The 144,179-nt window shown below is 38.2% G+C and overlaps 5 protein-coding genes, 1 long non-coding RNA gene and 2 other non-coding genes across 14 annotated transcripts in view; 6 read left to right on the plus strand and 2 right to left on the minus strand.

The window, feature by feature from the left end:
• Positions 1 to 659: 659 nt before the first annotated feature.
• Positions 660 to 10,809, minus strand: pcyt1aa (phosphate cytidylyltransferase 1A, choline a). 2 transcript variants are annotated; one of them, XM_007250620.4, is made up of 9 exons: positions 10,586 to 10,809; positions 6,477 to 6,615; positions 6,282 to 6,381; positions 5,211 to 5,327; positions 4,478 to 4,629; positions 4,077 to 4,155; positions 3,741 to 3,883; positions 3,439 to 3,627; positions 660 to 2,287 (listed from the first exon to the last, which is right to left on the minus strand). In XM_007250620.4, exons 2-9 carry the CDS (start codon positions 6,585 to 6,587, stop codon positions 2,057 to 2,059), a joined length of 1,122 nt encoding a protein of 373 aa, XP_007250682.2. In that variant the 5' UTR covers positions 6,588 to 6,615; positions 10,586 to 10,809; the 3' UTR covers positions 660 to 2,056. The 2 variants fall into 2 exon arrangements, with proteins under 2 accessions (XP_007250682.2, XP_007250681.2); XM_007250619.4 differs by having other exon boundaries at positions 6,477 to 6,618.
• A 214-nt stretch (positions 10,810 to 11,023) lies between these two features.
• On the plus strand, positions 11,024 to 12,692 carry LOC103040233 (uncharacterized). Its single transcript, XR_454875.4, has 2 exons — positions 11,024 to 11,993; positions 12,340 to 12,692. It is a non-coding gene; the product is annotated as an uncharacterized LOC103040233 (long non-coding RNA).
• On the plus strand, positions 12,122 to 12,258 carry LOC125804050 (small nucleolar RNA SNORA13). The gene has a single exon (XR_007440550.1). It is a non-coding gene; the product is annotated as a small nucleolar RNA SNORA13 (small nucleolar RNA).
• A 942-nt stretch (positions 12,693 to 13,634) lies between the features above and the next one.
• On the plus strand, positions 13,635 to 13,766 carry LOC125804051 (small nucleolar RNA SNORA13). Its single transcript, XR_007440551.1, has one exon. It is a non-coding gene; the product is annotated as a small nucleolar RNA SNORA13 (small nucleolar RNA).
• A 2,199-nt stretch (positions 13,767 to 15,965) lies between these two features.
• On the plus strand, positions 15,966 to 37,569 carry dvl3a (dishevelled segment polarity protein 3a). Its single transcript, XM_022677790.2, has 15 exons — positions 15,966 to 16,520; positions 22,221 to 22,290; positions 25,599 to 25,717; positions 26,178 to 26,293; positions 28,042 to 28,177; positions 30,577 to 30,670; positions 30,761 to 30,830; positions 31,110 to 31,249; positions 31,724 to 31,800; positions 31,888 to 31,955; positions 32,560 to 32,709; positions 33,428 to 33,559; positions 33,759 to 33,926; positions 34,048 to 34,248; positions 35,329 to 37,569. Exons 1-15 carry the CDS (start codon positions 16,360 to 16,362, stop codon positions 35,655 to 35,657), a joined length of 2,031 nt encoding a protein of 676 aa, XP_022533511.2. The 5' UTR covers positions 15,966 to 16,359; the 3' UTR covers positions 35,658 to 37,569.
• Positions 37,570 to 42,083: 4,514 nt separating this feature from the next.
• gpr158b (G protein-coupled receptor 158b) lies at positions 42,084 to 85,546 on the minus strand. 2 transcript variants are annotated; one of them, XM_022677788.2, is made up of 11 exons: positions 84,321 to 85,546; positions 75,677 to 75,782; positions 66,352 to 66,454; positions 62,198 to 62,409; positions 60,989 to 61,057; positions 54,600 to 54,709; positions 52,856 to 53,094; positions 49,615 to 49,753; positions 47,430 to 47,535; positions 46,900 to 47,046; positions 42,084 to 46,797 (listed from the first exon to the last, which is right to left on the minus strand). In XM_022677788.2, the coding sequence occupies exons 1-11, from the start codon at positions 85,061 to 85,063 to the stop codon at positions 44,986 to 44,988; spliced, it is 3,786 nt and encodes a 1,261-aa protein (XP_022533509.2). In that variant the 5' UTR covers positions 85,064 to 85,546; the 3' UTR covers positions 42,084 to 44,985. The 2 variants fall into 2 exon arrangements, with proteins under 2 accessions (XP_022533509.2, XP_049338450.1); XM_049482493.1 differs by having other exon boundaries at positions 62,198 to 62,412.
• An 8,565-nt stretch (positions 85,547 to 94,111) lies between these two features.
• prtfdc1b (phosphoribosyl transferase domain containing 1b) lies at positions 94,112 to 106,441 on the plus strand. Its single transcript, XM_022677787.2, has 9 exons — positions 94,112 to 94,416; positions 96,966 to 97,072; positions 97,467 to 97,650; positions 100,735 to 100,800; positions 101,420 to 101,437; positions 102,891 to 102,973; positions 103,860 to 103,906; positions 104,012 to 104,088; positions 105,619 to 106,441. Exons 1-9 carry the CDS (start codon positions 94,363 to 94,365, stop codon positions 105,664 to 105,666), a joined length of 684 nt encoding a protein of 227 aa, XP_022533508.1. The 5' UTR covers positions 94,112 to 94,362; the 3' UTR covers positions 105,667 to 106,441.
• Positions 106,442 to 116,367: 9,926 nt separating this feature from the next.
• Positions 116,368 to 144,179, plus strand: part of arhgap21b (Rho GTPase activating protein 21b) — a 162,414-nt gene continuing 134,602 nt past the window's right edge. For all 5 annotated transcript variants that reach the window (XR_007440252.1, XM_007250616.4, XM_022677784.2 and 2 more), the window contains exons 1-7: positions 116,368 to 116,595; positions 119,493 to 119,675; positions 133,428 to 133,598; positions 134,787 to 134,808; positions 141,485 to 141,577; positions 141,673 to 141,751; positions 142,265 to 142,319. Coding sequence is in view for 4 of the 5 variants with exons in the window: in XM_007250616.4 (XP_007250678.3) it covers positions 119,601 to 119,675; positions 133,428 to 133,598; positions 134,787 to 134,808; positions 141,485 to 141,577; positions 141,673 to 141,751; positions 142,265 to 142,319 (495 nt within the window). In the remaining variant the exon portion in view is untranslated. The remainder of the gene's footprint in view (positions 116,596 to 119,492; positions 119,676 to 133,427; positions 133,599 to 134,786; positions 134,809 to 141,484; positions 141,578 to 141,672; positions 141,752 to 142,264; positions 142,320 to 144,179) is intronic.

A 144,179-nucleotide genomic window follows, 5' to 3' on the forward strand; every position in this document is an offset into this window, starting at 1 on the left:
GTTTTTTTATCCAGTGAAGTAGGCGGGGCTAAGCTATTGTCTCATTGGCTTATAAACCTTTGCATTGGCTTATTTATAGTCTTATGATTAACCCATAAAAGTCTTAATTAGTGTTATGTGCAACAAAACACTTGAAAAAATAAGAAAATACATTGTCAATTGTATACATTATTGCTTTTCATTTAATTATCCAAACAAGGTAAGTTTTTTTTTTTTTTTTTTTTGTGCCTAAATATTTTCAGTTGCCAAGTATTCGATGCATCCTTCACAGCTCCATCACAGAAAATGGTAATAAATTCCCTTGGCTGGTTTAAAATGAGAAAATTCTGTGTTTTCATTTAATTATCAAAACAATGAAAGTTTTTTTTTCTTTCCTATTTTTGTCTAAATATTTTCGGTTGCCAAGTATTGGATGCATCCCTATCAAAAAGCTCCATCACAGAAATGGTATTAAATCGACTAGTTAATTGCCTGGGACACTTTTTTTACCTTAAGGTTTAAGTTTTAAGAAGAAAATCCATTCATGGTGGAGAGACACATGCAGAGGGTGTAGTGCGGCAAAAAAAAAGTCCCCAAGAAAATATATATATTTTTTTTAGATTTGCCACTATTTTACCATCATCAGCTTTCCATATAAAACTCAAAACACATACAGTATGTAGGTTCACTGGTGGGTTTATATAGTAAATAAAAATCCATGTTGACCAATACCTGCACCTACAGATACCTAAAACAGAATATTAAATAAATAAACATGGAAAACAAAAGTAGTGCTGCTAATCTTAAAATCCAAAAACAAGTGAATTAAATGTTTTTAATAAAGGCGTGAAGAAACTCTGACCTTACAGGACCCAGACGGTTCACTTTATTCTTTATTCTTTGCTCATGCAGCAGCTCACCAGCACACCTAGACGAAGTTGGCACCCCATTTAATCTGGGTGAATCAGTCTAAAAAAATAAAATAAAATATGTGGAGTAAAGATGATAAATGAGAGTGTAATATACTTAGGTTTGAATAAAAAGGATACATTTGTGCTATTAAACCTTATAAAATATACTTAAAGGGGCATTCTGACCTAAAACTACTAAAATTACTGGAGGAGCACGGAGTTCAGAGAAAAACAGCAGATAATTCAGTCTGTAATTTTCTCAGAACAGAAACACGTACATGGTCGTTCTGGACGAGAATAAAATCACAGAGAACCCTCCATAAAAGAAAAAATGATCCCATCCAGATAGGGCTATAGTTACACATTTCACATTGGTTAGAGTGCCTCTTTAAACATTATATTTTAAGACATCTGTCATTATGGTTTATGTAGTCTGTGCTTTTAGCCATTTTACTTTTTTGATTGATAATAATTTTCTATTAATTAATATTATAAGCAATTACATCTCTTAAGTATGTCTTAAATATTCAACTTCCTAGCAGGTGATGTTTGCTATTTTGGCTTATTTATGAGAAAAAAGCAGTATCAAACAGTCTGACCTTAAATATTACAAAGCAAAAAGTAGTTTTTAAAGGCCCCACCCACCTTCAAGATACATAATTAATTATAAATAATTCAGAATTAATATTTTCATTATAATTAGTATTTAAAAGGAAGAGCTCACTGCAGAGACTTTAACAGAAGTTGAATAAAAAATGTTCTGTGTGATACTGTCATATTTCAAAAATAGATAAAGATTATAAATGTGAACTGAACTGAATTCTCCACATTAAAACAAGTAAAAACGAATAAAAGCTGTGTATCGTGATAAAAGTGGGAACCGCTTCCTTAAACCCAGCCCTTTACCCAAGGACTAAACACCTCTAAACAATCCTGAACGCTGGCACTCCTCTTCACCATCACGCACGTGGTACGGTACACGCTGCACTGAACTATATGAGCAGTATTTAACCTGTGTTTTACAACAGTCTGAACACGGGAGCTTCTCTCGCCGAAAAAAACACACTCGTGGAAAGTGCAGAGAATCGTACACACACAGTCCAGAGTCCAGTTTCTTCAACAGAGTCCATTTCGGGTTTTCCAGTTTTAGCTTCTTCACCAGCAGCTTAAATCTCATCATCATCGTCATCATCATCATCATCATCATCCTCACTGATGGTCTGGGCGCCGACGTGCCCCCGCAGGGTGAAGGGTGATCCGGGTGGTGAGGTCTTGGTGAAGAAGGGCAGGCGGAAGGTGGGCGAGGGCGAGCGCTCGCGGGTCGGGCTGCTGGAGGGACTCTGGCGGGGACTGATGGCCTGCAGCATGCGGCCCTTCCCCTCCTTCAGCATGTGCTTCTGTAGAAGAAAAGGGACAAGAAAGAGACAGAATGCCTTATTATATAATTCTGCAGGATAAGAGTAAACAATATAATAATAAGCTACATCACTGGTGTATGTAGTTTTTTTTTTTGGAGTTGTCTGATGTGCAAATTGTACAGTGGCCGAAAAATCCCAACGCACTACAAACTGAAAAGAGCTGCAAAAGGAAAAAACACATTCATAAAAATTACAACACAAGTGCTGCAAATACAGCAACAACACAGCAGGTTTCTCTATTTGCTGCGTTCTTTTATTCACAATGCGTTTCTGTATTTTGTACGCATTTCTGTATTCTCGCCTGGTTTCTGTATTCAGAGGGAGTTTCTGTATTAGAAGCGCATTTCCTTATTTGTGGCACATTTCTGTATTTGCAGGGCATTTCCGTATGTGCAGGGCATTTCCGTATTTGCAGCACGTTTCCGTATTTGCAGCACGTTTCCGTATTCGCAGCGCATTTCCATATTCGTAGCGCATTTCCTTACTCGAAGCGCATTTCCTTACTCGAAGCGCATTTCCTTATTCCCAGCGCATTTCCGTATTCGTAGCCCATTTCCGTATTCGCAGCGCATTTCCGTAATCGTAGCCCATTTCTGTATTCGCAGCGCATTTCCGTATTCGTAGACCATTTCCGTATTTGCAGCACATTTCCGTATTTGCAGCACATTTCCGTATTCGTAGCCCATTTCCGTATTCGTAGCCCATTTCCGTATTCGCAGCCCATTTCCGTATTTGCAGTGCATTTCCATATTCGCAGCACATTTCCGTATTCGCCGCCCTTTTTTTCATTCGGAATACGTTACTGTATTCATGGTGCATTTCTGTATTCTGTATTTTTTTGTATTTGTGGCGTGTTTCTGTATTCTCTTTTTGCAGCGTCTGTGTTGTCATTTCGGTGGGTGTGTTTTGTGCTTTGGCAGCCCTTTTTAATTTGCAGTACAATTTGCAATGGTATTCTACATGGTGCTAAAGTGCTAGCATTGTAGCATTAAAGGAGTGATCAAGCTCTTATTTATCAAAAAAATGCTTACAGGAAGTTCTACATTGGCAATTCTGTGCATAACCAACATTCATTCAACTAACACTTTAACTCTGAAAATTTAGCTTAATGGAGCTAACGGTTCACCCACCAGCGCCCCCTCTGGACCGAACATCTGCAGGAAGTTTCCAATGAACTCGCGGGATTTCTCCTCCCACTTCTGGATGAGGTCGATGCTCTTCTCCTCCACTTTCTGCACAAACTCCTTACTCTTCTCCTCCACGTCCCGCACCTTCTGCTTCACCTTATCCACGCGCTCCTGCAGGTGGTACTTCTTCTCCTGCAGAGCGAGAGCAGAACACAGAGCTGCTTCATTCTAAACTCTGATTCCAGGACTAAATTAAACCCCAGGAAACGAGAGATAAGGAAGTGAGAGGACTGAGATGAACTCACGTTGATGAAGCTGACGTTTAGCTCTTTGGCAGTGTATCCTCGCTGGAGGTTTCTCCTCACGTACACATCATAGTCCCGGACGATGCGCGTGATGATGTCAGAGGTGGAGATGCCTTCTGTCCTCTGGGTTGGTGCAAACATTCCTGCAAAGACCAAAAGTGGGTCAGACCAGGCTGCACACACTACAACTGGGTTGAGAATGCTAGCCCTACACAGAAAAATCACTTCTGTAACATATTGAACATTACTGTATATTTCCTGATGAAACTGCATTGATTCCATTCTGAAATTGAGTGATATTAAACAGGACATAAACTGTGGTAACTGGTGACCTACCTGCATCCTTGATATGCTTGTAAACATCATCGCTGCCGGCAGATGAATACGGGATGTCATCATGAGCTACAAAGTCAATCTGAAAGCAGCAAAAGGCTTTAGGTTCACATAATTTCCAGATGATTAATAAATTACAGTGTAGGCTTGGGAAATGAAACACTTACTATAATGAAACTCTTATTTATATAAATAAAACAAAAAATTAATAAGTAATGTGCATTTGATTAGCTGAAGTGCCTTGACTATAAGGTTAAAAAACTACTTTGTAGATGCACTTTTTTGTAGAACACTACAAACATTTCCAGAAAATGTTCAGCAGGACTAAGGCTAACTAAATCAGTGCTAAAACTTAGCTAATTCTGTCCAGAGATTACAGATTCACAGGCAGGCCTGTGACTCACTCGGTGTTTGGTGAGGAACTCTGGGGTCAGGGTCCACGGTGCATTGCGGACCACCTCGTCCACATAGCGGCAGTGTGTAACCGCATCATAGCGCTCGTCCTCATTCATCACCGTAAAACCTTTTAGCTTGTGTGTGAGCTCGTCACTGCACACTGAAGAAGAGGAGAGCAAAAATTTTAAAAATTGTCATGGATAGATGCGCTTAGTGCTAGTAAAAATCATCTGAAAGTGCTACAGTATGATATACTCGTCTCTAAACGGCGAAAGAGCTAGTGCTGCAGTATGCAGCTAATGCTAATAGTGCTCCAGCCTTGGTGCTGGAGAAACTTTACTGAAACTCCTGTATAATGCTGTACTTCAGCACCGGATAATGAGGTGCACTGACAATTTTTGGGAAAATGAAAGGATTTTAAGTGTGCCTTTTAGTGTGGAAAAAAAACATGGTAGCTAAAAGTTACTTCTTAAGATAATCCATATGCTGGCACAGAGGAGCTTAACCTAGACTTATATTTCATCCAAGTATCAGAAAAGCTGCACAGTACAGATTTTCAGCACGGTGTGCTCATTTCTAAAATAGCACTAAAAGAGCTAATTCCACAGTAACACAGAATAATCTGAAACGGGGCCAACCCACCCTGAAGACTTTCTAACCGTGTAAAATGCTTCATTATCTTCTGAACTAGATCTCGATCTGCACTCATTTCAGAGATCACAGTGTTAAAGCTGAACCTACCGCCCACAATGAGGTGTGTGTTGGGGAAGAGGCCTTTAGCCTGCATGAGGGCGCGGGCGTGTCCTGAGTGGAACATGTCGAAGATGCCGTCAGCGTACACCCTCACTGGCCGTTCAGCTGAGAACAGAAGAAAACAATAAATAACATGTTTCATGTGCAAATTACCGAACCCACTCATTAGGACTCCCCCTGTAACTAGTGATGCCCCAACACGAGGAAAATGAAGACCAGCACAGGCTTCCTCTGATACATGTGAAGTCAGACTCCGCCTCTTTTTGAACTGCTGCTGATGCTGTAGCATTAACGAGTAGCATCACAGAGCTAACTCTCGGAGGAAAGTGCAGCGACTCGGTTCTGATACATCAGCTCACAGACGCAGCCTTGTGCTGATCCACATCACCTTAGGAGTGTTGAGGGGAAAGAGTGCCAATTGGGCTCTCTCAGTGCTCCGGCAGCTGATGGCAAGCTGCATGACAGGGATTCGAACCAGCGATCTCATGATCATAGTGGCTGCAATATGTAGTTTTGAACTGGAGCTAAAAGGTTATCATGGCAAAAAACAAACTGTGGCTAGTTAATTTGCATAAACCATCTTAATGGAGAAATTAAGGTTAAAAGATATGGAAAATGCTTAATCTACCCCAATTTCTGCTAATGTGGTAAATAGCAGTCAGTATTTTTTGCTGATTCCACCCTGAAAAATGGGAAGGATAGTTTGGGAGGGGAACTGGTTGATGTATGGGTTTAGAGGCGGGGCAAGAGGGAGAGCTGATTGGCTGAGCTGCAGTAGCAGCAGTTTGCCTCTTATAGAAGTGAGACGCAGATGGTTGGACGTCAGCAGAGTGGAAGTGTTTTTGATAGACAGATATATGCATATTGTGAGTGTCCTCAATGACCTCAATAAATAAAGCGCTTTTTTAAAGATTAGGAAATGTTTTAGGAAAGGTTTAGTGGCTTGTTACGTCAACACCATGCTCTACATAACCTCTCATAAGCTATTAGCTATATTATCCTCTAATTTTAAGTGCAGACCACTATGTAAACTCAGTGTACAGGACAGGATTGGCTCACGTGGTGTTCCTCTCTTGGCCTCCTCCATGCTAACTCGTTTATATGGCTTGTTCTCCATGGGGTCGAGCTCATCAGCGTAGGGTGCAGGATCCTTCAAACCCTGCAGAGCAGAAACAGACCCAGGTTATCAGCCACAGTTCTCCCACTGGTGTATCAACCAACGAGCAGCCGCACTGGTTTATCTAGCTTACTTACCACTGTGCTGCGTTTCAACTTCAGCGGCCTCTCGTCCTCCTCCGCCTCTCCGTTAGATCCCTCTCTCCTCCTCTTCCTGGAGACGACTCGAGCTGAAGCGTGGGCCTCCATTCCTGACGATCAGTATGATCGTGAGCTCCTGCTGGACAAATAAAATAAACAGTGACCAGCTGGAGATACAGGGCTCTCTACAAAAAAGTGTTAATGGTACTTAAACAGCTTTTGGTGCTTAATATCAATGACACTGCGTGTTCTTGTTGTGAACTTTGGTGTTTGGTTGGCCTAGTTTTAATGAAAATATCAGTATTTGATATTATATCGCAATATCAATATTTGGTCCCACCCCTAGGGACCTCAAGTCTGTATTGAGGTTTTTCAATCAGGGATTTAGGCATACTTTCAAAAATTGGAATAAAAATAATTAAATTGATAACCCCTTATTTGTATGAAATTGTAAACCTTATTTTTTTTTCCTTTTACCATAAAAAAAATCCAGTTCAACACCAGCTGGTCTTGTTAACTAGCTCTTGACCAGCACAGGGAATATTTTTTCTGGATGACCAGCTGGTGTTGATCTGGATTTTTTGATATAGTAATGTTCCTTTATAATGTGCTACCCTTTTTTCAAACACTACATCTAAACTGTTAAAGGTAGACAAGAACGCCATTATGTATAGCAGCCATTTTTTTATATTTTTATCGTATATAGTATACTATATATAGTATACTATCATATTTAACTGAGAAAGTTTTGTAGATTTGATTAACAAATCAACATAGAGGAGACAATGCTAATGTCTTGTTAGATTTTAAACGTTTTTTTTTAGCATTAAGCCAATAATGTACTATCATAGTTTCTACACTGGGTTAGAATCTATTTGGGCTGAAAACAACCAAAAAAGAAATAAATGACTCACAAAATAAAGTCTTGTATCTGGGTTGCCAGTCAGTTGTCTAACGCGTGCTTTTACAGTTTATCACAGGAGATGCTAGGCTAACACCAACTGTTAGCTTCTCTCATCTTAGCATTAACACACTTCCTAAATAAAGCCTATCCATACAATTAAAGAAAGTGTAGCATACGTTAGCCTAGCATCTCCTATTGTGAATAAAAATAAATAAATAAATTAAAAAAGCTCAGGACAAAAACCAAACACGTCCTGACTGAATGATTGTATCTGGGGTCAGTGATCGATCACTGATGATCAGATCTTTTATCAGAAATCCAGACAGATCGCTCTGGTTCTGGTTGACCCACATTTATCCTGCAGCTGTACACAAACCACAAAGCAGCTCAGACGCCGAGTCAGTGACACTGAAACCAGCCGGCACTCTGTAAAACATCTGCGGCAGACTGAGTTTCAGGAGTGATATTCAACACCCAACGGCCCACTTGGCCACTATTCTAATTCATTTTGCACCACAAGCAAATCCGAGGCGAGAGAGTGAAGAAAACAAGACATACGAACTCATACAACGTCTAACAGGTGTCTTTTTTTTAGTAGACACCAATCATAAATATCATTAAAACCCACAGGACCACTTCAGAGGATTTCAGGTACACTGGCATGAGAGGTACCTACCCAATATTGGTAATAATTAAGGATGTCAAGTGTTAACGCACGTAATTAATGTGAAACCAGAATAGCATTATTATTATTTATTTAACAAACTTGACCCCAACTTCTGCACCACCCAACCTACAGATTTTGTTCTGTTTGAATGCAAATAGAGAGCTTGGGGCAGGTGAAACACAAAGCACATGGAGCAGATAGAACACTCAGACTCTCTCTGGCAGTATTCCAGCTTCCTCCTGCGTCCACAGTTAATCCTGTTGGATTTGGTTGGTCCTTCTTGGTGGTATGCTGACATTTTAATTGGCACCACTAGTATAAATATAATGGCATTTTACATTTCTTACATTCATTCTTTTATTTATCTTTAAATATCCACTATAAAAACTTGCGTCTTAAGAAGAACAAGCCCAGTTTATCACAGTAATTATGGCTGAAGTTTGTAATTTATATTACGTACAGCTTTAAACTGGTTCCATCCCTCTGTTATTCTGTTGTGTAAGAGTGTAAACTCAGCTTTCAGCTCTGTAATGGATTAATGCCCAGTGTGACTCAAGTACCTCGACTCAATAGGCTCTTCTAGAACCTTCAGAATGAGTCTGCTGCCCTGAATACCACAAGTTATACATAGCAGAATTCATACCAAGACCCTCAACCACACTAATCAAAAACCTGGCACATGATTCCCATTTAGAGAGTAACAGCATTATGTTTCAGTGTGACCAGAGTGAAAGAGAATACCCACCTCCATCCAGGTGAAAGGTCTTTCACACACCATTTATTGAGGGTCTACTCTGAACGATTGTCCTCTATGAATTGTTAAGTATCTAATAGGAATTATTCAGGATCTACAAGAAAGTATACTTAATGATCTATGATTTATTCAGTATCTACAATAAATTCTTCAGTATCCAATTTAGCTATTCAGAATCTACTAGGTATGGCTTCCTAGCATCCACTACGAATTATATAATAACTACTACTATAAATTATTACATATCTACAAGAAACTATTCAGTAGCTATTATTTTTTGTTGTTGTTTTGTTTCCCATGTAAATTGTTAAGCATCTATTATGAATTGTTTAGTATCCATTGCAGATTATTCAGCAACTACAATGAATTATCCAGAAGCTATAATAAACGGTGTTGTATCCAGTATGATGTTTTTAGTATCTGCTTTGTATTATACCATAGATGCAATGAATGTTTCAGTATACTCTATAAATATATATTAAGTTTTTACTATGGATTTTGGATAGTATTTATTATACACTATTTTGTATCTACCAATAATTATTCAGTAGCTATCTATAAATGAATCTACTATGAAGTACTTAGCCGAATTAACAGAATTATATGATTAGTATTAGGGCTGCGCCATGTAGTATTGTATGCAATAATACAGTCAAAAGTTTTGAATATGGTTTAAGCAAAAATACCCTGAAATATGCAGATTATTATAGGGCCACTTTTTTGCTGTTTGTAGAAAAATTAAATTCACATTTTTAATTTTTTTATTAAATAATATCTACCAGAGACAGATTATTTATTTCCAGTATCAGTGCAATATGACATTGTATGCAAAAGTGTTAGATCATATCACCAAGAGTATTGTTATCACAAATATACCGTACAATATCAAGATACTATTTTAGAGCCATATCTCCAACCCCTAATACACTAATTCCATTATCCCTTTTTTAAAATTCAATTAACCTCCCAATTTTAGTATCCATTATCCATTAAAAAATAGTATTAACCTTGAACTTTTTTTGTACATAGTATAAATAATTTTATTTCCACTATAAATGATTCAGTGGATACTAAAATTATTCAGTTATTGCTATATATTATAATTCAGTAACTATGATTATTTTTTAAGTATTTTTCACCTACATACTCTTTGGGGGTAATCACCTTCCAGGAGGAAGCTCTGGCATAGCTAGCTACTAAAAGTGACCCCAGCAGCTGGTCAGACACGTAGCTTAGAAGATGGTTCAGAAATAGAAGCTGGCATTGTTAGCTGGTGCTTTATGGGCAGGGGCTCTTTTTAACACCCCCCCCCCCCCCCCCCCCCATTTAATTTATTGGCAACACAGAAAACACAGAAAAATATTATTAAAGGCAGAAAATGAAGAAGGAAATCAGATAAGTTAAGTTAGAATTACACAAAAGACACAAATTAGAATATACAGGTTTTAGGCTATATGGAAGCTGAAGACTGAAGCTTTTTTCTTGGTCTTCTTATTGCAATTCCCCGTTCCACCTTAAATAGTGCAGCAGTACGCTATTATACATACACAGCCAGTGCACGCGTCAACGCTCTACTGCTGCGCTATTTAAGGTGGAACGGGAATTCAACTGGCATGCAGAGGAATTGGAATTAAGATTTTAAAAAGCCAATTACAGTGTTTTTTTATTTGTGTTGATTATCCAGCATGTATTAGACAGGTTAAAGGGGTCTATCTGAACTAACCCTGAAAAACCTGCGTAAACACAACAGAAGAAGGTAAAATGTGTGTTTAGCTACTCACCCCTTATCCTGTGCAGTCCACAGCCAGGCTCTGCTTTAAATATGTCCAGAGTTACTAAGACTTTCTCATGAATCGTGAGATCATACTGCACTCAGTGTCACGGCCTCCCTGTACGCAAATGTCGTAGACAGCCAGCTAGAGATTATGGGGTTGCCAGTTCATCGAGCGGACCTGCGTCAAAATCTTATTTTATTCTTATTTTTATTTTTCTATATATTAAATATTTATTTTTAAGATTTTTTAACGCCGTATTATTTATTTATTTATTTATTTATTTATTTTACATTTAATCCTATCCTATTTATTTGTATCCGAGTTCATATTTATTTTTCAGCTATTTTTATTTAACATTTTTCTGTTTAGTTTTAGTGTTTTCATTATTTTTTATTTTACTATTTTTTTTATTAATATCAGTATCTTTATTCTGATTAGCTATATTTTAATGCTAAAAAAACAATTCATGCGAAATACACGCAGGCAGGCAAAAAAAACCCAAATCTGGCGGAACCACAAATAAAAGTCCTTTCTCACTACCCCTATTTTCTTTATCAAGGGATAGATACTATAGCAGTTGGTTTTTATACATATACAGCCAGTGCAGCATTTCTATTTAATATTTTTTGTTTTTAGTTTTATTTTAGTATTTTTATTTCTTTTTTATATTTAATGATCCATATATTTAATCTGATTAGCTCTATTTTAATACTAAAATACACGCAGGCAGGCAAAAATAACCCAAATCTGGCGGAACAACAAATAAAAGTCCTTTCTCACTACCCCCAATTTCTTAACCGAGGTAACAAGTATTATCGAACTAACGCATCTAACGTTTGCAATTCTTAAATTTATTTATAACGCGAAAATTATTAACCTAATAATAGTATTAGAGTGGAAAAGCAAACAAAACAAATGAAATCAAATGAAATATATAGCTGAATAAAAAGATTTGTTTAATTTGGAATAACCGCGAAGGCAGCCTACAGAGGGTTTAAGTCTGCATTTGGGCAGTGCACACGGCCACTACGCTTCAAAATAAAAGCCTCGTAGCGAGCGCTCTGTGTTTAAAAAACGCCTTTATTAAAATAATTTATCTGTATTTTCTTTGAAATTTGTGACCATTAAATAAATTAAGTAAGATAATTGGTCAAGCAACTGATTATTATGATTATTATTAATAGTTTATATATATATTTAAAAAAAGTATATATGAAATAAAGACATATGATCGGGCTTTTTAATGGACAGCTAGATAATGGTCTTTCATAGGGTTTAAAAACGGCCATATCGGCCTTAGTAGTGAGTAGCCACGTGGAGATCAGCAGCAGGTTAAGAGGGTGATGTGCAGAGAGTGTAGAATAATGAGGTTATTTCCAGTGTCTGCTCTCCTCACTTTATTATTGCCTAATAGGTAAGTGTGTATGCTTGTTATTGTGCCTATATATGTGTCTTTTAGCAGTAGTAATATGCTTGATTTGATATTTTAGTAAGTCTGATCTCTGTACTTAAAAGCTGTAATATTGCATTGTTTGTTTTATTTGCCTTTATGTGTTGCCCGTTCATTATCATCTAGAGTGAATGTGGTGTCAAATAAGGCGCACAACAATTTTTGCAGCAGCCTGAGTTAATGGAATATAATTGTATATTTCTTTTTAAGTGCTGTGGCAAGAACACGATTCTGATAAAACTCTGTTGCGCTGTGATCTATTATTGTTTGCTGTATTATTTAACTAATTTAATGTCCTTCTTTGGTGCAGGTGACCTTGAGAAGATGGTTGGTCGGCTGAAGCTGTAGTAATCCTGGTGGTTGGAGTTTGGCCTTTTGGTGGCACCATGTGGACAGCAGAGCATGTTTTTCACGCGAACTGTAGGTCTGGAGAGACTGGTGTATATAAATGTATGTTTGTTTGGTGTGCATTTTATTATTTATTAATTTTTTATTTTACTTTTTATTACAGTATGCCAAACTTTGGGCCTATATGTAAATAATTTATCCTCTAAAGAAATGCACTTTATTATTTTTTTTTACTCTTACTGCATATTGAGCTACTGTAATGATTTACTGAATTAAACATATTTTATCCTACAATGTTCTGTACAAATTTTGTTTGTGTACTATGTTCAGTTGCCCAAAATGGTAAATTGACTAACAAATTGGTGGTTATTATTATTTTTTTTTCTTTACTAGAACAACTGTGTAATATTTAGAATAGTTATTTTGAGGGCTTTTTTTTCTCCCCAGTAAAATATTTTCAGCAAAATTGTTTTCTAATCCACACAATTTAAAGGAATTTATATTTTATTATTATTTTTTTTTTTTTTAAATCATAAAACATCTCTACTAGTCATGAAAACGTATGCTTTAATCATGTGTCTAATGGATGTACATTTATTTAAGACCTTTTTATGGGTTTTATCTAGCTTGATTAGGGATGGTGCTCAAACATCTTATTATACAGTTTGTTCTATGACTAAAATAAGTCCCCTTTTTAATAAAGGGAAGTTTTAGTACATAATCCTTCAATAAAAACATTAAGTAGTTGCATCACAAATAAAAAGGGGAACAGTGATGCTGTCCTTAGTCAAAAAGTGATTCCACATTCTTTTTTACTGTCTGTTAATGCTGAGTAATGGAAAAGACCAGGCGTTATTTTAAAGTGGTACCAGTTTGTATAGTGCAGTTAATTTGTAGTAACACCCACTTCAGTACATTTAGCTTTTTTTCCTGCGTGTTCACAAAATATAAGCTTATGTATATAAATATATTTATAGAATTAAAAGATGCAGGACTGAAATATCAGAAATGGAGATGACTGTTTTTAAGATCGTGGCCCTGTCCCCTGTATAGCTTAAAATATAGTCCCCCTCACCCATTACTTCCTGGGGTGTTCAGAGAGTCAGATACTCTAATATTTTCTTTAATTTCTGAAATAAAATAAAAGGTTTACTACAACGTTTGATTCTGGACCCTGAACCTTAACCCCCCCTTGTGTATTTGACTTTTACTAATGGTGTTAATGCTGTGTTGTAATATATTGAAGCTGCCCAGGCTTGCCTTAGTGTTGCCCGTTCATTTTTCCTCATGATGAATGAGGTGTCATCTAAGGCACACAGTAAATCTTCTCACAGCCTGAGCATGAAAGTCTCAGTGACTCTCACATCTTTTGCCATGAGAAGAACATTCAGTCTTATATTAAATTAAATTAGTTTCAGATTTGTTATTTTATACATCTAGTTTAATCTAATTCTATTCCTCTCTGTCGGCAGGTGGATGAACTCAGGAACGTCCTGAATAAATACGTATATGCTCAAGTATTTCTGTGCATTTTATATATGAAATGCATTTCAATAGCTTTCTCAGCGTCTTGAAGGAAGGAGTTCCTGGAGGTGCTGAACAATAGCTGCTGCTTTTCCTTCATGCTGTGAAGCTCCAGCTCATCCCAATTAAATCACCTCAAATTCTTACTTTTTTCCATGTCTTTAATGTGAATCTACCATGTAGAAAATACATTAATAAATAATAATAAATAATAAAACAATAATAAGGAAAAAACAAAATGAGAATGTGTACAAGCTTTTGTCTGGTTCTGTATGTAGTAAAAGACATGCCGATAGATTAGTATATTGGTATGAATCATATATCATGATTATATCCCAGCATATTTGCCTCCAACAAATGCAGCATATTAATAAAAGAAAATTGTGGCCATTGTCATACTTATTTTTATTTTCCAAATTTGATCAATGATGTTTTACTACATAGATTTTAAATTATATATTTTTAATTGAATTATTTTGTGTATAGTTTATGTATTTAGAAGCAAGACAGGCAGTGACTGTTATTCCAGAGTTTGTTAGCAATATAAGGATAGATAGATTTATTTCCTATAAAAATTAATTCTTCTATTTTAAGCTAAGTGAAAGCACATCCTATACAAACATGATTTACTACATCTGTGGTCAGTAATCAATCCTGTTCATTACATTATTTTACTGACCTGCTTCTTAATCTGACAGGGCTTCATTGTTTGTGTTCTAAAAGCAGCATCTTTACTGACTCATGACCTAAAAATCACAAAGCGGACCTCTCCTTTGTTATTGTCTGTTTCTCACTGAACAAAAGCTTCAGCTGAATCAAAAGAGTTTCTTAAAGGTGTTCATACCTGTGATGTTCAAAGATGGGACCTCAGGGATGTTCCTTTGTGTCTCTTGTGTCTTCTTAATGTGCTGAGTCCACTATAGAGTAAACAGACTGGTATTCTGTAGGATTTCAGCATTTTCAGTGCTGTGTTTCATTTAATAAAATAATATAATTATTGTATTTTTATTTAATATATTTTCACAATGCATGAAAATAGTCAAACATACCTATATGTCTGCATACTGTCTGTGTCTGAGCCTGCCAGCTTTTAGTATAAGAATTATGTGTTTTACTTAGAATTATATCATGTCTCACTGCAAGAGGCTTCAAAATATCACCATAATTTATTCAGAGATTTAAAAAAAAACAATTTACTCTCCATTTTCTTACTAAAGAACTAGAGTTTTGATGTAATATTCAGTCTTCTTTATTAGCATTAATTTACAAAAAAGAAGGCTTTATTTTTATCTGGCTACGACTTTAGTAACTCGCTCCCACATCTTAATAATTTATAGCCATGACTTAATAATATCATTCCCAGGCATTTAGATTTCGTTCCCACACCTTGATAAGTTGTGGCCATGCATTATTTTTTTTTAAACAAGATGTCACCTTCCGTATTAGTTTACAGAAAAGCAGGCTTTATTATTATCTGGCTTTGCCTTAATTATCTTGTTCTCACACTATAATAATTCGTGGCCACGACTTAATTATCACATTCACATGCATTAGAATCTTGTTCCCACACCTTAATCATTTGTGGCCATTAGTTAATTATCTCATTCACATGCATTAGGATCTCATTCCCATGCCTTAACATTATTTTTTTTTTTAACATGATGTCACCTTAGGGGCTTCGTACTAATTTACAGTAAAGCAGGCTTTATTATTATCTGGCTTCGACTTAATTATCTTGTTTCCACACCTTGATTATCCCATTCCCACGCATAAGGATCTTGTTCCCATGCTTTATTAACTTACAAAAAAGCCATCTTTATTATTCTCTGGTTACAACTTAATCTTTTTCCACACACACCATTATTATCTCATTCCCACGCATTAGGATTTCGTTCCCATGCCTCGTTCCCAAGTCGTGGCGACGCATTATTTTTTTCCTAACATGATGTCACCTTAAGGGCTCCATACACACTACAACTGATTTGATTTGGGACGAGGCCCCATTTTTTGGCCTGCGCCTGCAGTTCCATCCCTCTCCTCTAGGCGCCGCAGTTTCCCCGCTTTTTCTTTCACATCAATTAAAGCAATACAAAAAGCTCGCTGGGAGAGAGTAGACACACGGGCTTTTCCTTGGAAACGACTGTTTTTCCAAGACGAATTCTCTCGTTTTCCGCGCTGATTCCGACCCTTTTCGCTTCGTTTTCGCCCGCCAGACCGAAACGGGACACGATTATGGAGCCAGAAGAGCGTTTCGGGCTGTAACTTCGGCTCGGGAATACTTTGTGCTGGCGTGTTGGAGGTTCCCAAGGAGGGGAGAGGAGAGAAGAAAGGGAGCGGAGGGGAGCCGTTAAAAAAGTGGTCCGGTTGAAGCGGAGCAGCTCGCAGCCCGTTCCCGGCGAGGGGAAGGGGGAGCCCGGGTCTGGATGAGCGCCGTGCCGCCCTCCCCGAGCTTTCGGCAATGGGGGAAACCAAAGTTATCTACCACCTCGACGAGCAGGAAACTCCGTACCTGGTCAAACTGGCCGTGCCTGCGGAAAGGGTCACACTGTCGGATCTTAAAAATGCTCTTAAGAAGCCGAATCACAAGTTTTTCTTCAAGTCTATGGACGACGACTTTGGGTGAGAGCTTTAAAATTAGGTTTATGTATCGTTTTACTGCTTTTAAAATGGGAAAAATAGGAAATTTCCTTCATTTTCGACACCTTCTTTCTGGAATTGTCCGTTCCACCTTAAATGGCGCGGCAGTTTCATTGAGGCGCCTCGAGCGCCTCAATGGAACTCCCGCGCCATTTAAGGTGGAACGGACAATTCCAGAAAGAAGGCAACTTTAGCAGTTAAACTCAATTTTACACGTATTTTCACAACTCACACAGTCTCTAATGGTGTTTAAAACATTCCTAAGTCTTTAACTTTAAATAAACAAACAACACAATTAATCTAAATTAGTTTTAAATAAGTTTATTTAGATTAAAAAGAGAAGTTCATTTGGGGTGAATGTGAAGTAGCTTAGTTAACCTAACAAGCTAGGGCTCCTTTTTCCCTTTTAGCCCCACGGCATCCATTTTAAGACTGGCCTGCCCTCTAATATGGCTTTGGGGAGGTGTGTGTGTGTGTGTGTGTGTGTGTGTGTGTCCAAGCCCAACACACACACACACATTCTCACACCAATAGCTAGACTTTGTGTATTATTTAACTAAAGTTACCTAGTTCTATAGTGTTTATGTGAATTACTCCAAGTTATATGAATCACATGCATTAAAATCTTTAAATGCATAAAAATGGGGATTTTATTCCAATTTAAGGCTCCTAATTGTGAACAGTAGCTCAAAATTAGCTGTAAAACAAACAAACGTGTCTGTTTTACGTGTCTGTGTCGATACAAGACGATTCTTGGCGTTTAGTTTAATACTGCAGTTATTGTAGCGAAGAATGACTCCTGAGTCGATTCTTTTGAATCTGTTGTTTTTAATTGTTCAGACGAACCGATTCTAGAACCTGTCTTTTTAAAATTAACATTTAGGGCTCATAAATGTGATCAGTGGTTCAAAATGAGCTGTAAAACGAACATGCACGTCTAATGTACAGATCTGTGTTTGTATGGTGTCGATACAAAACAAATTTGGCGTTTAATTTAAGACTAAATAAAGCGAAGAATGACTCCTGAGTCGATTCTTTTGAATCCTTTGTTTTAATAGTTCAGACGAACCGATTCAGCGAAGCTTGCGTGCTTTGTATCCTGGCTAATGTTTACTTTTGTGTTAGAGGCTAACAACTGCAATAAAATGTTATTTCTTGGGGTGTTCGCTTGCTAGCATAGTTATATGGTGTATGTATGTCAATATATACCATGTACGAATATATAGCATATATCAATGGCATGGTTTAAAATCTTTAGCCTTCTATAATCTGGATTTTGTTAAATTTTGTGGCTCTTAAGTGAAATCAGTGGTTCAAAATGAGCTATAAAACAAACATACGTGTCTGATTTATAGGTCTCTGTTCCTGTTGTGTTAATACAAGCCAATTCTTTGCGTTTAGTAAGAATTATTTAGTTGGATTAAGTTGGATTTTGCTGTTAAAGTATCTTAAAACGTTTGTGTAATTAAACTTTTTAAGAAGTGCGGATGTTTTTGACTCAGTATGACTAAGTATGATGTTTACATGCAAAGAGTTTCTCTCTCTAATTGAAATCATCCTGATTATAACTTGAGGCTGAGGTGTTTATATGTAAATACAGCTCAACAGCCTGATGACTATCTTTGATTACATGCACACTAAACTGTAAACTGTAGACTGATCTGAAATTACCTGCCTCTCAAGAGTAAGGCTTAGTGTACACGTTGCCAGATGTACAACATTTATTACATAAATCCAGTCTGAGTAGAAGGAACAGTGTGTTCTCTGAGTTTTAGTATTTTTTTGTTTTTTTGTTTTGTTTTAAATGCCTAAAAATGGAGTTTATAAAGGAATATAAACTTGATGTCCACTTATTAAAGAAGGGGCAAAAGGAAGATGTCATGTCCTTTCTAATAGTTTGTGGTGCATGAACTGGAGGCCAGTCCGATCTCTGGATGAAAGTGTGCAGTCAGGACTCGTGGGACAAAGTCTTACTTATTTTTGCATGACTCACAATAGTTTATTTTATGCAGGATGATGATTTTTCTCACTCTTGTGATTCTGAGCAGCATGTCCTACAACAAGTCCTAGTCCTGTAATAATGCGTGTTGCTATTGTCTTGTACTAGCTTGGCTCTTACACAGAATGTACCGTATTTTTCAGACAATAAGGCACACTTAAAATCCTTTAATTTTCCCAAAAACCAACAGTATGCTTTATAATCCGGTGCCCCTTATTTATGAAATTTACCAGTCAGGTGTTAGGGAGCAGTAATGTCACTCCGCTGAAGTACAGAGTTATAAGGGTGAGTTTTCAGTGAAGTTTCTTCAGCACTAAGGCTTGGTGCAGCAGCATTAGCCGCTAATCGCAGAACTAGCTATTTTGTTGTTCAAAGGCCCTGTGTCAAAACAAGCTACGTCGAACAAACTGCTAAATGATAAAGCCCTGGCTTGCTGGGAACACAGGGTTCCTTAGCGTTCTCTGAGCAGCATGCAAAAAATCCTTGTCTTGTACAAGCTTGGCTTTTGAACCAAATGTATTTAAACTTTCTGAATGGAAATTCTTCTATTTAATGGGTTATTTTAAAGAATTACCCATCTCTGTGAATCTTACTGAAATAGTACTTGGCATTTCTTCAGTCAGGCTATTGATGGTCTGTTTAATTTGAGAAAATACACAGATGCATTCTACCAGTATTTGAACTGAGCTGTTAACTGAGACTTAATTTAGATGTGAAGTGGGTAATTTCTTGTCAATCAATGAGATTTCTCCCAGTAAAGCCAGTAAAAAGCTCCAGCTCCTCATTGCTCAGCCTCAGTATCAGAAACTCTGTGTTCAGCTCGTTGAACTCTGTCCTTGTGGCTTTATAAACTTCCTCTCTCTGCATAGCTCTTGTCTCGTCCCCGGTGTGTTGTGTTAGCACCCGGAGAGGAATGCCGATTTGGAACAACTGCGGCGGGCCGCTGAGGAATGCTTGGATACGCCACTGGCTGTCAGTTTTACAGCCCGCGCTGCTGCGTGAAATACGGCTCGGTTTGATCCTCCCTCTCTCCACGGAGCTCCTCCTCAGAAAACACACACACACTTTAAAACTTCTGCATGTTTTATCTCTAACCAGATGTAAATCAGAGTGTTAGAGATAACTGTTCTGTTCTGGACAGTCTGATAGACACACAGCTGATTGGTTGATTTGATTGGTATTATAATAATAATAATTATAATTATAATGGCTGAAGTCAATAGTTTTAATGACACTAATGGAGCACCCTTAAATTTTGGCTGCAGATTCCAACCATTCCTACTGCTCAGATGTACATGTGACAGCTTTTAAAGCGATAGCTTTGGAGAACAATTCAAAGTTTATTTTATTGCAGTTCAGTTACCAGGATAATATAGTTAAAAATAAGCTGCAACCATTAGTCAGTATAATTGTCAATGTCAATTATAAGAACAAAAGGATAAATGCATTCATAAATAGAGGTGATACTTAACAAATGTGAATCTATTATATAATAAACAAAGGGTATGCATGGACAGCTCTGGAAAAAAATTAAGATAACACTTAAAAATGATGAGTTTCTTTGATTTTATCAAATTGAAAACCTCTGGAATATAATCAAGAGGAAGATGGATGATCACAAGCCATCAAACCACCAAACTGAACTGCTTAATTTTTTGCACCAGGAGTGTAGAGCATAAAGTTCTCCAAAAGCAGTGTGTAAGACTGGTGGAGGAGGAGAACATGACAAGATGCATGAAAAAAACTGTGATTAAAATACAGCCAGGGTTATTCCACCAAATATTGATTTCTGAACTCTTAAACATTTTATGAATATGAACTTGTTTTCTTTGCATTATTTGAGGTCTGAAAGCTAAAATAAAGAAGATCTGATTAAGCCCTGTACATAGTAATGGCTCTTCCATGAAGGTCATATTTGTGTTGCTGCACAGTAGAATAGAGCTCCTCCACTCAAGAGTCTGCTTAAAGAGACCTTTATCCTAATTGTCTTTTACAGTTACGCTATAGCCATGATGAGCTAATGAAGGTCTAATATTTTGGTAGAAGTTGTCCACGACTATGAGCTCAAATCTCTTGTCGTTTGTACGAAAAAATACAAAAAACATCCTGATTAAGATATACAATTATTTTATATTAGTTTAATCTGTAACTTTATTCCTTTAGAGATCAGTTGCCATTGTGTTTTAGTTTTAGTGAAGATCTATGTATCTCTATCTATAAATAAAGTATATTTTAAGCGTTCACACATGGCTTATTTTATTATCTTGTGTGATGTTTTGAATTTGTTTCTCAGTTTATAGTGACGAGCGCAGCCTCCACCCCGCTGTGACTCGACCCGGACATATGTGCGGAGTTTCTGAGTGAATATTTTCACTCCCTTTGGTCTCCTGTATCTTTCAGTCGGATCCAATCGACGGCCTGCTTTAGTCTTTCTTCTTTCTTTCTTCTGTCCTCTTTTATAGCTCCGTCTGTGAGTGATGTGGTGTTTTTTTAATCTTCTTCTCTTCCCCACTTCTCTGAGACTTTGGCTCATTTGCTTATTCTAATGTATTCAGGGAGACGCCTCCCCCAGGATAAACAGCCTAGGCTGGGGTTTGATTGATGTTCAGAGGGTTTGGATGCAGTCAGGCCTCGTTGTGTTTAGGATTATGATTATTAAGAAAACTAAATAATTCTCTAATAAAGTTTTTATTTTTAACAATGGAAGATTTGAGACGATGCAAAAGATAATTTATGTACGTTTTGAGGTAAAAACAAACACATACTTGTTACCTATTTGTGTATAAATCTGTGTATATATATTAGGCGTGTGCCATATCGTATCGTGCACAATAATATCACCAAAATTTGTTAACTTTTTTAATCAGGGTTCTACTTTTTTTGTTGTTGCTGTTTTTAGCAAAAGAAAAAAATCACACTGTTCTCATTTCCCATTCTATATCTACTAGAGACCTATACAGATTATATCTGTCCAGTATCACTTAATTTACTTTAATCCTGGATATATGGAGATATTTGGAGTGCATTATTATTAGTATCATGTCATTCTGGATCATTGACTTCTGTTACAAATCTGATAAAATTCATATACTTTTATATTTGCCTTTTTGACAATTTGATCTGATAAGACTAGGCATGTCCTGATAGCCAATTAGTTTGTATCTTAAGAAATAATAGTGATAAATTACATTTTATATTTTAAGACTATTTTATGTCACTTATATGATGATAATGCAATGGTACAATAATGTGGAGAGCAATGTACTTTTAATTATTAAGTATATTTAGATACTGGAATTGTATTATAAAAATGCTTTGTTCTCCAAAAAGAATATATTATAATATGTTGAGCTTATGTCCATATACTGTACGAAAAGAGGGTAACATAAATATTGTCTAGATAAGGCATATACTGAAGTCGATTTAGCTTACCAATTTTTTTGCATCTCTGTTATTTATTTTTTTCTTTATTTTACTTAAAATATTTATATTTGCTTTGTTTTAGCCGCTTTTAGTTGCTTTATTTTGCTGTAAATTATGTGCAGTGTCCTTCTGTACATTTTTAAGTCACCTTAATAAATAAAAAATATTATTATTAGTAGAAGTAATACTAGTAGGGTTATGTAATTCCATGTTTAATATATACAATTTTATTTATCCTCGTTCTTTGTCTTTTTCTGCAGGGTGGTCAAGGAGGAAATTACGGATGATAACGCCAAACTTCCCTGCTATAACGGACGTGTGGTATGCTGGGTGAGTACACACACACTCCCTCTCTCTCGTGTCTCCAGCTTAGCATAAATTGCGGTTTCATTTTTGCATAATGAAGTGGAGAAATTAGCGCTAACGAATCTCACCCCCGTCCCAAAGCTGACGAGGTCTCCACCTGGGAGGAATAAAGCCTGGTGTGCTTCTTGAATATGGAGGAGTTCAGGTGGTCCAGAATTTGCTTGAGCCGCATAATGACACCCAAGAAACGAGACCATATGTGTGCTGGATATTTTATGACTAAATAGCTGCTTTTGATTTTGGTGGAGAATTCAAATTTATGATCATCTTTTTTGGTTATTGGGGTCTGAAGCATTTCAGTGTGGGCTTTTAATAGTTGGGAAACAAATCAAATCATCATTTAGTGCAAATCTGGTCCTTTTTAGCAAGAAAAGATGCTTTGATGAACATGAATCTGAGTGGTGAAGATTATATGAAGTTTGTGACAGAAAGCATGTGGACATCAGACGTTCGTATGTATATGATCTTGTTGTGCTTCTCGTTGCAAAAGCGTGGACGTTAAATCGGAGCCCCTACTGCGGCTATAACAGCCTCCTCTTTTCCGGGAAGAGGTTGAATAGGGTCGGTTGAGAAGTTTGTGCCCATTTAGTCTAAAAAGCGCTTATGAGGTCATGCACCGGTTTTAGACGAGAAGGCCTGGCTCAAAATCAACATTCCAATCCATCCCAAAGGTGTTCAACACGCTGTTTAAACAAATTGCAGCTCCGCTCAGTGAATTCACGCGATCTGATGCTTAATAGCAGAGCTGTTTTTGCTTCTAGACATCAATTTACAGCAATAGCACCTATAGATTTCAGGGTCAGCTCAAGGAAATTTCACAAACTGAATTGTGATGAAGGTGGTATTCTGTTAAATTGCCCTGTTTTAAAGTCACTTAACCAAGTTAATGTAATTGTGTCCACTAGGGGTTAAAGACAATATTGATATATCTGAGTCTAGCAATATTTGTTTTTCAATTCTGTTCTAAATATAAATTTTAAAAAATAGCGTACAGTATTTTGCAAACTATAAAGTGCACCGTATGATAAGGTGCATTTTAAGCAACAAAAGTAAGGAACAATGGTGTCGCCATGTTTACTTTCATAGTTAAACGAGTGCAGGATGTTAATCTACACAGATTTATCTTCTGAAAAATGTTTGTTTGGGTGAGTAAAGCACTCCCGTTTATTTACAGTAAGATTAGGTTTTCAGTGTTTTAGTATAGTTAGTGTAGTGTATCTTAGTGCTAGTAAATGCCACCCGACAGCGCTACACTGATCAGGTAATCCAGGGCACTATCAGCTAGCAGTTCGTCCTAAGTAGCTTGTTTTAACACAGCGAATTAGCACTGTGGTTAGCGGATAGTGCTAATACTGCTCCAGCCTTGGTGCTGGAGAAACTTCCTAAAACCTTTATAAGGCTGTATATTTCATTGGAGTGGCTTTACTGCTCCTTATAACCTGAGTGGTCGATTTTTGGGAAAATTTAAGATTTTTAAGTTTTATAAATGATAATCTTTAAACTCTACTATACTTCTAAAATTTGGTTAAAGTACCACAGTATAATGCAGTATATTGAATTATAACCCCTGTATTGTGCAAATACGTTCTTTTTAATACACATTCTTACTGTTTACATACTTAAGGCTTTATAAGGAAGACGTACCTGTCTTATTACCATATTAGATTTTATCTAATGTAATTGACAAGGTAACTTGTTCACAGTTTTGATGGGTAAAATAACAAAATATCTGAGTGGTTTAGGGGGGTTGTTTGGTTAATTAAGGCATATTAAATATAAATATATTTAGATGCTTTAAAAAATTTGAAAATTCTGTTAATTATGATTTAAGGTATTAGTTCAAAATTATGTGATGATTCAATAATGTCTTAAAGTGCTGTTGTAAAGGTACAAATAATGGCAAAAACAAATGTGCCGCTGGTCTTTCTTTATAATATATGTTGGGTCTCAAAAAGATATTTTGCACAGTTGACCTCAATAATTCATAGCAATTTTCCCCTGTATTTTAGTCTCAGCAGTTTTCTTCTAGGAATGAGACCCCTGGAGCCGTTCCTGGGGTTTGGTTTCTGAACGGGTCACCTTTTTCACAGCTCATGGTTTTGCATGTCTGGAAAATGTAATGTAAGATGAAAACCCCTCACCAGCACTGGTTGGCAATAATTCATTAACAATTTTGGCAGGATTATGAATTCACTCACTTAGTAGCTTTAAACTGAAGGTTTTTAAAGTTTTGTAAGAACATTAAAGTCTTACTGTGTTTTCTTAGTCGATGTCCAATCTGGCTTCAGCACCAACCAGCCAACACCTTTTTCCTAAAACATAAATCAGACGTTTGGGGAAATCCTCCTAGATAAGCAAAACCGAGGCCAATTTTTCTTCAGGAATGAAGTGAGGGAGTTTTCTGTGCTGGAGCTGCTGTTCATATCATCACACAGAGTTGTGCTGCTGGTTTTTACTGTCTCTGAGACATGTCCTACGCTTTGGGGTTAATAGTGTTACCACGCAGGGTGTTAATAGTCTTATACTGTTTATATAAAGTGTTAAACTTACTGTATTTTTTACACTATGAGGCGCAGTGGATTATGAAGCACACTGGATTATGAGGCGTGTTATGCAACACTAGTAAGAAACAGTGGTGTCTGCATGTTTACCTTCTAATTCAGCAGGTCTCGCCATTGGGTAAGCTAAGCTAAGCTAAGTAAACAAAACTGTAATTCTTTAAAAAAAATGTTCAAAGTCAGATGAGCGCTGGATGTTAATCTTCACAGATTTTTCCTCCTGAAAACTGTTTATTTACAGTAAGCTTAGATTTCCAGATTTCCTCTAAGGCTGGGTGCAGCAACATTAGTTTTAGCAGCTAACTGCTAGCCATGGATAGCGCTAATGCTGCTCCAACAGTGCTAGCTAGGGTTAGCAGCACACTACAGGTTGATAATACTCACTGCTGAACGGTGAAAGAGCTAGTGCTTAACGATGTTAGCGGCTAATGCTAATACTGCTCCAGCCCTGCTGCTGGAGAACTAAACTAAAACTCATGTAAAACTCACCCGAGTGACTATATTGATCCTTAATACCTGACTGGTAGAATTCATACATAAGCAGCACCTGATTATAAGGAGCTCTGATGATTTTTTTGGCAAATTGAAGGTTTTTAAGTGCACCTTATAGTGTAAAAAACACAGTAATCAGTGTTGTTTCTAAATGTGATAAATCAGTGCTGTAGATTTGCAGCTCTTTAAATCGTCTCTGTTGTTTTCTGCCTCTCTGTAAAGCTGGTATCAGCGGACGGGTCTCATTCAGACGGATGCTCGGTGGCTGAGAGTCAGCTGGAGCGGCCTCCTTCCGGAGAGAGATCTCAGGGCATCGGAGACTCCAGACCCCCCTCCTTCCAGTAAGTATTTCCCTGCAGCAAACCACCCTTTTCCAACTCAAGTGTATTTAGTAGAGTAGAGTAGAGTAGCTATAAATAATAATAGGAATAATTAATGATTATATAGTTTTAATTAGCATCATGACTAAATAATCACTAGTAGATGTATGTGCTTATACGTGGGGTCTGACATTAAAAGTCTCTAACTCAGTACCTCGACTAGAAAGCTCAGACAGTCTCTTTAAATTTAAATCATCATAGATCTAGAGGCTGGTTTTACAACCTTTGGTGGCTGGTTGCTGTAAGATGTTTAGCCCCACCCCCTTTCTATTGTATTTATTTTCATTACTTGGGTGCATCGAAGTGAACAGGGCAAACCGACGATTCAGTAAACTACCCAAAACTGTTGCATCCCTAGTTTTTTTTACTATTAATTTATTGATTTTATTTATTTATTTATTTTTTTCGTTTTTGTTTACAGTCCAAAAGCTGCAGGCAGCCGGCATGGTGTGGACGATGAGACAGAAACCGACTCTGTGGTGTCCCACAGGAGAGACAGAGACAGACCACGAAAAAAACATTCACACGAACATTCAGGTAAGACCTCTTCTGTATATCACTCTGTTTTTCTCCATTCTGGACCTGTCTAGCACTTGGCCCTAAAATAATATCATGTTATTACATTTATTTTCGCGATAACTATGCTCTTGGTGATATGACAAAACACTGAATTTAATTTTTAAGACAGTGTGAATTTTTCTTTTGCTGAAAACAGCAAAAATATACGACATTTCAGGGTATAATATCGTTCACGATATTCAAAAATGTGGGTGATATCATTGCATATGTATGATATGATATGACACACCCTTATTAAAAACTCTAATTCAGCAGTCATATTCAGTCGCATGGTCTTCTGGCTGATGCTTCCATTTAAATGTAATGGCACTTACGGTTGGCCAGGGCAGCTTTAACCAGGCAGGAATTTGCTGAATGTTTTCCTTCCAGTGTTTGTCTATGGATACAGCAAAGCTCTCTGCATGTTATTTTACTCCGGTTAGCAGTGGGTGTGGCCTGAATTCAGTAATTAGAAGACCAGGCCACAGAGGTTATGTTTGTAGATTGTAAAGGGTAACATTTTGGTATGAAATGTTAAATTTCTGACGTTTCCTCTCCTCTCCGGGTCTCTGTTAGCACTGTGTGCACTGCCCTTAACCATGGGAGCCTTATGAGGGCCTGCCAGGAACAGTTTGAGGGGAGATTCCAACTGCATTTATTAAGTTTGTCCCAGTTAAGATGGCATAATTCAAGCATTGTGAAAGTCACTAGAAGGAATGTGTGCAGGTCTATCTCTCTGGTAACGTCAGGGAAATTTAGTCTTAGGGTTTAAGTCTTGTGGTTGAATTAAGAGTGAGCTCCTTATAAGTATGAAATAACAAATAACAATATTTTCTGCTCTATGCTGTCTGGCACATATGATCTTATTTAACATGGTACCTAGATTTAACTGCATTTACCGTATTTTTCCTACTATAAGGTGCACTTAAAATCCTTTAATTTTCCCAAAAATCGTGATGCGCCTTATAATTCGGTGCTCCTTATGTATATGTATATATTATATCAGTCAGATATTAAGGAGCAGTAAAGCCACTCCCCTGAAGTACAGAGTTATACAGGAGTTTCAGTTCAGTTCTCCAACTCCGAGACTGGAGCAGTATTAGCATTAGCTGCTAACCGCACTAAGTGCTAGCTCTTTTGCCATTCAGAGGAGAGTTTTATCGACCTGTAACCTGCTGTTAACCCTGGATAGCACTGCTGGAGCAGCATTAGCATTAGCAAGTGCTAGCTTCTTTATCGTTCAGAGGTGAGTATATCGGACTGTAGTCTGCATGTTTACCATGTTAAAAAAAGCTATGTAGGACAAACCGCTAGCTAATATCATCCTTGCTTACTGGAACACTCAGGGTTCCTCAGTTTAGCGCTGTCGGGCAACATTAGCCGCTAACTGTGGCTGGAAATCTGTAAACAAACAGTTTTCAGGAGAGAAATCTGTGAAGATTGACATCCAGCGCTCATTTAAATGTTTTTTTTTTTTCATGAATTAGTTTTTTTTTTTTTAAGCTTAGCTCTTAGCTAAGTGGTGTGACCTGCAGAATTAAAACGAAAACATGGCAACACCCCTGTTCCTTACTAGTGTCGCATAGTGTGCCTTATAATCTGGTGCGCCCTATATTGCGAAAAATACAGTAATGTGTATTTCAATTTCTATGTGAGGATTTGTCAGATTTGGTCATTGCTAATAAATTGCTAATAAAAAACTAAAACTTGTCTAACCCTCACTATAGGTGGAAGGATGAATGGCTACTCGCAGGTGGGCAGAGGGATGGACCTGGGTGGCTACGACAGTCGCTCCTCCCTCATGAGCAGCGAACTGGAGTCCAGCAGCTGTTTCGACTCAGACGATGATGGATCAACAAGCCGGTGCGTCTCCCAGCTGCCTACTGTGGTTATAACACACACACACACACACACACATTACGAGCCACATTGCTCCAATCAGATTTTTTGCTCAGATCGGATTTGTCTATCTTCACGGTTCACATTCACTGTAAATGTAAGTGATCTGTATCTGTGTGTAATGTGAACGAATCTGTTCCTGAAACACCGTCTCACATGCTGCACATTGATACCTGTATAAACGCCTCCTTCTTCACCAACAACAAAAACCCTCATATTAGAGAGAGGAGAGACTCGTAGCTTTATAAAGGGAAATGGATGAGTTAGCAGCTCATATGTGGAGCATCTTTTGCTGGATTGGAGAGTAAACAGCTGCTCTGAAGTTCATGCTCAGGTCCAGGAGGTGAAAAAAGGCCAGGCGGTTTGCTTTTGCTGTCAAAAATTCAGTGAAGTATGGGCAGTATTATGAGCATTTAAAATAAAAAAAAACATGATTTTTTTTTACACAATATTGGTGTGAATTAAAACTATGTTTTATTTTTTGTTGTACACCTGTAGAAATGGGAATGAATAACTTCACCACCCATATAAACTATGTAGGTGAAGAGTGTTTTGTGGACTGCCTTTCGAGATAGTGTGTGTGTGTGTGTGTGGTCAGCATGGTCTGCTTTGAGGATTGTGCTCCTCCAGTACTCCAGTCCAAGGCCTCCTCTGAGAGCAGCTGTTGTGTTTGGTGTCGATCCGTACACAGATGGTCTTCACCCTCAGCTGAGAGTCAGTGCAGTAAAGCTCAGTGGGGGCCTGAAGATGGTCTGAAACTGTTTGGCAGGACCCTGTGATTAACGCCAGCTCTACTTTTCAGAGTGGATTTAGGAGCTGAAGTAAATATACAGAGTAATAAAGCTGCACATGTGCTTTCAGCACGTCTGAGGCTCTTTCTGATTGCGTGAAGAAAGACTGGACGTCTTAGGCAACTTTCTTTATTGAAAATGTTGAATTAGGCCTTGAATTAAGTCTATTAAAAAAAGTGATACAATCTTTGCATTCGGATTGCAATTGAAAAAACAGGGGGGCATCGAGTTCAGTAGCTCCTCCATTTCCACTCGCTGTTGTGTTTTTACGTGAAAACACGTGCACCCAAAGTGTAACCACGGTGCGCATCAGTGGACAAATAGCTATTTTATTAAACGCGAGGAGACAAAACTCAGAGATGCAGAGATGTTAGTCTGGACAGGACTAAAATTACCAGAGGACCACGATTACAGGAGTTCAGCGAAAAACAGTAGATACTTCAGCCTGTAATTATTTTTTTTTATTTCAGAGGACGTCTGAGAAAAACACATACATGGTCGTTCCAGACGGGAATAAAATCACAGAGGATAAAAACAACCATAAAAGAAAAAACAATTACCCCAGAACGCCCTGAAAAACAATTACCATTCCTCTTTTAGCCCAGTTTTGTAGTCAGTCAGTCAAGACAGGGTAGATGATGCATGAACATGTATGCAGATCAGCCATAACATGTATTAAAACCACTGCCAGCCAATTAAAGTGGAAAATCCTGATGATCTGGTTCTAACGGCTCCAGTCAGTTTCAGGATAGATCTAGAACCAAATGAACCGACTGTGATTATTTTAGATGGGTTAGATGACTGGAAGGTCATAACAGCTCCAAACGCTGGTATGCAGAGTTCAGTGTCTACCAAATGTGCTCCAATGCAGAACAAGCAGTGACCCCACCACAGGGTCATGGACTCCCAAGGCTCATTGATGTTGATGGAGGTCACATCTCACAGCTTTGAGGATTTTAAAGAATGCTAAGCTATAAAATTAGAATATCATTGATCAAGTTACTTGATTTCAGTAATTCAGTTCAAAATGTGAAACTCATATATTATATAGATGTATTAAAACACACAGAGTGATCTATTTTAAGCTTTAATTTATTTTATTGTTGATGATTATGACTTACAGCCAATGAAAACCCCAAAAATCAGTGTCTCAGAAAATTTGAATATTATATAAAATAAATTAGATAAATTACTTTTGGCAGTGTGCCAACTCCTGTTGGAAAATGAAATCCGCATGTCTATAAAAGTTATCAGCAGAGGGAAGCTGTAAGATATGAAGTGCTGTAAGATTTTGTGGGAAAACAAAACTGCACTGACTTTAGACTTGATAACAAAACACAGTGGATCAACACCAGCAGATGACAGACATGTCTCTCCAAACCATCACTGAAACTTCACACTAGACCTCGAGCAGTGTGGACTGTGTGTCTCTCCACTCTTCCTCCAGACTCTGATCCCTTTATTTACTTTAAATGAAATGTAAAATTTACTGATGATCAGTGATGGTTTGGAGAGAAATGACACCAGTTTTGAACAACCTTTTTTATTTTTTATTTCTATTTTTTACTCCAGCTTCAGCAGTGTGACGGAGCAGAGCGGCTCATCGCGCCTGATGAGACGACATCGGCGCCGGCGCCGGAAACCCAAAGCTCATCATATGGAGAGGGTGAGTCTGTGAAGGAAAATACTGAAGAAATGTGGGCCAATCAGAGGTGGTGATTTAACCGTTTCTTTCTTTTTCTCTCTTTCTTTTTAGTCCTCGTCTTTCAGCAGCATCACCGACTCCACCATGTCCCTCAACATCATCACCGTCACTTTAAACATGGGTAGGCCTATGGAATAAATTGTACTATATAAAATAAACTAGTACTAAATAGCCATTTCCATTTAAATATACATGTTTTCTTAAATAAATTAAATGTTTATTAAATCAAATATCAGGCAGAAATACCTCAATATTATAGCTTAAAAATTAGAGCTATATAATATATAGTGTAGAATGTGAGGTGAGGCATGTTCCATATGAATCTGTTAAAAAAAAAAAAAATCTTTAGTGCAGATCTTTCTCACATCCTCTCTCTTTCTTTCTTTCTTTTTCACTTTAGAGAAGTATAACTTCTTGGGTATCAGTATCGTGGGGCAGAGTAATGAGCGAGGAGATGGAGGAATCTACATCGGCTCCATCATGAAGGGCGGTGCGGTGGCGGCGGATGGACGGATTGAACCTGGAGACATGCTGCTGCAGGTGAGAGTGTCTAGGAAAATATCAATAAATAGTTTAGTCTAATAGATACATAATATACATACACAAATATATATAACACAGGTTTATGTTTGAGTAAAATGAACAGTGTTGTTTTATTCTATAAACTACAGTTTTTATTTGCAGAAAACGATATTTGGTGGAATAACCCTGGTTTTAAATCACAGTTTTCATTCATCTTGGCATCATGTTCTCCTCCACCAGTCTTACACACTGCTTTTAGATAAATTCAAGCAGTTCAGTTTGGTGGTTTGATGGTTTGTGATCATCCATCTTCCTCTTGATTATATTCCAGAGGTTTTCAATTTGGTAAAATCCAAGAAACTCACGAATTTTAAGTGCTCTCTTATTTTTTTCCAGATTTTTTTCCCCGTGTGTGTCTTATTTATACAGATTCCTCTAAAATCATCTCTGAACTTGTTCTAATAATTCAGTTATTACTCGTTTATGTTGCAGGTGAACGACATCAACTTTGAGAACATGTGTAATGACGATGCGGTGCGAGTGCTGAGGGACATCGTGCACAAGCCCGGGTGAGTCGCTCCAGTAGTGATCATTCAGAAACGTGGGGGGTTGGGGGGTTTGTCTTTCCTGTGTGACTCTGTCCTTTTTGTTTGCAGACCTGTTTCTCTGACTGTGGCAAAGTGCTGGGATCCAAACCCCAACAGCTGCTTCGCCTTACCCAGGAGTAAGTGTTTCAGTGGGATGGTGGTTGTTTTTTAGTTGTTTACATTTGGTAAATTTTTCATGTTTATAACGGAATTACAATTGAAGCAGTTACAATTGAAATGTAATTATCCTCTTTAACAATGACTTTGACCTTTGCCCGGTGTCCCAGTCATGCCGCTTGCCATCAGCTGCCAGAGCCCTGAGAGTGCACAGTTGTGTGTAATGGTTCTGATACATCAGCTCACAGACGCAGCCTTGTGCTGATCAACATCACCCTAGGAGTGATGAGGGAAAAGAGCGCCATCTGCTGTACTGTACCCACCCAGAGAGAGCAAGACCAACTGTGCTCTCTCAGGGCTCCAGCCGCTGATGACTGGGAAAGGAACCAGCAATCTCCTGATCATAGGATTTATACCACTGGACCGCTCTGAGTCCGAAATATAATGAAATATGTAATAAAAGCAAATTCCATTTTATCTTAACAACTATTCATTAGTTATTGAGATAAAACCCCAGAGCGCTTCATACCAAGGAAGAGTTCTTATCAGGGAAAAAAATTGGAACTTGAAAGCAATAGAATATCTCAAACTCTCTACATAAAAAGAGTAATTTTCTGTTTGCAGGTGAGCCGATCCGGCCCATTGACCCTGCAGCCTGGGTTTCCCACACTGCAGCCATGACTGGCATCTACCCCCCGTACGGCATGAGCCCCTCAATGAGCACAGTGACCTCCACCAGCTCCTCCATCTCCAGCTCCATTCCTGAAACAGAACGTAAGAAAACTAAAAATAAAACCCACACCACTTAATACTGCAGGTTTAGATTGTAAAGTTTTGTTTGTAAAATGGCATACATGAAGACTTTCTATTTATTTAAGGCTTTTCGCTTTTCTTTTTGTCTGTATAATTGTAATAAGCACGGTCTTAATTCAGTAGCAGTTAGCCGCTAATGCTGCTGCACCCAGCCTTATGGTTTTCAGTAGAGAAATCTGTTTAGATTAACATTTAATTGTAAAAAGCACTTTTAAAATTATTTTTTTATCCCTGTGTGAAAAAGTATTTGTCTTCTAAATAGAATAACTCCACTCTTTTTTACATTGTTTGAATTCTGACACTTTGTAGGGTTTTCGAGCATGAACCACCTGTTTAAGATCCTTCACAGCATCTCAATCATACTTTAACTAGGCCACTCCAAACCCTAAAAAGGGGGAAAACACTTTTTTTTATGTCACTGTGTATAATATAATACAATATAATTATAGCTTATTTAAAAATTGTTGGTTCAGTTAATTATAAAGTTACTCTAAGCATTGCTTAAAGCTTTTAAATTCATGATTTATGTGAAAATCTTTCCTTTTGGTGAATTTGGTGTGTTTTTTTAGGTTTGAGAGTGATTTCTGAATGTACTGTTCTCCAGTTTTGCTTTGAACCACTTCTTTTCAATTTCCTCTAACGTTTTGGTACACTGATTTTATTTGTTTTCTCCTCTCAGGGTTTGATGACTACCACCTGTCTGTCCACAGTGACATGGCAACTGTAGCAAAGGCAATGGCCTGTCCAGACTCTGGGCTGGAGGTTCGAGACAGGATGTGGCTGAAAATCACCATAGCTAATGCTTTTATAGGTGCAAAAAATTGAATGTTATTTTATTTATTTTATTAAGGTTTAGTGCTTGGTAATGTTCATCATTCTGCTCATTCTTTCTCTACTTTTTCTCCCAAAGTAAATAATATAATAAGGGTTTTATGTGCCCTTGCTAATTGGTGGGAACAGAATATTATTTACTTTGAACAGTATTAATGTTTATTGTTTTTTTTTCTCAGGCTCAGACGTGGTGGACTGGCTGTTCCACCATGTGGAAGGTTTTGCTGATCGGCGGGAGGCTCGTAAATACGCCAGCAACCTGCTGAAGGCCGGCTTCATCCGCCATACTGTCAACAAAATCACCTTCTCTGAGCAGTGCTACTACGTGTTCGGAGATCTCTCTGGGAGTAAGTGTCTCTGAATGTGTCTCTATATATAATTTTTCTTTCTGTCTGTCCCCTCCTCTCTTTCTCTTTTCGTTCTCTGTATGTATATATTAATTTAAGCCCCTCCTGTTCTGTGTTTCAGATATGGCTCATCTCTCTCTGCATGAAAACGATGGATCCAGCGGAGCGTCAGATCAGGACACTCTGGCTCCTCTCCTCCACCCAACCGAGGCCCCGTGGCCCAGCTTCCCGTACCCGTACCCCACGCCCCCCTCGCTGCCGGACGGCCCGCAGGCGTACTCTGAAGTAGGAGGAGGAAGTCCCGGCAGTCAGCACAGCGAGGGTAACTTAACCCCATTTACCATCAGCCATTTACTATCGTCTCCTATCCTGTCTGCTTCTTCTCATCATCTTCTTCTTGTGCTTCTTCTGCACCTTCTTAGTCTTCTTCATCTGTATCTTTGACCTCCATATTCCACTTTATTTTACATCATCTTTTCCATCTTTATCTCCTTCTTCCCCCTCTTCTTATCGTCTTCCTTTGCTCCTCACTCATCTTTTTCTTCTGTTGTCCTTTTTCTTCATATTCCTCACCTTGTTCTCCACCCTGTGTTCTTCTCTTCCATCATCTTCCTTTTCTCCATCTTGCTCTTCTTCTTTCTTCTGCATATTTTCCTCTCCATCATCTTATACATTGTTTTTTCCATCTTACTCTTCTAATTTGTCTTCTTTTGTCATTTGTTCTTCTCTTCTTGCTTCTTCTTCTGCTGCTTCTTCTTCTTCTCCATCTTCTTATTCTTCTTTGTCTTGCTTCTTTTTCTCCATCTTACTATTTACGTGTTTTCCGCTCCATCATTTTCTTTTACACTGTTTTTTCTCCATCTTTCTCCGCTTCTTACCTGTCTTCATTTACGCCTTTCTTTTTTCCCCCTTTTCCATCTCATCTTATTTTTCCTCATATTCCTTACACCGTTTTGCACCCAGTGTTCTTCTCTTCCATCTTTTCATCCATCTCCTTTTTTTTTTTTACCCATCTTGTCTTCATCTTTGTTTTATGTATTCCACTTTCTTTTGCATATTTTCTTCATCATCTTTATATACAAAGTTTTCTATCTTACTCTTCCTCTTCTCCAGTGTCTAATTGCTCTAACTCTCTTGTCACTCATACTGTTTTTTTTAGACATACATGATTTCTTACTATACCATAAACTCACCCACTGATTTGATTTATTTGAATTTAATATGTTGTATGCACATTTTAAGATACCTCTCATCCAGTCTCAACTTTTAAGATGAAACCCTTTACACATTTATACATAATCATATATAATCAAAAACCTTATATACTAATAAACTGGAATATCAGTCTCACTGAATCTTTAAAACTCATATTTTTTCTTATTATATTTCTTTTCTTCATCAGGGAGCAGTGGCTCGAACTGCAGCTGGAGCCGGATGGAGGGGAGGGCGGGGCCGGCAGATTTCAGGCTGGCCGGACCGAGCGAGACGGGACCTGGGTCAGAGTTTGACTTCCGCCGAGAGCGAGCGCCCAGCGAACGTTCAGCAGCGCCCCCTAGTGAGGGCAGTGTGCGCAGCGCCCGCTCTCACACGTACAGCCTAATGCACGCGGCGGCTCGAGCCACGCCGGGGTCTCCGTCAGGACGCCACCTCGCCCACGTGCCCTCAGAGCTCACCGGCTCCCGCCGCTCCTGCAGCACAGCCAATGGAGAGTTCTTTGTAGATATCATGTGACTGAGTGGCCAAATGCCTGAACCTGTACCTACAGCCTTCTGAACTACAGATAAAAACCTAGTGAAACTATAATTGCCTTACTGTTAGATTGGAAAAACAAAAAAAACACCTCAACTGCTGGAGAATTTATAGAGATAGTTCGGTCAAAAATCAGATATATTCACTTTTCACAGTGTATGTATATATACAGCTCTGAAAAAATATGGGGAAAAAAAGCATTTAAGAAAAAGCATTTATTTGCAGAAAATGAGAGACGGCTGAACTAACAAAAAAGATGCAGAGCTTTCAAACCTCAAATAATGTAAAGAAAACAAGTTCCTTGGCATCATGTTCTCCTCCATCAGTCTTACACACTGCTTTTGGATAACTTTATGCTGCTTTACTCCTGGTACGAAAATTCAAGCAGTTCAGTTTGGTGGTTTGATGGTTTGTGATCATCCATCTTCCTCTTGATTATATTCCAGAGACTTTTAATTTGGTAAAATTTAAGAAACTCATAATTTTCAAATGGTCTCTTTTTTTTCCAGAGCTGTAAATTTAAAGAAACAATATTATTATCGCAAACATGTTTTAGCTGGCCAACTACATCTGGTGGAGATGGTGAAATTGTGAAAAAATACTGATTTTACACTGAACTACCTCTTGAATTTCAGCTTCTTTTTGCTGTGTTCCATTTACTTCCACTTGGATGTTCCCACATGTCTGATTTCTTGCGGAAAAGTCAAAAGAGCAAAAACTACTGCAAAAACTACTGTCTTTTTAAATCACATAAATCAGTCATACTCACAGTAGTGTCTAGTTTCTATCTGTTTTTTTTGTTTGTTTTTTTTGTTCCGCCTTAAAGACTCCAGCCCAGCCATCTGTTGCGTGATTTAAGGTGGAACGGCGAAGGTAGCTAGTTAGCTAGCTACTGAAACAAACTGCTAGCGATCTTTTTTATTATTTTTTTATGCTTATTATAAGGAATTCAGCCATAAAACATTGAAATTACACATTAAATTGTGGAAATATAGTGCTGATAGTCACTTTTAAGAAGGGAAATACTGAAATTTGTGGGTTTCTTTGGTCGCTTGTGCTGAACCAGCGATTCTTATAACCCTCGGTTGGAAGTGTGCCTCTGAAAAATAAGCCCTATTCCTTCCCCTTAAACTACCCCTCCAGTCTAACAAGAATCTGGACACCTCTTACCCTTGGAGTGCATACGCAAAACAGAGGGGTAGGGGTAAGTGGTAGGGAAAAGGTGTGAAATGGGATTGGGCCTAAAATAGTCATTCACTAACTAATTCACTAATTAATATTATACGTAACCTTATTCTCAGCTTCAACATCCAACATGCAAGATAAATGGAACACAGCCCAGCATTGGAATAAATGGATTAAGTCCTCACACTACATTAGTAGATTATAATAGCAGGTCATTATAATATATAATAGCATCTCAATCCCTCTCTCTGTAGAATTATGTTACTAATGTTTTGGCTAGAGTTAAAGGTGAGGTTTAATCTGCTAAAGTAAAGAGAGGCTCACAGAAACGATGATGATCATCTTCTTCTCATTCATAACGAATTCACGCTCGGAGAAGAATCGGACGGACTCCTGAACCGGAGGTGAATGTAGTGCAGACGCGGACACGCCTGCTGTCAATCTGAAGATTATATTTGATATTTCTCGTTTTCAGCTCTGTTGTAGTGTGTTTTGGAACATTTTTAACGTTTATTGTTTTGTTTTTTTGTTTTTTTAATACCTGCATCTCCTTCATCTCCTCTGAATGTTTCGCTCACGATGCATCTTTTTTAATTAACCGAGAATATATTTTTTAACGCTCATCAGCAATAATGTATTTGGGAGATTTTTAAAAAAGTACAGAGGAGAGTTTGTTCTTTTTATTTATAAAAATAGATTTATGAAGCTGTTTCTGTGTCTTTTTGTCTCTTTAATTCTGTCTCTCTCTGCCTGAATGCTTATATTTAGTCAATGCAAAGGTACTGGAAAATACATATTTGGTTCCATACTGAACCATGACATGAGTTTTTTATTTATTTATTTATTATTATTAAGGAATATTATCAATTTTGTCCCATTTTCTCCAACATTTGGAAGGCCAGTTACTCAACTGACTCATCAGGAAAGCGCAACGACTCGGTTCTGATACATCAGCTCACAGACGCAGCATTGTGCTGATCCACGTCACCCTAGGAGTGATGAGGGGATAATAGAGGCCTGTTGTCCAGTAGAATAGACTATGAACCACTCAATGAAAGTTTACCAGCCAATGAAACAGTAGCTTAGCCTCGCTAACTGCACTATAAAAAAAATGACAGCAACTCAAGACATTATGATTCTTATATTTTAATATTATTTTCCCATCACTGAAATATAATTCAGATCTGAATGAGTTAAGCTGCTATGGTTCTAAATAGCACTAGGAGAACCCTTAACTAAAGGCCTTTTATCTTTACTATTCTTGTTATGATAATAGATTATAGATCTCCATAACCTCCAGTGGCTGTTAGTTTTACTCTTCCTGAGCAAGTCTTCAGCCTCCCACAGGGGGGCAGTGTTGCACTGTTCACCCGGTCACTCCAGTGTTGAACCAGTGCTTATAAATCACCACTAGGAGAAGTGTGATTGGGTGGTGTAGAGAGGAAATGTGAATAAGTAGTGCACAGCTGGTCTGACTGTTGCCTTTGTTTTTCACATTCATCTGTTTTTTCACTTCGACAAGAGAAGATCTCACAAGGGTTCCTCCCTCATAGAGGAGCAGCACCTTCCTGACTGTATAAAACACCAGTCTGGGGATCTTGCGTAATGACTGCAGCCTTTTCACAGCCGCTTTAAAGCTGTGTGAAGATGCTAACTGCCAAATCATCCCCCTGCTGCGTGGTGGAGGCTCACACTCTACAGGCCTGCTGGCCTACTTTGCTCTTTTTGGGCTCTGCTCACTATTCTGCCACAGAAGAGACACTTCTGATTCTCCAGGGAAGCTTTAGTGCTTCTTTGAATAAACTGTGGCTCTGAAATCGGCAGGGAGATCCACATCATAACACCTCATCTGTTAAACATGGTGGTGGGAGTATTCTGAAATATGCTTGGAGATGTTTCACAACTGTTAAAATCCATATCATAACACCATATCTGTTAAACATGGTGGTGGGAGTATTCTGAAATACGCATAGGAAAAGACACTAAGGCACTAAAGCATATTTGTTTTTTTGTTTTGTTGCCTCTTTAAATTTTTTATATATAGGTGAAGATGATGTTTATGTGTACTTTGCTAAGTGGACACTCACAATATGCCGATCAGTCAATCAATAATACCAATATTACTGCTCCCAACCATCTGTGTCTCCCTCTTGCTCCGCCCCTAAACCCATACATCACCCAGTGCCCCTCCCAAACTACCCCTCCCATTTTTTTTACCCTTTTTCAGATTTGAGTTGAGTGTGGAGTCAGCTAAAATCTGTTGGTTTAGCTTCCCTTTAATGGAGCCAGTTGCTAGCATTTAATGCATTATTTTTTGGTGCTAAATTGTATTGGTTTAATTCATGAATTCATGATTTTGTATTATTCACTGTTTCACTCATTCAACCATTACTTTCTCTTACTTCAGTACCCAACATGCACTGCGCAAATATACATTAATATGCCAAATAGTCCTGGAATAGCACTATGTGACATAAGACCATAAAGTGTTACCTACTTAGAGTTATTTGCCAATTTCAGAACACTCCCACCACCATGTTTAACAGATATGGTGGTACGGATTGGATTTTGGGCTTGTATGGAAAATCTTCTTGCAGATTTCAAATCACACTCCCACCACCATGTTTAACAGATATGGTTGTACAAATTGGATTTGGGGCAGGTGCGGAAAATCTCCCTGCAGATTTCAGATTGGATTTGGGGCAGGTATTGAAAAATTCTTTAAAGATTTCGGACACTCCCACCACCATGTTTAACAGATGAGTTTGTATAGTTTGGAAAGTGTGGAAAATCTCCCTGCCAACTTCAAAACACTTCCACCACCATGTTTTAAAGATATGGTGGTATGGGCTGGATTAAAGACGCAGAAAAATTATCATTTTAGCTGTAACAGAAACAGAAGAAAATTTCACTTAAACATTCAGCTTTTGAGGCTTCTTGGATATTTTCCCTTAAATTTCCCTCATATTTCTGATTAAGAATGTGTTTTTAATGACTGTTTTTACTGGAAAGGAAACAAATACAGGGAACTCTTGTCTTTGTTTTCTTCACAGCTCTGTGAAGAAACTGGCCTTGAAGTTGGGAATCGATTTCTCAGATTGAGAGAGAAGAAATGAACAGAAAACAGAGTTCCGGCTGCAGTTCTGTGTTCGTGTTTTCAGAGAAGTGATTGAATCTGGATCCTCAGTCGCATTTCCGTCAAGCGATTTGGGCCGTGAAGCCGAAACTGCAAATTGCCACGGCGGCTCTGAGGAGAATGACGGACTAAAATAGAGGCACTCTGGCAGCTCATTAAAGTATCTGTTAATGAACTCTGAAGGCTGAGTGTGTGAATCTGTGAGGGATAACACACCCTGAGGCCTTCAGCTTAGCAGTAATCCCCTTTCAAATAGCCACAACAAGCCTTGTAGAGGAGAACTCCTGATATTCAGATGCATAATTTTAATGGTTAAGGTGTAAACACATCCTTAACGGCTTTGTGTGACGCAGTATTAAAACAGTATACTGGTGCATATGTTATATAGATGTATTAAACACAGAGAGTGATCTATTTTATGTGTTTATTTTTCTTTTATTGTTGATGATTATGGCTTACAGACCATGAAAACCCCCAAATTAGTGTCTCAGAAAATTAGAATATTATATAAGACCAACAATTCCTGCTGGAAAATGAAATCCACATCTCTGTAAAAAAGTTAAACAGCAGAGGGAAGCTGTAAGATATGAAGTGCTGTAAGATTTTGCAAGAAAACAAAACTGCACTGACTTTATACTTAATAATAAAACACAGTGGATCAACACCAGCAGATGACAGACATGACTCTCCAAACCATCACTGATCATCAGTAAATTTTACATTTCATTTAAAGTAAATCAAAGGAGCAGAGTCTGGAGGAAGAGTGGAGAGACACACAGTCCAAACTGCTCGAGGTCTAGTGTGAAGTTTCCACCAATCAGTGATGGTTTGGAGAGTCTAATGTCAGTGTAGCAGATTTCATTTTCCAGCAGGACTTGGCACACTGCCTAAACTGTCAAAAATACAAACTGATCTGACAAAATATTCTAATATATAATCTAATTTTCTGAGATACTTACATGGATTTTTTCAGTAGCTGTAAGCCATAAGTATAAACACTAAAGCAAATAAGCATTTGAAATAGAATATAATCAATTGACACTATATATATATATATATATATATATATATATATATATATATATATATATATATATATATCAAGTAAAAAAGTAATAGAAGTTAAAGGTAAAACATCTTTAGATAGGGCTTAAAGGAGGTCAAAGGGAAATAATAGGATAGAGGAGTGAAGGAGGGAAGAAGGAAATGAGGTTAGAAGTAGTTAGTGTGTTAGAGGTGTTAGAAGAGTAAGTGCTCTTTGAAGAGCTCTGTCTTCAGGAGTTTATTAAAGATAGTGAGAGATTCTCCTGATCTGGTAGTAGAAGGTAGTTAGTTAGAGGTGTTAGGAGAGTAAGTGCTCTTTGAAGAGCTCAGTCTTCAGGAGTTTATTAAAGATAGTGAGAGATTCTCCTGATCTGGTAGTAGAAGGTAGTTAGTTAGAGGTGTTAGGAGAGTAAGTGCTCTTTGAAGAGCTCTGTCTTCAAGAGTTTCTTGATTATATATATATATATATATATATATAGAGAGAGAGAGAGAGAGAGAGAGTTTCACTTTTTGAATCGAGTTACTAAAATTGCAAAAAATCACCTTTTTGTTGTAAATTTTGTAGGTCCATACTGTCTGCAGCAAAATAAAAAATGAGTTTTTCTCTATGATGGATAACCTCTTGTAGGATCTTTAACCCTTTCAGTCCCTGAACAAAGACACTGGACAACAAACATCAGACATTAGGGCATGCCAGCAATACAGAACAAATAAGGCAAAGTAATACAAGCTCATTATTACAAATTATTTGTGATTTATAACAGTTTTTTCATGTTTAAGAATAAAAAGTTTTGGTTGAATAGATTTTATAGATACTATAATATAGATTTTATGTTATGATAGTATTATATAGTACTTATTTCGTGTGCATTACAGAATTACGGAAAACAGCCTTCTTAAAGTTTTCCATCACTGCAACACAATTCAGGTCTGAAAGGGTTAAAAAGTCTTAAAAAGTTGAATTCCCTCTTTGTGTTCGTGTGATTTTGAAGCACCACAGCTGAGAAAAGTTCTGCGGATCACAAGCGTCACCAGGCACAGCGTTAAAATCGTAACAGGAAATGTTTATTGCATTTTGGCTGTATTTTATGTACATGCTTTCACAGAACAGCACACTTGAGATTTATAGTAGAAATGTTTAGGCTGGATGCAACAGCTCACTACATCAACCATTTACAACAGGGGTGTCCAAACTTTTTTTTGTCGGGGGCCAGAAGGAGAAATATATTTGAAGTCACGGGCCACAGACTCTATAATAAAAAATATAATGAAATAAACCACTTTAAATAATACTTTTTCCATTTCCAAAAAATTTTCATTTTTACATTTCATTTACACACCATTTTACTTGACTTACTATCTTTATTTTGACAGTGTTGTGTAAACTAAGATTTTTCAAATTGATGTTTCATTTCATGATGTCTCTTAATATTAAACTCCTTAATTACGGCAACTTTTAGACTCTTTGGCCCGTTTTTCTGCGCTAGAAATGCGCACTCTCTCCGCTTTTAGACTTTTTGGCCCGTTTTTCTGCGCTAGAAAAGCGCACTCTCTCTGCTTTTAGACTCTTTGGCCCGTTTTTTTGCGCTAGAACTGCACACTCTCTGCTTTTAGACTCTTTGCCCCGTTTTTTCTGCGCTAGAAAAGCGCACTCTCTCCACTTTTAGACTCTTTGGCCCGTTTCTGACTCCTAGCGTTCAAACTTTGAATCTCACATTATAAAAACCTGCTTAACAGCGGGCCAACTTTCATTCTATTTCTAAAATACCTCGCGGGCCGCTCCAAAAAAGAAAACGGGCCGCAAATGGCCCGTGGGCCGTAGTTTGGACACCCCTGATTTACAACATCGTAATATAGCGGAGTCAGGAGTCCTGATGATCAGGGACTGCGTCAGCGGTGAGAAGACAAGGCCTACTAATGTTCACTGTCATGCAGACGCCACTGTAGCGTTATTTAATATGATACAGAGTTCACTAATTGCCCAGCGGCGTGACACTGTAAAGTGTAAAGTGTACAGTAGCTCATACTGATGCAAAATCACCACACCACCACGCTGGAGTAGACGAGTGCCGAGGGAAAGGTCAACCAGTACTGCATTAACAAAAACGCAACAACTAGCTCATCCATGCAGCTTGTGCTTTTCCACTGAACCACCTTTGTGCTGATCTGCATCTACAGTATCTTCATTCATTCATTCGTTCGTTCATGCATTTTTCCTATCAAGTTGGAGCGTAACTGAAAATTATGATTGATTGTGAATCAAACTCAATTAATCCTTTGTTAAAATAAATGTTATATATCAGATTATGGCAGCTGGTTCCACAAAAAACATTAATAAGAATACTGTGCACAATGTATTATTACATTTCTTCAATTCAGTGCAGTTCTAAGATCAATACAATAACAAATATCTTGGTTAGTAAAGATTGATTAGTGCTGAACCAAGGAAACAAATTCTTAAAATGATCAAGCTCTCATTGTTTCTTAGTGTTTTGTGACATTTGTTTGACTGCATTGGCAGGATACTTTTTTACATTTAAAAGTGCAATCTGTGATGTTAAACAAATAAATTAAACAATAAAGCTAAAGAATGGGGTCTTCACTATAGCCCTATCCAGATGGGATTAGTTTCTCAGGGGGATGTCTGTGAAAAATATTTCACATCTCTACTCAGTGATTAAACTCCTGCATCTGAATTGCAATAAAAAAAAACAGGAGAACAAGTGAGTTTTTTTTATCTTTCTTGGTCACAAGACATCATGGTGTTCAGTAGCTCCTCCATTTCCACTCGCTGTTGTGTTTTTAACGTGGATCTCCTTGGAAACGCATGCCGAAAGTGTAATTACGTATTAGCTATTTTGTTAAACGAGAGGAGACGAAACTCAGAGATGTGCGTCCGGACGGGACTAAAATTACCGGAGGAGCACGGAGTTCAGAGAAAAACAGTAGATAATTCAGCCTGTAATTTTCTCAGAGGACGTATGAAAAAAACACGTACATGATCGTTCTGGACAGGAATAAAATCACAGAGGATAAAAAAATCCCATAAAAGAGAAAATTTCCCCAGAACCCCCTGAGAAACTAATCCTGTCCAGATAGGGAATTTAGGGCACTTTTTCTTGCTGTGCAAATGTAGCCTAAACACCCTGAATCCAGTTCTTTAAGTGGTCCTTGATTTAATAATCACTGTTGGTGAACGAGAAAAACTGGAATCAAGGCCTGAGTTGAAGAACTGAAGAGTTGAAGACATTTGAGATTAGAAGATAATCTTAAATTAGGGCTGAGCTTTAGAATTTAATTACAAAAAGTGAAGAATGTGATTTTATAAAAAAAGTTAATTCTTGGTTTTCTTGACATTTTACCAGACTTGCTATCCTATGTATCAATTTCTCCAAATGTATAAATTCTCAACACTTTGACTCAGAATCAGAATTACTAATCAGCTCAAAGATTTGTGGAATTGAACAGCCCTATCATAAAAACATAAAAAGGCAGCAGCCCAGATTCCTGTGTTTTAAAAAATACATAAAACCATCAATTTTTAAAACTCTTTCCAAATCTCAATCTCAAGTTGCTCTGAACTCTTTTCGACCATTCGTCCAGCAGGACATTTTCCCCATCTGTGTGTCTTAAAGTGCATGTAAACAAAGAGCCAGTGAATTAGGCTGTGATTTCAAATCCCCAGGATGCAACATGTTCCTAAAAACAAAAAAACAAACATATTTGAGATTTTTAAGTTTTTAAATGATTTTAGGTGATTTGTGCTTTAAAAATTCCTTAATCAAACAAACAAGAGTTGACGTAAGGCATTCCTCAGATGGAACTTCCACGTTCCATGTTATCGTTAGTTGTCTCAGGAAGCCAGTTTTGAAACAGTTTTCTTTTACAGTGAGTAAAAATCAACAGTTCTTTTTCCCCAAAAAAAATTGGATGTGAGTAAACGTGTCATGCACGGTTCCCTAATGACTTGTCCTCGAAATCCCACGGACACACGTCAGCCGTACTGAGTTTACTGGCCGCTGGTGCTGCAGTAGCAGCAGGTGGTGCCGATGCTGCTGTTGGGGTTTGGGAAGTGGTGTGGTTGCCCCGGGATGATGACTGCTTGTCTTTTGAGATGACACTTGGCACGACCTCCGTTTCCCAAGGGCAAGCTTCTGCATGCTTACTGCTGTCAGTGATCCCCAGCTCCTTAGTGGAGCTTCTTCTTCTGCCAGATCCTGTCATGGAAACCTGGCTGCTGTCTGATGTTTGGCTGATGCGACGTTTCTCTGAAGGTTTGCTCGAAGAGCTTCTTCGCTCTCTGCTTTTGGACCTCTGTTTATCCTCGTCTTTGTCTTTCCCTTTGCCTCTCGATGAGCAGGAACCTTTCCGCTTGGCGTTCGAGTCCCTTCTTTTAGAGTAGTGAGTGGGGCTTGAGGTCTTCTCCTGGTTGGATGGGGAAGGAGGTTGGTCATAGTCCCAAGGGCAGATCTCCACCATGAGTGCTGGGGGCTGCAGAAGACTTCCTGTGGACTTGGAGAGGTCTGAGAGGAGGATCTTGGGATTTCCGTCTGTGGGAGTGACGCTTTTCTTGCGGTTGATCCTCTCGGGTTCCAGTCCTTTAGCAGCTGCTGGATCTTCATATTCCCAAGGGCATGTTTCTGCTTTGTGGGCGGTTAGTTTTAAAGGTGACTTGAGTTTTCTACCTTCATGCTCTCTTCTAGCGTCGCACTCTTCCTCCTTTGAGCTGCCCTTGTCTCTAGAGCGGCGGCGGTTTGACGGAGACTGGACGGAGGTCTTCTGTTTGTGCTGAGACCGTCCACTTTTGTAGCTGGTCCCGTGGATTGTGTTGGTCTCACTTGGTGCAATGGAGACATGCTTTTGAGATTTCCCCTCTGATGGAGTGGGCAGATCTTCCATTTCCCATGGGCAAACTTCGGAAAGGTCGTACAGGTCCCTGCTCCTTCCTGGTTCAGAGCAAATGGAAGGTTGACTGCCGCTTACTTGCTGCTTCATGATGCCCATTTTGCTTGGGGTCTTGGTGTACTCGACCGATTGGCTGATGATCATCTTCGGGAAACATTCCGGTGATTCATCTACTTCTGAGAGCATCCTGGTGTCTCGAGCTTTGAGACCTTTTTTGCTGGCATCTTCAACACTGTGGGTCTTCCCCGCGAGCCCGAGTGTCCTCTCCCTGGCGCTGGCAATGACGCTCAGAGACTTCTGCAGCATCGAGGTCCGAAGATGCACAGGTTTCTTGTCTGCCGCTAGATTGTGTGCACTTGCAGACTTGCACACTAGCGGCACCGACTCTGCCGATTCAGCTGGCTCAACTTTCGCCACCTCTGAATTTTTCTTCGCAGACTTTCTGCCCATCAAGGTGTCGAGAAGAGACGACTCAGTGGTCGAGTTCTCCAGCTTCTCTGCTGGACCCCCGTTTGCGTTTTCCCCCTGGTCGTGCGAGTGGTCGTAACTGTGGGACCTCTTCAAGGAGAACATCCTGCTCTTCAGAGAGTCCTCTCTGGACTTCCCGCTGTGGGAAGGCTCAAATGGGTTTCTCCGCAGGGTGCTGCGATTGCTGCCATGTTCACTCCCGTCCCTGTCCTCGCGACTGTACTGGCGACTCACTCTGGTCTCTGGTATTTCGGTGATGCGCCTCATGAGCGAACGCCCAATGCCTTTTTTGGAGCTGCGCTTTTTCTGGAGATGAGGGTTATTGGCCAACATCTTTTTTCGCTTGTAGACTTCTAGCTGGGAATAGAGCTTCTTTAGCTCCTCCTAGGCAGAAAATAAATCACGCAATCGGTGAGAATCAGGTGGATTCTGCTGTTCACCTTTGTAAATCATCATTAATAAAGTTGAATAAAGGAAGAAGCTCACTCTAATGTCTTCGGGATCCAAACTGTGTTCACTCCAGGCGGAAGTTATGCTGCTGTTCAAGTAAGAACCGGACCGACCCATATCCAGCTCGTCTTCGTAGGCCTCTGTCGCAATGTCATCCTGCATGTGAGTCTCAGTAAATACAAACTGTAAAGGAAACAAACATATTGTTAAGTTTGAATCTTGAATTATGCATATTAGTTTTCTAATGCTGTTGAAATTGGCTACCTAGGTACTGAAATTACAAAGTCTAGCTATGTGTTAGACTTAACCCTCCCTAGTGAAGAGGGCATTAGTAGTGATAGGGGGTTAATATAAGTAGAAATTGGGTAAAAAAAACATACACATACAAATTAAAAACACTTTGGTATCATATTAAGAATAGGGCTTCTTGATTAACCTGCAGTCTCTTGGGATCAGTAAACATACTCACCCTCAGCAACACATGCTCAATTCTTATTTTAGCAAAATAATCTTTATACCAAAGAAATAGAAATTCAGTCTAATCCGTTCAAGTAGAAATAAATCACCTTGGGTATGAGCAGCAGTCCGAGAGTCACCGTCACCGTCAGATGTGTGTGGACAAAAAATAACATGAGCATCCAGTCAGGGTGTAATCCAGGAGCCAGGGTGAACCTGTAAAAGAAGACCAGAGGAATTTCACCTGATTAAGACAAGATAAGACCAAATTTAATTGTCTATTAAATTTACATTTAATGTAAAATTGTCTTTGGCAGTCTGGCAGATAAATACATGAAATTATGTAAACACAGACACATAAGTAATTAAATATATACTAAAGATATAAAATGCATACAGATTATGTGGGGGAATTGTGTATTACGCCTTTATTCAGAATATTTACGGCAGATGTAATAAATGACTTTTTGTACTCATTCTTCTTTTTAGATAGTGGAACCTTTAGTCTCCTTACTGATGAAATCAACTTTTTTGAAAATGTATAATATTTTGTCCCGCACCAACTTTTAACAATTTAAAGGGACACTAAACCCCTTGATTTTAGCTCACTTGAAAAAAGCTTCAAAATGGGAGGGGCAACAGGTGATGTATGGGTTTAGAGGCAGCACAGGAGGGAGAGAGCTGATTGGCTGAGCTGCAGCAGCAGCTCAGCCAATCAGTAAAATCAGTAAAATCAGTAAAATCAGTAAAATGCCTTTACTCAGCCGGACCGGACCGGAGATGTCGAGGTGCTCAAGGTGCCGTGGAGGACACTACTCGTCGGTTTTGGCCCAGAATAACAAGATCCTGCTTTATTAAGTTCATTAGTCATTCAGGAGCTGATCTGGCAGAGTGTGGAAACCCAGCATCACTGCCTCTTCAGACAAACATGGAGCTTATCTCTCAGCACCAGCAGGAGCTGCAGCCATGCTGTGAAAGTCGGGAGGGTGGGAGAGGAGCGGCTGCCAGGAAGAGACTCACGCTGCAGAATCCATTGTTCCTGGTTTACGAAGCTTCAGAGAACACAGATACTGATTTGTTTATCTGCTTACGATGCGACGCATCGCTGTTTATTAACGACTGCGTCTACATGCAGCTACACGCAGTCACTAACGCTGATCCCGCTACCACACGACCTGAACGGACTCAGCAAGACCTGTGGTCCTGAAGGAGGAGATGAGGAGCAGCAGGAGCTTCAGAGTGAGACGTGAAGAGGACAAATACAGGATTATTTTAATCCATGGCCTTATGGGAGTGTTTTAATTGTCTTGATGTTTGATTGCTATTGTTTGTTTGAGCCACAGTCCTGCCGTGTTCTGCTTCGTTATCTTTAGTTTGTTTCTTTGTTTCTTTGTTTTATTTACTATAATATGTAACATTATAAAATTAAAGTTGTAATATTTTGAACAAAAAACTTTTTGACTTTATTCTCAAAATATCAGGACTTAACTCTCAAAATATTCAAACTTTATTCATGTAATATTACAACTTAATTCTCAAAGCATTACAACTTTAATCTTAAAATATTATGATTTTAACCTCGAAAGATCCCAACTTTAATCATGTAATATTACAACTTTATTCTCATAATATTACAACTTTAATCTCAAAATGTTCCAACTTTATTCTCATAATATTACAACTTTAATCTCAAAATGTTCCAACTTTATTCTCATAATATTACAACTTTAATGCCAAAATATTATGACTGTAATCTCGTAATATTACGACTTTATTCTCAAAGTACTACGACTTGAATTTTGAAATGTTCTGTAAATGCTACATGTTTCTTACAAATGTTTATTTTTTTATGTGTGACCTTAAAACTCTGATTTACACACCAGTGTGCTAAACAGTGAGCTAATTTTATTTTGGCTTTTCTGAATGTTTAAGAGTTGGGCTTATATTAATAAAAACACTGATTTAACAGCAACTGCAGTCTATTTTTTATTGATGTATTCTACTTTTATTGGATAGAAATTCTGCTCACCTAGTGCCTGTTCTTTGTTCATTGTTGTTTTGCTTGCTTTTGTGAATAAAAACTAAAACAAAAGTGAACAAAAAAACATAATTTTTCAAACTTAAGTGTTTTTAATTGTTTTCAAGCTTCCCAGGTCTGACATCAAACTTCCAGTGTAAAGAACTATAAAAGCCAAACTTCAGACCCCAAATCTGACTTTTCTGAACAGGTGTATTTAGTAAAAGAGAGGGAATTTGTGTTTGTGTATTTTGTGTATTTGAGATTTCTGATCGTACCTAATGATGTGGAATATTGCAGAGATGAGGAGCTCGTTGTAGATGGCGACGGCCATGTAGCGCGGCTCGTGGAAGGCCGAGGGCACGGTTCGCACGGCGTAGCACAGATAGACGCCCCACAGCAGGAACAGGAACTCGGCTGAGTGAGAGAGAGACAGAGCACCACACCATCAATCACTATTCACCGCAGGACACTACAGGACTCCTGACAGCAGACTCGTCTCCTCCCCGTCTCCTCTCATCTTCCAGAGCGAGCCTCAGATTAATTGACCTGCGCTGGTGTTTGATTAAGTGATCTGTTAAAATGTTGACTTGAGCTTTAAATGAGGAGGTTTTTATGAGTTATAGGAGCTGCTGGCCGGGTCATCACTCACTGAGAGAGATCACAGAACCTCACATCAGAGCTTTAAAGTGAAACAAAGCCTGTTTCAGACTGCAGGAACATCACAGATCAGATTCATGTGTCTAGAAGAGGCGTAACAGGACAAGACATGATTTACAGCTTCGGAATGAAGAGAGCACTTCAGTTTCTGAATCAGTTTCTCTGATTTTGCTATTTATAGGTTTATGTTTGAGTAAAATGAACATTGTTGTTTTATTCTATAAACTACAGACAACATTTCTCCCAAATTCCCCCCCCCCCCCCCCCCCCCCCAAAAAAAAAATCATATTCATACAGTTTTAAAAGTTCAGAAATCAATATTTGGTGGAATAACCCTGGTTGGTTTTTAATCACAGTTTTTTTTCATGCATCTTGGCATCATGTTCTCCTCCACCAGTTTTACACACTGCTTTTGGATAACTTTATGCTGCTTTACTCCTGGTGCAAAAATTCAAGCAGTTCAGTTTGGTGGTTTGATGGCTTGTGATCATCCATCTTCCTCTTGATTATATTCCAGAGATTTTTAATTTGGTAAAATCAAAGAAACTCATAATTTTTAAGTGCTTTCTCATTTTTTTCTAGAGCTGTATATAATTGAAAATGTTTATTTGACTGAAACTCACAAAATGCAAAACTGCAGGTGATTTTTAAAAATATTTTGTTAGTAATCATCTTGTAATGGATGTCAATCAGTTTTTACTCTGATTATAAAATATGTATTATTGATCATATGCTTTATATGATAAATATAGAACTGAAATGTACAGTAAATACTGCAGCTGATTTTGCTGATTTTACCATAAACCCACTATAAAATTCCCTCCAATATGATCTCACATGAGTCTCTTCAGACCTTAGAACTATTATCAAAATCCCCCCAGTGATGGTTCTGTATTCAACTGGCAACCTTATTCAGCATCCTATACAGACCTGGCAACCTATGACCGAATCTCAACATGTTGCCTCTGTGTGTGACCTTAAAAAGTGGTTTGATCTAATTTGCAGAAATCTTTTGGGAAAAAGCCAAATATTTTGGTTTTCCAAACTATTATATAACTCATTCTGCACTACAAAAAAAATCCATTGGAAAAAGTATACATTAAGTGCATATTTTAAGCAAAGAAATATGCCAATTGGGTAAGCAAATTTTTCTTAGTAAGATCTTGGAAACAAATTGTAGAAAATCACTGATTTTTTTTGCCTTAAATTTGGCTTTTGAGTCAAATTACTTTAAATAATTGATTTGATATGGCATTGGAGGTAAATGGACAGTGATTAATCTGAATCTCTATAAATTTCTACCTTTTTCTTGTAATTCTCACCACACACTGCTGGTGAATTGGGGAAAAATATCGGAGCCACAGTAGAATTTCACATAAGCATCATTTAGTTCACTTCAGGCCACCAAACCCTGTTATTTCTCTCTGCCAACAGCCCCAAAAATAATAAAAGAGAATACGGGAAAAACACCAAACTTGCAGGGTTTAAGGAGGACACTCTGACAGCAGAGGCGTGGGATATATAATCTAATCCTCCGGGGGCAGACGGAGAGAACCGGCGAGGCGTGCAGCTGCCAGACACCACACTCACAGAGAGAGAGAGAGAAAGAGAGAGAGAGAGAAACAGAGAGAGAGAGAGAGAGAGAGAGAGATATGCTGTGAAGAAGATAAGGTGTAAAGAAAACATGCTGTATCTCCTGACAGAAGCACATCTGTGAACCAGTGTGGGGAAAACCAATGCAGTGAAGGTGCAATTACTGAAAGTGGTATAAGGTATTTATACACACTGGACACTTTATCAAAAACATCTAATTTAACATCTAATTTAACATCTAATATACTGCTGCTGACGCTGTAGCATTGCCAAGTAGCATCACAGCGCTAACGCTCGGAGGAAAAAGCAGCGACTCAGTTCTGATACATCAGCTCACAGACGCAGCCTTGTGCAGATCCACATCACCCTAGGAGTGATGAGGGGAAAGAAAGAGCGCCATCTACTGTACTGTACCCACCCAGAGAGAGCAAGGCCAGTCAATTGTGCTCTCTCAGGGCTTCGGCAGCTGATGACCAGCTGCATGATCAGGATTTAAACCAGCAATCTTCTGATCATAGTGGCTGGACCACTTGGCACCACCGCCTTTATACTTTTGATTGTAACAATGTATGGACTGTATTCACACTGGCCACTTTATTAGAAACAGTTAATTTATTGTGCTTCTTCAATGCCACTTTATTAGAAACCCCGTATTATCCTGTGCTTCTACTTAATGGCCACTAAATTAGAAACACTTCATCACCCAGTGCCTTAATAACTGGACACTTTACTAGAAACCCCCATTTACCTTGTGCTTCTTTTCAATGGCCACTTTATTAGAAACCCCCTATTACCTTGTGCGTCCTTAATGGCCTCTTTATTAGAAACATTTAATTATGTTGTGCTTCCTCAAGCCCAATTGTGCTCTCTTAGGACTCTGGCAGCTGATGGCAAGCTGCATGACCAGGATGTGAACCAGTGATCTTTCAGTCATAGTGGCAGTACCTTAGACAGTTGGACCACTTGGCGCCACCGCCTCTTGATTGTAACAGTATATGGACTTTTTATTAGAAACCCCTTATGACTCTGTGCCTCAATCACTGGCCACTTTATTAGAAACACCTATCACCCTGTGCTTCTACATAATAGCCACTTTATTAGGCCATTTTGTCTTTTATATTTCTAGTATCTAAATACAATGTAACATATTAGAATAGATAAAAGAAATCTACACTTTATCTCCAAATGTTATTCACTTCCACCAACTGGTGACCCACTTCACCATGTCAGTAAAAAAAAAAAAAAAATTACAAAATGAAAACCCACCAACAGCCATCATGTAGTCCCAGCGGTCCAGCATGCACATGTTGAACTGCAGGCCCTCTGGAGTCACGCCCACATCCACCAGGGTGTGATGGACGTCTGTGCTTTGGCACATGGCTGAGGTCCAGGCCACCAGAAACCAGAGAACCACCAGCAGGATGGCGGCCAGCAGACGCAGCACTCGCCAACTGGTCATGTAGGGGATCCGCTGAGCCGTACGCGACAGGAACACCTTCAGAACCCTGGAGGAGAACCACAACAGATAGCAGCTCATCAGATTACAGTTCGGTCAACACTTGATGTTGCTGCCAGTGTACCTAAAGTTTGAGTAGAGAATAAGTTATGGCAGACCTCAGACCTGTCTGGGTCTCAAAAGTTGTTGTATTTGTAAAATTTATAATTATTTAAGCTATTGATTAACTATTAAACAATATTTATTATACTGTTTTTTGTGACCCTTATTGTAAAGTGTTACCAGTATTTTTTACTTAATACTTATACGTCAGACTCCAGCGCAGTGACTTGGTTCCAACATCACTTTAGAAGAAAGCAAGACCAAGCTGCATAGCCAGGATTCGAACCAGCGATCTTCTGATAATAGTGGCAGCGCTTTAGAACGCTGGACCACTTGTCCACTCTCTCTCCACGTTTTCTTAATTCGCCGTACAGGAAATTATTTACTTCCACTTCCCCAAACTCAGCTCTAGCGTGTCTATCTGTCTGGGGGATGTTCTTGGCTGAAATTGAGGCTGTGGCCGTTATATACCCGAGCTCAATCAGCAGCTTAGAGAGAAAGCTTTGAGTTGGAGCCACAGCCTGAGATATGGCTGCATATTTTATTGACTGTAGTAGAGCTCTGCCCTTTACTCTGCATGTCAGGGCTGATGCACATTGAGTTTTCACTGCTTTCATTTACCATTTCACTGCTCATCAGGCTGAGGTTCTGAGAGATGCAGGTAAAAAGACTAGCAAGTTTAAGAAAAAAGACAGTACTCTTTGATTTTACCAAATTGAAAACCTCTGGAATATAATCAAGAGGAAGATGGATGATCACAAACCATCAAACCACCAAACTGAACTGCTTGAATTTTTGCACCAGGAGTAAAGCAGCATAAAGTTATCCAAAAGCAGTGTGTAAGACTGGTGGAGGAGAACATGATGCCAAGATGCATGAAAAAAACTTTATGAATATGAACTTGTTTTCTTTGCATTATTATTTCAGCCATTTCTCATTTTCTGCTAATAAATGATTAAAATGACAATATTTTTATTTGGAATTTGGGAGAAATGTTGTCTGTAGTTTATAAAATAAAACAACAATGTTCATTTTATTAAACCATAAACCTATAAATAGCAAAATCAGAGAAACTAATTCAGAAACTGAAGTGCTCTCTTAATGGTCTCTTAAGGAAACAAGTTAATATTCATAAAGTTTTAAGAGTTCAGAAATCAATATTTGGTGGAATAACCCTGGTTTGTTTTTAATCACGTTTTTGTTAATGCATCTTGGCATCATGTTCTCCTCCACCAGTCTTACACACTGCTTTTGGATAACTTTATGCTGCTTTACTCCTGGTGCAAAAATTCAAGCAGTTCAGCTCTTGATTATGTTGCAGAGGTTTTTAATTTGGTCAAATTAAAGAAACCCATCATTTTTAAGTGGTCTATATTTTTTTCTCAGACTTGTAGTGGTGCTATAAGATAATTTAATAAAGAAATAAGTGTAAAAATGTAATTAAAGGCCTACCGGTACAGTTTGAGGATTACTGTTCCATAGACTGTAGTGAAGCCCAGGAGCCGGACCCACCGTAGCAGAACGCAGCGGAAAACACTCGGCTGAAAGTACAGGATCATCACCTGCAAGAAAACAACCATAAGAATGAAAATCGTGAGGAACATCAAGCAGTGGGTGAAGACTTCTGTTAACGTAGGCGCCTCCTTATGAGCAGTCGGCTGTCCGAACTGGAAGAAACAAAAGAAATCGCGCCCCCGTCCACGCAGGCCTTTTGATTCTGAACTGATTCTCTTACATCGACGTCTGACTAACGCTCCGTCTTGTTCTTTTCATCCGACTCAGAGCTTTTCCCATCCAAAAAGGCAGATCTGGGACCTGCCGCTCCTGCTGTTAGTCACTCCCAACACTCTGATTCACTGCTGGCAGGTTTTGAGAACGATCTGCCTGTGCAAATTGAAGTCAGTGTAAACAGGATCCTGCATGAGATTACTCTGTGAGCTCTATAAGGATTGAAAGGCAGATTAAAGATGCATGGTGACGCTGTAGAGAGAGATATACTCTACGCCTGCTTGTTTCTGCACTCACTTCACATCAGGATTAATATCAGGAGTCTTACAGCAAAGAAAAGCGGGAGATCGCTGGTTCAAATCCCACTCATGCAGCTTGCCATCAGCTGCCGGAGCTTGGAGAGAGAACAATTGGAGAAGTACAGTGGATGGTGCTCTTTCTTTCCCTCATCACTCCTAGGGTGATGTGGATCAGCACAAGGCTGCGTCTGTGAGCTGATGTATCAGAACCGAGTCGCTGCGCTTTCCTCCGAGTGTTAGCGCTGTGATGCTACTCGACAATGCTACAGCATCAGCAGCAGTTCAAAATGAGGCGGAGTCTGACTTCACATGTAAAGCTTTCTAATGTAAAATTTGATATGTTATTTTTTTAACAGTACATTTTAACACCTCACAAAAGTAAATATGCTGTATATACATCTCTGGAAAAAAATAAGAGAGCACTTAAAAACGATGAGTTTCTTTTATTTTACCAAATTTAATCTAGAGAAAGATCCTCAAACCAAACTGAACTGCTTGAATTTTTGCACCAGGAGTAAAGCAGCATAAAGTTATCCAAAAGCAGTGTGTAAGACTGGTGGAGGAGAACATGATGCCAAGATGCATGAAAAAAAACTGTGATTAAAAAATTTCTGAACTCTTAAAACTAAAACTTTATGAATATATATTTTTTTCTTTGCATTATTTGAGATCTGAAAGCTCTGCACCTTTTTTGTTATTTCTCATTTTCTGCAAATAAATGCTCTAAATGACAATATTTTTATTTGGAATTTGGGAGAAATGTTGTCTGTGGTTTATAGAATAAAACAACAGTGTTCATTTTACTCAACATAAACCTATCATAAATCATCACTTATCACTCAATTCAGAAACTGAAGTGGTCTCTTTATTTTTTCCAAAGCTGTTTATATATATATATACATCCAAAAAGCCATATTTTTAATTTTAGATACAGAAAAGCTGACATTTCTTATCCAATGACTTCAGTTTTGAAGGGTGTCGCCACCCCTTTAATAATCCAATTTTACAACGCTTACACTATTATATCATGCTAATACAACTCCCCCGCCTTACTGAATATATATAACGAGCACATTATTCCTTCATCCTGACTGACGGCTCACGTCCTCCGCTCATTCCAGTGTGAGACTGAGCTGTTCTGTGGAAGCTTTCATCAGCAGTCTCAGTCTCAGTCCTCTGAACTGCTGCAGCAGCTGCTGAGTGTGTTTCTTACCTCCAGTTCTTGCAACAGAGCTAACGCTATGGTGCTAAACGAAAAATTAGAATAACATTAAAAAAAAGGCTGTAATTATGTGTTAAGGTCTGTTTTTACTGGATGAAGATGGAGTCGGTTCACACTAAAGTTTCCACTAAATGACTAAAGCACTGCCATTATGATTGGGAGATTGCTGGTTCGAATCCCGGTCATGCAGCTTGCCATCTCAAACACCAGAAGAAGAATGTGGATCACATTCGCATTCAATGCAGGAGTCTTAACATGCAGTGTTCTTTAGCTTCTATGGGACAAGGCAAAAGTCATGCACTGGATGAACTTTCAGTCTCATGATATCTGGCATGTCAGTGTAAGAAAACGATATATAGAGAACTATAGAACTAGAGGAAACTGGTACTTAAAAAAATACATCTTTCATTACCCTTTCAGACTCTGCATCCATTACATTGAACATGATGTATTTTCTTTATAAATGTTTTTTTAAATATTTTATTTCAGATATCAGATAACACTACTTCAGAGCTGAACTAGTTAATAAACAAGTATATAAACCAAATAATCAGTAGCTTGGCTTTGCCCACAGCAAGAACTCTGCAAAAAAGGTAGTACTAGAGTCTTTAGTACTAGAGGCAAAGTAAGAGCTAATTTTCAGTCATTTACTGTGGTTTAGTACAGTTTTTAATCCTGTTTTTTACCGTTCAGAATAGTTTATGAAATAAAAATGTCAATATGGAATATATTTGTGGGATTTAGAGCCCTCTCTGGTGTGAATGGGTAATTGCACCGAGAATGCGGAAGAATCATTTTAAACTGGGAGGGTGTGATGCGCTCTCCTTCTTTCAGAGCAGATTAATCCGAATCCAGGTTATGTTCATTCAGAGAGAGAGAGAGAGAGAGAGAGAGAGAGAGAAAGCTCTCAGTCAGAAACTTCACTTCTACGTTTCTTTGGTTTTACTATGAGTGAATGGAGGAGCTACTGAGCTCTGAGTTTCCTATTCTGAAGTCTCCATTGCTCCACCAGCCGCTCGCGTTCAGTAAAACTGAGCCGGATCCTCTTTTAGAGGTGTGACGTAAGTACGTAAAGACGCGTGACGTGACCAGAAGAAGAACAACCCCAAAAACTCCCATGAAAACTCCTTCAGAAATGCTTCTGCTTTCAGTTTAGAAACTAAATAATACGGATCGTTACTTTAAATATTGTAGGTAATTGGATTTTTTTGCTATGTAGATTTTATAGTAGAATACTATTTATAGTCTTTTTCTCTGTGCATTACATTTCTGTCCATCACTAGAGTGGAGATAATTCAGGTCTGTAAGGGGTTTAAAAAATACTTTTTTTAAATGTATAAATCCACACAAAACTCATAAGTGCATCTCAGGAACTCAGGGGAACAGGAACACATGTAATATATAGTTACGGATGCTTCAGGCCGGTGGAGCTCGGGCTGGTGTTGGAAATGTGTTGGAAAAGTGGGCCAGCACGGTTCTTCTCACTGTAAACTGGTGACCCAGAGAGGTTGAAGGTCGACAGCTAACCTTGTATGTGTTTGGTGTTTGTGTGTGTGTGTGTGTGTGTTTGTATGCGTGTGTGTGTGTTTGTATCATCAGATTGGGGCTGAGAAAGCGTCCTTTTCCCCTGCAACGGCCCGGCATTAATTAGTCAGTGGGTTTATTTTTAAACACATTGCGTTCGAACATGATGGACTCGTTAAAAATGCATAGAACTCCAGAGCAGAGCAGAAGCACTCGGCGGCGCACGGCATGCTGGTGAGCAGGGGGAAATCACACACACACACACACACACACACACACACAGAGGGAGCCCTGAGTGCACCTTAGATCAGGCGCGTATCTGAATATCTCCCCGCCCTGACATTAGTTTTAAAAAGTCATATCATCAAACTTTATTTAAACTATTTATAGGTATATGTTTGAGTAAAATGAACATTGTTGTTTTATTCTATAAACTACAGACAACATTTCTCCCAAATTCCAAATAAAATATTGTCATTTAGAGCATTTATTTACAGAAAATGAGAAATGGCTGAAATAACAAAATAATGCAAAGAAAACAGGTTCATATTCAAAAATCAATATTCAGAAATCAATATTTGGTGGAATAACCCTGCTTTTTAATCCTCCACCAGTCTTACACACTGCTTTTGGATAACTTTATTCTGCTTTACTCCTGGTGCAAAAATTCAAGCAGTTCAGTTTGGTGGTTTGATGGTTTGTGATCATCCATCTTCCTCTTGATTATATTCCAGAGGTTTTTAATTTGGTAAAATCAAAGAAACTCATCATTTTTAAGTGCTCTCTTTTTTTTTCCCAGAGCTGTAGTTTGAATAGAGCTTAAATATTAGCCTATTATTAAGTTACTTTTACTTTCATACTTTCATCATAGCAAACAAAAATATTTGGGGTGAAACAGCATGTTGTATAATTATTAGCATAGAAAGATAATTTTTTCCCCCTCTTACATTTAACCCATTTTTTTTTTAATATGACAAGTCTTTTCACACATTTTCACACCTGTAGTTGTGAAAGTTTCTATGGTTCTATGGATCAGTTGATGAGTTTGTTTATTTGTTTATTCCAGCGCATATATCTGTATATCTGTGCTGTGTGAAACTGCTTTAAAACAGAAAGCTTAAAATTTGCAGCTGCATTTTTAAACACAGCGTTTTCAATAGGGGCTGTGAGCAGTGAACCCTGCACAAACCGCACGTGTAAACAGCATGGAGCAGCGTTTAATATAATTAGCGTTATCTGGCTAATATATCAGATTAAAGTGCACCTTATCAGCAGTTCAGCTCAAGTAAATTAAGTATATTTAATAGCTGCGCCAGATTGAGACCACTCCAGTGTTCATGTAGGACCAGACCTGGACCACCTTCACTAGCTGGTCTTGGTTAATCACACTTGAACCCGAGTGTGATTACTGTTTTCACAGTAAGGGTACAAACCAACCAGAGTCCAGAGTTTAAACTGAACCAAATAGCACTGGTGTGTAAACACACTTAAAGGCACAGTAACACATGAAAAAGCCTGTTTAATTGAGTTAAAGGGTTAAAAAAGGCTGGAAATATAATATATTTAGGAGACTGTCCCTTTAAGAGCGTAACGGAGCTTAGCTGTGCTGAAATGAATCATGACAGGTTTAGTGAGACAGGAATATGAGACATCATGACCATATCTCTATCTGTCTCTCTCTCTCTGACAGGCACAGATGGAATGGGAGGACAGCTAAAACCTCTGAATGGAACATCTCAGAACATCACAGAGAGAGAAGCCTGGAGAAAAGCAGCAGAGCGTTCAGAAGAAGAGACAGGATAGAATCTTCAGTCCACAGGGAAAAGAAGAACAGAGTTAGAGGAGAATCTGTATCAGATTCTAACAGCCTGTTCTCTCTTTTACAAACGTTTCATCAACTTACATTATGTGTAACAGTTGTGTAACACTTGTCATTGCTATATACTGTATAAATCCTCCTGACTTTGTCGATTTCTCAAACAACAATTGTCACAATCCTTTGATTCACTAGTCCAGCTTCCAGTCAGGAACTGTTCCCATATTTATCTTCACCTGAGTACTGATTACCCTCACCTGTCATGATTCATTCCTTCTTTGTGTACAAATGAATCAATCAACCTTTTTTTAAACTCTGAGTACATTAAGGGTGGCCCTTCCAAGCCAATATATAGGAAAAGGATTGTCAAAGAAAAAAGAATAAATTAATAAAAAGACCCAGCATTTTAATAAGATATATAAGATATTTTAAAATTAGATATAAAGCAAATGAGATACAAAAAGAATTTATTAAGAATCATAAAATCATTGGTAATAAAATCATAAAATAAAAATAAAATAAAAATGCAACTACAGATTGAAAAAAAATACCTGTGTGCTTTTGATTTTCCTTGCGAAGTATTGCCAACATTTCAAGTTGCTTACTGACCTTTTCTACTATTTGTATCTCTCATTTTTTTCATAGTTTTAAACTTTTTTCAGTCTTTTTTTTGTAAATGTGTGACCAGTCCTTAGAGCATTACAAAACCATGAGCTTTACACTAGCTTTACATTACAGGATTTGTTCACTTTGAAATCGAGAACACATCAGGAACTGGAACAGGGTGCTAAAATTTTTGGATATATCGTCGCTGCCCAATGAAAAACAAGTATCTTCATTTTTGTAGATTTTTTAGTTTAAACATAATTTTAACACACAAACTTTTAGAACTTTTATAAAACATGTCTTTTATACACTGTGCCAACATTTCTTGATGAATGAACTGATACAAATTAATTTAAAATGACCTGAAATAAGCTATTTTTTATTGTCTTTCATTGAAAGTTTAGCTGTTTTTTTCTTATTGGACAGCGACGACGATAAGCATGTACAGAGGAGGTTCTTAAGGTGAACTACAATTACATTCTCTAATAAAACAATGTTCTGTAGAGGAGGAGGAGTCAAACTAAGGTCAAACTGAGGAAATGCATCAATATTTTAAGATGAGCTACTGTATTTCTGAACATGTGAACGCTAAGAGTAATAGAGGTTATACACTTTAAGATAAGGAGAAAAGATTTAGAGGACTTACAGGAAAGTAGAGGAGAATGGCTCCAGCCAGGATGGCCTCCAGCAGGATCAGACCTGAAGCTCTAATTCTCTGAAACAGGGAAACAGAGAAACAGAGCGAGATGAAGAACAGCACTAACATTTCCATACACTTTCATATCTCTGCTCATTATTCTCCAGTGTGTGACACAGAGTCTCCTCTCACAGATATCAGACCTCAGACTGTAATGAGAAGATGACACACCACGCTGAGTCCTGAGGCTGAGTGTAGAGGAACATGGTTTGGGAAACACTGAACCCAAAACCTTTCCTCTGTGGCTGTCGTTCTGAACTGTCTGACACTAATGAGCTGGAGAATAACAGCTCAGTTCCTCTGAGAGTTCCAGGTAAGGAGCTGGAACAGGTGAGGGGTCTCTGCTTGGACCACCTGGTTTGTATCTCTGTCACCCAATAAGAACTCAATAATATCTAACGACAGACTGAGTTTCCCTAAACCAGGCTAAACCAAAAACAATCTTTCACTGTTAGATTTTTTTAATTTTCAGGTTTATTTCAATCAATGATGTTGTAAGACTTGCTATGCTTTATAGGAGCCTATATTTTAATGAAGGTCTAATGATGTAATAAGCATAGTCAGAATTTGTATGTAATTGTGTGTTTAATTCTGGCATAAGAATAGGCGGCATGACATTCATCATTCCCTTTAAGAACCAGGTGAGCTCTGACTTTGGCGCGTTCGAGTCTCAGTAGAGGATACTGAGCTGCTCGTTCACGCTGTGAAGATACACCAGCAGCTCATTTAAGGGAACAGCAATGTTATTTTACTCTTTACGATAGGATTGGGTGGATGACTGTTGACTGTTGTCAGGGTTTTAATCAGTCAGTGGCGCATCTGTATTTCCAGATAGAGACATGCCAGAAATGTATGTCCATTGGAAAAAATATAAATTCCTAAACTCTAATGCATAAAAACATCTTGAGCAGGGTATACGATAGGATTCTATTAATCAATGTCCTTTAAGGATTTATAAGCAAAACCTTTCCAAAGCCAAAGCTTTTCACTACCTGAATTATGTTCAGCTACCTATGTATCTCAATGCTAATCGAGGACTAGGTCTAATTCTATACTTTAATACAATTCTGGTCTGAGTTATATCTAAATATTTCTAAGTATATGTAAATAAATGAACGGGGTATTTTCTGGATTATTCGTGGCGCTGCAGGTGCTGACCTTGTTTCGGCGGAAGTGGTAGACCACCGGCATGCTGATGAAGTCCAGCAGCATGCAGAGGCCCTGGAATGAAGCCACGGCCACCCGCAGGACCCCGTCCTCCTGAGCCAGACACGGAGAATCATCCTGACAGAACGAGCAGCCCTCACGACACGGCAGACACCGAGCGGACGAGTCCGAGGAATCATCACTGTAGAGACCCTGCTCTGATTCTACTGACCATACAGAGACAGAGACAGAGAGAGAGAGAGAGAGAGAGAGAGAGAAATACAGCAGAATTATTTTATATTAGAAAGTATTTGTTATTATTAAACCATGTTAAATTAGATTAGATTAGAGGAAATTCATTCAGACATCATTCTTGTAGCCTTAATTACTGATGTTTAGGCCTGTGGATCATTGTTCGCATTGTTTGTTTTTTAATATTTCGGAGATCTGTTCTTAATAAACATTTTTATTAAATAATAGGCATATGCTTCTTCAGTGTTGCAATGTTAATTAACATCATTCTAAACAGATTTCGCTCATTCAAACATCCCGAAAATGTTTTTATAAAGCTCAGTTTTAACGCTTTACTTTAAAATCGGGCTCTGTCAGGTTGGAGCCAGACGAAAGTGCGAGTATTTATTGAAACTTGAATAATAAACAAACAAAGAAAAAAAAACTAAGAGAAACGAAAAGAAACAGAGGACATTAAATAACACTTTACCTGACTGACAATAAACGTACAACACTGGACAAGGAAGACAGGAACACGGGGACTATTTAAACACACAGACTAACAGAAAACATGAAACACCTGCGTGGAGGTAAAGAGGAGGCGGAGCTACAAATGAACACAGACGGGAGCACATGGAGGAAAACAGGAATGGGGTGGAGACAAGGAGGTAAACAAACACAGAGAGCACATGAGACACAGGGACAGACAGGGGACAGAACAAGGACGTGACAGGCTCGGACTCATCTGGGGCTCCCCTAAATCTTTAAAAACTCTCTGAAATAACACCATACAGGCTCAACACGCTTGGAGGAGAATTATAACGGCTCAAGGCAAACAAGACAGATATTTAAACTAGAGAGGCAATACTTATTTACAACTTCACAGTTAGCATATAGCATATATAGCATCTAAACAGCTATAACAGCCAATTTGCACCAAAGTACAGTGCATAAATATAGAACAAACTAGAGCAAAACCCAACATACAGCATGTTTACATGCGTCTCAGGGGTGTGTGTGGAATATGTACGTATAAGCATCCTGATTTATACACTCAGAGCGGCTGCAGAGACACTTATTAAAGTGTAAAAAGTCCTCGTTCCCCTTTATGGTAATAAGGCAGCGTTTTCCCGCACTGCTAGCGTTTCATTAAGAAACGGTGCACACTCGTTTCACTGGTGACTCACAAGCTATTTTTAGATCTCTTAATACGCATTTCCACGGGTGTGTGTGAGTGCGTGAGTGTGTGTGTGTGAGTGTGTGTGTGTGTGTGTGGGGGGATGATAGGACTATGTAAAGTGCGACGTCGCCCATAGCAACTAGGATTCACCATGAATATGTATTCATGTCTTATGGGGGCTTTACTGGGGTTCCTAATTTTTTGCAAAGGCGTCTTTCAGAAGGTGAAGATCTAGTAGTATCTGTGCATCTGTGCACACTGGCCACTTTATTAGAAACACCTACTACAGTATCTTGTGCTTTCACTCACCGATGGCCACTTTATTGGAAACACCTACTACTACTTTGTGCTTTCACTCACTGATGGCCACTTTATTAGAAACACCTACTGTACCTTGTGCTTCTACTTACCGATGGCCACTTTATTGGAAACACCTCCTGTACCGTGTGCTTTTACTCACTGATGGCCACTTTATTAGAAACACCTACTGTACCTTGTGCTCACACTCACTGATGGCCACTTTATTAGAAACATCAACTACTACCTTGTGCTCACACTCACTGATGGCCGCTTTATTAGAATCACCTACAGTGCCTTGCAAAAGTATTTAGCCCCCTTGAACTTTTCAACCTTTTACCACATTTCAGGCTTCAAACATAAAGATATGAAATTGTGTTTTTTTGTGAAGAATCATATCTGTTTGTTTGAAGCCTGAAATGTGTCTGAATACTTTTGCAAGGCACTGTATCTACTTCTACTTTCACTCATTGGCCTCTTTATTAGAAACACCTATCTAACAAGGATCTGGAGTATGGCTAAGACAAACTATGCATCAAAAGTTTACAGTAGTACCCTGGTAAAGTGATCCGAATGGGTTTTATTTTAAAGGTTTCTGATAATGTGGCCACTAATTGGATGATAAGAGCCGTAAATGGGAAAGTAATAGAAATATAAATCAGCTAATAAAGTTAAATTATTTCTTGAGATGTTCCTTTTATTCGCTTTTCCCTCCAGGGTTTAGAAAAGAGAACAAATTAGATCACACAGAGAAAACAAACAGTTGTGTGATTCTCAGCCTCGGCTCGGATCCAACGCCAGAAGATCAAACGAGGTTCCTCAATCTATCAGCGGGGTGATTACCGGCTGATGAGTCGAGATAAAGCAGGACGGTTGTATCTGTTTGAGGAAACGCGGCTCAGGGCTGAATACAGCCGCTCTCTGATAGACGCCGATGCTCTGAAGTTAATGATCTGGATGCAAAGTACCTGAGAATCCACCAGCCAGCAGTCATTACCCCACTCTCCCGGCTTCAAACCCGCATAAACATCGTTTCATTCCAGCTGCTTCATCATTAACCCTCAGACGCCGCAGTTATCAGCATCCAAACAAAAGCCTGATGAAGCTTCATAGCAGGTTTTATAGAATTTACTGTTCATTTACTTCCATTGTAGTCATTATCATTAATCTCTGATTCTCTTTTCCAGGTTTAGGTTATTGTATTCGTTTTGGATCAGCTCCTGAAACGATTTACTGAAGATAACTCCTCTCAGTCTGGAGCTATCATGCTTAGTTTTATAACCACAAATTAGAAACAAAACATTAGAAAAGCTTGGAAAATGTAAATAATTGCAGTCAGTGTAAATCCAAGAAATGTATTAAGAACCATCATACAACAATACAAGCAAGGGATCCCTTGTAAAAAAAAAAGTATACTTAAATTATGCTGAAGTAGTAGGTCTGTACTTAAGTAATGCTTTTTTTGGAATCACTAATTTACACTTAGTTACTACTTGTTTAAAATTAAAATATAAAAAAATTGCACTACATTTATAAGTATATAGTACTAGTAATGAATTATTTTTGCCACATTTTAATACCATTTAAAAATATTTGCGTGAGCTGTGTCCAACTGAACATTAAAAGTGTGATATTTTAATTTGAGATATTTTAGTGTTATTTTAATTAAAATTTGTTAAATTTAATTACTTAAGTAAACTTTTACAGTCTAGTTTGAACACATAAATCATCAGCACAGTTTTAATTTAGCAACACAAAATTAATGTTTGGTATCAAATTTCTCTAAAGTACAGTTTTATTGCAGAAATAAAATCATAAATACAAATTTAGCACAGCCAAATAGCCAAAAGTGTACTTTTTTATACTCATTTCATACTGAACTACAGATTAAGTAGGTAATAATGCAAGTATAAGGAGAAAAAGTATACTTTAATTATTCCGCGTATAGTTCAACAACACTATTGTTGAGATCAGGGGTTCTCATGCTCATTAAGTCAAACCAAAAACATTTATTTTTGAAAAATAGCCTTTAAAACCCTGTTTAAAGTGAATTTAAGAGCAATGTTTAAAGAAACTGAAGAGAAACGTGGCGAATACATGTATCTATCCGTCAAGATAGCAATACACCAGAAATGTACCTGAACACCTAATTTTTACCACGCCCATCAACGTAGATATACAACACTACGTTGATATACAACACTGTAGCAGGCACAAGTTGGGGGGTATAAGTGTGGACGCTTTATTTGGTATAAGTGGAGCCGTATTGCACTTAAGTGTTGCGTCGGTTGCCCAGTAGCACACTAAAGCACTTGTCTTCAGTTTGTAGCTCACCTGCATGCTCTGCATGCTGTGTTTCAATGGGAATAACCCTATAAAAGGAAAGGCAGCTCTCTGAAAATACACAGTGCATCTAAAAACAGCCAGAGCTTCAGGTGAGGGGAGGTGAAACACTCACTTGAGACGCCGTTGAGTGCCACTCGCCTGGGCGAGTAGAAGCCTCTCTTACACTGGCACTTGTACTTGTCCAGAACAAAGCCATGGCCTGGGACAGGTTTACACTGGGGAAAGGAAAGAAGAGAGGAAACAGGTTAAGTTCAGTGTTCATGAATGTTTGAGATAAAAACCGAATAACCTTGTTACAGAATGTATATAGCGTTTTTTTATTGTTTTTAGGACCTCCAGGGATGCATTACAATCTCATTTCACACACAATCCTTTACCCTTAAAGGAGAACTCAGGTGTAAAATGGATTTTTGCTGTAGTAAAACATGATAAAAAGTACTTACATTTGATAGATGTATATAAATGTCTATGTCATTATCAGTACAGTGATGGCGGTGCTCAGAGCTGAAGCTAGTAGCGTTATAGGATGTAAACAGTGTTTTAAATAAGCTTCTTTTGCATTTTTTTAAAGTTATTAATGCCTCGTTTTAAATGTCAGGGCTCTCTTGATTCTAGTAAGGAGGTGTGGAGCTACTTTGAGCTGGATAACGGTGTGAAAAGTGATTTATCAGGGTAAATTATGCCCCGTATCACCCAGTCTGAAGGGTGTTTGGAGAAACGAAAAACGAAAAGAGAGGTGTGCTATTCATCAAAGGTAAGTATTTTTTATGATAATTTTGATTCATTTATTTTTAACTTTAGCAGAGTTTCCTTTCCAGCACAATAACAAAAGTAGATTTAAAAAACGATTTTGAGAAAAACTTGCTCAAAGTTCAGATGATAAAGTGTTATTAACGTAAATTACATTAAAATAGATTAAAAAGTATGATTCTATTTCTTATTTAAATGCGACAGACCTTCAGAAGACCTTGAAGGCTCTAACGGTTCACCACTGGCTGATAGCACTCCTGGTGTAAAAGCGCTCTTGTTGGGACTGATGGGATCAGACAGTAAATTGTAGGTTTCTTTGTCTTTAAATAGAGGTTCTCTGCCCTCCTCCTCACACAGTGCTTCCTCTCAGCTCTCTCCCGTCTCCCTGACCCACAGTCGTACACCAGAGTCTCAGCAGGAAGGGATGCAAAGCCTGGATGTATGAAATGCACTGCAGTGGGTTTAATTAATTAGAGGCTTTGATTAGGGCTGGATGTTAATTTGGATGTTAAATCCTCCTGTGGAAAGACGCTGTGATTTATGACAGAATCTGAACCACAGAACGCCCCTTTCATTCACTCTTCTAGCCTAAACCTGTCACTGATGGTGTAATGATTTATAATATGCTTAATATTTGCACAGCAGGGAGTGACAGAGGGGCGCTGCCCACTCAAATGCTGTTTTTTAAAAATAAAAAAAAGCTTCTCTTGTGAGCTTTTGTTTACATTCCTCCCCCGTCTCTGTCACACGGCGTGACTTTAGTTTACGCCTGTTCTCGTTTTTCCACCAATTCTTGGGCTCCATATCTCCTTATAAGGGCGTTTTTTTCCGGCCGTGTCCCAATTCACTAGCCAGGGTTGTGATCGTTTATTGGACTGCGACCCTGACAACACGGGTTCGATCCTGTGTGCTTGGTTTACCTGCTTTGAGATCAGCTGTTCTGCAATTGGGTTCAACAACCCTCTGGGCTGAAGAGCTACTAGTCTGTAGCAGCACTCCATCCTTTACATTACACTTCTTTTTCCAAAACAGAAAGCACGCAAAGCAGTGTAGAACCGGCGCTGTGTTAAACTAAAAGTTAAAAGTTCACCCGGAGGTTTGGAAGCTCAGAAATTGGCACCTGACCAAAGCAATTAATGCGCTTCATAAACAATCAAGCAAATTAAGCACATTAAAGCAGCATCAGAAACAGAAAGCCTCCGTGGCATGTGTGTGAGAGTGTGTGTGTCTGTTCACGATCCACGGTGACAGCTCACCCTCAGGGCAGTGTTCAGCCTCGGCTCGCACTGACCCGGCCGCCTCGACCGTGATAATAAATAAACCAGAGGATGTTCTGGTGCCAAACCTCCAGAGTTCAAACATGGTTTCTAAAGGAAGCCGACCGATCTCTCGGACCAGCTGCTGCATCCCTGCTGAGCTCCTGTGCTGAAAGGTACGGTTCTCTGCAGTGCTGGGAAATGGAACGAATTCCATTTAGAAATGCATGACTTCTTAAAAAGTTCCTCAGACCATGTTTTATAGGACCATGACTACTCAAAGAACCTCCTCTGAATCCTTATATGTTTGCTTGCTTGTTATTAAAGGGTTCGTCTTTAGCTGGTCCCCTAAAGAGCATTCTTTAAAACATTTAACACACAGCCCAAACCTTTGGGTGGAGTGGCGCAGTGGATAACACCACTGCCAGTGAGCATCACCTGCCAGTGAGCTACCACATCATGTTGGAGACTAGGGTTCAGTTCCTGCTCTGGGTAAATACAGAATGCTGTGCTACACCAATAAGGGTCCTTGGGCAAGACTCCTTACACTTCATTGGCCCATCTCTGTAATAGCACTAACCTTGTAAGTCGCTCTTTTACATTTATATCCAAGGGTAGAAATCAAATGTATGAAAACTTTAAAAGTTATAAAAATTATGAAATCAAAAAGCAAGAACATAGCTAAGAAATAAAAAATAATAATGAAAGAGTGGAACTTAAAATTTACTGGATAAAGCTTGAAACTTATTGAAAGTTATTTCACATATTGGCAAAACGCATGATGGGTAATACAGTGAAAGAGCACCGAAGGAGAGCACCTAAAACAAAGGCTCAGAAAACGGTGAGAAAAGCTGGATTTGGTCCTGATCACAAGGCATTTAAAAGCTTCTGATATTTTGTGAATTATCATGTGATCTGTGTGGCTTTCGAACTCTTTTTGTAACTTATACGATGGGTTGAGGGTGGAGTCGACTTATTGAGTAATTCTGTACATGAATCGAGAGCAGATTCGAATCAATGATTCAAAACATTGTTTACAAGCCCATGCATTGATATCATGTGTATACACAGCTGTGGGGAAAATCAAATTTTTGTGTCAAACATGGCGCCTAGTGCCAATTGGGTTAGAGTACTGGTACTAAATAAATGGAGTATTTTCTAGTATTGGTATATGGTGTATGGTTTACAGTGCAACACTAAGTAAAACAGCACTGATCGCTAAAAAAAAGGATCAGAAAGGGGTGGAACCTGATTAACTGGATTAAATCTAGATATCCTTAGTTGAATGGCATATTTGCTGTAATAATGTTCATTATTTTAGTAGAAGAACTTTAGTGTTTATCAGAAAATAGTGCTGAGAAATGCTGAAGGATGCTGTGATACAGAAAATAAGGCCTAAAACACTACTATGACTATTAAATTGGCAGATTTGGTAGATTAATTGGTAGAATCAATTGGTAGATTTAGATCTCTTCACATATCCAGCAGTGAGGTGCACAGCTCCACTCCTACAGTCCCACTTTCTAACTAACTACCTACAGTGATTCTTTATCATCACTCTTATTGCCTTTAATTTCTCAATAAGCCAGAGAAGCAAATTGTTCCAGACGTGTACTCGAGGCAGCACTTATACTAATGCTAATGCTAATGCTAACACACAGCAGCAACAAAGTTAATGGAGGCCAGCCGGGCACCTTCTCTTCGTAAATGTCAGCCGGAGCGCTGATGGTTTCTCAGCTTATCTTAAATGACAAGACATGGATTGAGAGCCACGGTTCTGCAGACTTTGGTGGGGGCGAGGCTATATTTAGAAAAGCACACACACAAACACACACACACAAACACACACACACATCCATATTCACACTCACTCCAGCGCTGTACAAGCTGCCCACACAGTGCATTTCTTAAAGGTAAGATCCAAGTAAAGATAAATACCTTTATTAACATTACAATTTTAGAGTATATAACTAAAATGAAATGTTCTCTTCAATTATTGTAGATGCAGGAGTGGAACCCAAAACCTTGAGATTATTCTTTATTAAAGTAAAATCTAAAGCAAAATTTATGTTATGTTAAGTTTTAATGTTATGTAAAACTATTGTGTTTTATATGTTGGTCTTTCAAAAGTAAAAATCTGTTAGAGGTGTAGCGGCTCAGTGGTTTAATACCTGGTGCTAATTGAGATGTTGAAATATTTTTAATTGGGCGCCAGTTATTAAATTAATTTAATTAGATTAATTAATTAATTAATTAATTAATCAAATTAATTAATAACACAAGACATCTCAGGGTGTGGTTTCTACAGGTGACAGAAATTTTCATAACCAAGTTATCCAGAAAAACACACTGAAATGACAGGTTTTGTAAAATAAAAGTATTTATTAAATCACACATATATGAGTAAATAATTCATTAAAAAGTCATAAATGTAGCCATTAGATATCAAATCATAGTGTAGAATGATAAATGAGAAATAAACAACAAACACGTTATAATGCTGATATGAAAGGAATAAAGATTAATAGAACTATTAAGTGAATATTTCTAAATAAGGGTCTAAATGTAATGAGGTCAAACTAATCAAATGAGAACACTAAAATAAGTAGATAAGTAAGATATTTTACGGCCTACAAAGATCATCCCTTTCGCCAAATAACTAAAAATTAATCTATACTACGAAGAGAGTTAAGAACAATAACCAAACTAGACTTGACCAACCAAAACACCAATTGCTGAGAGAAATACCCAAACTGCCTTACTCTGAGACGTCTACAAAGGGGGGTCCCCATCGGTTCGGTCCGCTGTTTAAACCTCTTGTTCGGCTGACATCCTGCACCCCTAGAAGGTCCGGTGTGGACCCATCCGCAGGGTAAAGATGGTGCTCTGTGGGCCAGCGGCGCACCTGGACGACACCCGCTTCTAGTCTCTGCACAGGGAAGGCCTTCCCTGGAGCTGGCTCGGCTGGCGTACCCTCTCGGTGATCCGTCGGTTGGTCTAGTTGGTTTACTGAACTATATTAACTATCTTGGCAAGCAGGAGAACTCTGTAGATCATAAAATAGCCTAGTTATTTAAACTAGGATAGCTAATATTAATATACTTGAAGATTAAATGCACTAGTCTAAGAAAACTAACTTAAGATGACTACACTAATAGTATATCCTTTCTCCATCTCTGGGCTCCCTAACCTCTCTCCTCTAACTGTTTTCCTCAACTCATCTTCTTCCACTCCTTCTCTAACTCCAACTGCTTCTCCTCCAACTCCTCCGAACTGAACTGGAAACTCTAAACTGGCAACTGAACTGTGTCTGCCCAGTTTTACTATTAGTCTCTGTGGCCTGTTTGGCCCCTGAGCTATGATTGGCCCTGTGGCCCAAATGTCTGTGTTTTGATTGGTCTAGGAGCAATTTCAAACTTTGGTGGGGATTCACAAAGGGCCATAAACCCCCCCTCGCTCACATGGTCAACATGCTTCAGCATTTTTCTAATAGATCAAACCAAAAGAAAACTCAATTAAACAGTGGATCAAAATACCTTTTTCAGCATATCAGTTTGTGAGGATAAATTCAGGAAACAAACAATCTTACAATTGAATCACAATAAATGTAATATATATATATATTGCCCACAAACATGTAATATTCAAGATAATCTTAGAAATACAACGATGGATGGTACTCTGTCAGAAAGAGATCAAGAGTCATGTTATTATTTAAACCCAATTAAATCACTTAAAAGATAATACATGGTTAAACCACTGATAACCAAATAAAGCTAAATTATCAAATGCTAATTAAACCTTGTTGATTCAGACTTGAATGTGTAGGAGAATTCAATCAGGACACATCCAAACACATATACCATATACCAGACACATATACCATTATTTAGTAAACATTCTATAAAACACCTTTTTTATATAGTCAATATATATGTATTTTAAGCAAAATCTTCTGAGTGAGAAATTCCTCCCCTTTGCTGAGTTTAGATAAGCGGCTGGTCCTTGCCTGTCTGAATTTACGACGGTGGGGGAGGTTGGTGAACAGAGAGAGAGACACACTTACAAACGGTCAATGGAATTTCCAAGCTTAGAACATTTCTCTTAATTTCATTAATCTTATTTCTAAGTGATTGTAGAAATAACTAGGCACAAACCCCTAAATTGGTATAATATTTGGTGAATTAACAATTTCCAAGGAATTAATTAAGTTTTGACACTCTCTTAAGTCCGCAGTCCCGTCCTAGTGATGGTGTTGCAAATGTTCCAAATGTTTACATTAACTCCGAGGTTTATGACTTGGAGGAATGTAAACAGAATTTTACCCTAAACTCGCATTTAGGGCTCTTGAGCGAGGCTGAGTGAAGAAATAGTCAGTAAATGTCATTTTGAAATTTAAGGTTGTTTGAAAAAAAGATTACTCCAAGGTTTTTTTTTTTTAGAGTGTTCTGGGTTCGAAGTTTCCTTATAGGCCGTAAAGTGGGGGTAGTGTGTGTTTGTGTCCAAGCAATGAAGAAATCCTCTGGTTAATCCACTACAGAGGTAAGGAACAATATTGCACTACATATTGATAGAATTAACCCATTGCTGTTCCTGACAAATTAAGATAAAAAGAGGGTTAAAGTTTTATAATATTACAGACTGTAGTACTTCTGTTTCTCTTAGATGTCAAGTCAAAGATAGAGGGCGCTATCTTACACCCTGTGCAAGGTGCATTGTGATGCTCATTGCTATCTTACACAATCTAGTCTCACGCCTTCTGCCTGCCTCGTTTAAATAGCAATAGTGCTTGTAGATATATCTACACTGATGGGCATGGTGGTCTGGAAACGAGGTGTGTTCAGGTAAATTTCTAGAGTATTGCTCTGTATCTTGGCAACAGAAAACACAGGTGCGCCACTGACTGTTTGAACCCTGACTACAGTCAACCGTCAGGCGTTCATTGCTATCTTGGTTGAACAACTCCGCACAAACCCAAGTTTTACATAAATGTTAAACAGACAGAATACAAACTAAAATAACATAAGTCTAAAGCGCTGCCACTATGATCGGGGAGATTGCTGGTTTGAATCCCAGTTATGCAGCTTGCCATCAGCAGCCAGAGCCCTGAGAAAGCCCTGAGAGAGCACAGTTGTCCTTGTTCTCTCTGGGTGGGTACAGTACAGTAGATGGCGCTCTCTCTTTCCCCTTTCTCATCACTCCTAGTGTAATGTGGATCAGCACAAGGCTGCATCTGTGAGCTGATGTATCAGAACCGAGTTGCTGCGCAACTTTCCTCCAAACTATTTAATTTGACAATGCTGCAACATCAGCAGAAGTTCAAAAAGAGGCAGAGTCTGAATTCTCATGTGTCAAAGTGTATATTAGCTGCTGCTGCACCTTCCTATACACTGGTATAGGAGATATTAAACACATAAACAACCTCAGTAAACACAGAGCTGATATAGCAGCGATTAAGTATCGGTAGTAATTATGTGGAAAATTATGTGTATTCGATTTCTCACAAAGCTGTTCCTTCAACCAGAGTTTAGAACAGACGCTGCTGAAGCTTCTTCTGCTCCTCCTGCTCTAGTGTTCCCCAGAGAGAGACACCACACAGACAAAGAGCACAGTCAATAATGTAGCACGTCCGCTCCAATCCATTATGCTGCATTTATTATGAATCATAAAGTTACAGGCAGAGGCAGACCACCCCCACTGCACTACACACACACACACACACACACAAGCAGTCAGCACATCTACAGCCGAGCTTCATACTGACTCCCCAGTGAAAGAATTCCCTGTCAGTTCTCAGACAGAGGACGGGGATCACACACAGCACCAGTCAAACACACCATGCGTACAGTTTCCCACAGTACTGATTCAGTTCAATTCAGCCATTGGCTTTAATGAGCTTCCATAACGATTACAGCAGGAAAATTATCAACTGTTTCCTGTTTAATTTTATTTCTCCAGCAGCTGACACCACATTCTGGACATGTTTAATCTTAAAAATGGTTGCGTTTACATTTTTAACTTGAATTATTACACGTAAAATTAATATGCTAATAGTGTACAGTTATTTAATTGATGGTTTTATTGCTATATCAATGGCTTTGCACAGTAAGTCTATTTATTATTTTATGTCCAGACAAATAAAGTTATAATTAGCATTAAGTTATAAAAACCCTCAATAAACACTTATATACACTAGAAAAGGAGATATTAGTCTTCCTCATTTATATCTTTAAATATGTGCTCAAATTAGCATTAGCATTAAGTTAGCATTAGGTTATAATAAGCATTAAGTTATAAACACCCTCAATAAAACTCCTATACACTAGAATATGAGATATAAGTCTATAAACACCCTCAATAAACACTCCTATACACTAGAATAGGAGATATTAGTCTATAAACACCCTCAATAAACACTTCTATACACTAGAATAGGAGATATTAGTCTGTAAACACTTCAATAAACACTCCTATACACTAGAATAGAAGATATTAGTCTATAAACACCCTCAATAAACACTCATATACACTAGAATAGGAGATATTAGTCTATAAACACCCTCAATAAACACTCCTATACACTAGAATAGAAGATATTAGTCTATAAACACCCTCAATAAACACTCCTATACACTAGAATAGAATATATTAGTCCATAAACACCCTTACTAAACACTCCTACACATTAGAATAGAAGATACTGGTCCGTATTAGTCTCAACAAACACTCCTATACACTAGAATAAAAGAAATTTGTCCATAAACACCCTCAATAAACACTCGTATGAATATCTGACGCTCTGAAGGCTGTGTAAAATGTACACCCCTTGAGAGACAGGGTCACTCAGCCACCCAGAAATATCCAGGTAGATGGAAATCTCTGCCAGATCTAATGCAGAGCGTCTAGCGGCGTCTAATTAGCACCGTCAGAGCGATTTCCAGCACGACATGGTGCAGACAGTCAGCAGCCACTCAGAGAGAGATAAATCCCCCCACTTTAATTCATCTAAAATCCAAAGAAAGCATAATGAGCGCAGCGGTCTGAGGGAAATGAAGGGGCTGGAACCGCATCCAGAACACAATCCCTGCAGAACAGGCTGAAAGTTAGTGTTTATAAAGTTTGAGTGTGGAGCGTGAGGAGACAGAATGTGCTCTGATGGGAAAGTACAGCCTTTAGTGCTCAGAAAAATCTTGTTTTCCACAAAATCTTACAGCACTTCATGCTTCCTTCTGCTGACAAATTTTATAGAGATGCAGATTTTATTTTCCAGCAGGACTTGGCACACTGCCCACTGATTTTATTTTATTTTATTGGCTGTAAGCCATAATTAAGCCACATAGATCACTCTATGTGTAATACATCTATATAATATATGAGTTTCATAGTAAAAGCTGTCAGATGATGTGGAGGATCTGAAAAGGAGTTACTCACCTCCATAGTAGTCAAGTTACAGCGGTGAGTGCCTGCAAACCAGCCACTGCTGGAGCACTGGTCAATATCTTCATCTTGAAGATTGACATCAACTTTCACTATTCCTCTAAAGAGAGAGAGAGAGAGAGAGAGAGAGAGAGAGAGAGAAATAAGAAACCGTTTTAAAATCTTTTACAAATGTTCAATTCGGAAAAATACAGCAGCTCTTCTGATGTGAGAACCTCCCGCTGGCTACTTCAACTTCATCAGCTTTGTTTCTAATCCATCAAAAAGACCTCGAAAACTGTGTAAACAGCTCTTTATGCTCTGAAATAACCTTGATTAAACTTTATACCCAAACTCTAACCTTAAACTCTATGAACACATTTATAACACATTATAATGCATTCATAAGGCAATATGAACATGGCTATAAATGAAAGGTTGCAAATTCTGTTCTTTGTTCTTTTGGTTCTTTCTCTGTATTTTTCCATCCTGCACTTCCTTTTTTCCTCCTTGTCTCCTCCTATGTCTTTAGTGCTCCCACCTGCGCATTTGTAACCACGCCCCTTTGTTACCGGACCCAGGTGTTTTCTATCCTTTGTGTGTATGTGTAAAGCCCGTTTGGTTGCTTCTCCTTGTTTCAAGTCAAGAGTCAAGAGGCTTTTATTGTCATTACATCTGAGTACAGGTACACAGTGTGATGAAATTACGTTCCTCCGGAACCATGGTGCAACATAGAACCACAAGCAATAGACAACATAAAGTGACGACAGTGCAACATAAAATTATAAAATTATAACACTAAATAACAGTAAATACAATAAATACAAAAGACGAGACAATTTAAAGACAGGACAGTGCAGTACCGATACGGTATAATAAAGTGTATAGTGGGGATAAGGTGCAGAGATGTGTGACATACTGTAACATATAGAACATATATAATCACAGCAGTTACTGAGGTAGAGTTTATAGTTCTTAAGAGTGCAGCAAATAAAGTCATGTCAGCCTCTGTGTGCTGACTGGGTGTGTGTGTGGGTGAAGTTCAGTTCTTTGTGAGTGTAAAGGGGGGGGGTGTACAGTTTAGTTTTGTGTAAAGGGGGGGGGTGTACAGTTTAGTTTTGTGCGAGTGTGTTGGGTGAGTGGTGGGTGGGGTGGGGGTTCAGTTCTGTCTCTGTGCGTTGAGAAGTCTGACTGCCTGGTGGATGAAGCTGTTGCAGAGTCTAGTAGTGGAGGCTCGGATGCTCCTGTATCTTCTGCCGGACGGCATCAGAGCGAAGAGTCCATGTGAGGGATGGGTGGGGTCGTCCACAATGCTGGTGGCTTTGCGGATGCAGCGTGTGGTGTAGATCTCAGATCTCCTGTCCTAGTTTATTTTTTTGTTCTTAGTATCTTAGTTACAGTCCTGTTATTTGCTTATCTTGTTTTGTGTTGAGCTTTTGGTTGTTTGTTCCTTTTGTAATAAAGTTTCTGCTTTTATGTCCGCTCTCCTCATCTTTTGTTATTTTAAAATGTTTTGCATGGTAGATTAATGCTAATTTCTTGTCTTTTATTGGAGAATTCTGCATTTATTTTGTGTGAACTTGCCCATTAGACATGCAGGAAATCAAGAAGGACCAAATACAGAGATGCCTCAGCAAATTACATTTTTTACAAATCATTTTCATAATTTTTTGGTTATTCACAGATTATTATTGTGAATAATACAATGATTCAACTGTAGTACAATTACTGTAAGTAATTGGCACCTCTACTATTTAAATATCATCAAAAAAGGAAAAAGATGAAAAGTGTGATTAATCCTGATTAATCATATAGTCAATCAATCGACACCACTAATTATTAAGTCTTATAGACCTGATAGAATGTGTTACTGAATATTTTACAATAAAAAGACAGATAGAAATGAAAAACGTGTTTGCAATAAGAAAAAACGATATCATATCATCTTTCTATCTATTGGACTTTTCCCTCATCTGGCCTGAGGGGATAAACCGATATTGAGGCAGAGCTGCTGCTGCTGCTGCTGCTGAGAAACAGAACTATTTTAGTCTGGTATTGTTGAGGCGATATCTAAGCCTATTAAGTTCAGAGCAAAGCCTAGAACAGCTACAGCTGCAGGTTATGTAGGAGTAGAAAGCCTGAGCGATCCGAGCTGGACCTGCCCTCTGGCTGTGAGCAGAACTGAAGGTCATTAGGGTCAATGATAAGGACAGAGATCAGCCCATTAGAGCCGGAGTCACGGCGTGCCTACACAGCTCCTGCAGTGCCCTGCGAATAATGGGCTTCTATCAAAACTACCATTTGGAGCAAGAGGACATTCTGAGAGCACACTCTAAAATATAACAGCTGTCATGACTTGAATAAATGAGCAAAGTTTTCTGCAGGTTTGAATCCCGTTCATGTAGCTCTGCCATCAGCTGCCAGAGCCCTGAGAGAGCACAATCGGCCTTGCTCTCTCTGGGTGGGTACAGTACAGTAGATGGCGCTCTCTCTTTCCCCTCATCACTGCACAAGGCTGCGTCACAAGCACAAGGCTGCGTCTGTGAGCTGATGTATTAGAATCGAGTCGCTGCGCTTTCCTCTGAGCGTTAGATGGGAAAGCAGTTCTTAATAAATATTTTTCTTAAATTATAGGTCTATGCTTTTTCAGTGTTGCAATGTTAATTAACATTATTCTGTTAATAAAAAACAGTTTATAGTGTGGGCTGGGTCGGGCTGGATTTTTTGGGCCTGATCTAAGCTCTAACTCCTAGTCACTGACTGGGTCAGATATTTAGCATGCCAAATAATTGCCAGGTGTCTGTGACTGGTTGGCGATCAGTCAGGTGATGGCTTGGCGAGCGTCTTACTGTCGTTCCCACTGTGCAAGTGCCGAGTGATCACTGATTTGGCTTTAAGCAGAGTTTTTGCAGCGATCAATGAAAAACTGTCGGCGACTGAAAAAGTGGACTAAAATCGTGTAGTGTGAACATGAAATTGAAGTTAATTCTTAAAACTTTGGGAGTGAGTCTGAGTTGAGTATCTACTCTTTAAAAGTAGGTGGGGATAAAAACAACACAGTAAATATCTTCAAACATCCACATTAAACTGGTCTTTCTTTCTTAATAAACCAGCATTAAACGCTCTGCCTGGGTCTGTGCAGCTTTTTCTTTTTTCCAGCTCATGAAAAAATTGGAGAGCACTTCGGAGGCAGCAACAGCCCATCTGTCAGCCGGGAACAGGAACAAAGACCTGCAGATGTAGCCGCGACTGTCATTTCTCTTTCTGTCTCTGAGCACAACGCCGAGATAGAGAGGATGGCACTGCTAAAGGAAATCTAACCACCAGTATTTCCCACCTGTGCCTTCCTTTAAAAAGAATAAATGTTCTCACAGAACATGTACAGCATACACACGCAAAGTAACACACTGATAGAAAATATTAATAGTGGCATTAAATACTGCTTAAAGTATTTAATGCCAGTAGCATTAAGGTGTGCACAATATGTGCATCAATACGTAAAGTAGCACATTTACAATACACTTCACGTGTAATAAAAATGACTTAAATCTACAGTATACGCAGGCAAAGTAACACACACTAGTAAAAAGTAAAAGGTAGGGATTTTTAATAAAGTGGCAAGTGGCTAAATGGTGAAAAGTCCTGATTATCTTTCTGCTCTGTGTCTTCCTTAGATTAGTTTAGATTCTCTGCGAAAATCGTCTGTTTTTTTTATATTATTTCTATTTTATATAAATCTATGGCATAATAATCAAAATATAGCAAAGTAAAAAAATCAATCTGTGTTTTGAAAAAAAGTTACAAAGTTACAAAGAATGTAATAATCAGGCAGATTTTAATCACGTTACACACTTAAATAATAGGTCTATGCTTCTTTAGTGTTGCAATGTTAATTAGCATCATTCTAAACAGTTTTCGCTCATTCATTTAAATAGCACGAAAATGTCTCCTTTTAGCTAAAAAAATGTGGAGTTTAAATAGGGCTTGGGCTCAAAGTTACCATAAAGTTTGACCATAAGTTAACCTACACAGACTTGGGCCAGGTTGCTCTGGATTTTTTGTGCCTGAACTAAGCTCTACTTCCTTTTTTATTCTTTAACATTTAATTCCATATCTGTCTAAACACATTCCTACATTCCTGCAGCCTCTCCAGACACAGCTGAGATGATTTACGGCAGCAGGAAGGACGAATTCCATCAGTTTCATCAGTTAAAGGCCGTCACGTAGATGAGTTAATGCCACAGTCTTAAAGTGTGGCCTCATTATGCTAATAATCCTGAATTAAAGACGTGAACTTTAAAAGTCAGTGCTGGAAAAAAGAGTTTTTCATAAGATTAGAACTGGCCTCTAAAGTGCAGCAATTTCTATTTAGATAGAGACGTCTTTAACCCTCTGAGGCACAGCAAAAAGTAAAAAATAAATCCTAGTTACAGTATTCACACTTTGCGATTGTGTTAAAAGATTAAATTTTACATTTTCAAACCATTTTGAATGTTTCCTGGGGATGAGAAAAACAAAACTCAAAGTAGAAACTCTGTTCAAAAGCATGAGGAAGGACCATAATGCCAGGTTCAATACAACTTGCAAATTTTGCCAACACAAATTAAGCTTTAACTAGGCCAACTTTTAACAAGAAACTTGTTGGCTAACTTAAAAATCCCATTAAAGAGAACAATTTTAAGTATTGTTTATTACAGTGTAGATTGCCCAACCTCTGTAACAGAAGTAATCTTGTAAGTCGATGTAGATAAGAGCATCAGCTAAATGGGGAGATCTGTTCTTAATAAACATTTTTCTTAAATAAAACATTAGGTATAAGCTTCTTCAGTGTTGCAATGTTAATTAACTGTTTTTAAAAAAAGTGAGTTTTAACTCATGCAAGGGCTCTGGCAGGGTCGGGCTGGATTTTTTGGGCCCAATCTAAACTCTAACTCCTAGTCGGTGACTGGGTCAGATATCTAGCATGCCAAACATTTGCTAGGTGTCTGCGTGAATGAAAAACACTGCTAAAATCATGTAGTGTGATCCTGGCATTTGAAGTAAAATCTTAAAACTTGGGTTTCTTCTCTTTGGGTGTGAGTCAAGACTCCTAGAGTCAAAACCCCAGTAGAAAGTGTGTGGGGATGAATAGTATAGTAAATATCTCCAAACATCCACATAAACTGGTATTTCTTTAGTAAACTAAGAAACTAAGATGGATAAACCAACATTAAACGCTCTGCCTGGGTTTTTTGGGCCTGATCTAAACTCTACACCAGACTGGCAGAAGAAGAAAGTACAACACGTGCCGCAAAAGACGGATCATTTCAGTGATACGACTCTGCATAAGTGCCTCAGCTGCACCTGAGCCAATTATCCAGATGGTCACGTGTTCCAGCTGTCCCTGCATTTCTGGGGAAAGAATAAAAAAAGCGAATGTTGAATAAAAAGCGAACGTCGCTCTCGCGTATGCTAGGATTCCAAAAAACAGCGAGCGCCTGCCGCCTCCAGTACAGAGGAAAGGGCTTTTGAATAATGCACAAAGTGATGCGTTTTATTTCTTTCTTTTTTCATCACGCACCCAAATCTCATCTGATGGCGCACTGCGTTTTCGGAGCGGTTCCAACAACTTCAAAAAGCCCCGGGAACCATGCGCACCGAGTCTTCTCCCGCTGCAGAGAGGACCTGAACGGAGGAGGTTTCGAGTGACCACCTCGTAGAGCCGCCAACATCTTTCCCTCTGTGATTTATTCATGACTTCATCGATCTCTGTAATGGCTTGGATAGGGGGCTGTAAGCCGATAACACTTAATGCTTGTCTGATACCCAAGCAGGGATAGTCCCAGATACACAGCCTGTCTCACAAATATTAAACTCAGGCCTGTGATTAACCCTCAGAAGCGTAGAGCCGTTAGAGCACCTTTACTATACATTTATTAAGCATTATGAAGTATCTAACAAAACCCAACACAGTGTAAAACACATCAGAGGCTGTACGTTTAAAAGTATGTAGGTAATCCTCCACAGTCCTGTGGAGTCCTGTTCATTTACACTTTTGAAAAAATAAACGTATTAGAAACGGTTGTTTAAACAAAGACTTGAATAAATCAATGTTTTTTAATCTTCAAACCGGGGCCGTTTCAAGGCATTTAGGGACCCCAAGCAAAAATACCACATAACCCCACCACATAAATACATATGCTTAAAGCTCTCCATCATTCCTGTGTTATTTGTGCAAATAACACAGTGTTATATACTTTACCCAGTAATTCAGAGATAAGCAACAAACGGTTAGAATTAGTCTATGGAGGAACAACACCAGCCAAGTACAATTGAGATAGATAGGTGTTTAGATGTTTAGAACAGTTAAAAGTAAAAATCCACCCCAGGGTTTTGTTGGCTAGGCCGCAGCAGAGCCACCTAGGCAGTTAGGGTGGATTTTTACTTTCTGGACTTGGACTACCCACCTCTGTGTGTAAGTAACTATAGGTTTAAATAGGATCTCCGGTGGATTAGGTGTTTTACAGAGACTGTAAGACTAGGTCAGTGTTGTCTCACTGCCTCGAAGTGCTGTTAGCCAATCAGAGGTGATATGTTTGCATGTATGAATATTCATAAGCAAGAGCCATATTCCTATCGTCCAGTATATTATCTGGCTAATATATCAGATTAAACTGCGCAATAAAAAAAAAGTTCAATTAAAAATTAGTATATTTAATAGCTGGGTCGAACAGAAACACTGTGTGTTGATGGGGGCAGGGCGGATTATGGCAGAAGTTGGGGTCAAATTGGTAGCATAATAAATGAGTGTAAAAAAAACAATAACGTGTTACTGATTCCAAATTATTAGTGTGCATTAATGCTTTAACGTTGACAATCCTACATTTTTGCATTGCAGTGCTGGCAAAGCTGTTAGTGGCACTGGTTTGTGCAGGAGGGAAGCAGCAGAGCGTGCAGAGCCAGAGGAGCAGAGCTGGGAAACACTGGCTTAGGAAATGTTTCACTTCTGCTGCTCTAAAAAGAAAGAAAGTGATGAAAAATTAACGCGGGGAGGACAGCACGCTGCGGAACCAACAGCACTGCTTATTTTTAGAGCACAGCAGCACCAGCCTGAGAGAGACAAGTTTACAGACACTCCAATCCAATGAATGCATAGAAAAAAAATAAACCACTTAAAAAATATGAGTTTCTTTGATTTTACCAAATTGAAAACCTCTGGAATATAATCAAGAGGAAGATGGATGATCACAAACCATCAAACCAAACTGAACTGCTTGAATTTTTGCACCAGGAGTAAAGCAGCATAAAGTTATCCAAAAGCAGTGTGTAAGAGGAGAACATGATGCCAAGATGCATAAAAACTGTGATTAAAAACCAGGATTATTCCAGCAAATATTGATTTCTGAACTGAACTTTATGAATATGAACTTGTTTTCTTTGCATTATTTGAGGTCTGAAAGCTCTGCATCTTTTTTTGTTATTTCAGCCATTTCTCATTTTCTGCAAATAAATGTTCTAATATTTTTATTTGGAATTTGGGAGAAATGTTGTCTGTAGTTTTTAGAATAAAACAACAATGTTCATTTTACTCAAACATAAACCTATAAATAGCAAAATCAGAGAGTTATTTTTTCCCAGTTTTATTTGGCCTTTGTCCTTTTTATTTTTTTTACATTTACACTGAATTCTTCCCCTATTGAATTTATTGTCTGAACTCTTCTCCTACTTAAACACTTTATGTGCACTCCTCTCTTACCTGAGCTGTTTCCCTTACTTGAACTATTCATATGAACTCTTCTCTTACCAGAGCTCCTCACCTGAGCTCTTCTCCTACTTGCACTCAGCACTCCGAAACTGAACCCTTACTGAGCTTATTGTCTGAACTTTTCTCCTACCTAAACTTTTATATAAACTCCTCACTTACCTGAGCTTACTTTTTTAAGCGTTTCTCCTACTTAAACTATGCATATAAACTCTTTTCCTACCTGAGCCCTTCTCCTACTTACTCAACACTAAAACTCTTCTCCAATACGGCACTCTTCCCCAACTGATCTTGTTGTCTGAGCTTTTCCACTTACCTAAACTCTTCATAGGAACTCTTTTCACTACCTGAACTCTTCTCTTAGTTGCACTCAACACGCGAACTCTTCTATAACACTGAACTTTTCCCCTAATGAGCTTATTGTTTGAACTCTTCTCCTACCTAAAAACTTTACATGAATTCCTCTCCTACCTGAGCTCTTCCTCCACTTGAACTATTCATATAAACTTGTCTCTAAGTAGAGCTCATCACTTAAACTCTTCTCCAACACTGAACTCTCCCCCTACTGAGTGTATATTCTGAACTCTTCTAAGCACTTTCTATTAATTTCTCTCCTACCTGAGCTCTTTCCCTACTTGAACTATTCATATAAATTCTTCTCTTACCAAAGTTCTTTACCTGAGCTCTTCTCCTACTTCCACTCAACATCTAAACTCTTCTCCTACTTATACTCTTTATATGAACTCCTCTACTAACTAATCACCTGGGATCTTCTCACTTATAAACTCTTTATAAGAACTCTTCTCCTCCCTAACCCCTCTACCTAAACTCTTTTCGCACTGGAACTCTTGTGAACTTGTGTGAACAGCTTCCCCCAAACTTTCTTTCTTCACCGCTCGAACCACTCTGATCTCCTACCTGAGCTCTGGAACTGCTGCGTCCTTTGCAGGTGAGTAAATCCCTGCTGAGAGCGTTAACAGCCAGTGCGGCGCAAAGCTCCCGTGTTCGCACTCCAGATACGGCGCTGACCACTTTATCTCTCCCGGCTCGTGACCCCGGCCTCTGCCCCCGTGGGTCCTCTTCCTCTCCCTGAACTCCTCGTGATCAGACTCCTTCATGTTCCTCACCGCCACATGTCCTCCGCTGCGGGTCGCCTGCAGGAGCAGCCGGGGCTCAGCCTGGAGCGCCAAGGCCGCCCGGTGTATCCTGGGGTCCGCGTCCAGCATGCTGCGCACCAACGCGCCCAACCAGACCGCGTCCCGTTGCTGCTGCCCGTCCCCCAGCGGCTGCAGGCCGTTCAGCAGGCTGGCAGCTCGTCCCACGGCCTCCACGGCGGGACGCAGCGAGTGACGGGACACGGAGGAGGAAGAGGAAGAGGAGGAGGTTCGTAATCCGCCCAGCTCATATCGCCGTGAACAGTTGGCATGGGTCAACGTGGACGAGTCTCCCGTGTGCAGGAAGGCGGCCACCACCTTTGGCACGTCCTCCTCCAGGCGGTGCACGATGGTGGCACGTGCAGTGGGCTTTTGAGCCGCTTCGGCGTCCCCACGTGCATTTTCTCCATCTGCCCAGTCCACGTAGCCGTACCCGTAGACGTAGACGTAACTGGAGCCCTGAAAAAGCTCCATCTGCATGAGGAGCCACAGCAGCAGTGCCCCCATGCTGCCAGCCTGCGCCCACCACCACAACAAACACAGCGAGACGTTTCAGACTGAAGCAACGCTGCCCCTGTACGCGTGCACGCGCTGCTCAGACGAAGAGAAGAGCAGAAACAGGAGGAGGAGGAGGAGAAAGAAAGAAGTTGCAGAACTCCATCCTCCATCTGAGCCGCTCTTCCAAACAGCGCTTCACGCGCGAGGAGACCGAGCAGCGGGGGATGTTCTGTTGTGTTCTGTTCTCGCGTGAGATCAGACAGAGAGAGAGAGAGAGACAGAAAGAAAGAAAAAGACAGAGAGAGAGAGAGACAAGAAGAAGAAAGGTAAAGTTAGAGAACTTGATGCTTCATTTAGATCCTGTTCTCAGAGCGCGTCTCTCTCCTGTACCGCGCGGACTGCGCTCGCTCACGCTCCGGTTCCTCCAGCGCCTCTCTCTCTCCGCCTCTGTCCATGATGCTGCTCTCTCTCTCTCTCTCTCTCTCTCTCTTTCTCTCTCTCTTTACCTCTCTCTTTATTTCTCTCTCTCTCTCTCTCTCTCTCTCTCGCTCTCAGCGCTGCAGTGAGAGCAGTGAAAGCTGTGGATGTGGTGTAGCAGCAGCCCCGCCTTCATCCGCGCGCTGCGAGCGCTCTCCTCCTGTCACTCAGGATTAGATGGGCGGAGCTAGAGAAGAGAACAACAGGCAGAGCCTTAGCAGATAACAAAGACTGTAAACAAACAAACAACAATACATCAATAATAATAACAGGTGGAAAATATATAACAATGGATTTAAAAATGCAGAGTGGTTTCCAGGATGTTGCTATGTGGTCACTAGAAAGAAACCTATATATTATATGCTAGGGATGCGCCATATGTTGCTAAGTATGTTGCTTCAATGTTGTAAGGTTGCTATAGTATTCCAGGTGGTTGCAATGATGTTGCCTTAGTGATTACAATGCTTTTCCAGGGTGTTGCTAGAGTGCTGCTAATGGTTGTTTAATGGTTGCTAGTGTGTTGTTATCTGTCAGTTGCCAGTGTGCTGTAGTTGACATGATGTTGCTAAGCAATTACTATGTTGTTGGGTTGCTAGTATCCCAGATGGTTACAATGGTGTCGCTTTGTAATTGCAATTGTATTTCAGGTGTTGCTACAGTGCTGCTAATGGTTTTGAGTGGCTTGCTAGGTTGTTGTTGACCGACATTAGCAGGTCTGTAATGTGACTTTGGAGCACTTTTGGACATCCCACAATAACTTTTTGGAGATGTTTTGATCCAGTCCTCTAGCCACTATAGTTTAGCTCTTTCCAAACTGTCTCAGATCCTTGCACTCGTCCATTTTTCCCTTCTTCCAGAACACAGTGTGACCTCTTGGTCCAGGGCGGCTGTTTCTGCAGCTTCCCCGTCACGTTTCACTTCAGCTGGTTGTATAAGCAGCCCATACAGCAGCACCTCAGATGGCCTCATGAATATTTCAGAGACATGCAGCGCTTCATTGGCATGCTTTACGATGGGTGGGTTGGTGGGGTGGGTTGGTGGGTTGGGGGGGGGGCAGAGCCTGACCTCCTTTTCTCGTACAGGCTTCTGTCTCGCTGGGGCAAAGATGTACCCTTAGGTGCCAGTCCCGGATCAAGCTGGTGGGACATGGGGTATAGCTTAAAGTCTGAGGTGTATACGCTTCACCTAAACCTAATAAGTCACATAAGTCGCAATAATAATAAATATTAAGCATTTTGTAGTATCTATGGAAAGTTCCTTTTGTGATCGGCGTGACTGGGAATTTCAGGTTTGTATTCAGATTTTTGACTGACTGTACAATTTCTAAATTTCCTTTCCATAAAAATAAGAGCCAGGAGCCAAGAGCCGAGTGGTCCAGCAGTCTTAAGTGCTGCGACTTTGCTCGTAAAATAGCTGGTTTGAATCCCAGTAATGCAGCTTGCCATAAGCATCAGCTGCCGGAACCCTGAGAGAGCACAATTGACCTTGCTTTCTCTGGGTGGGTACAGTACAGTAGATGGCATTCTTTCCGGTTATCACTTCTAGGGTGATGTGGATCAGCGCAGGGCGTCTGTGAGCTGATGTATCAGAGCCAAGTCGCTGCGCTTAGCATGAACATGAACACAATAACCACAGGAGTAAGCACTTTGCCAGCCACCCGGTAATGTCCAAGCTACCACCTAGCATCCTCTTAATTATTAACCTAGAAGCCAATCAAAAGGTCCCAAAGCATCTGGTTAGCAACACTGTAAACCACCTGAGATAACCACTGGAACAAAAAAAAATTATAAAGTTTAGCAATCAGCAAGCCACTACATATCAACCACTAGATATCCCAAAGTGTTGGTTTAAACTTAAACCATCTTAAAAATACCATGGCCAAAACACCCTAGCAACCACCTAACAACCATTTATCAACACCCTAGCAACTATCTAAAACACATAAATAAATAGGAAATACATGATAAAACCCTAGCAACCATGTAGAATATAAGAGCAACTGCATAACAACACCTCAGCAACCACTTAGGAGCTGCTCAAACTGCACAATCCCTCCTAAAAGCTGAAGGATTCTGCAGGTTAAAAGCTGGATCTTTACTCAGGCCTGGAGCAGAGTCCTCTCACCTCAGAAAGTGCAGATTTTATCACAGCCGGTGTCGCTGGAGATGGGAGGGAAATTGGAGGTATGAGAGCGGAGCGAGGCTGAGCTGTTCTGAAGTGCTGTGAAGTGTCACCTGTGATGGAAAGTCAGAGCGGAGACAGATTGAGCTTTTAAAGTGTGGCAATGAAATGCTGTTTCTGATGGAATAAATACAGGCTGTGATACGCGGTGCGAGACAGGAGAAACGAGGCCAGCCATCAGAACTGTGCCAGATAATGCAGTGGACCACTCTGGACATCACTCACATACAAGAATTAGAGGATTAGAATTATTTAGAACAGTTATTTAGAATATTTTAAAGACATTACTTCATGCTTGACTACTGGATAAAGCTACATAACTACCTAATCTTTACAGTAAATACTGTGAATAGTATTTATAATAAACAACATTTTCCGAATGTTTAAGGACACGTTTTCGAATGAATGCAATGAATTCTAATAAACTATCTAGTTTCTGTGAGGATACTGCCTATAGAATAGGACTCGCTGGATAAAAGCCCCAGCCAAACCTTAGTTCTCTGTCGCACCTTTGTAGAGGGGTCACCAGTAACAGTGGGTAAAAGAGAAAAAGAAAAAAAAAGAAAAAGCAGATCTCAAAGGAAAGCCAAAAACAAGATCTCTAAAAAGAAACAAAAGGCTCACAAAAGAAAAAAGAGATCTAAAAAAAGCCACAAAAAAGATAAAAGACTTTTGTTGTAGTAAAACATGATGAGAAGTACTTACCTTTGTTGAATAGCTCACCTCCGCTCTACTACAGCTTTCTGAGATACAGTAATTTTGTGCTTTTTGCCCAGCACTCTGTACAATAGGCGTATCGGGGCATATTTTGACCCAATAATTCGCTTTTTAAACCGTTATCCAGCTCAAAGTAGCTCCACACCTACTGACATTTAAAATGAGGCATTTAAAAAAGTGCACAAGAAGCTTATTAAAAACACTGTTTACATTCTATAACTCTAGCTTCAGCTCCGAGCGCCGCCATCACTGTACTGATAATAGCATAGACGTGTATATATACATAGACAACGCATAGCCTGCCTCCTGGCGCCGACTAAGCAATTTATCGGGGTAAAATATGCCCCGATACGGTCGTTGTACAGAGTTCTGGGCAAAAAGCATACAATTACTGAGTCTCAGAAAGCTGTAGGAGAGTGGAGGTGAGCTATTCAACTAAGATAAGAACTTTTTATCATGTTTTACTAAACTAAAAAGTCACCTTAAACTTAAAATAAACCAAATAAACAGAGAGGAGTTCTTTATTTAGCTCACAGTCTGCAGTAAATCCGTACAGAAGGTGAAGTAAAGCCTCTAGGCGTTGTGTTTCTTCATGGCCGGCTGCTGTGTGCTGTTTTTAATCATTCCAGCAGTGGAGTAAATGTCATCCTCTTCTCTTTTCCTCTCCACTGCAGGAGTCTGATTAGACGCTGCAGCAGAAGATGCCAGAGTGATTGAAGACGACGGAGAAACACTGAAGGACGATGCAGACCTGAGCTGCACTATATGCACTATATTAGTATATTTAACTAATATTTAGCTAACATGTATATTAATGGCAGGAGGAAATCAACCATAACATTAATGACATCAATGATCATCATCCTAAAGCTCCCCAAAGTCCCATACAACTCAGACACCAGCAACACAAGGAAATTACATGAAAATCACATGAAAAAATCAATAGTGTGGGTAAAAATCACTAACCGGAGTACCTTTTGGCAATACAGTGTATCAACAGTTCAAAACTAAAGAAGAAAACTTCAAACACACACAAAAAAGTGTCTATTTGAGTATTTTTTCTTTCTAAAACTCTTCATAGACGTTCCTATTTCTGCTGCTTTCTCTAGGTGTGAACAGGGAGGTGTCGCCCTAACAATCCCGTGGAAAGAGTTTCAGTACTGCTAATGTGGAGCTAACACTCACACCTTCTCACTATCACACACACACACACACACACACACACAGTTTGTACCTCAGCTGAGGAGTCTGTCAACAGAGCTGAGAAAGAACATCGTGTGCAGGAGTTGTGGAACATTTGACGACTCCATGCTGAGAAACTTCTGAAGAAAAGAGGAACAGCTGCTTTCTGAAAGCTCAGGTTATAGGTTTAGAATACGCAGCACATTATAGAAAACTGTTCTATATAACAATTAAATCAACTACAGGCACAAGTCTATGATCAGAGGATTATATATACATACAGCTCTGGAAAAAAGAAAAAAATAAGAGACCACTTCAGTTTCTGAATCAGTTTCTCTGATTTTGCTATTTATAGGTTTATGTTTGAGTAAAATGAACATTGTTGTTTTATTCTATAAACTACAGACAACATTTCTCCCAAATTCCAAATAAAAATATTCTCATTTAGAGCATTTATTTGCAGAAACTTAGAAATGGCTGAAATAACAAAAAAAAGATGCAGAGCTTTCAGACCTCAAATAATAAAGTTTTAGGAGTTCAGAAATCAATAAATATTTGGTGGAATAATCCTGGTTGGTTTTTAATCACAGTTTTTTTTTCATGCATCTTGGCATCATGTTCTCCTCCTCCACCAGTCTTACACACTGCTTTTGGATAACTTTATGCTGCTTTACTCCTGGTGTAAAAATTCAAGCAGTTCAGTTTGGTGGTTTGATGGTTTGTGATCATCCATCTTCCTCTTGATTATATTCCAGAAGTTTTTAATTTGGTAAAATCAAAGAAACTCATCGTTTTTAAGTGCTCTCTTATTTTTTTTAGAGATATATACACAGTGGAACTCATACTGGACAGTAGATTTAGATTGTGGTGGAACTCATACTGGATAGGAAGATTTACAACATTAAACTTACGTATTCATGTAAAGCAGGATTACAGTTTCTGAACTCCTTGAAAAATTAGACACAAATAGATTCACACCTAGACTGATTCACATTCACAAACACACACACACACACTCCCTGACAGTCTCTCTGCCGCATACACACAAACACACTCTCTCTCTCTCTTCCACTCATAACTTGATAATTAGCCAAGTTTTATTAATTAGAATAGGTGTAATGTCATGTGGAGGTGTTTTTTAAAAAGTAAAATTTACAGTCTTTTCTAGGTTTTATAAAATTAACTTTATATAGTCTGAAATTTGCTTTGGAGCACAGAGCTGACAAGCAACTCAACCTAGTTGGAGCATCTTTTGGTCTGCTTCACTTTGTCTTGATTGAGAACAGGTGTGGCAGTAATCAGGCCTGGGTGTGGCTTAAGAAACTGAACTCAGGTGTGATAAAACACACATTTAAAACGTTAAAACCTCCATTTAAAAACTGTTTTTTTGTGTGTTTTGTGTTGTGTTTGATTAACATTTAAGAGTGAAATTATGCAAAAAAATAAGAAATCATGAAGGGGCCAAACACTTTTTTTTTTACAACAATGTACATTATTTTAGCAAATGAAATGTAGTTGAGCAGACAAAACTTTAAATATCTTTGGTGCACACTAACTGCAATCAAATAAATGTTAAATTAAATGTAAGAAACCTTTTTATTTTACCAGCATTTTGCATACTGTCCCAACCTTTTCTCATTTGGTGTTGTAGAAAATGGTGTAACACAGGCAGAATGATGCATAAGGAACATGATGGAAATCAAATAAGAGCTCATACAGAATGTTAGGCGTAGAACATCTTCATGGCTTCAAATTTCAACTCTGATGCTCAATGCTTTAAATGTTCTCCTTTTTTCATGCTTTAAGGCCGTGAAACACATCCATCAGAGCCCAGGTGAAGTCGTCTCCAGCAGAGAGCCGGTGCCGTGATGGAATAACACTCAGAACAGATAAAAATAGCCCTGGTGTTCTCTTCGTCGCCCATGGAAACAGGATCACAGCTCTATTTCCTTGGCAGGTCCTCTGAACCTTTGGTGTGGAAGCCAGAAATTGCTCCTACTTCATTGGAGATAGTCCAAATCCAAACTTGTATCATTATATCATTCAGACCATGAAACATAACTGAACTGTGGTTTATCACAGCTGGTTTATCAATTTCTCTAGCCACACCCAGACCTGATAACTAACATACCTGCTCTCAATCAAGAAATCACTTAAATAGAACCTGCCTGACTAAGCAAAGTAAACCAAAAGATACTCAAAATCTAGGCATCAAAGTCTGGAAAAGGTTATAAAGCCATTTCTAAAGTTTTGTGACTCCAGAGAACCACAGTGAGAGCCATTATCCACAAATGGAGAAAGCATGTAACAGTGGTGAACCTTACCAGGAGTGGTCGGCTGAGCAAAATTACCCCAAGAATGCAGTGACGACTCATCCAAGAGGTCACAAAAGACCCCACAACAACATCCAAAGAACTGCAAGTCTGACTTTCCTCATTTAAGGTCAGCGTTTATGACTCCACCAACCACTGATAAGCAAAAAGAACATTTATGCTTTACTTTCTTTACTCACAACTATAAATTATACAAATTATACTTCATATCCCATGACATAATTCAAACAATGAACATAGAAGCCATTAGAAGTGAATGAGATTGCCAGAGTGTCAGATTTGTAAATGAAGCTTCACTTTACTCATTGATTCTTTTTGTTTCTAGGGCATCAACAGAGCAGCAAGGGATTAAGATGATTCTGGGACAAAGAACTAAAGAGAAAAGAGAATGAGAAGAGATATGCCTGAGTCAGATGAATACTGTAGACTGGCCTCATTCTTTCCCTCCAAAAATCGAGATAGCAAATCAGGCTTTTGAAATATTAAAAAAACATGATCTGCCCAGAAAAGTCATCAGCAGGAGCTGATCTGCCCATCAGCAAGTCTGAAGACTCCAAAACAACTTCTAGATTCTCTTGTGAAAAAAATAGTATATATTAGTATAAATAATAGTGTACTTTTTTACCTATTTAAACAGAATTTTAGGACCGTTTTCTGGTTTGTTTAACACTTTTTTGGTCAAAGTTTAAAGCTAAAGTTTAAAGTTTTCCTTCATAGATTGGATGACTTTAGTGGTAATCTACAATGCAGAACCATCATAAAATGAAAATGGAATAAAAAAAAAAGGAAACATACCACTCCAGAGGTCATCCACAGCAAATCATTAGGGTTGGTAATACAAACAAGGTCAAAAACGACACTTTTACGAGGTTAAATCCGTCAATACTCATCAAGAAATGAACTGGAAGTTCTTTAAATAAGTCCTAGAGCAGATGTTGTCAATATTCAGGTGATTAACTTCCTTGAGGTGCCGTGTGATCAGAATAAGGACTGATGTCAGTGTGTGGTGCGTTCTGGGTCGTGTAGTTTGGAGACAAGAACCCTGACAAGAATCCTTTGAATAGTTAATTGTTCATGTCCTGGTTCTCTATAGTGTAAAACGAGTTGTAGATGTTTTTTTTATTATTATTAAACCTTCTTAAACGCAGAACAAATACAAGCATTTTTTTATATTATACTGATCCCATTTTTTGCTACATTTATTCTTTAGAAAACTGAGACGTAGTCACGTAGCCTCAAAGAATGACCTATATATATGTGACCTCCATCACATGATCTTTGATCAGGCCTAACGTCTCCTCAGTGTGTTATGATGGAGTGACTAATGGGGGATAATGGAGTCTCTCAGTAAGATAGAGCTCCTGATTGTGTGAAGGGTAACTGCAACCAAAGCACTGAGGCAAATCCATTCACTGCACTGAGGGGGTTAATAGCATTAAAGCATCTTTTTTAGGCCCTTTATTCAGTGCAAACCGTCTGCATCAACAAAAGACAAACTAGTATTTACTGTAGACTTAATGCATTCTATGAGAATTCTGGGTCCTCAGCTTTACCTTTTTTTTTTTTTTTTAAATCAGTATTAATTCTACATAATCCACTTTTTTAGGTCACAGATCCATCAAAACTTCATCCATGATATTAAATCTTCAAACTAGCAACTTAAACTAGAATATATATATATATATTATATTTTATATATAATATATATATATATATATATATATATATATATATATATATATATATATATATACTTTTTGTTAAGTACATAAAACTCCACATGAGTTCATTTATATAGTTTTGATGCCTTTCACTAAGAATCTACAATGTAAATATTCATGAAAAAAAAGCATTGAAAAAGAAAAGGTGTGTCTAAACTTTTGGCCTGTACTGTATATCATCATTTATTATGAACAACAACAACAAAAAATATAAAATATAAAATAAAATGAAAATAAATAAAATAAATACCACAAGACTTCAACTTTTATTTTAGTATTTTCTCTGCAGTTAACAGGAGTTTAAACATCCACATAAAACAGGATGATAATATATTTGCGGGCTGTTTGCAGCAGTTGTGATTGGCTGGGCAGTTTTAAGGAAGCTGAAAGCGAGCGTTGTGATTGGCTCAGTTTATCAGTAGTCAACATTCTATTAAAAGGAATCAGCTGTACCTTTTTCCTAATTAATACAGCTCCTTCTCTCCACTCCTCCTTCTCATCCTCTTCTCTCCTGGAAGAGAAGAGAGGAGGAAGAAGAAAGGAGTAGCAATAGTAGCAGTAGGAGATTTCTGGACGCAGCAACCGCCTCTACTCACAGGAGTCGATTCGTTCACAGGAGTCAAATACAAACGATTCCTGAGTCGTTACGCCCTGATGTAGAGGGGGGTCCGGGGGTAAATGAGAGAGGAGAGGCAGCATGGCCGCCACGGCGGTAAATAAACTCCCGGACAGCGCGGAGAGAGGCGTCGTGGTAAAGTTTTGTTGATATTTATCTGAAATTTGTACCAGAAACCCGAATAACTAACAGACTTCAGTATGAGACGCAGCTGCAGTTCGGTGCTGTTGCTAAGCAATATGCAAATGAAGCCGAAAAAAGCTTTGAATTGTTGTGGATTTGGTACAAAGTTACTGCTAACAGGATATTTTAACGCGTTTTATACCATAAACATCAAGTCATTCTAAAACTGTAGCATATAAAAAAAATAAAGCTCTAGAAGTGCAGAATCTAACAGACAGTTTGTTAAAGGAGAAGTTATGCAATCTTTATAAAAAAAAAAAAATATATATATATATATATATATATATATATATATATATATATATATATATATATATATATATATATAAATATATATATATATATATATATATAATATATATATATATATATATATAAATATATAACCTAAAGTACCAGTACCTATTGTACCTATTCTTAACCACATCTTAACTTTCTGGTATATTTTATTTAGTTTGCTTCCTAACCCTCCTATTGTGTTCTGGGACAAATCGACCCCATTTAAAGTTTGAAGATCTAGTAAATCACATGTGTCAAACACAAGGCCCGCGGGCCAAATGTGGCCCGCCACGTCTTTTTATGTGGCCCGCGAGAGCTTGTAAGATCTTAGTGTCTATAATAAATAAGTCAGAAGCGTTCTTTGACCAAAAAAATACATTTCCCACAATGCTTGTCGATTGTATTACCCGCAAAGTTACGGCTTACTGCCACTACACGGCAGTGTAGTCATTGATGTGGAAACCCTGCCGGAGGGAAGGTGTAACTTCGCGGGTGGAATTGAGACATATAAATGTTTATCCCATAATGTCCAGAAAAAGAGAAGTTGATGCAGACGGACGGCTGTGCTTCAAGGCGAAAGACCGGTATGCCTTTTGTGTTACGAAGAGTGTTACTGACCAAAATAAACGCTTTTTAGGAGAGATATAAGTTCTGTGTAAATATTTATAAGACAATAGCTGACAAAATCTGTTTTAATGACGTTAATAAACATCACTGTGACAGCGCTAGTCGCAGTTTCACCGCAGCAAAGTACGAGGACGTGAATCACTTATCTAACCAGCCTTTACTGATTTCTGCCCTCAATAACCCTTTCAATAACCTCCAATAGCCTTTAATAGTCTTCAGTAGCCTTCAACAGTCTAACCTTGCAGCCGTGGTGTGTCCACTAAACTCCGTAGTTATAAACATCCTGAGGTTAGCAGCGCGATAACTGACCTGTTTATAATGTAATCCCAGCAGTGACTCATGCTCTAAACGGCTGCTGTTAGCTGATTGGGCTGAAAGATGAACTGTAGAGAGCTGTATTATTCGGTTACAAAAATCTTTATTTCATACACAGAAGAACTTAAAAATTTTAAAAACGCTCCAGACTGGCTGAGCTGAGCCCTGTAGCCCGTGGCTGGGCTGTAGCTCTGACTCAGTAAAGACTGCGGACTTGTGGTGCTGCTGCTGCAGCTCCCACTAGTGGTTGGATGAGGAACTGCTAAATCTGAGGAAATGCTATGTTCTTAACAGCTCACAATTTTTGATTTTATATTTATTAAGCCTTATTTCAGTTAATAATTTCAAAGTTAATATAACTTGATGTCATTTCTATTCACTTGAATATTTTGGTTCTTGATTGATGGAGTTTTTGGATTTCATGACATGACAAATTAAAAGGATTTATGTTAATAGAGCAACAAGCAAACATTTTTTCCATGCAACTGTAATATTTGATTGAATAAATAATATATTGAGAGTTATTTAACATTAAGGAGTAATTACATTCATTTACATATTACATTTGGTTACATTTTATTACATTTATAAGTTACATCTGGCCCTCAGAGGACAGCCAATATGCCAATGTGGCCCTCGGCCAAAATGAGTTTGACACCCCTGTAGTAAATAATAGTCAAAAATATATATATTTTTAAAAATAAAGCTAAAGCTGCTTGCTTTATTTAGTGAGATCAACATATAACATGATAAATGATTAACCTCACATTGTTTGCAACCACCCCCTGCAAAGACTAAAACTAAAACAAAATTGCAATGTTATGTTTGATTGTTATGTAAAACTATTGTGTTTTATATGTTAAAAAAGTTATGTATTTTTTTAATGAAAAACGAGTGAATTATCCTAATTGAACCACTTTTTTGCGCATATATATATTATGTTATTAGTTTATTAATATTAGTGAAAGCCTGGTTAACACCTATGTTTAAATCTGGGTACCAGATACAAGCTGGTTTTAGATGGTCTTACCAGTTAATCACCAGTTTCCAGGTTCCAAAACACAGCTTAAGGTGGTATGAGCTGTTTTTTTAAATGGTCAAGAATCAGTGGGAAAGTTGAAGTTGTGCCAGAGCTGGATACTTCAACAAACAACAACTTAAATATCACTGTGTTCATTTGCTATATGACATATTTAACTAAACTTGCTGATCTGAACAACCAATGATTTACAGAGGAAAATCATAAAAAATATCAATTATTTACGTCCTTTTCTTAACAGATCCCTGACAACTGGCCGGGATATCCCCTGGACCTTTTTACTTTTCCCGAGCATTACTCTGGGGATCTGGACTGTGTCTATATTCCACATGGCGTCATCATGGACAGGTAACGTTTGCTCTGTTGTTCTCAATCCTTGGGAAACCCAAAGTTTGTAGTGTTTTAATTCTCTAGCACATCTAAGATTTTAGATTGAGTCTGATTTTTATGGACAAAAAGTCAAGTTTTGAAAGCGAACATAAGACAGAGAGTATTTTACAGAGACTCTATTTAACTGTTTTTTAAGTTTGTCTTGGGGCAGACAGAACATACAAGCAAAAAAACATCTAATTTTAAGCCTCCAATAAATTCATTCCTGTAAAAGGATTTTTAGTCTATGTAGCTACTCACACTGAGAGTGAAATAAGACCCAGCATATTGCCTTGTGGAACTCCCTGCGGTTTTTATAAGGCTGAGGTTTCAGGTCCTCTGAGATTTGGATTGTGCTGTGTTGTTTTTGCAGGACGGAGAGGCTGGCCAGGAACATCATGGATGACCTTGGAGACCGAGACATCGTGGTCCTGTGTGTGCTGAAGGGAGGTTATCAGTTCTGCTCTGACCTTGTGGAGCGCATCAAAGTCCTGAGCTGCAACTCCAGCAAGTCTCTCCTCATGCGGGTGGACTTCATACGCCTGAAGAGCTACTTGGTAAATAGAGTCGTCCATGTGCCAGAGATTTCTGTATTCAGTCATCAGCTGACACTCTTCCTCAGAGGATTCTTCCTCACCTCATTGATCATTCTGCGCTGTGCTCTTGCAGTCATCTTTACAGGACTTTACCACGCCTAGGAAGAGTAGCAACAATGCTGAACTTTCTCCATTTGTAGAGCGTCTGTCTTACCGTGGACACATGAACATCAAGGCTTTTAGAGATACTTTTGTAACCCTTTCCAGCTTCATGCTTCAGGTCAACATTTCTTAAACGTAGATCTTCTGAGAGCTTAATCTTTTGTGCAAGGCATGATTCACATCAAGCAATGCTTCTTAAGAACTAGCAAACTCAAAACTGGTGTGTGTTTTGTTTATAGGGCAGAGCAGCTTTAATCAACACATCCAGTCTCATCACATTGATAGGACTCGAGGTTGGCTGACTCCTGGCTCCAATTGGCTCTTAGAAAAGTCATTAGCCTAGGGGTTCACAATTTTTTTTCCCTCACTGTGAATTTTAACATGTTGTGTTCAATAAATACCTGGGACTCTATTGCAAACAGATACCATCTGTCAAGCGGGATCAACCTAAACTGAAAAAAAGGATGAGTAAAATTTACTTTAAAAAAGTTTCGCAACTTTCTGCGTTTGCTTTTTTTTTAAAAAGTAAATTTAAGTAACTTCAACTCGGTTTCAAGACTTAAATAGAGTTACACAGAGTAAATAAGTGAACTGAACTTCAGTCAATCCTTTCTTTTAGTAAACTTTACTTAAATTCTGCATACAATATTACCTAATTACCTAAACTGACCAAGTCTCACTGTCTCAACACATGGATGACGTAATATATTCTTCTCAGTATACTAAATACTAGTATACTTTAGTTTACTAAAAATAATGTATTACATGCCATTCATGTGTTGAGACAGTGTAATATGTGTGTTTTAACTAAAAATATTTACCTTTCAAGAATTATAATATATTATTTATCATAAATTATTTGAGTAGACTTAGACTTAGACTTAGACTTTACTTTATTGTCCCCCACAGGGGAAATTTTTCTTGGGCTACCCAAGATTGCATCCAGCTGTATTGGCAATACAATACAATCACACAAGCCTTTCAACAAACACAATACAATATAAGACACAATACAATGAACATGAACATAAAAGCCAGTAAAAAATACTAAAATGAATATAAAAAAAATGTAAGATATCCATCCACATCCTTATCTGTTAGCATTAAGAAGTTTGATCGATGCAGGTACAAATGAATTTCTGTACCTTATTAGTCTACCCCTTGGCACTCTGAATCTCCTCCCCGAGGGGAGAAGCTGATACTCTGGGAAAAGTACATGGTCGGAATCAGAGGTAATTCGCTTTGCTAACTTAAGAACAGACTCTTCAAAAATTGCTTCAGTTTGTTTTATCACTGCTACGGTAATGTTTTATCAATTAAGTAATTGTATAAATAAACGTAATATTGTATGCCAAAATGAAGTAAAGTTTACTAAAAGAAAGGATTGACTGAAGTTCAGTTCACTTATTTATTCTATGTAACATTTAAGTCTTGAAACCGAGTTGAAGTTACTTAAATTTTTCTGAAATTAAATTTACTTGTAAATGCAGAAAGTTGCGAAACTTTTTTTGAGGAAATTTTACTCATCATTTTTTTCAGTGTACTTTTATCAGGTCTGATTTTCTTTCCTTAAAAACTCCCAAGACTAGATTTGCTTGCCTCTACTAATGCAGATTTGAGGTTTTATGCTGTATGCCTCAGAGCGATCGCTGCACTGCATCGGCAATTCAAATATAGTAAGAATATAAATGTGCAAATATAGCGCATAGGCCCAATCTCCCCACAGGCCCAATCAGATTCACATTCCATTTCATCTCCATTTCCAGTTTCTTTACATTAAATCAGGTATAGAGGCGTGTTGAGTTAAAGTAGGACGGAGAGAAAGATAGATAGAACATCGGAGAAGTGAAGAGACCGTCCCCATCAGCCTCTTTATATCTCCGTCTCGCTCTGATTTCATGCCCAGCGTCTCATGCTGATCCTGGCAGAAAAAAAACGCTTCACTTTGAAGTCAGATCACGCTCGGCCTGATCTGAGACCAGTCCTGCGTTATCACAGAGACGAGGAGGACCAGAGCTGATCTGGTATCAGATTCTCCACTGCAGAGCCGGGAGGAAGCAGTAGAGGGCGGTACAGCACAGATTATCATCCTGCAGCTGTGGCAAATGGAGGGATAGTTCCTGTAATTTTATAGCGAAAAAAAGGAAAAGAAAAATTATAATGTTAAGTTCAAACAACCTTTAGCTTGTTGACTTTGAGATAAACCTTTGTGTTTTATGTTTTATGAGGTGTGATTGGGGTTATACTGGAGTAAAAGAGTAGATAACTTAATAAAAATATCAACATTTCTCCCAATTCCAAATAACAATATTGTAATTTAGAGCATTTATTTGCGGAAAATGAGAAAAAAGATGCAGAGCTTTCAGATTTCATATAATGTTCATATCCATAAAGCTTTAAAAGTTCAGAAATCAATTAATATTTGGTGGAATAATCCTGGTTGTTTTTTATTCACAGTTTTTTTTCATGCATCTTGGCATCATGTTCTCCTCCTCCACCAGTCTTACACACTGCTTTTGGATAACTTCATGCTGCTTCACTCCTGGTGCAAAAGTTCAAGCAGTTCAGTTTGTTGGTTTGATGGTTTGTGATCATCCATCTTCCCCTTGATTATATTCCATAAGTTCAATTTGATAAAATCAAAGAAACTCAACATTTTTAAATAGTCTCTTAGTCTTTATTTGCTCATTCATGCATCATAAAAGCAGGAAAAAGAAACACAGAATTGGAGCTGAAAAGAGCTGGTTAGTTTAAAGAGAGTGTGACGGATCCGCACTAAAATGCACGTTTTAAAAGTACTTTTTTTGCAAATTGTCACTTCATATGCACCCAAACTCTCACATTATTTATATTATGATTTAATAAAAAGGCTCCCTGAGTCCTGTCACTGTTTCTTTACAGCCTGTCTGAGTTATCTGAGATTTTGTGTGTTTTTTTAACTAGAATGACCGGTCGACGCAGGACCTCCAGATAATTGGAGCAGAGAGTTTGTCTGTGCTGAGCGGAAAGGTAATTATCACATGATTAATGCTCTTTTATTTCTCATCCATTGCAAACAGTCACTACCTGAGGGTAGACAGTGTAACATTACAACTACAGTACCTGTTAGCAGTGATCAGAGCAGAGAGTGAGAAGGCAGATGGGGAATCAAAGCTATCTTATCTCTGTGGGGCAATAAACACAGATTTTTTTATTAGATATGTTAATGCTGACTGATTGACAAAAAAAAAAAGTAGAATATGTTTTATGTGTAACTAAAACATGTAACATGTAACTGCTTATAAATGGTTTATAAAGTATTTACAACCTAATTATTAGCCATTAATGATCTCCCTCATAGTATATATATAAACTTTTTTAAATAAGCAGCTTATTTTAAAGTGATACCGTGTTTTTCTACAGTTTTAGTTTTAGTGTTTCCATTTAAATATTAGTTTTTAGTAGTTAATAGTTTTAAAGGAAAATATCTATACTATGAATATATAATATGAAGATGACCCATATCTCCTGTATGAAATAAATCTCTGATACTGAAATCTCTGTGTTGTAATGGATGGGATATAATGGTCACTGATGCTTCATGTTATTAATCTCTCTCTTGTTTTCTCTCTGCGTTTGTCGTCTGAAGAACGTCCTGATTGTGGAGGTAAGCTCATGACGTTTACTGTGCTCGTCCTTTCAGCTCGGTGTGTTTCTGAATGCAGTCTAAAAACGTACAAACTCCAGTTTTAAAGGACCAATTATCTTGTTTTTCCTGAGCGAGTGAACGTTTCAGTGTCCACTAGAGCTCATCTCATTACAGCGCCTATTATCCTGCCCTCTCTGACCCAATCAGGCTGCCGTACATCATTATTTCCTCATGGCTGTAAACACAGGCGGCGGATCTCAGTAAACACTGCAGTTATATTCAGATTTAACTGAATTCTTCTGTTTCTGACAGTCCACCCTTTCAGTTTTATGATCTTAAATCATTATTATTAATACTGTATATACAGTACAATATTTGAATCAGTTTATGTATTATTTATTCTATTTATTATGTGTGTAAGTTATGCAAAATTCAATGTATGTTTGATTGCTCCACTTATATACTGAATATATGCTGTTATATTGTATTCCTTTACGCCTATATACTTTACTGTATACACTGTGATGTGAATTTGTTTTATTTACATTATTTATTTATAAACAGTTTAAAAAAAAAAAAAGGAACCCCTTCAGTTTGTAAATCTGTTTCTCTGATTTTGCTATTTCTTTTCTAGGTTTATGTTTGAGTAAAATAAACATTCTTGTTTTATTCTACAGTATAAATTACGGACAACATTTCTCCCAAATTCCAAATTAAAATATTCTCATTTAGAGCATTTATTGGCAGAAAATGAGAAATGGCTGAAATAACAAAATAATGCAAAGAAAACAAGTTCATATTCATAAAGTTATAAGAGTTCAGAAATCCATATTTGGTGGAATAATCCTGGTTGGTTTTTAATCACAGTTATTTTCATGCATCTTGGCATCATGTTCTCCTCCACCAGTCTTACACACTGCTTTTGGATAACTTTATGCCTTTTACACTCCTGGTGCAAAAATTCAAGCAGTTCAGTTTGGTGGTTTGATGGTTTGTGATCATCCATCTTCCTCTTGATTATATTCCAGAGGTTTTTAATTTTCTAAAATCAAAGAAACTCATCATTTTTAAGTTCTCTCTTATTTTTGTCCTGCTTTACTCTATATTTTTTTGCTATACTTTTATAGATCTTGTTCTATACTATAATCTGCTGTACTCTGTTGTTCTTTACTACATATTACTGTACTCCACTATGGTTTTGAATACTTCCAGCTGAAATTAAAACCACAGACAGCTATAAAAATACAGTAGCATTAAAATAGATTCATAAGTAGTTTAATGACGCAGAAAGCAGACAGTGCTCAGACAGCTGCCCTGACTGTTACACACACACACACACACACACACACACACTCATACACGTAGGGGGAGGGGGCCAGTGGACAGGAATGCACTGTGTCAGCAGTGTGTGTGCTGTACTGTAAAGTTAAACAAATCTTTATGAACTCTCTCTCTCTCTCTCTCTCTCCAGGCTATAGTAGACACAGGTAAAACCATGAAGACTCTCCTGACCCATGTCCGAGCCTTCAAACCCAACATGATCAGAGTGGCAGGGTGTGTGTGTGTATTTATGAGAGAACATACATTTCTTCTGGTTTATCGTATTATAATTTTCAACATTCTGGACAACAGCTGGTTATTAATTTGAATAAAACAAAAAAACTGTGTGAGAAAGGGTTTATAATCTGTGACGGTCAATGCAGGAAAGTACAACCCCTCAAGGGTGCCCCTATCACCATTTACTCACAGTAGAATACAACCAGACTGGAACATGTTCAGCAGTATCCATGTATACCGGCTGTTCACTGTCTTTAACACTAGAATGGATAAAGCTTCTGACTAACTGACATTAGTTTCACTTTGAAATCATAAACACTAAAACACATCAAAACCTCAACCTATCCTTTTATATTTGGCAGAATTTGATCAACTTTACATGTCTCTACTTATCTCATTTAACTGAACTTATTTAACTGTTTTATGTGGTTATATTTGTAGCCACGCTCTTAAAAAGTCTTAAAATGTTAAAAAGTCTTAAAAAGTTAAAATATGCATAATTAAGGTAAAAATTGTGTTAACTTTACTGTAAATTTGCTGTAGGTATTAATTATTGGACTGTGCATTTTAATATCTGTGGGAAAGCTCATGCTAAAATTAGCGGCGAGAGAGCGGAGAGAACTAAGGTTAGCGGAGAGCTAGCGAACATTAGCCGCGAGTTAGCTAACGTTACCAGGGAGAGAACTAAGGGTAGTGGAGTTAACCTTAGCGGCGCCTGCTAACATACTAATTTTAACAAATGGTAAATGTTAAGTTTTGGTTTCCAGTACAATAAAGTATTTTCTACTAAAGAAATTATGACTCAATTTTTTTATATTTTATTCATGTTTTAATAATGATGTTTTATCATGTTTTAAATTGTGCTTCTTCGTGCTTTTCACAGTTTGCTGGTGAAAAGGGTCCCAAACAGCTCGGGCTGTCTGCCGGACTGTAAGTCATTTTCCATTTCCACTTTTCCTTTTTGAGTTAATAATTAAAATATTAAATGTATATTCCCTAATTATTTATTTGCATCCATCTCTATCTAAACTATAGATGTTGGTTTTGAGATCCCAAACCGGTTTGTGGTCGGTTACGCTCTAGATTACAACGAATACTTCAGAGATCTCAACGTAAGTACATGTTTAAATTCTTTCTGCAGTGAAATAAAGTCTTATTTTAAAGCAGAATTATTGCGTATTGAGTCTGGGCTTCTTCTACAGTAGAAAAAATTTAATTTGCAATTTGATTCAGCACTAAAGCAACATAAAGCGCAGAAATGGCATCTGAAGTATAAGAAAAATTTGTACTGAGGCTGTAGAGTAATATTACAGGATTATACTCAGCCTGGACTCGGGTTACGCAGCATTACGCAGTTCTCACGGGAAATATTCTACCTGCTTCATCAAAGTTACATAGGGCTGTTTCTTATAGAATATCAATGATAGAGACACTGTTACTCTCTTACTATTACAGCTATGAGTAATATCTCTCCCACACCTGTGAGCTACCTGTGAGCTACCGGAATACGATACCCAGGATGCACCACACACTGACTCCAGGAAGCCAATCACCTGAATACTGAGCACCTGCTCACTGGCCTATATGAACCCCTCACTTTCCAATTCGTATATTACCTTGTTTTGTTTTTCGACCCTGATTCTTGCCCGCCCTCTGATACCTCCTTGTCATGGTTTGTACAGAATTGCAGACACGTGCAGATACTGATAAAAGTATATAAAGTTTATTATAACAATAAACAGATGTAATCGTAGTCGATACAGAAAAATGGGTGATCACCAGTAAACAGAGCAATGAAGACAAAACCATACCAGAAACAAGAAACAGTCCAGAGTTCATACACGAGAGATCCAATATCAGAGGTAATCCAAGAGGCAGTAGTGAAAACACAGTCCAGGTAATACACAAGCAATCCAGTATCAGAGGCAAAGGCAATAATCGGTGTCGAGAAAACAAAGGCAAGGTCATACACAAGATAAACTGAGACAAGAGATATAGAACGCTTTGTAAAGAGGAGAACCTACAATACGCGGCGTGGGTGTTTGTCTGGCGTGCACCTTTATAGTGCCAGTAATCAGTATTCGGGACTTCCTGGAGGAAGCAGGTGAGGTGTCACATGATCAGGTGAGTGCGTGATGTCAGCGGGTGGTGCATTCTGGGTAGTGTAGTTGTTGGCCTGAGAACCTCCGTTAGAGCTTGGTGTGGAAGGGACAGAGGAGCTAACAGCACCAGACGTGACACTCCTTGCCTGTGTATGACCCTCAGACTGTTACTAGATTATGGTATGTTTTGACTTTGACCTTCTACTGTCCCTTTTTTTTTTAATAAACCTGTTTTATTGTATCTGCGTGTGTCTAAGATCTGCCTCGTCACGACAATGTATTTTTCAGTATTCACTATTAGTTATTAATTATCTCTGAATTATTGAATGAATTATTCAGTTTCTACAACAAATATTCAGTTTCCACTCTTCAATAATTAATAAGTAAATTCTACGAATAATTAAACTACTATGCTGGAGATGAGTGTACACTCCCTAAACCTTTAGGAGTGTTCTGTGTGACGCATGGAACCAGATGTTTGCTCCCACAGAATGAATGATAATCTCTCTCTCTCTCTCTTTCCTTCTCTCTCTTCTTCAGCACATCTGTGTGATCAGTGAGAGCGGGAAGCAGAAGTATAAGGTTTGAAGTGGAACCGCGGGTTCTCCCTGGAGGTTCTCCGTAGAGAAGATCCCACACAACGTCAGGAGGAGGAACCTGGAGGATCCAGATGTTTAGAAAAGCCTTCTCTTCCTAAGACTTAGACTTACTTAGACTTAGACTTTATTTATTGTCATTCTTAATACATTCCTGTACGCAGAACGAAATTTCATTGCATTGACTCGCAAAAATACAGAGAAAAATAATAAATATAGCATGTACAAATATAGCAAGTACAAATACAAAAATATATGAAAATTTAGCAGCATGAATTAAGTATAGATATATCACATAGATACACAATGTACATCTTCGAAAATATACACACTTCTATGATAGACTCATAAATATCTATAAATAAGTCACTTGTGCCGTTAGGAATATGTAGAGTGTAAAGAAGTAAATAACTAATACTCAGTCAGAGTTTCCTTAAATTGACCAATGTTTTAGGAGTTTAACAGTCTAATAGCTTGGGGGAAAAACTGTTACAGAACCTAACACGAGCTCTTAGCACATTTTTATGCATTATAAGATACAGCTGATAACATCCTAAACTAGTTAGAACATCCATCCGAGGCTTACGTTAATACTGGACTCACAGAAGATACAGAATTATGATATGGCTATTTTATTATGTTGCATATCAGAATTAACATGGTTGAACTGCAGTGTATGACAGTAAATACTTTTTTTTAACCTTTTATGATTTAAATAAACTAAACAATACATTTGTTTTAGCATTAAAATAAATAAAATATTAAGACACCTGCCCATTATTGTTTTTTCTTCTGTAATCAAGGGTATTAAATAGATTTTATCCTGATTTTAAACTTTAAACTTTAATTATGTCTTTAAAGTGTTAAAAAGATTAAATGTCACTACTGTCCATAAAAGGCATTTTTATTCTCCTTTTTTGCTGTAAGGATTTCATTGCATTTACCAACAAGAGCATTAATAAGGTGACCCTATCACCAACTCCCCAACTAAAAAAAAATAATTTTAAAAGAAATTAAAGATTTAAGTGTTTTTTTTTAAAGGCTATTAGATGCACACTGTTGCTGCTGCACCCCAGCCCAATCAGCTCTCTCTCTCTTGCCCCGCCCCTAAACCCATACATCACCCAGTACCTCTCCTAAACTACCCTTCATATTTTTTTTTAGCATTTTTCAAATTTGAGCTGAGGGTGGTCAGCTAAGATTTAATAAAATAAAGTTTAGTGCCCCTTTACACAGTTGTTTAACTCAAAATGTTAAATATGGGTAAAACATCAACAGATACTGACGAATATCATTTATACTGATATGTAATTATGTCATTTCCAGCCATAAGCTGCATGTTTTGATTATGTTTCGGTGTGTTAAGCTCTGTGGGAGAAGTGAAACATGCAGCACACCTGTGTACACAAACAGGAGCTCAATGCTAGCAGCCCTGGGCTTTTCAAGGTGTGTTACATAACTGTCATTAGCACATGTTATCCTTCAGCACAGTGAAAGGTCAGCTCACTTTCACCTTCAGTCTGAATGTAGACAGTAATCCATGATATGTTTGATGTCTGAGGTTTGCTACTTTTACAGTGGAGCTACTTTTAAGTGGATAAAATGGAATGGGAGCTTGTTGAGATACTGTTATCAATAAGTATTATTAGACATGTGTGAATTTTGTATTTATTTTATCCAGTCTAAGTTTAACTGCTGTTTTAGCAATGCTAACAATGCTTTTCTTATTTTCTTATATTTTATTAAGGTATTTCTGCAGCCATTGCTGCACAGTAGAATAGTGCACCACCACTTAAGATAAGCTTATGTACAGTGCATATCATCTGCGTATTATTTTTTTTCTTCTTTTAACTTCAAGAGTATTAAAAAAGAGTTGATCTTGCTTTTGTTGGACCAACTGTCTCTACTGTCCATGAAAGACTTTCTTCTTGATTTTGGAGCATTGCTGTGAGAATTTGATTGACTATGTTGAATGCTCACCCCCCAAATTAATTCTCAACTCCCCAGCTCCCCATCCTAAAAGTACTGGATTAAACCAATCTAGTGCTTATATTATATCTGCTCCATAACCTCTTATTCTATTAGCAATACTACATTTTTTATCCAATTTTCTTCCCAATTTGCACAGCCAATTACCCAACACACTCATTAGGACATGAGTCCTATCCTATCTCCTATCACTAGTGATGCTCCAACACCAGGAGGGTGAAGACTAGCACACGCCTCCTCCGATACATGTGAAGACAGACTCTGCCTCTTTTTTAACTGCTGCTGATGCAGCATTGCCTAGTAGCATCACAGCGCTAACTACTCGGTTCTGATACATCAGCTCACAGACGCAGCCTTGTGCTGATCCACATCACCCTGGGAGTGCTGGAAAAAGAGCACCGTCTACTGTACCAATCCAGAGAGAGCAAGGCCAACTGTGCTCTCTCAGGACTCCGGCAGCTGATGGCAAGCTGCATGACCAGGATTTGAACCAGCAACCATGGTGTGATTTAAGGAGCTAAATGCAATTATTAGAAGGGTATTCACATATTGTTTATTACACACTAGTCTTAAAGGAACAGCATGTTTTATTAGTTGTAAGAGATGAAGTTGTAGAATTTTGGTACATAAACGAAAATATTTTCTTTTATACATTTGATTACAGATCCTCGTGTCTTTAGCTTATCTGATTTTCAGCGTCTACAAGCTCCTCCAATGTTTCTCCAGCCCACAGTTTATAGACGTGTTTATGGAAGCAGCCCTTCCCTGCTGATCTGAGGAGTTATGAGGTTTCTCCCGTCAAGATTAGTGTTTTAACTTGGGAGGTTTCTGTCTCCACCCAAACCCACACTAACCACTTCCACTCGGTGGGTAGGCATCGCCAGCGGAGACGCAGGAACCCGTAGTTTGGTGCAAGGTCGTGTTTAAGGCGGGCGCTTGGCCTGTTTGACTCACATACAGGTGGACCCTGCTGGAAACATCTGGAGTGCCCCAGCATGTCTTCTAATTACAGACCTCAGAGCAGTGCATGGGTCTGCTGTAGCAGCGCTGTGGATGCGCCAGGGCGACTTTGTCTCTTTCCAGGAAACAATAACCATCTGCTGGCTCTTTCTTCAGGGGGATTCCACCGAGTTTCAACACTGTCAACCTCTGAGATGTAAACAGAGCCGGCTGTGTTTTCTGAGCACACAACTGTAGAAAAAAATGTAGAAGGAGAGGGGAATTCTCCTCAAACTAAACTCTTAAAACTAAACCGTGGCCTGAGTGCTACACTTTTTCCTGAATTTACCCATATTAAAATATAATATAAAATTATGTAAATATATGTATATACAGCTGTGGAAAAAAGTTTCTCTACGGACAACATTTCTCCCAAATTCCAAATAAAAATATTGTCATTTAGAGCATTTATTTGAAGAAAATGAGAAATGGCTGAAATTACAAAAAAGATGCAGAGCTTTCAGACATCAGAAATCAATATTTGGTGAAATTACCCTGTTTTTTAATCACATTTTTTGTTATGCATCTTGGCATCATGCTCTCCTCCACCAGTCTTACACACTGCTTTTGGATAACTTTATGCTGCTTTACTCCTGGTGCAAAAATTCAAGCAGTTCAGAGCTATTCCATAGGGTAAAATCAATTCCAATTTGGTAAAATAAAATAAAAACTCTTATTTTTAAATGCTCTCTTTTTTCCCCAGAAATGTACATGATTTTTTCTCCATATATCCCTGAGCAGACTCCACCCTCAGCTCAAATTTGAAAAAATGCTAAAACAAAAAAAGGGAGAAGTAGTTTGAGAGGGGCACTTGGTGATGTATGGGTTTAGACCAGAAATGTTTAGACCACAGTAAAAGTATTTTTAAAGGGTAGGAAAGGTTCATAAAATTATAAGCAGGACTGATATGTTTCATGACACATTTCAGCTATTAATGAAATAAAACTAAATATGTTTTAAGGCTCATTGTCTCTTTAAAGGACATGTTCAGAGAGGTGGTTGTTTTTTTTTTTTTTTTTTTGTAATCTGAATGACCAGCTGAGTCACGGGTGAATAAAAGCGAGGCAGAAACGGACTCCTCACCACAATAGAGCTGGAGAGGAGTCGGAGTGTGAATTACAGAGGGCCTTTACACACGGCTGACACATGACTCCGGTGTTTGAACAGACAGACCAGGTTTCAGCCTGCTGGGAAAACAAAGTGCAGGACTCCACGTCTGGTCAGTTAACGGCCACCCCTGCTACTGTAGTACTACAGCACGAGGGAAACAACAGAAAATACTACAAAAAAAGGTCCTGCCTTTTGTTTAATGACATCTGCATCCCAGGAACTCATCACAATACCTACAGTATACTGTACTTAATGTAATGGAGAAGATTTAAGCCAATTGTCTAGCGGATGGTGAATAGATTTGCTTGGCCTATTATAGCCACTCTTTGACAGGTGCCATTGGAATCATTTCATCAATGGCTCCATTCACACCTTATAAGTGGCCAGAACAAAGTACAGGTGTGAACTGGATACAATCAGCCTTTTATAGATGTGATCAGAGACACATATGACCACATTATTACTGTAGTGTGAACACCAAAGCATCTCGATGTGTCCCAAATCCTCCCGACCACATTAACCATAGACATAATACATGCAGACGCCTCTTAGACTGGTGATGCCACCTATTGGAACTGACGTGCAGTGCAGCCGCCATATTGGATGGGTCTCCCACATGCGACATGCGTCCCTAGTGCATATTTTTGTATGGAGGAAGGTGTATAATACAATTATATACTATACTATATGTATAAAATGATTGTATTTATGTATTGTTCATATTTAGAAATGAACAATAAAAACTGAGACTAAATTACACACACCTGAATTAACTCTATTAACTTATCAACCAATTAAGTCACTTTTGAAGGCAGTAAATTGATTGCACTGGATTTTATATTTAGTTTATTTAGGGGTTTCAGAGTAAAGGGTTCTGAATACTTTTGCAGATGCTTTTTTTCAGATTTTTATTTGATGAAAATGTTGAAACCTATGTATCAATTACATTTTTACATTACATTTACTTTACAGTGATTTACTACTACTACTATGTGTTGGTCTATTACTCAATAAAAAAATCTCAATAAAGGACTAAGGCACTGTCAATATGATCAGGAGATTGCTGGTTCGAATCCAGGTCATGCTTGCCATCAGCTGCCAGAGCCCTGAGAGAGCACAGTTGGCCTAGCTCTCTCTGGGTGGGTACAGTAGATGGTGCTCTTTCCCCTCATAACTCCTAGGGTGATGTGGATCAGCGTAAGGCTGCGCCTGTGAGCTGATGTATCAGAACCGAGTCGCTGCGCTTTCCTCCAAGCTTGATGTTCGAAAAGAGGCGGAGTCTAACTTCACATGTGTTGGAGGAGGCGTGTTCTAGTCTTTAACCTCCTTGTTTTGGTTCATTATAATTGATAAAATGCAAAGAAATTGGAATTAAAATTAGAAATGAAAAACATATGAATAGTTTTCCAAGCCACTGCATGAGTAAACACAGATTCTAGTCTAGACAACATTTCTCTGGACTGTTTCTGTAATAATGCCAGGCTTGTCTTTGGGCTGGTCACAGGACAGACATGCAGCTGACGTGTTTTCCAGGGTTAGTCCTGCATTCTCCGCCGATCTGCTGGGAGAGGAGCTCCGAGTTCCTTGCCCAGGCAGCTTCAGCACAAAAGCTACCAAATCCCTTCAACAGGTGGCCCCTTCTGCCAGCCACCAATGAAAGGAACATTTGTCCGGGCCCTTAGAAACTGAACACTCTTCAGAAAGCTCCCTTTTCAGGTTGGCGCTGTGTGTACGGGGGTGTTTTTAACGTCACACAAAGGAATCCAACTTTCTCCAGAAGGTTTGTGAGTACGTCAACGATACAGACTACAAATGACTGACTACAAAAAAACCATTAAAACATTTTTTTTAAATAATTTTGTAATGTACATATCTGAATTTATGTAGTCTTGACTTTAGTTTAGTTTTTTGTTTAGTTTTAGCACTGAGGCTGTGCGATTAGAACGGGATAGTAGTATTAATCTGTGTAAGCTGTGTAATCAGGTAGCATTGTGAAAACTCAATTAAACTGGATTATGTTGTTTATTGTTCTACAACTGTAATAAAATTCTGTTATCTATAAAGATGAACTGAAGAATGGGCACTGTTTATGATTGGAGGTAGCTGCTGTTTATTAGCTTAGCTTGTTTGAGAAAAAAAACACAGTATAAATCAGGTTTACTATACATTAGGTTTTCTTGTTTATTCCAGTACTACAGCTACACAGCTAGTGTTGCCAACAAGTGATTAGCATGATGCTAACCGCAATCCTACAGTGTGTCTATAAATGTGGAATTAACACTTTAAGACCCTGCATTCATAGCAATGTTGTCCATTTTCTTGTGTATGTTTTCACTTTACACAGATTAAGACCTATTGTCCACCAGAATAGACATTTATTACTAAAAACAATCCCTGCATTGGAAAAATAAAAATCTGCTCACTGAAGTAAAGCACGTAGCATCTCAACTAACGTGGCAAAGTAAACACCTTTTCACATGATGTTATGAGTTTTTTACTACTTAATAATCTGTAAAAATAAATATAAATATATATTAAAATGTATTAAAACAATAAAGGTTATATCAAATAAAAATAACAGTGTTAAACAAATGACTGAACTGTAATGAACAGACAAAATACAAATATTATGTTTGATTTTTTTTTTAAGATTTCTTTTTTGTATTTATTTACTAAAATTCTGTCTTGAGCACTTTACTGACAGAAACAGCATTTTTTTTTCATCACTACAACATATGATCTAGAACATTAGTTTCTCAGGAGGCGTCTGTGAAAAATATTTTACACTTAGTGATAAAACTCCTGCATTCGGACTGCAATTGAAAAAACAGGAGGACCAGTGAGTTTTTTAGTTTTTTTTCTCGGTTACATGACATCACGGTGTTCAGTAGCTCCTCCATTTCCACTCGCTGTTGTGTTTTTAACGTGGATCTCCGTAGAAACAAGCGCTCAAAGTGTAATTACGGTGCGCAGCAGTGGACAAATAGCTAAAATCAGAGATGTGAGTCCGGATGGGACTAAAATTACCGGAGGACCACGATTACAGGAGTTCAGTGAAAAACAGTAGATAATTCAGCCTGTAATTTTTTTTTATCTCAGAGGACGTCTGAGAAAAACACGCACATAGTTGTTCTGGACGGGAATAAAATCACAGAGGACCCCCATAAAAGGAAAAATTACCCCAGAAAATAAAGAAATCATGAAAAGGGGAAAAACTGTATTTGTATCTGTATTTGCTGGTCTCAATATTCACATGTTCACTGTTCCTCCAGCTGTTTCACTGTTCACTATTACAGGGAGATATGTGTGAAATGATCCCTCCCTATAATGTGGAACGTAAAAACTGACCGTTACAAAACATTGGCCCACAGAGTGTACACAGAAGCTTCACCACTGACCCTCTTGGCCCGGGTCCCGACCCATAACACGCTCAATGAATAGCAAATATAGCAGCAGAACGACACACAAGCTGAGCTGCAGCTGCGGGAGGTCGAGAGAGAGAGAGGAACTGGGCCTTGTACGCTCGCACTGTCACACCACACACATTCCCCAGCCTGTGCCAGCCACATGCCGAGCGGCCCGACCCCACTTTGAACTGGGACGGCATGTGACTGTGGTAATCTAGCCAAACAGCTGCTGTGTGAGAGACAGAGAGAGAGAGAGAGAGAGAGAGAGAGAGAGAGAGAGAGAGCTGCTCAGATAATAAGGGTGGAGTGATGTTGGATGTGGAGAGTATTCAACTGGAGTATCCGAAAAAATTGAAATTAAATCAATGTACCCTTAATTTAAAGTGTTTTAATTCTACATAAAACCATACTGATGCTTAAAGAGGAGATATAATACCTTGTTTCACAAAAGTTAGACTCTATAGGTCTATGGGGCTATAATACAAAACATGTTCATAAAGTTCTTCACACAAAATCACTCACATAAATATATATATATCTCACCAGCTCTATTCTCTATTCTCTATTCCAGTTTCATTCTTTTTCACAATAAACTGTTTAAGGACTCTTTTATGTCACCTTTATGCAAATAAGCTGTTGCTGTCCACGCCCCATATTTACACTAAATGTTTACCACAAGTTATTGTTAGCTATTGTTAGCTAAATGGCATAACACAAACAAGCTAGTTCCTACTTAACTGCAGTGTTAGAAGCACAAAATTATTTATCTCCCTCATCTGCTGGCTTGCCACGGACAGTAGTGACAGTACAGATCCCTCCCTCAAACAAAGTCTGCTGGTTAATCCTGCTGTGTACTGTCTAAGGTTCTCAACTAAAATGTTTGAAACAATGTTTTTTCATCTGATCTAGTGGGTGGGGCTCTGGTGGGGGTTGACGAGTGAGGGGTGGAGACAGGGTGGTTTTAAGCAGGTTTCATTATTGTGATGTCACAATAAGGGAGGAGCATCCAAACGGCTTATAGAAGCAAATGATTCCTGACACAAAACTCTTTCAGCTGATTCACAGAAAACGGATGGATGTATTTTTGGTGTTTAAAATATTTATAGAGGCAGTTGAGACAAGAGTGGAAATATAAAAACACACAAAAAAAGGCCAAAACCTTTGGCAAAACTTTTCAACTTTGTGCATTTCTTTGTTTACAGGCAGTAAAAATAAAGAAACTAATATAATTATTAATAAATATATCAATGTAAATGGTCAAATCAATCAATAATAAATAAATTTGTCAATCAACCATTTAATATAATAATTGTTAAATACACATTGTTTTTATGCTTAAAATCATGAATACATGCTTATAAAGGAACATAAAAAAGTGAATAAAATGTCAATGTAAAATTGTTTAATTACTAATAAACTAAAAACTAATTAATACATTTAACATCGTATCACATTAATAACTTAATATATAAAAAGACGAAATAAACAACGCAAATGAAAAAAATATTTAAAGCCAGAACATAATGCCTCTCTGTAAGAAACTTGCTGATTGGCTAAAATTCAAACCGCAAGCGTGAAGTGGAACTTGATTGGTCGATAGCGAGAGGGCGGGGCGGTTCCAGGCCTCCCGAGAGTCCCGCCCCCTCCCTCCCGCGAGCACGTTTGTAACGATGGGAACTTGGGTTTAGCTTCTTTTACTGAATCGACTCTTTTGAATAGTCCGATTCAATGAAAAGAAGTTCCGATTCTAAGATTCGGTTCCTCTGGTCAACAAGTGAACCGAAGTAAACTGAAGCTTATTTTGTTTTGTTTCACAAGATTAAAATGTGTAAAACTTCAATACATAACTTTAAAAATAAGATTTTATGAGGTTTTTTTAGAACTATAAAACTTTTAGATTTATAAGTGAAGGATAGAGGGTGTACCCTAGATGTTAGAATTGTGTTGATGTTACATTATTGAGAGTTTTAAATTTGTAGCTAAAGGGTTTTAGCTATATAATCTAGGTTATTACATATAAAGAGTCCAGTTTTAATTATATATTTTTTATTTATCCGTTGTAACTCAGACATTACTTGATAAATGTTGCAGCAAATCATTTCAGAAAGGGTTAAAATGATGAGTTAATTTGATTTTACCAAAATTAAAACCTCTGGAATGTAATCAAGAGAAAGATGGATGATCACAAACCATCAAAACAAGCTGAACTTGAATGTTTAAGGCTGGTGGAGTAGAACATGATGCCAAGATGCAGTAAAACTGTGATGAAAAACCAGGGTTATTCAACCAATTATTGATTGAACTCTTAACACTTTATGAAAATGAACTTATTTTCTTTGCATTTTTTTGAGGTCTAAACACTCTGCATATTTTTGTTATTTTCGTAATACTGTCTTTAGTTTATAGAATACAACAACAAAGTTCATTTATTCAAACATATAATAAATAGAAAAATCAGAGAAACTGATTCAGAAACTGAAGTGGTCTCTTATTTTTTTTCAGAGCTGTTGTATGATGATTTCAATCATTAAAAATTTTTTTTTAGATTTTTTTTATTTGTGCTTATTTGTGTACAAAAGAGACATGGATAGTGTGCAGATCTTAGCACAGAAAAAGATATAATTGAATAGATTTAATACACATTTATTTTTTTAATTATTTTACTTGTGAGCATAGACACAGAACATTAAAAACGTTTGATTTGAATACAGAATTTGGTAAAAAAAAAAAAAAACATCCCCTCTTTTTTAAACAATATATATATGTTTTTCTTTTTGGTATATCATTTTTACTTAGTTATTTACTTATTTTACTTCGGTTTTTAAGTTTTCTTTTAATTTTCTTTTTCCTTTTTTCCCTTTGTACACTAGATTTTTATACCGTTTCCAGTTATTGAATAATCCTGAAGAGTTTAAATACTAAAAAAAAGAGAGAGAGGAAATTAGGTGTTTTAAAACTTTTGATTAGCAGTGTATATTACGTATTATTTTTAAGATTTTAACTGGGTTTTTAATGGGATTTTAAAGACATAAACGTTGCATATGTGCGAGATTTTTTTGTTTTGAGTTGAGTTAAGCTGAGTTGATGAATCGTTTTAGTGATTGGATTCACTAAAAAGAGCCGAACCGGGAGGAATGACTCGTTCAGAGCTCGCGCAACTCCAAGCACAATTCCAGCATTGTTAGTGAGCTCGTGCGATTCGACTCCCAGGCGCGAGCGAGGCTGAAGCGAGCAGCCAGAAAGTTTCGGAGCGGCTTGTTAAGTTGTTTAAAACGCAGGAGAACGGAGAAATGTCGTTCCTGCGGCTCGGAAAATGGATTTATCTGTCTCCTCATGCTGAGCGGGGAGAGTTTATCTGATTTCCAATGGGCGTTCAGGGCGTTCGCGGCGTTCCCTCAGCGCGGTGCTGCCAACAGGTAAACCCGACCGCACAACACAATAGCGGGGAGAGACTGTGCTAAGCTAACGGCTAGCGGCTGGGTTTATCGCTCTGTTTTAATCAGAATTAAGCGCGGAGTGGCTTTATAAGAGCTGCATCGTGTTTAATAACTCTTTATTCACCTGTAAAAGCGGTTTAAGAGCTGTGTTTGAGGGAAATATTCGCTAAAAGCGGACTGGAATCAGTGTGGTAAAGTTTTCCGAGACTGGGAAGCTAACAGCGCTAGCCCTCTGAGGGGAGGAGAGGAGGAGGGGGAGGGGGGCTGAGAGTCAAAAACACCAGTTTTCTCACCAACTTTCAGCTGTAAAACGCTGTTAATCATTAACCAGATAACTTACTTCTGTCCAGGGGGGGTCGTTTGTGTCTGAATTTAGAGCTAAAGCTTTTAACTTTATTATTATTTATTAGTATAATATAAGAGTGCCATACGTTTAAAGTGCAATACGTTTAAAAACAATATTATGTACCTTTATACATAGAATGATCTAAACAAAACAAATAATTCTTGCACAAGATAAGTTTGTTCAGTTTGTTCAGGGCCAAACTTAACAAAATCACAAAACAAAAGTTCAGTAAACGACATGACTAAGTAGTAACTAGGATAAAAAAGAAACAAGTTTAAATAAATACATGCACAAGAGATTTTACGTTAGACCTGAACTAATTCCATTGTTAAAAAATATATGAGTGCTTTTTTCTGTCTGCAATTAATTTAAAAGGAAGATTACGTAAATTAATAAATGGGTTAATGATAGATAAATAAATTATTTATCTATAAAGTGTTCTTTTGTTTGTATATTTGTTTTCAGAGTCTAAATAAATACATGCACAACAACAAACTGATGATACCTGACCGTTCAGTTTACAGCTGTTTAGGGGTGTGCTATCCTATATGCTGTGTGTTGTACGCAATAATATCACCAACATTTTTAAATATGGTAAACGATATTCTACTTTTATTTTGCTGTTTTTATCAAAAGAAGAATTTTTATCAGATTTGTAACAGAAGTCAGTGATCCAGAATGTCATGATACTAATAATATGCACTCCAAATATCTCCAGATATGCAGGATTAAAGTAAAATAAATTATGCTGGACAGATTTAATCTGTCTGTATTAGATATATAATAGAAAATGAGAACACAAGTCATCAATCCGTAGTTCATAACATAAAACAACAATGTAAATTTTACTTAAACATATACCTTTAAATAGGACAATCGGAGAAACTGATTCAGAATCTGAAGTGTTCTCTTATTTTTTTTCCAGAGCTGTATATGGCATAAATAGGGGTCCCAGACATTGTCCACAAAAACTGTCCACAGAAGAATTGAGCAGTTAGTTAGTTAACTAGCTAGAAAATAAAATAAAGCTGTTAATACAGATCTTTAGTATTTATCTGCAGTAGACAGCCTGTATAACTAGCTAGGTTAACAGTTGCCACTCTCATGCTTTCACTCTGAGCTAAACCATCATGTAAATCAATCCAAAGCTGTTCCTATTTGTATGCTAAATACATGTATGCGTGTTATTGTCTTTATGAGAGCTATTGCAGGAGCAACAGCAGCAGCAAAACCCCCCCAAAAACAGCAGGGAGTCCCACCTAAAGCCATGTGGCACTTTAGCAGCACAGACTCGGGGATTCTGCTGTTGTAAGCAGTTTTCACAGGGGCTGGCTCACTGGGGCTGGGGGTGACTATACAACTACAGCTACAGTATCAGTCAATGAGTTTGGACACACCTTCTCATTTAAAGTTTAAAAAAAAAAAAAATTATTTAATATATTTTCTACATTGTAGATTAATATTAAAGACATGAAAGGAGTTCAGGAACACCTATGAAATTACGTAGTGAACAGTAAAAAAAAAAAAGTGTTTGTCCTCCACATTAATCCCCTGATCTCAACTGAGATGAAGGAAAAGCAGCAACTATTGTTCAGCACCTCCAGGAACTCCTTTAAGATGCTGAGAAAACTCTTCTAGGTGACTCCTCCTCATAGATGAAGATACTGAGATTAAAAAAACAAAAAAAAAAAACAGTCTGCAGATCTGCCGTCAAAGATTAAGTATAAAACATAGTTAGTTTTTTGTTCAGTCCATAATTCCACATTATAAATCATAAAAAGAAAGAAAATGCTTTGAATGAGAAAACGTCAGACAAACCTTTGACTGATACTGTATATGTATACACACATGCATATATTTTATATATATTTTATATATAAGGTCCCATGTATGTCATACATGTTTAGAAAAAGTTTTGTAAATTAAGAAATGTTTAATTCTATTATACTAGTAGACAAAACTAGAGATAGAAGGACAAGTTTTCAATGCAGTAGAATTAAAATTGATTTAAAATGACATTTTTTACATTTTAAAAATGTGTATTGTCTCTTTTTTTGACATTGTAAATCTGACCTTGTGTCTGTGATGTATGATCGTGTTTAAAGTTTAAGTTTATTGATGAACAGACCAATAGAAATGCTCCAAAGATTAAGCTATGTTTTTTTACAATCACTTCTACTAAAAAATAATGTTGTTTTCCTTCTGCTTAAGCCTGTTACAGTAATTATGTTATTAACGCTTAGTATTTGGACCTTTAGTTTGTTTAAATGTGTGGGATTTTTTTTACATTTAAATGTGATTATTAAAATTTTAAGTCTGATTAACCTTAATTTAAGTTAATTGCTCTTTATAAATATGAAGTGTTAGTTATACTGTAACTCATGTATATTAGTAGAAAAGTATATTGTCCAAATAAAAAGTTATCTTGAACTATATGAAAAATTCACACCTAACCCCTGTCTCTCTTTACTTTTGTTCTAAGTAAAGTTCCTTTTTAAGAATATTTCTATCTCGTCTCTCTTATTTACAGACCTTCTCCGCAGGACGGATGTTTACTTTGTAATCAGATGGTTTGGATTACTTGGACGCTCACCTAGATGTCGGCTGCAGCGGGTGATCGCTATTTACGTGCAGTGAAATGATGGAAACAACACGGAGGAACCCCGACGACGAGGATGAGGCCAACTATTCCTCTCCAGCTCCTCTCAGCGAGGTGAGGTGACCTTTCCTCTCTAAGCTTGGCTGTGTTCTTATAGCCCAAACTGTGACCCAGTAGCAGCTGATAAGGAGTGGTTTGGGTGGAAGTTACAACACAGCTTTGATTCTAAAACAGGGGAATGTTTGACTGGCGGGCAGCGTAGGGGCCGGCCTAGAGGCTACAGTGTACATATTGATCCCTATCGTGAAAGTAAACTTGTGGTTTGTGTTTAGAGCCTTAGAGTTTATTCAGGTTGGACATATTTCTAGATATCATACGATTTTTTTTTTGGTCCACAACCCCACATATTGTATTTTTAGCACTATAAAGCGCACTTAATCTTTAAATTTTTCCAAAAACCTAAAGTGTGCTGAATTATACAGGTTAAGATTTCAATAAAGTGTCTCCAGCATTAAGGCTGCAGCAGTATTAGCATTAACCACTAACTGCAGCGCTAGCTTTTTCGTTGTTCAGAAGTGAGAATATTGTACTGTATCCTTGGTTCTTTATCAAAATCTTGTTGATGCTTCGGATTCTGATCTTGAAAACTCGTATATCACTGTCTTGGTGAACTCTTGTCTGCGTTTTTGGTTGACCTTGGCAACGTCTTAACAGGTCAATGAACTCTCAGTACTTTTTTAGAGAGAATGAGAGAGAGAGAGAGAGAGAATAAGAGAGAGAATGGCATCTTCTCTCCCTGTAGAACAGTATGCAGTTACACAGCCTGGAGTTCATGGATTTCTCATCCTTTGTTGAGGGAAGCCGAAGCAAAAAGAAATCAAATTCTTTGTCCGCAGCAAATATAAGTGGAATTTTTTGGAAGCTCTTGAAGGAAATTCCCTGGCACGCTCACTCATAGACTTCTGGCACGGAGCACCGCCGGCCCATGTTCTCTCCGCCACAGCGAGAACAGCCACAACAGCCTTAATTTAGACGAGTCGGAAACGATGTGTTTAGTTTTAGGGTCGATTTTTACTCCTAATAAAAAGCTTTACAGAAACGACTGTTTTATAAATAAAGATACGCTTTTCTTCTGTGGACTTTGTTCAAGGAGTCACTCACTTTCTGCTCTGCTTATGAGTGTCAGCTAGTCAGCAGCCCTCGGGCCCTGAGCTGCTTTTCTCTCACACCTTTATATAATAATGACTGAGCTGCGTTTTGCTGACTCTGCTTGAAGAGCTTCCTCAGGCTTCTTTGAGCTTCTTTGGACTTCTTTAGTATTTAGAAATTAGTTTAATATCGAGTGTTTTCTCTCGTTGATTTGAGACTTTCTTCTACTTGTTGATAAAGTTGGGTGAAATTGTAGCATCTTAGACAATAGGGTTAGGCAGTATACCAATATTTTATCATATTGTGCTGAATTTAGTGTAATTTAGTGTAATATTACACTATGCAACAGAAGGGAAATCCCTCTCTGTTTCATCATCAGTTGAGACGGAGAGTAGTAGTCTAAGGGTGTTTTTACACCTTAAAGTCCAGTTTGTTTCGATTTCACACTGCAATTTACAAAACGGACTAAATCATTTTTCTAAGTCCAGAACGTTTATAGATAAAAGGTAAAAGGTAAACCACTGTTCCAGTAGATCCAGATTTACAACCCCAAAATGTGAAACTCATACATAATATAGATGTATTACACACAGTGATCTCTTAAGTGTTTATTTATTTTATTGTATATGATTATGGCTTACAGCCAATGAACACCCAAAAATCAGTATCTCAAATTTTACTTTATTTTTATTTTTACTTTTAGCAGTGTGGGCAGTGTGCCAAGTCCTGCTGGAAAATAAAATCCCCCATCTCCATAAAAGTTGTTGTCAGCAGAGGGATGTATGAAGTGCTGTAAGATTTTGCGGAAAAACAAAACAGAACTGACTTTAGACTTGATAATAAAACACAGTGGATCAACACCAGCAGATGACATGTCTCTCCTTATTTTTTAATATTCAAATTTTCTGATACACTTATTTTTCATTTTCATTGGCTGTAAGCCATAATCATTAACAATAAAATAAATAATTGCTTAAAATAGATCACTCTGTGTGTAATACATCTATATAATATGAGTTTCACATTTTTAATTATTTTATGAATTTATATTAAAAATTTTTTTTAGATAATCGTGACGTGGTGCATCAGTAAATACGCTGACATTAACGGGGTGAATAGGTATGTGTGTGTGTTGTTGGTCTTTCCTCTTCGCTCAGCTTTTAGATCAGACCATCCTTGTTCTTGACGCAGCTCCTGACTGGCAGTCTGAATGCAGACCTTTGTGCAGACCTCTGCCTGCCTTCGTGATGGGTTGAAGGTCATCTATTTATAGGGTCTGCAGGTTTCTCCACATCACTCCCTCGCCTTTAATCTAATATGCAGCTCTGCCTGTGCTGCTGGTGTTGTGCTTTTATTTCTGTTTCCAGTGAGTTTTCTCGGCCGCCAGCAGCTCTATCTCGATTATCCAGGCTTTCAAAGCGAGGCATGAAAAGAAAGGGAAGCGTGTATCCGACACACTCGTTTAAACTGATCTGAAGATTTAATGGGCGGGGGGAAAGGAGATGGGAATCTGCGGGATTTGTTGCAGCTTGTTCTCAGATGGATGTTTGTTTCTTGTTTGTTTACGTCTTTACTGAGTTAGATGGTCTGTGACGGTGAGCAGGCGGCGAATAATCATGACTGTGTGCGCCGGCTGAGTGGAATTGTTATTGTACTGGAGGTATAATCTGAGATGTAAATCTCAGATTATACAGTAAATCTAATCAATAGATTTGTATTAACTTTTTCATTTAGTTAAATATTAGACCATTATTAAATTTGTATAGGTTGTCAAATTTCTCAGCTGTCAAACTTAATTTCAGGGTTTATTTAACTTTGAAATTCCTAACAGTGCCTAGTTATTTCACTGGAAAAGAGACCTAAAAGTGTAATAGAACTTTTGAATCTTTTCTTCTGTAATTTAAAGATTAGGTCTAGTTTCATTTATAAATACTGTTTTTTTTTCTCACTGTAAGACGCACTTAAAATTCTTGAATTCTCCCAAAAATCGTCAGTGCGCCATATGCATGAATTTTACCAGTCAGGTTGTAAGAAGCAGTAAAGCACTCCATTGAAGTACAGCTTTATACAGGAGTTTCAGTTTGTCTTTCTAGCACTGAGGCTAGAGCAGTATTAGCATTAGCCGTTAACGGCGCTAAACACTAGCTCTTTTACTGTTAAGAGATGAGTATATCGAACTGTAGCTGCTAGCTATTATTGCCCTGGCTTATCGGAACACTCGAAGTACCTCAGTGTAGTGCTGTCAGCGGCATTTACTAATGCTAATGCTGCTGCACCCAGCCTTAGTGGAAATCTAGAAATCTAAGCTTACTGTAAATGAACGGAAGCGCTTTCACTCACGCAAAGAAATCTGTGTAGATTAACATCCAGCGCTCGTTCTACTTAGTATATTATATTAGTTTTTTTTTCTTTTTTAGTTTAGCATTTTAGCGCTTGAAGGAAAGTTTATTTAAAACAAGCGCAGTATATTTAATTTTAACCCTTGTATCGTGATGTGTATCGTATCACAAAGTTCTTGGCAGTACACAGCCCTACGCCCAGTGCTAGGCTAGTGTGTCACAGGGGGAGTATTGAGTCTCTGTCCGTGTTGTTTTGTCCTCATTGACCCAGTGAAATGTTTAGGATGCCTGAGCAGCTCGTTGTTCAGAGTGCATGATGGGAACATTGTTCTGCTCACTCCTGTTACAGCCTGACCCTGCAGATATTTCTCATTTACTCTGTCTGTGCTGTGTGGCTTCTTTCTTTGCTTTTTTTTTTTTTTTTTTTTGGGACCTTTGTTTTGCAAGTTTAGCCCATGACTGAAACATATGGTTGCCGTATGACTCGGGGTTTCAGCTTCCTCTGGATTCCTAAAGTCTTATAAAATCTAAACCACTGTCGGTGATCAAAACTGGGCCTTAAAACTGGCTGTTTCCTGTCTTTTTATATTATACCAGTTGGTGTAGTAAATCATTAGACGATCAATTTTTTAAAACAGATCAGACTGGATGTTCTCCTCAGTTGATTTTGAAAGCTGTGCATCATTATAAACCTCACAGACTTGTTTGTTTTGTCTGTCTGTAAAACTACGATACCATGGCTGATGTTTTCTTCCAAATTGCTTTTCCCTCAGTCAGGGAAAATCGTGTTACCGCTCCAGCATTCCCGACTCTCAGGTCCTGGTCCTCATTACGAGTCTTCTCCACTCACATTTCTGTATGCCTTGTTACCAGTCGTCATATGATTAACTCCTTTGTCTGGAAGGAAAAATGCATCCTCAATTCAATATAGAGGAGACCAAATGTTCTCTACTGAGACCAGATGCCAAAGACTGGTGGGCTGATGGGAAGAGCCCATATTGTAGAAAATGGTTTCTTTTTTTATTCACAATTGAAAAAGTTCTTAATTTCCACACAGTCCATACAATTTATCCAGTCCTGCAAAAACTGGCGAGTTGGAGAAATGTTGTGTATATAATCCGTGCATGCATTTACTCACATTATTTAGGTGGAATGAACAAAATTAGCAGAAAATATTTCTAACATCTGAAGGACTGACATCTAAACTCAGGTTAGAAACACAGGTTACCTTTTGAAAAGGTTCCTTGCTGCTTTGGGTTGGGAATACCGTCCATTAATGTCACCTAGAGGATGCTCAGTTTAAACACAGCAGTAAAAACAAAGGATCAGTTCTTAAAAATCTCTTAAAGAAGCGTTTGAGGGGTAAGGCGTGAATAGAAAATGGTAATTTAAATGAATGTTCTTGGTTTATGAATTCAAACAGATGTAGGGGTGTAAGAAATATGTAAATGTTAAGATTTAAATGTAGTTACTAAAACTAACAGATTAAATAACAAAACAATAAGTGATGAAATAAAATTTTAATTGGAATTTTAAACTCATATGTATGGTTAATTCTGTATGTTGCATGGCAGAGCTGATAAGCTAACTTTCAGGGCCAGTTTGGTAGTTTTTAATCCACTGCACACGCTTTCAGACTGCAGTTTCTGAGTTACTGAGTTATATATTATGCCAAATGAGAAAAAGGTCACTTTGCATGTTCTCCTCAGGCGCTGCTGGTTATGTCAGTAGGCGCTCCGGTTTCCAGCACAGGGGCTCTGCTTTTAGTCTGGCTCGTGTTTTGGGTACCAGCTTATGCAACCTGCTAACTTAAAGTACTGGTGGTGATGAGACGCACTGTTACGTAATATTTCAGCAGGAGCGTCGCGGGGAGCGCTCAATCTCCTTAACCCTCATCAAAATTCCTTCCTCGGAGGCATACGGAGAGCCCAAAGGACACGGAGGAGCTCATCGTCTGCTCTTGGCTGTGTCTCATGGAAACCTTCCAGGGGATTGGAGTAACCCCTCCCACCCTTATGTCCAGATGCGTCCGGGCTGCTTTAATGAATTATTAATAGGCTGGCAGTGTAGCCTCAATGCTTGGGATTGCACAGTGTATTTTATATTATTATTTAATTTATATATATATATATATATATATATATATATAATCCATCCCATCCAGAGAGAGAACAATGCCAATTGTACTCTCTCAGGGCTCCGGCAGCTGCATGACTGGGATTTTTTTAATGAGTGCAAACGGAGTAATTGCTGCTGACTGATTATGGCGCAAATTATAATTGTGATTTATTTGTATTGTAATAGTTTTTACATGTTTGTGTGATTTTCTTGAATATTGTATACAGTTTAGCTGAGAAAAACAAAGACCTATATACTCTGCAATAATCATTCGATCTTAATTATCTTGTTTTAATCACAAAAAAAAAGATTTTTACCTACAATCAGCCATTCTGTGACAACCAAGCATCAGATGTTTAGAGGTGAGGGAAAAATCACTGCACTTTAATATTAACCTGAACTAACCAGTTTAAAAATATATGTTAGTGTTAGGTATTTAAGTTTAATCTTAATGTTGCATACAATCTTTTATTATTCATTCATCTTTTAATATCCTGTTATTCTGTGTGTCCAGGCTGTTATCAAAACACTTGCTGTTTTTTGTAATTTGTTTGTAATGTTTCAGAGCCTCATTTAATGTGCTGAGGTTTGCAGTTTCTGATGTTTTTAGTGTCTTAATACTGTTTATGTTACCATGTGTGGTGTAATTTAATAAGAAGCAGGACAGAACAAACCAGTCCAGTTTAAAACAGCTTCATATCAGATTTCTCAGGGCAGAGATATAAGAGTTTGCATATACATGATGGCTGCTTCACATATCCTGCGTTCACTTGATTCATCAGTTTGGCATGTACACAAGGTGCTCAGGTCTAGGGATGTGCCGTATATCGTTTTTAAATATCGTGAACGATATTGTACCCTGAAATATCATGCATATCATGCACCCCTTATTATCACATCAGGGTGCTACTTTTTTGCTGTTTTTAGCAAAAGAAAAATTCACACTGTTCTCATTTCCCATTATATATCTCCTAGAGACAGATTATATCTGTCCAGTATCATTTATTTTACTTTAATCCTGGATATGTGCAGATATTTGGAGTGCATTATTAGTGTCATGACATTATGGATCATTGACTTCGGTCACAAATCTGATGATAAAATTCTTGTATTTTTTAATAATTCAGTTAGGGGTGTGCCGTATCATATCGTATAAAATAACCTTTCTTTTTTTTTTTTTGCAATAGTGTATATTTGTAAAATATATATTTTTAATTCAGTTCTGGAGGTATATCTCAAGCCTAAACGTTTTTTTTTTAATTCACTTTATTAATACAAACAATACAATACAAAATTGTCTACTAAAATTATTTGTAACCAAATGAACCTTTTTTTAAATCTGTGTGAAGTTAGTTTCTCTACTCTCTTGGATAAGGGTTGCTCTGGTATGCTGAGTGTGGCTTCGCAGGTACATGCTGAATGCCAGCTGAATTGTCTCAGGCGTGTGCAGAATGTGGCGGTGGCTGTAGAGCAGCTGAAATTAGCTCATGGTGCATGCTGCTGAAGATGACGTTTTGTTAAAGGCCTTCGTTTTTTCATTAATTTTTTAATGTCTAGTTGTGTATGAAATAAATGGCATGTGAGCTGTTTTTTGTGAAAAAAAAGTGGTCTGGTGTTTCTGTTTAGCCCTGCTTAAATTAACTGGTTTAGTGATCTCTGAGGAAGGACAGGATTTTAGCTCTTGCTCATGAATATTCATACATGCAAAAATATATCACCTCTGATTGGCTGACAGCTCTGCAGCAGAGAACGCCTACCTGCCTTCCCCCATACAGTCAATTATACAGCTCTTTAACTCAAAGGACAAATGTTTTCAGAGATTCAGCCTTAGGTATAAAGATTTAACTTTAGGTTTTATTTCTGGTCATTTTTGGATCGATAAAGGAGAAAAGTGAAGATAAATGTATTATTTCAGCTTTTAGTTTGAAAGTGTTGTGTGCTACTACTTCATTTATATTAGGGACTCTTAGTTTGACACTTTTGCTTTGACTTATGTGTGGAGCTCATCAGGTTTATGCCACACTGTCACTTTAAAACCCTAAATCTGCCAGATATTTAAACCTTACAGCAGTCATCGTTCATAGATAATAAGTGATGTAGACTTAGATTGAACATCAGGGATATTCTTATGCACTCATCTCGACAAATAAAAGCAAAAAAGTTCAGGAAATGTTTTTGAGAAGTATGGGCATTCTTTGTTTTTGACTCTGTTGTAATACAGATTCCAGATGCCTGACTCTAAATCTGCTTCAGATTGAAAAATGACTTGGAATGTTTTGGAAGAAAAAAGAGGTCTGTAGCTTCTTCTCTTCTGCCTGAGGATATCTCATATTTCTACTTTTCTCTTTGTGGTAAACTTACTGACCTTTACAACCCTTAAGAAGAAGCTAAAGTGCACACTATGTGAGGTTTAAAATGGAACAGATCTGTTTTTGTGGGTTATGTAAGATCAGTGTGTTTGTGTTTGGATGGTTCTATGTATATTTATTTACTTATTTATTTACTTATTTATTTTAGCAGTAGATGTGGGTGAGAACAGTGCTCTCTGTGTTAATATAAACTCATTTTGTACAGGGTTATGCTGTTAGATGTTGTTTTGTCCTGAACTCTTGTCAGAAATTATTTCTGGAAGGAAAAATCAGGGGTAAAGAATAAAAGTATCTACCACTTAACGCTTATTAACCTTTATAAAAATTGTTGTTATAAATGTACAAAATCTATGTGCGTAAAATGAATAAAAGTGAGTTTCAGTGAAGTTTCTCCAGCACTAAGGTTGGAGCAGTATTAGCATTAGCCGCTAACTGCAGTGCTAGCTCTTTCCCCGTTCAGAGGCGAGTATATCAGACTGCGTGTTTACCATGTTAAAACAAGCTATGTGGGATGAACCGCTAGCTGATAGCCTACTGGGTTAGTGTAGCGCTGTCTGACGGTGTTTACTAGCACTAGGCGCTGTTAACCGTGCTAATATACTGTAAAAAATATACTCCTTAGTTTACTGTAAATAAATTGAAGCACTTTACTCACCTAAATAAACAATTTTCAGCAGAAAAATCTGTGTAGATTAACATCCAGGCTTGTTTATCCGCTAAATTAGAAGGAAAACATGGCGACACCCTTGTTCCTTACTATTTCCATATATTCCAGTGAGTCTTATGTATGAAAATAGACCCGAAAATAGACGTTCATTAATATTGTACATTATAGTTCGTTAAATACTGTAATCTAATGTTGGCTACATATATGACCGCTCCAGCTGCTGTTACTTGAGATGTTAATATCCAGCGATGTTATAAATGAGGTGGTTATAGCCACTGGATGGTCTATGAGAAAGAGTTCTGGCTTGAAATTACATCTAAACAAGATAACAAAAGCCGTTATGATGATGGTTTGTTGAAAATAGATCTTTCTATAGATGTCCATGTAGTTGAATGAATGATCGTATTTAATTGCATGACCTTACGGCTCCTGAAATCCATTCAGATTGATTTATTACGTTAGTGCAGTACAGTGTAATGCAGAAAACACACGTAGCATGTGCTGTTTCAGTGTAGCTGAGCGTACCTGTTTGTTTTGTTTGTGCATGTGTGTGTGTGTAGTGGGGTGGGGGGAGGGGCGTCTGCTTTGCATGAGGGCTGTGTTGTAGTTTGTTGTGTAAACAGGGTGACGTGTAGGGGCACTCACAGAGGAAGCAAATCACACACAAACACACCTACACAAACACAGCCACTGAATTCCTGTCGCCAGCTGACTGCTTGTCTTTCACCTCTACTGGGGCTTTTCTTGCTGGGTACTTTTCAGCTGCTGGGACCTGATCCTAATATATGGTGGTGCAAAAGCAATGGGAATCACCTTACTGTCCGAAAATAATAATTACTGTAAAAATAGATTTTTATATCAGACAGATGCTAATTATTTTGGGATGCATGATGCTATGTTATTATTATTTACAATACCAATATATGATATCAGTACTTAAGGATGGTCCAATCCTGCTGAGACTGGCTGTTAGAATCACTGCTAAAATGCATTAATTCCTGCCTAGACTGGCTGTTAGCATTGCTGCTAAAATGCTCCAACCCTGCTGAGACTGGCTAGCATTAGCATTTTAGCAAAAATGCACCAATCCTGCTTAATCTGACTGTTAGCATTGCGGATAAAGTGCTTCAACCCTGCTAAGCCTCACTGTTAGTGTTGCGGCTAAAATGCTCCAATCCTGCTGAGAATGGCTGTTAGCATTGCTGCTAAAATGCTTCAGTCCTGCTGAGCTTTACTTCTGTGTCTCTTACCAAGCTTGCTGAGTTTAGCTGTTAGCATCATGGCTAACCTAGTGAGGTGTGTAAACTGATGCTGAATGCTTTTATTTCATTTAATTTCTACAAGCAGAGCATCATTCGTTTTTTCAAAAAATAACATATGTTAATTAAACTGTTCTCTATTGTAATATAGTGATCTGCTGTGAACTGAATAGTTAGGTATCATCAATTTGTTGATTTTTTTCAGTACAGAAGCCTTTCATTCACCCCTGCCTGTATTAAATATTGTATGCATTTCATATAAAACCTTGAACAGTTTGGTTTGGTTTTAAAATGTGGGCCAATTGCATGTTAAAGCCTGTCCTTCCAGTTTAATACTGTAAGCACCTGTAAGCACCTTCAGGGCCTGCCTCTAAATGAGCCGCTTCTAATGATTTATTGATCATGACGTGATGTGAAACGCAGGTTAGGCGACACAAACCTGCGAAATGACCTCTCACCACCTTTCAGCTTCATTCAGCACAAGCCTTCCACACGCCGCTGTATTAAAAGGCCCATAACCTAATAATTATCTTTACACAACCCCTTTTCTAACCCTTGTTTACCTGCTGCAGTGAGGGGAAACCTGTGTGTTGGGTTAAACAGTCTGAGTGAAGTTTATGCTTCATAGCACGTAACCGCAGATAGAGCCTGCGGCGAGTTTTCCTGCCAATAGTGACCTCATCAATAAGTCATGAAAGGGCTTGCAGCCCTCCTTTGCCAACTTTCATGACAGATGCTGTGCCTCAGTGCAGGGATACAGTTGAACTCTTAGGGCTGAGTGCTTGTTTGTATTGGAAATTAAACATGAAGCCAGACAGCTGTTTAATGAGTGTTTTGGTGCATGTGGCCCATTTTTATTAACCCACTCAAGGCTGACAACTAAATAATAGTAAATAGTGCTACAGACGTCCTTCTGATTGGTTCACATTGGGGCTGCACAATAACAATATGTGGTTTCAGCGTTGGCGTCTTAATATGTGCATGTGTAATAATAGTCATATTGCTGGAACTGCAATGTCAGGGCCATATTGAATTGCATAAGTTCGCACTACAGCCTTTCTGTTTTTGGCTCATGCTAAAGGGGAATCTGCACTGTTCATGTTCTACGTAGAGCCTGACAATAGCCAGGATGTGTATTGGTAACAGCCTAGCGATACGATACCCATCACGATACAGGGCTCACGATTTAATATATCGCGATACTGTAAGCAAGATGATGTATTTGAGATTTTTGTGTCAAAATATGATTAATAATCTGTATTGTCATTATGACTGTGTGTGTGATTAAGTACACTAAAGGTGTTTGCTTTTATACTATTCATATCGATATTGTAATTGTATTGTATCGACCAAAATTAAGAAATATGCCTTGATACAAATTTTGCCATATTGTCAAGCTGTAGTTCAATGAGAGATCCACTAAATATGGATATTTGCTCATTTTATGTTAAGCAGATCAATGTTATTCAGTATGAGTTATTAACATTGTGACATGGTGGGTACATTGTATTGCATTATATAAATATATATCATGGGAAAATGCATTGGCGGAGATCTTAAGATGTAAAAGAATGGCAAAGACCTCAGTAGAGTCAGGCAGGTCAGTCCAATACTTGGATTTGGTAAAAAGTCTTAATACACTAAAACTAATTGGTATCTGTCTTGGTCTTAAGGCAGCAAAAAGGCTTCAAACGATGATACTACCACCCCCATGCTTTACATTTACATGTAGCTAGTAAATATTCCAGACTATTTTAAAATTATTGAGAGTTTCCATTTCTCTGGGTAAAGCGTGTAGAATTTGATGGTAGAGATCCAAGTCTGCGTTCTTAAAATCTGATGTATATAAATAAGGAAAATTTGGCCAAAGATTAAATAATGAATGCCATACATGGTTGCGTTACAGATTTTTACTTATTACTATTATAGAAATTATAAATTGTCTCTTCTTTTTTTGTCCAAACACCAAAATGTTGTATTTTTGCATTTTTTGGCTGAATTATTTCAGTTTTAGAATATTCAGAGCATCCCTAATCATTTTGAAGATTTCTTAATCTGTCCACATGCTTTGTGACTCATTACCATACATCTCTAATAATCAGATACAATGCATGTAATAATAGCAAAGTATGGATATACCATCAAAGATGCATAAATGCAAATTAAAGAGGTGTCCATCACGTTCTCTTTTGTTATTCAAATGCTTTAATTTGAATTATCATACAAATTGCCATCCCTTGACGATCCCTTGAGAAGGTAAATTGATTTATGTTCCTCAGCATGTGCTCACGAAGTGGTGAGACCTGCGATCAACAGATGAAAAAAGGAAGTTTGAGAGGTGGAGATCTGCTCTGCTCTGCAGGGAGGGTCTCTCACAGTAGGGTTGTGGTGGTGATCTGGCTGTAAAGGGAAGGGCGTGAGTTCTGCGGAGGTGTGAGGCTATAAATACTCTGTAAATAAAGCGGCGTGGCTGAAGCAGAATGACCACGTCTGAGTCAGACTGGAAATGTGGTATCAGACGTCCGGCAGGAGGCTGAAGACTTGGAAGTGGTTTAGGTCATGTTGAGGTTGGGCAGTACAAAGATGTGTATTGTTGTTTGCTGTGGTAAATTACGTCATGATGAGTGTATTATGAGTAATAAGTGGAAAAGAAAGTACTTTGAACAGTGTCTGGGAAAGAGTACAGCACACAGGTTATTATAACAGATTAAAAACTTGATTAATTTAACTATGATTGTTTGCCCTACATTAAGTGGTTTCAAATAATCGGATATTTACGTTGTGATGTACTTATGATTCACACAGTCTGTCTCTGTGTCTCTGTCTCTCTCTGTCTCTCTCTGTCTCTCTGCTTTCCTGTCTGTGTGCGTCTCTCTTTGTTTGTGTGCGCGTCTCTCTACCTCTCTCTGTGTCTGTCTCTGTGTCTGTCTCTGTGTCTGTCTCTGTGTCTGTCTCTGTGTCTGTCTCTGTGTCTGTCTCTGTGTCTGTCTCTGTCTGTGTCTCTACTTTCCTGTCTGTGTGTGTCACCCTGTCTCTGTGCCTGTCTCTGTGCCTGTCTCTGTGCCTGTCTCTGTGCCTGTCTCTGTGCCTGTCTCTGTGCCTGGTGCTTCTAGTTTTAATATAGGTGTTTCAACATGTTACTGTGAAGAAGGTAGTAACCATTAAAACACACAGAACCACTCAGTGAATTAAATAATTAATTATTTGGTTAATTTTACTGAATGAGTCTTTTTTTTATTTTTTATTTTATACCCTTTTATGTAATCTCAACTAAATCTCAAGTTGGTTGCAGCAAATATACCCATGGAAAAACTTTTCAGTTTCTCGATCTAAAACATCATGTTACATATAAGTGTATTACATATTAGTTATTACTAGTAGTTTTTGACTCATTGGTCATATATATACAGAATGATTTAACCAAGGTACAGAACTGTAGTAGGTATCTCATTGTCTTTAGCCGTATTTGCTAGCTGTGTTGATGCTCACTGTGCTGGGCGGATATGGGTATCTAGTTAGTGCTGTTGAAAGCCTTTGCTTGGCTTGCTCCACGAGGCATTTTAGTTTTACACATTCTACAAATTGATACAGTTCCTGCCGCTGTGCTGTATTGCAATCAAGACCTTGAGTACAGCTGCAGCAACTCTAGTTTCTCTAGTTCACAACACTATATGCTTTATTATGAGGTAGTAAAGGTATAATGGGTCTTCTGTTTTTAAATTAATAGCACATTACATTAGTTATTTTAAACTGAAAACACCATATTTATGGTAGATATGTTTGTTCAAAAGTAACAGTCTCTGTTTCTTTCTAGATTTACCAATAGCCTGGTTCTAATTGCTTAAAATGTTTGTTGGCAGGTAGAAGGGTGCTACTAATGAGGTTTTATATTAACTGTCATTGTCATACATATCTCTGATTTGTATGTTTATTGATCACTTCTCCCTGTTTCTCTCTGCTTGTAGGATGTTTTGGAGCAGAGCAAATCTTCAGCTGCTCTGTTCCAGCTGGAGGATGAGCCCTTCTCCTGGCCGGGGCCGAAAACTCTGCGTCTGCGCAGGACCTCCATGGGTTTCGGCTTTACCCTGCGACACTTCATCGTCTATCCTCCAGAGTCTGCAGTGCATTCTGTTAAGGTACGTCTTCTCACACCTACACTTCTGTCTATCTTCCACAATAAAGCTAACATACCAGTATAGGCTTCCTTTTAATATTTATGCTTGATTTTAAGATGCAGGTTTTAAGTTTAAAAACAAAATGAGCAGGTTTAGAGCATTTCAAGCTGAAGAGACCAGATAGTTCTTTACTGCAGTCAACATGCTTCGTAAATGTTCCCCAAGGAAAAATGCTGCATGTTTGACATTTTCTTAACCGTTGTCGTGGAGGACCTCCTGCTCTGCACTTTACAGTGATGTTCTACAACACTCCACTTTCAAATTTCAAGATTTATTTCAGTAATTCAGTTCAAAATGTGAAACTCATATATTATATAGATGTATTACACACAGACTGCTCCATTTTAAGCGTTTATTTATTTTATTGTTGATGATTATGGTTTACAGCCAATGAAAACCCAAGTCCTGCTGGAAAATGAAATCCCCATCTCCATAAAAGTTAAAAGTCAGCAGAGGGAAGCATGAAGTGCTGTAAGATTTTGTGGGAAAACAAAACTGCGCTGACTTTAGACTTGATAATAAAACACAGTGGATCAACACCAGCAGATGACATGTTTCTCCATCAAACCATCACTGATTGATGGAAACTTCACACTAGACCTCAAGCAGTTTGGACTGTGTGTCTCTCTCCACTCTTCCTCCAGACTCTGATCCCTTGATTTACCAATGAAATATTGCCTTAAATTTACTGATGGTCATTGATGGTTTGGAGAGACATGTCATCTGCTGGATTTCATTTTCCAGCAGGATTTGGCACACTGCCCACACTGCCAAAAGTACCAATTGGTCTTATATGATATTCTACTTTTCTGAGACATTGATTTTTGGGTTTTCTTTGTCTCGTAAACAATAAAAGATTGTCTTTTAGGACCAGGGTTGGAAACCACTGTGTGGTACTTCCTGCTTCTGGGCTACTCTTACAGTGAGGAAGTGTAATAATAATAATTCATGCTTTGAGCCACCACTGAAGACTAACCCACTACACCGGTCTCATTTTTGCAGCTGTCCTTTTTGAGCTTTATCTTTAAACAGTCTTAAAGTTTTAACACCATATATTTAAGAATGTCTCTGTGATGATGACTGTCCAAAAAGAAGGGTGGAGGTTAATAAAATTTTGATGTTAAATGTTTGTTTTTCTTTTTGTTCTAGGATGAAGACAATGATCACAGAGGTAAGCATTTAAATTTTACGCACTGACCTGCAAAATGTAATTTCAGTAGTATTGTGTCTTATGAATTGTAAAGAATGCTGGATTGATATGCAGGATGTGAGTGTGGGGGCTCCTGCATTGAATGCGGATGTGATTCAGTTGTCTACTTGTCTGTTTATATGGACTATTCTAGCCAGACACTGCCGGTCACGATCATTACCACCCATCATTACATTTAAATGTAGGTTTGTTAAGTTTTTAAGCTGTTGCTAGTCTGTGTTTGCTGGACAGCTTTCAGTTTTATTACTTACTCATGTATTAATGAGCAGAAGATGTATTTTATTTTTTGTAATGTCTGTGTATTTGTACCTTGAATCATAATTTCAAACCAGAAAAGGCACAGGATGTTTGCTAAAGAGAAATAGGGAAGCAATGTTCCTCTGAATCATTCTGATCTCTCCAACTCTGCCAGGCCTGCTCAGTTCAATATGATGTTATCCAGTGATATGAATCAAAGCAGGATAACATCAGGCACTAAAGGCCCAACGAAGCACGAAATCTCTTCTGGCCTCACTATTTTCAGCTCTTGTTCTGCTGACACACCTCATACTTTCTCCAGCTTATCATATTCTTTATATTAGTGATGGGCTGTTGGGTAAAAATATAATATTATGACATTTTAAAGCTGTTTTAACAATACTCAATACATCAAAACTGCTCTCTAATTGTGGGTGTTGTTTTTCGTGGTAAATTGGATAACACTACTGTTTGCTAGTTAAATACCACATCACTTATGAAACTGGGGTTCATATCCCGATCTGGGTGACTGTTCTGCGCTACACCTTGTGCAAGACTCCTAACACTACATTGACCCACTTCTGTAATAGAAATAACTTTGTAAGTCACTCTGGATAAAAGTGTCAGCTTAATGCCATAAATGTAATTTTAGCATAGAGCAGGGCTGCACGATATATCATTTAAGCATCGCTATCATTGCTACACAGCGCTGTCTCTGTGTCTATGTGAGTGACAGGCTGCAGCTGCCTGAGAGGGAGGGGAGGGTAGGAGTTCACACGAGGTAACTGCACGCATGGCCTCCGTCCTCATGGCTGGGCACGTGCTCGTAAACGTGAACATGTGTTGTAAGCTGTGCACCACCTTAGTCCAGCACAGTTTTGCAGTGCAGAAATTTCCAGTTACAGCTGAATTCACACTTTTAATCCTAGAAAAACAAACACTCTTCTTATTTACCTTTTAAAAAGTCATTTAAATGCCTGATTAAAGGGCTGGTTACTGTTGTTTTGCTGTTTTCCTCGGGTTTTGAGTTGAGCTCAGCGCTGATTCAGCTTTTGATTGGTCCGGACGCAAGACAGCGCATGGGTGAGGGGCGGAGCTGGTGATGTCATGGCCCTTTGTTTAATTGGCTAATATCGCAAATTTATATATCGTTAAACAGAAGTTTTGCAATGTTACATTTTTCCATTTTTAATATCTCTTATCTACAGAGACTCATAGAATAGAAAGTGTATTTCTAAGTGTATTTCTGACTCACTATTTAGCTATATTCTGCTGTATTTCTCTCACTCACTTTCTCAATATGTGACATTTTCACCCAATAATACGTCTGAACCTTTTCTATTCTCTTTTAAATGAAGTCTCAGTTAGTTTGACATTTAAAATCACTCCAGCAGAAAGTGTTTGAACATGCAAAAAAGGTCTGCTGAAACAGAAAAAGTAAAGGCTCTGGATCGTTCAGCTCTCCTGGCTTTAGAAGTGGTTTGTTTGTCCTCCTTGCAGAGCTTCATGCATGAAGACATACTGCCCTCTACTGGGCGCTGAGACTGTAACTCAGGTGATTCATCACTCTCTCAGACGTGGTGTAATAAAAATACCTGATTCAGTGAGCTGGACTTTTGATGTAGATTCCAGCTGAAACTCCAGGATTACTACAGACCAGCTAAAAGCACCTAAAACTTGCACCAGCTTCTCCTCAGCACAGGAAGACGTACCCGGCTTCTGTAGAGGAGCTGATTTCATACATCGTACCTGTCGGTTCTCAGGCAGAGAACACCTTTAACTGTTGTTTTATGTAAACAGACTCTTGCTTAATCCTGTCATTAGCCCTAATAGGTTTTGTGTGTTTGCTCGGATTGTGTTTGAAGGCTGCTGGTGTTTTGTTCTAGTCTCTCTTCACGTCTGCTTGATTAATGTTCCAGGATCTGTTTTTTCTTCCATCCACTTCCTACAAATGCACACTAAAGAGCGTTAGTGAGGTCAGGATTGTGGATAAGCACCAACTTGACCCCATTCCCAACTCTTCAACTCTTTAACTCGACTTTTTTTTAATTGTACCCTTCTCATTCATGCCAGGAATTAAAGGTGGCACCAATAGGTTTTTTATTTTTATCTGCTCCTCAGAGTCCTATTCTTTTGGCAGTACTTGGCTACAGAAAATCGAGAAGTGGTGCAAGTTAGGGCTGCAACTAATGATTATTTTGCTAGTTGACTAGTCTGATGATTATTTGTTTGATTAGTTGATTAGTCAGCGATTATTTTTACCATTTCCTCAGTCTCTAAAAAGCATAGAAACAGCTAAACAACAGAGATTTAAAAGCCATTTAAATGTCCTGATAATGTATAAAGGTGGAAACCTCTGATGCAGTTCAGTAGAATAGGTTTTCACAGATATTTGATGTAGTGTATAATACTGATATTTAATAAATTAAGCCGGAAAAGGGTAGAATGCCTTCTCCGGGTTGGGGAGGAGGTCCTGCCTCAAGTGGAGGAGTTTAAGTATCTTGGGGTCTTGTTCACGAATGAGGGAAAGATGGAGCGGGAGATCGACAGACGGATCGGTGCTGCGTCAGCAGTCATGCGGGCGCTGTACGGGTCCGTCGTGGTGAAGAGAGAGCTGAGCCAAAAAGCAAAGCTCTCGGTTTACCAGTCGATCTACGTTCCTACCCTCATCTATGGTCATGAGCTTTGGGTCATGACCGAAAGAACGAGATCACGGATACAAGCGGCCGAAATGAGTTTCCTCCGCAGGGTGTCTGGGCTCTCCCTTAGAGATAGGGTGAGGAGCTCAGTCATCCGGGAGGGACTCAGAGTAGAGCCGCTGCTTCTCCACATCGAGAGGAGCCAGTTGAGGTGGCTTGGGCATCTGATTAGGATGCCTCCTGGACGCCTCCCTGGTGAGGTGTTTCGGGCACGTCCCACCGGGAGGAGGCCCAGGGGAAGACCCAGGACACGCTGGAGGGACTATGTCTCTCGGCTGGCCTGGGAACGCCTTGGAATTCCCCCGGACGAGCTGGCCCAAGTGGTTGGGGAGAGGGAAGTCTGGGTTTCCCTGCTTAGGCTGCTGCCCCCGCGACCCGACCCTGGATAAGCGGAGGAAAATGGATGGATGGATGGATGGATATTACATTACATATGATTCCAGTCAAAATGTATCAGTAGTGTAAAATCATTATAAACAGTATTCAAATGCTTAAGAATTGAAGACAAGCTTGGTATGCTTTTAAAAAAAAAGTATATTTTCATCATTAATCAGAACATTATTTATCACGATGCAACAAAGTATTGTTTTCTAAATATATATAATGTGTGTATGATTTTATATATTTTGTGTTTTAGTCCAATTTGAAAGACACAAATCAGTGTATTAAGTATCTGCTGTGTGTTGAGGTGTGCAGGCTCTCTGGAGCGTGAGGTAATAGTTGTGTTCTGACCCCTCAGACTGTACTACGTGTTGTTTGTTGCTGCTAGGAGATCGGAGGCAGGAACTGAATTAACAAACAGGTTTTTTTATTGTTAGACTTCTTTTTTTCTTCTTCTTCTAAGTGGTGAAACTCCTGCCTCTCGGGCTCTTTCAGCCTCGTCCCAGGCTCAATTCATTATATCGAGCCGTGCTTTAGATATGTCACCCTGCCCTGTCAAGAGTTACTACAGGATTAATGATACTGAGGATATATAAATAATAACATGATAATTACTGTCGTTTTGATGCAGTATGTTGAGATGTTTTAATACTTTGGAGTGGTGAAAATGCTAAAATCCAGTATCTTTTAAGCTAAAACCTTGAAAATAAGGGTTGGCAACCAACATGGATTTGATGGAGCTTAACTAAAATTAAACTTTTAAAATTAGTCGTTTTATTTCATTTAGTTGTAAGTCATCTTTATTTATATAGTACTTGTCCAGAGCAACTTACATTACAGACAAAATTACAAAATACTAAAAAAAAAAAAAAAAAAAATTAGTCCTTTTTAATTTTTGTTTTGAATTTAATTTTAGTAGTAAGTAATCTGTATTTATATACTGTATTTATCTGTATTATTTTTTTTTTATACATTTATTCATAGGATTTTATATATGTGTGTATATATATGTATCTCATAACTTTTTTTTTTGTGGTGTTTTTATATTGCATCACAAAAGAGAAACACACCATATACCCCATTCCCAAACCCTCAAAATACCAGACATGCATATAAAAATAATAATAATAATAAAGTCATTATAGAAAGAAGTAATACAAAATATTATATTGAGCAAATGCCAGAAAAGGTTGCCAAATAGTAATAAAATGTCCCAGTGGACCCTTTTGAAGTATATCTAATCTTTTCTAGTTTAAGATTTATATTTAAAAAAAATATTTCCTCAAATTACTGGACAATACATACCTGAGCCTCTAAATATGCAACATATTTGCACTACTTCCCACTACACTTTTCAACCAAACCCAACTAACTAACACCAGTATTGGGAGTCTGTGTGTCTCACAAATATAAATCTTCCTCTGTTGGACTGAGATCTTTAAGGCCTGTCTAAAATGGACTTGAACTAAAGGTCTTGAATAATTCTATAATAAACATAAAATACTTTGTTCTCTGTATTTCTCCGCTATGTTATGTGGATTTGATTTTGCTTTTTAAGTTTTTAAGCAGGCTGTTCTGTTTGTTTTTTCAGTGTAAAAGCTCCCCCCCTGTGATCAGTCTTTCCTCCTCAGTGGCAGTAAAACAGTGGCGGGATCTAAATGGCCTCTCTTGTCTCGGCGCTGCCTCTGATTCTGCTCACGTTTCAACACTTGGAGAGAACGAGACTTTAAATAGTGGGGGTGTCTGAATGCGTTACTGTTAGTCGGTGTAAAGAGCAGCAGGGCTACAGTGCTGTCGGAGCAGCTGGAAAAAGTTCCCCTGTTAGTGAAGCTGGACGTCTGATAAACAGACAATCCAGAGGTCCAGAAGTCTATAAATCACTACAGTCCAGACAAATCCGCTCTGAGTTTGGCTCCATGCCCTTCTGCTGCTGCTGGTTCTGTCTGATCCTCAGTCTCTGAGCTGGATAATTGATTTGACTGACGGTGAGCGTGGAATTCCCTCAAGGGGAGAAGAGAATTAAGATGCTAACCTGACTAAGCATTAGGTCTAAATATAGTTTTTAATGTGTTTCTTATATGCGTAGCAATAATTGCAAATATCTGCTGTTTGTAGGAGCTATTGTTTGTGTGCAGTTTAGAGCAAAACATTTAGCAACATTAACAAATCACCCAGTAGTTCAGATTAAATCAAATCACATCAAATTTATTGTCACATTACAGAGTACAGGTGTACAGGAGAGTGGCAAAACCTGGCTACAAGTTCCCACTAGTATTCAAAAAACAGTATTTACAGTATAGAGTAGAATAAGTAAAATTAAATGGAAAAAATACCGTAAAATATGCAGCTCTGGAAAACAAAATGAGAGAGCACCTACAAATTGAGTTTCTTTAATTTGACCAAATTGAAAACCTCTGGGATATAATCTGGAATATAAACTGCTTGAATTTTTGCACCAAGAGTGTAAAGCATAAAGTTATCCAAAAGCAGTGTGTAAGACTGGTGGAGGAGAACATGCCCAGGTGCATAACAAAAACTGTGATTAAAAACCAACCAGGGTTATTCCACCAAATATTGATTTCTGAACCCTTAAAACTTTATGAATATGAACTTGTTTTCTTTGCATTATTTGAGGTCTGAAAGCTCTGCATGTTCTGTTATTTCAGACATTTCTGCATATAAATGCTCTAAATTACAATATTTTTATTTGGAATTTGGGAGAAATGTTGTCTGTAGTTTATAGAATAAAACAACAATGTTCATTTTACTCAAACAAAAACCTATAAATAGCAAAATCAGAAAAACTGAACTAAAGTGGTCTTTTCATTTTTTTCCCAGCTGTATATAATATATAAGGCACAGTTTAATCTGATATATTAACCAGATAACACTAATTACCACAGCTATTAGCAAACTCTATCTCTGCTGCTCCATGCTGTTTACACACTGAGTATGCGGTATGTGCAGGGTTCACTGCACGCAGCCACGCAATTCAGTGTTTGAAAGCGCAGTGGCCAATTCTTAGCGTTCTGTGTTAAAGCAGCTTCACGCTACACAGATATATACATCTTCTCACTATATTTACTTTCTTGCTCCCACATCAAACAGCTCTGACCAATCAAAGAAGACTATGTGCTTGCATGGTTTATTGATGCACTTTTTGACATGTTTATGTTTGTGCCTGTGTGAAAACAAATCAAACAGTGTGAGAAACCCTTTAGATCTATGTTGTGAACACTACCCTGCTCTCGCTGCTGCGCTAATGGAGATCCTGGCTCTTGGTGACACTTGACTTTTTTATTTTATTTTATTGTTGCCAGGGCGACCACGAAACAGACTGGAGCCCATGGACACGATCTTTGTGAAGCAGGTGAAGGAGGGAGGACCTGCACATGGAGCTGGACTCTGCACAGGTGATGTTTTGGTTAATAGAAGTCATGCAACACATGAGGTTTTGCCTGTGATGTGAAAATTAAATTAAAAATATTTTTATTTTGACTGCACACAGGTGATCGTATAGTGAAGGTGAATGGTGAGAGCATCATTGGGAAGACCTATTCCCAGGTGATTGCTCTGATCCAGAACAGGTAAGAAATGAAAGAAAACGGTGTATGACATTTTTAAGAACTTTTTCACGTTTTTTATTTTATTTTATTTTATTTTATTTATTTATTTATTTTTTTACATATTTAATTTAGTGGATCTTTGAGAGATCAGATCCAACAAGCAGCTCAGCTCTCCCTCTTGCCCCGCCCCTAAACCCATGCATCACCCCGTGCCCCTCCCAAACTATCCCTCCCAATTTTTTAATTTGATCTGAAGAAATAAACATGAACAGAACATGTGGTTATCAGAAGCCCCACCTCCAGTGCTCCAGTGGTACATTTTCATAATTTAAGGCTGTTTGCTTTTGCTGTTTTATCAATTTTAAATGGTCACACCAAATAAAAAAGCAGTGTATAATTAAACTGTTGTCCATTTAAATCAGTATTGGTCACAAAATCTTTAAAATAGTGGTGATAACTTTTGAATGCATGCATTTTCCCAACATACTGTGAGATTAACTTTCATTAATCATTGTGATCATGTTTGTCTTCCAGCGAAACATTTTTAGAGCTGTGTGTAATGCCAAAAGATGAAGATATCCTACAACTGGTAAGTTGATATATGTGCTCACTTTCCTATAAATCTGTAACTAAAACCCAAAATATTTGATTTAAACAGTTAAAAGGTGCTGTTTCACCATGTTTTCACCAACTGTTAACTCAAATGCACGATGTGTTAATAATTAAATATGGTCTAATATAAATAATATTTTATGGTTGGGTGAAAACTACTTTCATACACTAGTACTAAAATTTGCTTAGCGTCCTATTTTGAGCGTGTTTTAATTGTTTTTGATTTGTGGACTGTACTAAACTGCTAGTGATGGCTAGTTCAGAGGTATATCAGAGTATATCAGCACTTTTGAAGGAGTATTAGCATTAGCTGCTAATCGCGTTAAGCTCTAGTTAGCTCTTTTGCCATTCAGAGATGAGTATATCGGACTGTGGCTTTCCGTCTACTGTGTTAAAACAAGCTACTTGGAACAAACCACTAGGAGGTTAATACCTCCTTGGCTTAACAGAACACTTAGGGTTCCTTAATGTAGATCTGGTTATGCTGCTGCACCTAGCCTTATTTAAAATTTGGAAATCTAAGCTTGCTGTAGATAAAGGGAAGTGCTTTAGTCACCCAAATAAACAGATTTTAGGAAAGAAATCTGTGCAGATTAGCATCTTATATAGCGTTGTATAATGCGAAAAATACTAATTCATAATCGTTGCATCCTTATTTCATTCTATGCTGCAGTTTTGCTCATCAATAATAATCCTAGTGTTTCAAACAGCTGTAAATCTGTAAGTGTTGTTAGCCTCGTCATTGGACGCCTTGTTCAGATACTTAACTTTTAGCAGTGAATTCCCAGTGCAGCTTGGGTGCATATAACAGAATACCATGTAAACTTATTGTAAAAAAAAAATAAATAAACATATATTAGCATCCTATAGATATTGACACGCTGCCTGATGGAGAAATAAACACGCTGCAGACAAAATCAATACTGCTCAAGTCAATAAGGCCTGTCCTGTTTGTGTTGTGTGTGTTACCGGAGAAGCTGACCTCCTTCAGAAAGCGAGTGATGCTCTGTTCCCTCCCTCTCCTCACTCCTCTATCTGGGGCTGCTAACCAGGCCACTGCAGCCTGTTCCACTGCTGGAGCTCCAATTGCTGCGCCATCGCAGCTGCCCTGAATAGCTCGGCGAGCAGCCTCCTTTTCCTCACTCCTTCACTTTTAACACGTCCGTTTTTATAAGTTTATAAGTGTGTCTGTGAGTGTGATCGGCTTCGTGTTAAGTGTGTTTGAGTTCAGTGTGTTTGAGTTCAGTGTGTTTGAGTTCAGTGTGTTTGAGTTCAGTGTGTTTGAGTTCAGTGTGTTGTCCTGTTGAAGAAGTTGAGAAATGTTTGCAGCTTATGCCTTGATGCACTTGACATCAAATTTATATATAAGCTGTTGATGCTTTTACTAGGCTGGGAGGCCTGGTCTTCCATTGTAAGGTCATTTTTACAATATATACAGCTCTGGGGAAAAAATAAGAGAGTACTTAAAAATGCTGAGTTTCTTTGATTTTACAAAATTGAAAACCTCTGTAATATAAGCCATCAAACCAAACTGAACTGCTTGAATTGTTGCACCAGGAGTAAAGGCATAAAGTTATCCAAAAGCAGTGTGCAAGACTGGTGGAGAAGAACATTCCAAGATGCATGTTGAAAACAGAGTTATTCCACCAAATATTGATTTCTGAACTCTTTTCTTTGGATTATTTATTCTGAAATGTTCAAAATGACAATATTTTTTGGGGAATTTGGAAGACATTTTATTAGTAGTTTATAGAATAAAACAACAACATACACCTATAAATAGCAAAATCAGAGAAACTGAATCAGAAACTGAAGTGCTCTCATAATTCTTTCCAGA

The sequence above is a fragment of the Astyanax mexicanus genome, chromosome 8, assembly GCF_023375975.1.
Source record: "Astyanax mexicanus isolate ESR-SI-001 chromosome 8, AstMex3_surface, whole genome shotgun sequence".
Classification (NCBI taxonomy): domain Eukaryota; kingdom Metazoa; phylum Chordata; class Actinopteri; order Characiformes; family Acestrorhamphidae; genus Astyanax; species Astyanax mexicanus.

Bases quoted from the DNA above. Each gene is read 5' to 3' on its own strand.
- pcyt1aa (XM_007250620.4), bottom strand. From the start codon at position 6,587: ATGGAGGCCCACGCTTCAGCTCGAGTCGTCTCCAGGAAGAGGAGGAGA. The intron at 4,156-4,477 runs GTGAGTCACAGG...TGCTGCTTTCAG, and splicing joins AGTTCCTCACCAAACACCGA to ATTGACTTTGTAGCTCATGA. The intron at 3,628-3,740 runs GTGAGTTCATCT...CTCGCTCTGCAG, and splicing joins TAAACGTCAGCTTCATCAAC to GAGAAGAAGTACCACCTGCA.
- dvl3a (XM_022677790.2), top strand. From the start codon at position 16,360: ATGGGGGAAACCAAAGTTATCTACCACCTCGACGAGCAGGAAACTCCG. The intron at 32,710-33,427 runs GTAAGAAAACTA...TTCTCCTCTCAG, and splicing joins CTCCATTCCTGAAACAGAAC to GGTTTGATGACTACCACCTG. The intron at 34,249-35,328 runs GTAACTTAACCC...TTTCTTCATCAG, and splicing joins CGGCAGTCAGCACAGCGAGG to GGAGCAGTGGCTCGAACTGC.
- gpr158b (XM_049482493.1), bottom strand. From the start codon at position 85,063: ATGGGGGCACTGCTGCTGTGGCTCCTCATGCAGATGGAGCTTTTTCAG. The intron at 75,783-84,320 runs GTAGGAGATCAG...CTCTCTCTTTAG, and splicing joins GCAGCAGTTCCAGAGCTCAG to AGGAATAGTGAAAGTTGATG. The intron at 47,047-47,429 runs GTGATTTATTTC...TTTCCTTTACAG, and splicing joins GACTGCTGCTCATACCCAAG to TTTGTATTTACTGAGACTCA.
- prtfdc1b (XM_022677787.2), top strand. From the start codon at position 94,363: ATGGCCGCCACGGCGGTAAATAAACTCCCGGACAGCGCGGAGAGAGGC. The intron at 102,974-103,859 runs GTGTGTGTGTGT...TGCTTTTCACAG, and splicing joins AACATGATCAGAGTGGCAGG to TTTGCTGGTGAAAAGGGTCC. The intron at 103,907-104,011 runs GTAAGTCATTTT...TCTAAACTATAG, and splicing joins CTCGGGCTGTCTGCCGGACT to ATGTTGGTTTTGAGATCCCA.